Source organism: Malania oleifera, chromosome 9 (genome assembly GCF_029873635.1).
Source record: "Malania oleifera isolate guangnan ecotype guangnan chromosome 9, ASM2987363v1, whole genome shotgun sequence".
Classification (NCBI taxonomy): domain Eukaryota; kingdom Viridiplantae; phylum Streptophyta; class Magnoliopsida; order Santalales; family Ximeniaceae; genus Malania; species Malania oleifera.
Window position 1 is genome coordinate 54,518,417 of NC_080425.1, and position 144,179 is coordinate 54,662,595.

General features: G+C 36.0%; 3 protein-coding genes across 3 annotated transcripts; 2 read left to right on the forward strand and 1 right to left on the reverse strand.

Moving 5' to 3' along the window:
• The first annotated feature begins 10,623 nt into the window (after positions 1–10,623).
• LOC131163337 (uncharacterized) lies at positions 10,624–11,577 on the forward strand. The gene is made up of 3 exons (XM_058119927.1): positions 10,624–10,801; positions 10,955–11,103; positions 11,366–11,577. Exons 1-3 carry the CDS (start codon positions 10,796–10,798, stop codon positions 11,382–11,384), a joined length of 174 nt encoding a protein of 57 aa, XP_057975910.1. The 5' UTR covers positions 10,624–10,795; the 3' UTR covers positions 11,385–11,577.
• A 5,481-nt stretch (positions 11,578–17,058) lies between these two features.
• On the reverse strand, positions 17,059–77,221 carry LOC131163338 (phosphatidylserine decarboxylase proenzyme 1, mitochondrial). Its single transcript, XM_058119928.1, has 12 exons — positions 76,904–77,221; positions 76,373–76,461; positions 63,270–63,323; positions 63,098–63,163; positions 40,564–40,624; positions 40,297–40,406; positions 39,934–40,187; positions 30,508–30,614; positions 28,521–28,588; positions 23,332–23,409; positions 18,764–18,886; positions 17,059–17,543 (listed from the first exon to the last, which is right to left on the reverse strand). Exons 1-12 carry the CDS (start codon positions 77,052–77,054, stop codon positions 17,382–17,384), a joined length of 1,323 nt encoding a protein of 440 aa, XP_057975911.1. The 5' UTR covers positions 77,055–77,221; the 3' UTR covers positions 17,059–17,381.
• A 55,870-nt stretch (positions 77,222–133,091) lies between these two features.
• LOC131164001 (uncharacterized) lies at positions 133,092–139,423 on the forward strand. Its single transcript, XM_058120879.1, has 7 exons — positions 133,092–133,454; positions 134,267–134,437; positions 136,950–137,114; positions 137,185–137,349; positions 138,347–138,481; positions 138,817–138,914; positions 139,022–139,423. Exons 1-7 carry the CDS (start codon positions 133,278–133,280, stop codon positions 139,212–139,214), a joined length of 1,104 nt encoding a protein of 367 aa, XP_057976862.1. The 5' UTR covers positions 133,092–133,277; the 3' UTR covers positions 139,215–139,423.
• The last annotated feature ends 4,756 nt before the right edge of the window (positions 139,424–144,179 follow it).

A 144,179-nucleotide genomic window follows, 5' to 3' on the forward strand; every position in this document is an offset into this window, starting at 1 on the left:
AAATTGTACTCCAACGACTTGGTCGACCGAAGGGTCTTGGGAAAATTCCCAACAACCCGGTCGACCGAGCCGAGCAGTTCAAAAAGGCCTCGGTCGACCGAACCGCGGTATTTTTGAAAATCGCCCTTTTCCGGTCGACCGACCACTCAGTTCAAAATGCTCCCGGTCGACCGAGCTACTTGGGTCCTGGTCGACCGGACCTCTCGGGTTGTTCCCATTTTTACCGTGGTTAATATTTTTCTAAACAGGGTTAAAATGCATTAAACTCCATTAAACTTTTCTAATAATACCCTATAGGTCCCCAACGGTCATATTTTCTCCCTTGCCTATATATATGTCTTCATTTGCAAAGATTAAGGGTGATTTAGCCACTTTGATTAGGGAAAATTCTTTGAAAAACCAATACCCTATAATACTCATTTTCAAGCCCTATTCACTCATGTTTACCTTCTTCGATCTCATAAACCCTCTGTAAGTCGATTGAGTGTGTTTATTTAGTAATGTTTGCTCTCCCATTCATATTTGATTGTTGTATTATCTTTGGGAGCTAAACCTTGAGTATTCTTAGGGGACTTTATTAATAAGTCTATCCTAAAAAGACTTTGATAGATCTTCTAAGATTTGCACCTCCATTGCAACATCTTAAGAAGATTGTATTTGTATTTTGGTTGCAAAACACTTTCAAATATCTACTGTGTTATTAATCTTGAATATATTTGATGAGATATTTTCTAGTGTGATAAATCTTTGTTGCAATACTCGTTAACTCATATATCTCTTGTTGAATACAAAAATTGAATATCCTTTTGCAAACCAAACTTATACGTTGCTAGAGCTTCATATACATATATGTATTGAGAAAACTTGTTGATTGAAATATATAAAGTCTGGATGATATCTTTGTTTGAGCACTTAGATTGAATATCCTGTGATACAAAGATCATTTAGGTTTGCACTCTCACGTACGCATTACACTGATAGTAAATCTATTTGAGAGTTGACATCTTAGACCACACTGAGCTTACATATTATTTCATATTTGTGGTGTATATTATTGCGCGAATTTAGGTACATATCTGCTTTACTTGAAAGCATAATCACTGTACCATTTCAGTATAATACACATTGGTTGTATTTCCAGGCACGGGCCTGAAGAGGGAGACTAGCCCTGGAATAGTCCCTGATTGGCTTAGACCCGGTTAGGAAAGCTAGGTGCGTCGTCCTGTTAAGGCGTGTAGGTTGAGGTCAGCCCCGCTAATTGACCTGGTTAAGGTTGAGGTCAACCCTGTGTTAATTTGACCTAGTTGTAAACGGTGCCGCTCCACCCTTAAGTGAGCTATTAGTGGAATCCTCTAGCTTGCGAGCTTGAGGCGGGGACGTAGGCACGGTTGGCCGAACCCCGATAACATATCGTGTGTTCATTTATATTTCCGCACTTTATATTTACCGCACATGTATGTTATGGGTGAATGATGCGTATGACTTAAATTTCACATTATACTTATCTACGCATTTGGAAATTGAATAGGCATACCCTAGGTTGTGTATAAACTGCTATTTATCCAGTTCAACCTTGGTGATAAATTTTAAAATTCCAATTCACCCCCCCTCTTGGGAATACACCAATTCTAACAGAGGTGATATCTTGGAGCTTTGCCACGACAAGGCTCTTCATCGAGGGGTTGGCAGAGTTCAATGGCACTGGAAGAGAGGGTGTACATGGTACGGGCACCCCACCAATGTCTGTGGCAAATTCCACAATGAGGTTCGACCCCACGACCAGCAGGTGCGTCCTACTCTGTGATGCCTCCATTTTTGGAACAACCCTCCACCGATCTCCATGCAGTCAGGTTTCCCTAACCATTACCATTTCAACAATTCCACCCTACCATGTCATATATCCCACCATCGGAAGCCTTCGACCCTTCCTCCATAGAGCCTCCGGCTCCCAGGCCTGACCCAGAACCATGGCCATACCCTTTTCAATCATATCAGTCCCTCCCGCCACGAACAATGACTAACTAGCTGAGGCCACTCTAGGCTCTTCAGCCACAACGGGCTTAACATCCACTCTTTCCCCACCGGCTTCAGTACCTACGGGAAACGGCACCTACTCATGATGCAGCATTGGCCAAATCGCTAATGATTTCATCTTATTCGGATTCTAACTTTGATTCCGACTAAAATCAATACAGTTGTGTCATGTAATATTGGGTCTTGTAATATGCCTCTGTGGCATTGGGTCGTTTTCTTTCTTGCTTTTGCACGAGTCCACCATGTTTTGTAGTTGCTCTCATGCTTGCACTACATTGTATTGATTGAGATATAAATGAAATGACCATGGTGCTTTTGACTAATATCTGTCTTTTATGCTACAGTTTCTTCTTGCTTGCATGTTCTTTTGGTTATTATATTTTGCAGGGCACTGTTTGTTCTTACTAGCACCATGCATGGTCCTATCCCTTGCCTAGGTTCTACTTTCTTTTTACACTTTATTGAGGACATTGAAGTTCTAAGTTGGGGGTATGGGGTAGTACACTGTATGGCATTATTTCATGCACAAAAATGACACAATTTTTTTAAAAAAAAATTGCAATCAAATTCCAGTGAACCATACTAACATATTTTATACCTTATACATACACCTATATAACCTAAGGTTATATGCATAAACTTTTTAATTATATGATTTCACTATGCTCACCAACAATGTAGTAAATCAGTTGTATAAAATTTGCATAACATGGTCGACAACTTGACATTACTTTAGGTAGTTGACTAAGTGGTTTGTTTAGGTTAATATTGCAATGTAAACTCGTGTATTTACATGGTACTTTATGGGGCTAAGAATACACTCACACATAATTTGTAACACTAAGGGTCCTTTAAGAGTACTAAGAGAACAACTGTGGCGACTATGACACCTTATGAGGTACCTAAGTCATCCGTTCATTTCTCGAGTTTTTGACGTCAAACTCACCTACCCTTCTTTTACTAGGATTTCCTTTGTCAACTAGTCTTTGTTCTTGTATTTGTTAGCCTAGATGTGACATCAAGTTGGGAGATATAAATCTAGGTCTTATAGCTTACTCAAGACATAAAGGTTAAGCCAACCTTAGAGACTAATTTTTTTTTTTCATGGACTCATTTAAAGCTACATTCCCATTGGAAAACATGAAGACAAGTATAAAGAAGTGATGATTGTTTCAGTTGACCATGCATGAAAGAAAATGAAAAAGAGAAACTTGAGCAAAGAAAAAGGAAAACAACAAAAATATACACCTGCTCTAAGAAAAGATAAAAAGGTCAAGCTGAGAACACACAATTCGCATGTATGAAGAATTATTTGACCAATGCATCTACTGAAATTCACACAAGTCTAGGAATAAGTTCCTCTAGGGTGGTCTTGATTAAATGTGGTGAGTGAGTGAGAATATGTTAGGTTGAAGGACCCGACACCTTAACAAAGGCTGGATTCCTTTCTTATAAGACTAGTCACTCCATACTTCTAGCGTTAGTTCTTCAATTATGTAGGACGTTTGATCATGACACTCTTCCTCACATATGAGAGTGAAACCATTTTTGTGAGTGAATTTTGAGGGAATAAACTAGTGAGGCTGAGTCAAGATGACCGTTCTGTAGGTGCCTCTGAGCATTCTGAGTAAGACAAATCATACACTTTACACTTGTCTTGTGAGGTGGCCTATTAGTACTTGGATTTGCATGCTAATATTAACTTTGAATTATAATCATGGGTTAATTCTCAATGAATGATATCTTGATATGTCTTTGTTGTATTGAGTTTTGTATGATTGAAATGCTGCGGAGTGTGTGTGTAATGGAGTCATGTATGAAGGATTTGTATGCAATAAGGTTATATTTCTGTATATAAAATGATATGATTATGTTACATGTGTTTCCACTTTTTATTCACTACACTGGTGTTTGTGGGAATTGCCCTAGAAACCCTCACGAGACTAGAACTCATCCACTAGGATCAACCTAGGGGTTTAAAGCCTTGTTACATACGGTAAATGCAACCGTGTTTCTCGCAAAAGAGGATGTAGGTAGTATTTGGTAGTTTTCTTAGATTTTGCTTTGCTCGAGGACTAGCAAAGTGTAAGTTAGGGGTTGTGATGAGTCCCTAAAATATATGATTTTAGACCCTCACTTGCCTTTTTTATTCTCATTTTATTACATATTTACCTAGAGTTATCCTTGTTCAGAGCTATGCAAGGTTTGTTTGTCTGTTCAGGGAAAAATAGGTTAAAACCATGGAGTTAGGCATTACAAGAAGCCAAGGAGAATTTGGAGGATTCAAAACTCAAATTCAAACATTCAATCAAGTTCTAGAGGGTTCAGAGCAGAAATGGACAAGAAGATGATGCTTGACCATATGGCGTGACCAGCAAACTATAGGGTGACTTAGTCTTTTATTGCAAACTCCACGGTTCAGACTGAGATCAGAATGCTACAATGTTTGACCAAGTGCTCGACTAAGTGACCTGCTAAGGCGACCACATCGAGATGCTGAGACAGAACTGAAATTCAAAAGTACCGAGAGTCTCGACGAAGTGTTCGACCAAGAGACCTTCAGGGGTGACTATGTCGAGATACTGAGATTTCCTGAAGATCGAGATACTACAAGTTTTGACTATCAACTCGACCATCAAGACCCTGAGGTGCAACGAAGTCGAAGATATTGAAGATTTGAATCCCTGACTTCCTACGAGTCTCAACTAGGGCGCACACAAGAATGACAGAGGAGCAACTTGGTCAATAGTGATGATCTTCTACGCGAGATTTTCTACAAACCTTCCTAAATTGTAAAACAAACCTTGTAAACCCTAGAGCCTATAAATATTCGCTACGAACACAAGCTCTGGGTTTCTCTTTGGCCCCTCTTAGGTTAGTGACAGACTTAAGATGTCATTGAGAGCCAAGTTAGATTAGGAGTAGCATAGTTTTCAATTCCTGTTTCGGTGTGTGCAAGAAGTGTTTGATGACCTATGACAACCGGCAATGTTCATGTTCTATCTGTGTATATTACACGATCACTCTCTTGTATCTTCTGATCTTAGTGAGAAACATTTTGAATACAAAAAGGGATGATCTCTTTACCTACTTTCTATTTTACTGCTTTTGATTTACTATTTTCCATTTACTTGTTGTGTGTTTGATGAAGGATTGAAAACAAGGATAAGCACTACTACGTATCCATCAGAGGGAAGTCGTTGGCATGTTATCGCGGAGGTGTTCGTTATCATTGAGATAGGGTATACTCCGGTTCCCGACTGTGCTCCAGACGGCTGGTGCACCCTTACTACCATATGCCCTTGATTGACTCTCTCCCGCTTTGGCCCGCTTGGGTTAGTACTTCTATCGAAGTCTCAAGAAGCATAGTTAGAGGCATGGCGTCCAGTGTCTAATTCAGACCCCAAAATCGCTTTTTAGGAGTATGGTAACATAGAAATTTACTCGCTTTCTAGTAGTATAAATTTACTTGCTTTCATTTAATTTCTTTCAAGTTGTTGGTTAGATTTCAACCATTAAAAAACACCATCTTTTACCTTTTTTTCATAACATGGCTATAATAAAATAAATTGGAAGTAGCCTAATAACTGCGCTTCAAGTCCCCATGGATCGACACCCGACTTACCCACTTTCTAATGAACTTGGGATAGTTAGGTTTATAAATATTATTTTTGGTAGTTAAGGACCCAAGCCTTGGCGAGCCTACCAAACGCAATGTTCGCAATGGCGAACAATGATGCTGGACCTTCTATCGGAACTTCTTCGCAACCTCCCTGATCATCCATGTGAAGAACGAGTCTTTCATATGATCCCGAACATTCGTTGAAATCCATCGCAGGAATCCCACCAACCTCTGCACTCATGTATGTTTCAATACCTTCTTCTGTAGTCATTTCATAATGACGTGTTTGTTGGGTGTCTTCCTCCACTTCAACCACATGCTCAGTAGGCGTTCCCATCTGCCTATCCGCGGCGACAACCATTTGAGGAATGGTTTCGACATTTAATTGCATAGTTAAATATGTTAGACCTACGCAGTGTGCATCCAACACAATGCGCAAACCATAACCATCAGTTACGGGAATAGCCTTATAAAGGACTATATCATTGAACTCTTGTATAGGATATCTTGTGGTCACCCATAATGCATATTTATCTAGATCAATATGCAAATATTTGTATATCTTCGCATACAATTTATTTAATTTAGTCCTATGGCCAATTCGAATTGGTCGAACTAGTTTAATACTATAACTGACACCTTCTACTCCGGTGATAATTCCCCTCCCCTCCCCCCCCCCTCCAATGTACAACAACACTGTCACCGGAACACTACTTGAGTTTCCTGGCATTTAGATCGACCCACAGAAAATAGTAAAGACCTACGAAAAATAAAATTGTATATACAAGCACATGTCATAACACCTTTTTTCATTCATGTTAAGCTAATCAACTATAATCATGACTCTATTCATTATATGCAGTAATCCTTTAAAATAAAGTTCAGCATGCAACATTTGTTAATCATTTGGCACATGATTTATACACTATGATTATTTTGGAAAATATCTTATCAAAAATTCGGCAGCATGTCATTTGTAAATAGAATATTTTCCCATCTTGCATATCACAAACCATGCACCATATATCCTAAGAGTTTCTACAGCATGCAATTCTCAAGTCACTGCATCAACCATGCAAGTGGCATTCAGTTCAACCAGCAAGCACTCCTAATCAACTACCAACATGCATTTCACAATATTGCATCAACCATGCAGTTGGCGTTTTAGATTAATCATGCAAAAACAATGTATTCAATAACAGCTAAGAAGTCAAACTACTGAGTGCATAAACATGCTCATCAATAAATAAATAGTGTAACTACTTAGGGAATTAACATATTTGTTTTGACAAAATTATTGTAACGTAAAACAAATTTAGTTTAATAATCAGTTGAATTATTATATAAGCAAGTCACCAAACTGCCCCTTTCTGCATTCCCTAAAAAAATGTTTTTAAGTATATCCAAATATGCTTCTAACAATATTCAGTTTTTATCCTTGCTTGCTAGCACTTAGAAAGTTCTATGAAATAGATATATTGCTTGAAAAAGTTCTCATCAAGTGTCACAACCTGCTTATTTTCCACGTTTTTTTCTATATATAATAATAAAAACAACATCATACATTCCAGCTCAGCATATCACAATCCACTTGGACCCATGGGTACCAGGGATACAAAAAAACACAAAACGAAAGCCTAAGCAGCAGGAAACATATACATCTCTTTATAACATACATCACAATACCATATATCACAATACCAGAGTTTCTACAATCACTGTATTTCCGTATATACATCCCAAAAATCATATCTAAGGACATTTCCACAAAATCTATCTGTCCCTACAAAACTCACCTTTCAAAAAGGGCAGACAAACTGCACTAATTCTACGGGGCTTTTCCCGCTCTCCTATCCAGGGCTCCTGAAAAGTTTATAAGATTTAGGGGTGAGACACCTCTCAGTAAGGGAAATAAACTAATACTAGTGTGTGGCAACATGAGTATTCTGTGTTGTACATATTCCATACATAACATATTCAATAACTATTTTGTCAAATCTGGGAAAACATGTATATATCAAATCATGGCAGAACATATTACATTTTCATAAACATATCTCATCTCATATAGTAATAATAACATAAAAATAATCCTGGTAGGTTAGCTAGCTGTTGTCATGTAATACCCCCACATGACTGGGTTGTGTGGCCCGAAGGTGGGACCTGACAATGGTTGGCCGACCACTACCAAGTCAAACATATAGTCTGTAAGTCTGATGGGTCTGCCTAACTTGGTCCGTACACCAAGGGCGATCACACACACTTCTTTAAAAACCACATCGACCATCCAATCTCACACCACTCCGTATAGTGGTGTTAACACAAATATCATGATCACGAGAACTATGGACACATAACAACGATACCGTGCAAGTGTTAGCCTAAACCAAACCAACCAGGTTCTAATACCATATAGCATATACTGAAACTATAATACATGGATATTTCATATCATTAATTTTCACTTTAATCATATCATTTCACATATATACGTATATCATGAAAATCATCGGCCCATACACCGGTATTACACATTTTATCATAACACGGCCCGTACACCAGCAAACATATCACATATAAAAATCTCGGCCCGTACGCCGGTTTTTCCCATTATGAAAATCCGTATCATAAACACAATTCCAGAAACAGTATTTCATAGCATTCTATACTCATGCCACACTAAACAAATTTTCCATATTCAATATATCATCATTTTAACAATAATTTCCCAAATAAAAATCATAGATACATATGCACATATTTACTTTTTCCGAAACCAGATGTTATAGCAGTATACATAATTTCAACAAATATTAGCTTAGTTTATCTCCTTACCTGACTACTGAGAAAGCTCCCAAAACAATCTAGTCTAACCCCCGTAGGATTTCCTAACCAATACCCTGAAATTGAAAATTTTTAGTATTAAACTTCAGTATTTTCATGCGTACATCATTTCTTACAACTACCATAAGATCAAATTTGACTTAAAAAGTCTTATCTCAACTCAGGGATGATTTCCAACTAACTTTCACCAATAATCCGCTCCAGTAGATTTGCAAAGAACTTCGCCAAGAGCGTCGTGGTGGCTACGGATCGTCGATCCGGCGTAAATCTGGCCCGAAATCGACGAAAGAAAGAGAGAAAACCGAAGGGGAGAGAGAGAGAAGAGAGATGGCTTCTTTAGGAAGCTAAAAATTTGGATTTTGATATTTATAGACAGGGGATTTCGTCGACAAGCCACATCATTCGTCAACGAATCCTTCAATCATTTTGTCGACGAAATTCAGTCGGCTCAACCCCCCCTCTCGGCATTTTTTCGTCGACGAAATTCAATCTTCGTCAACGAATTTTCTTAAGTCTTCGTCGACGAAGCCCTGATGATTCACTCCCGCTATTCTTTCCAAAGTGCAATGTCGTCGATTGCCTTCTTCTGTTTCCGGTTTCTATTTTCCTTTCTTTTATCATTATTTAAATACTATTATTCTCTGGGTCGTTACATCAAGTGTTGGTCGATATTCTCTCATCAACTGTATATTAGTTATTAATTTTTATTAATGGTGTTTTTATTTAAATTAGGTGTTTTGATTATTATTTTCTACTTAATATAATTAACATTATTACTTTCCAATTAACAACAATACATATCATATAGTAAATTAACATATGATTGTGAATTTTTTTAATAATATTTCAGCAGTTTTAATTATTATTTTTGTAGTTAATATAATTCATATTGTTATTTTTTAATTAAAAATAATATACTATGATGCATATGTTTTAAATTTACGTTAATATTGGTACTATTATTTATGTTAAATCCCAAAATGATTAAATGGTATTATTGTCAAAGAATTTCAACATATATATTGCGCCAAAAAAAAAAATCTAAGCTACACATTAAAATGCCCAAACAACAAGCTAAAATTTTGACAAGCTGAATAATAATTAGACATTTTTTACATCGAATGTAAATTAAAAGCATGAAGATGGAATGCAAAATTAGAAAATATGGACAACAATAATATATACAGATAAATTAAATACAAACTCCAAACTCAGAATGTCAATCCAATCAATAATTCATTTTAAATTAAAATCCAATCAATAATTTATTTTTTTCTAATAACAAATTTAAAACACTAGATTACAACATACTTGTCAATTAAATTATACAACACCTATAACAAATGAAAGGAAGTAAAATACCAACAAAAAAACTCTAACCACAAATTTGGGCATTTCCAAACGATGCCTTCAATCAACAAATTGAAGGTGTTATGTACTAATTTATGAGCCACAGTAACAATTTTATTAATCAATCTAACAAATTTTTCAATCAAAAATATAAATTTGAATTCAAAAACAAATGAGCTTAGGGTTTCAAAATGAATTTATCTCATCTCCCCCTTTTATATATTTCTCCTCAACGTTCACAAGCAATGTTTGGCGAGCAACGTTCGGCGAGCAACGGTTACCTACCAATCGTCCGGCCTCTGCCCTCTATGCTCTGCTCTACTCTGCAAAAGTCTCCTCCTCTCTGCTCTCTCTGCTCTCTATTCACGCAAAAATTTGAAGGAGAATGGCACTTAAAGGGCCAAAGCAAATCTCGCAGGACCAACCTGCAAGATTTGCCACGCATCAACTGACGGTTTATTTCCCCTGCAAATCTCACAGTTAGTCCTGCGAGATTTGCTTCGACCCTTACCACGTGTCAACTCACGGTTCATTTCCCCTGCAAATCTCGTAGTTTTGTCTTACGAGATTTGTTTCTACTCTTGCCACGCGTTAGTTCACGGTTCGTTTTCCCAACAAATCTTACATCTTGTCCAGCGAAATTACATAAGCCTCAAAATGGGAAATTTTTTCCTAAACGAAATATTATTTAATATTTTATTATAAAATAATATTAAAATTAGAAAAAAAAAATAAAAATAAAAAATAAAAAACTCTACCAAACACCCCTAAATATGTTTTACGTAAATATGCTTGGAATCAAATAATGGCAGTCCCGTCTTCACAAGAATCAAAACTACACCAGTAGGCATCAAGTTCTTCTCAATCCTCCATCAGTCTTCTTCCCCACTCCTCAGTTCCACTGCACGCAGCGCACGGTTCTCTCTCTAGTCGCAGTCGCCAAGGATGCCTGTAACCCTTCTCTCTCTCTCTCTCTCATTTGCTGATTCTTCCTTGTCAAGATCTCAGATTCACTGCACAAGATGTTCAATACCTGAATTCTAGGGTTATGTTTTTAGCTTATCGGTTCGAATTCACATCTGACCATCATCGTGCGTGGTGCAGTTCAGGGGTTTCTTAGAGGTTGAACCACCCAGCCCTCTTAGATACATCATGGGAGCTGTGATCATGATGATCGGCGTCGTCTTGCCCGTCGGATACATGATGTTCCGCAACAAGCGTGTGCCGTCATCTTCCTCTTACTCCAAACAGACGTAGGTGTGCCTTTCAATTTTTCAACTACGCTTTAGGCTACGTTTCGTATTTGTATCGCCAGTGATCTGAAATGCATGAATTGGACCCGGAGTTATCTTATATGGAGCCCAATCACGAGTTTGAATCCTTCCTTGTGTGACGATTTGTGGATTTTAAGTTACATTGGTCGTTAATTTCATTAATTTTGTCTTAACTGGAACTATGATAAGGATCTGTGAATTGGGTCCGAGTGATTTGAGATTTTTGAGTTGGGTATTTCAGGAGCAAAGTTTTGATTTAGGGATGCTGACAAGAGGGACATTTTAGATTCAATTCACGGGTTGTTAGTACGCAGAAGAAAAAGAAGGCAAACATGCGAAAGGCCTTGACAGATCCGCAGAGACTAATGTAAATGTATGGAGACTTCAATTCTCTTATGCAAATTGTTGGGGAATTCTAAATCAATTCTATAAAGCGATGTGTTTGTGGTGTTATTCTATTTTCCTCTATTTTTATTTACTTTTTGGTAAATTTGCCTTTTTTTTTAGAATTTTTGTTAAATCATTTTATGGGTGAGGAATCTGAATGTTGTTGGGAAGGATCTTGCCAATTTAGAATGAATGATTAAAAGGTTCCTAGGATGGAAATTTAATTCGTTTCTTCATAGTTATAAGTAAAAGGAAGAAGCTTTTCTTTACTGATATGCATTCTAAAGTGATGGTATGAAGGGGGATAACAATATATTTATATTACTGTGAACTAAGGAGTATTCTTTTACATTCAATAGTTTCATCCATTTGCAAGCTTAAAAAATAATCAAATAGCTCTCAGTGAGCGCAATGAAATGGCTGAGATGTGTGTGGAGTCTTCAGTGGCATAATTGTTGTTGATTGGATTTTTGGCACACAATGAATTGACAAGTGTATTTACATTAATTAGGATCACCAAAAGATCATATTAGAATTTCTAATGATACTATTCAAGAACAATTAGAAGGCTATGTATGGTTTCAATGCTTTTATTCAAAAAAAATTTAGTTTGAATGAGGATAAAATGGACATATTTGAAGCTTGACTGTCTCTGTGTGTGTGTGTGTGTGTGTGGGTTTTCTATGGGCCTATTTGCCTTCCTAGAATATTTTCATATTGGATTGACCGCTATTAATTTATTAACTACTACCACATTCTGGCAAGAAGGAACACACTATTAAATGATAAATCAGTCATAAACTCATTCAATTTCCTTACAGTTGTAGTTTATGTGGTTCGATTTACACATCATGTCTATACAATTTTAAGATTGTATCTTCACTGTTCTGAGTCCACTTGTATGGTATTATATTGTGTCTTCATATAACAACCTTTTTTTGCTATTTTTGTAATGTCACTTGTATCCAATCATGATTTAGTTCTTTTATGCTGATCCTTTGCTAATTTTGAATGGGTTTTACTTTTAAGATTAACAGAAAATAGTGCTTCAATGCACTGCTGTTTAGCAGCAATACACCTTCAATATCACCTATTTTCTTGCCTGCATTCTTTATATCTAACCCCCCCCCCCCCAAACACACACACACACCTCCCTTCCCTATTAATTTTGAAAATGTGCCATCAGGTGCATGAAAAGATCTCTTTATTCATCCAGTTTTTCGGTTATTGTGTTATGTTAGCTTAGTCTCAAATTCCCAAGCCCTAGCCTGTTTTTCGAGCTCCTTCACATCAACCTTCCAAATTTAATGGATCTGAAAAAATCCTATTGAAAGTTTACATTGAAGATATGTAATGACAAATGTTTATGCAATTGCACATATTGGTTGTGTACTACTTCCTGCCATTGATTAAATCTCTATTTGTCTGATTTTCCTTAATTCCTTCCTGTGCATCATTTCCTTCTCTAGCACTCCTTTTTTCCATGGTGACTTGCTTCCATTGGCTATTTTCCCAGATGATTTTTTAGGGCACATTTATTGAGTCAGGTGTTGCAGCAAGTCTTTAAACCATGCTCTCCTGCTTATAGCATCGAGTAAGCTACTGTTTTGCAAAATTCATTTAATAAAATCTGTTTGTGGAGAGGGGTTGTAAATGCATTTTGCAAAACAGCAGAAAGTTTCATTGTTTCCTTCTCTATCGCTCTCTCTTTCCATGGTGATTTGCTTCAATCAGCTGTTTCCCAGATGATTCTTTAGGACATATATCTTGAGTCAGCTGTTGCATTAAATCTTTTTAACCATGCTTTCCTGCTTATAGTATTGAATCCATGGTGAAGAATTGAACTGGGATACTGGGCTGCCAAAAGCCCTGTTTGCAGTGTCAATCATATAGTTAGCCTTTTGAAATCCTGTTTTACCCTCCTGCATTTAAGGTGCCTACATAAAATAAAATGAAGGCTCTCTAAATCAACCCCCCCCCCCCCTTCCCAATCCAAAAATAAAAAAAGATTTCTAGCTCCAACACTGCTTGCTTGGCTGCCTGGAAAGTCTTGCAATAGTCCTTCTGAACCTCCTATAGAATCTGACAGTTTGGCCATTGGTATTCAGCATCCAAGATCCCCGGGCAGAGGATTACTCCATTTTCTTGATGTTCTTTCTTTCCAATTATAATTCACTAGATGAGTCCATCTATGAGAACAAGTCCTCCTTGTGGAATCTCCAGTCTGCATTATTTTAGAAATTTTTACTCTTTGCTGAAGATCTGCCTGCGTTAAAGATCCTGCTTTCTTTTTCTCTGCAGTTATGATTTACTGTTGCAGCAAAAACCAAAAAATTTTAGTCCTATTGGCTGCATAATTTCCCCTAAAACTATTATGAATTCAGTGAGTCTCTTGGTGCCAGTACGCAATTCTGGTTATAGTGCATTTTTTCAGAATTTGCTTCCAGAAACTACTAGAAAACCAACTCATAAGATAGGTTTGTAAGTTTTTGTTGCAGCTTTGACAGAGAATGGATCAAGATTCTAGACCATTAGCAAAGTCGAACTTCACATTTCACAGAAATTAAATATGAGATATGTTGATAAAAGTTAATGAATTCACCTTGCTGATTGATGGAAGATAGCCAAACATTACTTGATTGTTTTGGGGTTCAACAAATGAGGTTCCCTTTGAGATCAATGGTTGTGTATATAATCAGCATGTTGAACTTTCTACTGCTAATGCTAACCATACAGCTGAACTCTTTAACTAATATGAACCTATTTAGTCTCTATGATCATTGATCAAATTATTTATTGAGTTTATCAAACACATCATCAGCTATACTCGAAGATTTTAGAAGTAGATCCAGTGACTGGCCATGAACATTCTAGTTTTTGAGAATGACGTGAAAAATTGAGGGCTAGTAAACCATTACTTGCCCGTGCCAAAGCCTTGTTTTATACTTAGGACATTTTGGATGGAGAAAAAAAATTAGAAAAAATATACCAGAAGGATTGGATTGGAAACTGTAAATAGGACGACAAAAAATTTTGGATGGAGAAAAAAAATTAGAAAAAATAGACCAGGAGGATTGGATTGGAAACTGTAAATAGGACAACAAACATGAGACATTATTGAGTCTTATGGATGAAATTTAGAGTCTGTGGAGGCAAAATGGTTGGATGAAATTCAGAGTCTGTGGAGTTAAAATGGTGCCCAGTGGGCCGTTATGCTTATGCATGATTAAATTTTTATTTCTGTGATTACAAACCATTGTTTCTCTTTAGCCAATGAAATCTGCGTCCTGGATTTTGATATTTATCAAATGAAAAGAATAGATTTGACAAGTAGAAATGGGATTTAGATATGCTATATCCACTCTGCTGCTTGCCTTGTGTTAACTGAAATTGCCTAATGATAAGCCTCCATCCTCCATACTGTCTAAACTCTATTAGTTTGTCCTTGATCAAGTGAAAATTTTAACCAAATCTATTTGGTTGAGATGCCATATTGATCATCAGATTCTTATTTAAGAACTCCTTGCTTCTCTGAGCATTCTTGGACAGCAAAGTTGGCATGTACTCACTTAACCTGTTGCCTGTGGTTAGCACTGTTATGTAAATTTTCGCATGAAAAATTGTAATATTTTTCTTGTTTTGAGTTTCCAATTCCATTCAACTTCCATTTTTTATTCTTTTTTTTATTATTGATTTAAAAAAAAAAAAAATGAATGTACTACCTCTTATTATGCTTCAAGAAATGGCCAGCGTGCATGGACAGGCTGCACTGGCGACTGCTGCTAGCAGTACTCTTCCCCCATACTGTAATTTGTGAACTTTGAATAGGCAATGATTTGCGGGCTATTATTGAATCTTTGTACAATCAGTAAGGAATTATCTCCTTGTTTTTACAGAGTAGAGATTCGTAAGTCCTCAAGGACAATTGGGATGTACTTCTTCAATGATTTTAGACTTTGAAATTAAGAATTGAGGAAGAATGTCTTTTCTTTCTGGAGCTACTAGAAACGATAAATTTCTTAGATAAGAAAATTGATGTTTAGTTTTTGTGGCATTAAAAGGATATTTTGGAAGAAAAAAAAAATTGTTTCGTTTTTGTGGCATTAAGCTAATTTGCCCATACAAAAACAATGTCAAATACAAGAATCCACACAAAAATTTTAACCTAAACGAGATTTTTTCTTGAGACAAAATTGTAGGGATCTAATTGATCAAATTAGATAATATTTTACTGTAGTTGAGCGTGAGAATGCCTGTAGTGGACTACAGCATTTTGGGGAAGTTGCTTTTAACAAATCATTGCTATGGTTCTTTGTTTGTACGTCAAGTTTGGCTTAAACTTTGAGAGGTGTCCTTCATTCACATGGTGTATTAATCAGTTAATTATTTTGTATTGCTCAGCTTGTACTTTCTATGATTACTAATTAATATGTTTTTTGTTTATTTATTTATTTTATTTTTTTGTATTTCATTTTGAATTGAAAATTATTAAGGATTCCAAAATATTTTGTTTGGGAAAAGGTTAGGAAAATATAAGTTAAGTTTATTTTTCAGTGTATTTTCTTTATATCAAATATTATTAAAAGTAAAAATATATTTTATGTAGGTCAAAATTTAGAAAAATCAAATATTATTAGTGTAAAATTAAAGCTTTTATCATTGATTTTGATATGTTTTCTACTTAAATATAAAAAAGTAAATTCTTTTGAACCATCATTTTCCTTACATTTTTCAAGTTCCATATAGATCTAAAAAAATATTAAAGAATTCAAATTTTTATGTTGTCACTAAATATAAAATATAAAATATTGCAAATAGGCAAAATTTTAATTTTTTATGTGATTAACTTTCAATGCCTAAGAGTTTCTAATCATATTAAAAAAAATTATTTAGTAATATTTAATATAAAAAATTAAAAATAAAAAAGTACATTTCATTCTTATTTTTCTTTCCCAAGTCTTGGGCCAAAAATGACACTGTTTGTCCGCCTCCGCATTGAGGACCAAAGAATTTGTATCTTTACCATTTACCAATACGTAATTCATTTGGCCAACTTTAAACCTGAAAAAATGTTGAAAGAGAGAAGAATAATTTTAAAAATTACCTTATCAAGAAAAAAAATATATATTTATCAAATCAATTACAAAAACTTGACACTATACACTATAAATATTTAATCTTTAAAAATGTTTTATCATATTAGAATAAATATTCATTTCTAATAGTATTTATCTATTTGATATAAAATTTAAAAAAAAAAAAAAAACACAATAAAAAATGAGCCTATTTTTCTTTCAATTTCCCAAACGAAGTCCTTAACCAAACAAGCTCAGAATATTTATATGAATACGAACCATGATGAGTGATTAATCATGTTTCAAATTTCATAATTACTTAAATGGCTTGTCTGCATAATTTAATCCAATTTTGATTTGATATTACATCTACATTCCAAAACAATGCAAAATTTGTTCATAAACCGGAAAAAAAAAATAATTACATAAAGCTAATGACAATACTGTTGGTTCTTTCAAAACAAAATTAAAATGGATGAGAATTACTATGCAACCTTCAAATAAAATGAATCATTTGCCTGTTACAAGACCTGAACGACCCTACCACATAGCAGTCAGCTTGTTAAGAAGCAAGAATTTTCACAAGATCTTTGGACACAGACAGACGTGACAAATGATATGCTCATATTTTCTCCCCCAAAATATTGGTATAGAAGCATAAACAGTATCTATCTTGGCCAAGTGCACAGCCACTAAAGAGCAGTAACATCAAATAACTTGTAATTTCATACACCCCAACAATAAGATAAATCACTTGTAAACGTTATGCACGACAAAAGTGAGGCAGGTTTGTAGCTACAAATCACGCCACCTTCCCAGTGCTTCTCCCATGCGAATTCTATCCCCTCGTCTTATGCAAAACTGGAAATCTGATGAGGATGACTTGTCTTTAGGCAATCTCGACATAGGAGCCTGGAAGACGAGCACCACTGTAGATCCCATGTTGAAAGCGGCTACCTGAAAAAGATTAATCCACCCCCATGGGTTCAGGCATAAACAAAGACACCGATATCATCACTTGGAATCCAATTCACATCATTTCTACCCAGAACACATCGTGTTTTTTTTTTTTGGGGGGTGAGTCATCAGTCAAAATACTTGATTTGGTTCTACGACGAGCAAAGAAGTCCTTTTCTTAGAAGGAAAATATTCTATAGGGTTGCATCAAAAAAGGAGGTTCCATGGTGTACGTTGTTTGCAGATGATATTGTATTAATTGACGAAACTAGGGATGGAGTAGAGGCTGAGTTAGAATTATGGAGAGAAGCTTTGGAATCTAGAGGCTTTAAGATAAGTAGAAATAAAACAAAATATATGAAATGTAATTTTAGTAATGATACGAGGAATATTGGAGACAAAGTTAAACTTAATGATGAAGAAATAAATAGCACTTGTAGATTTCAATACCTTGGATCTATTATGCAAGCTGAAGGAGAAATTGAAGATGATGTAATGCATAGAGTTAAAGCAGGTTGGGTAAAATGGAGAAGTTCTTCAAGTGTTCTATGTGATCGTAGAATACTCTTAAAATTGAAAGGGAAATTTATAGGACAGCTATAAGACCAGCTATGCTATATGAATCAGAATGTTAGGTGAGATAATATCCACAAAGTAAAAGTTGCCGAGATGAGGATGCTTAGATGGATAAGTGGTATAACATTGAAAGATAAATTAAGGAATGAACATATTCGTGGTAAGTTAGGTGTAACTCCTATAGAAGATAAGATAAGGGAAGGACGACTCAGATGGTATGGACACTTGCAACGTAGGCCTTATAATGCACCTGTGAGGAAGAGTGACTTAGTTACTGTGGGAGGCAGTAGAAGGGGTAGGGGTAGACCTAAAATAACTTGGGAGGAGATAGTGAATAAGGATTTAATATCTTTGAATCTATCAAAAGAAATGGTTCATGATCGCATAAATTGGCGGAAAAGGATTCATATAGCCGACCCCACTTAGTGGGACTAAGGCTTGGTTTTGTTGTTGTTGTTGTTGTTGTTGCATCAAAAAAGAAATTTGAACAATATGCAAGCAAGAGAAGAGGGAAAGGTAATGTCATCACCTAAATCAACAAATTTTAGCAGTAATTTTATGTTTTATTTTCATTACTATCCTCTATAAATGAAATTTTCCAAGCATACGATTTCTGGAAAGACATAATATTTGGTAGTCCTAACCTCCTCCCCTTTCTTTAGTGTCACGCCAATGCCTTCATGTTCATACAACCGCTCTTCAGGTGGCTCTGACTGCAGTAGCTTCTTTCTTGGCCGATTTGTTTGCAGTTCTGGTTCAATGAAAAGCTGCCACATGAACAAATTCAACATCAAATAAGACTCAGATCATATGAACTTCACCATCTGCAACTACATCTAAGTAAACATGCAGCATTCACTGTCCTTCAGCTTAGGGAGATTGTTCAACAATAATAGAGATGCACCCCAACCTCTTGTTTTTATTAGTTGATAACTTGATATGGAAACAAAGAGAAAATACCCATCTCAGCCTCCTCCATTGTAAAATAATAAATATTCTTTCTCAAGCTAACCCACTGTGCAGGGGCAAACCATGTCTACTACATCAAATCCCAATAGTTTTATGTTTTGATAAACATTAATGTGAGATAGGACAGACACAAAAACATATAAATTGTTCTCAAGCATTTACATCCTACAGTCTTGCACATCAGTCACAAGTTTCTAGATTGTTCAGTTTCTCCATGCAAATACAAAGACCAACATTTTTCATGCATATAGCCAAGTTTATTAAATTTCTTTGTCCTTCTACAACAATAACAAGCCTCAAGTCCCACCAAGTGAGGTCAGTTGTATGAATCCTTTTCCACTAATCCAATCAATCAAGAGCATTTTCTTCGACTAACTTAAGAACTATTAAATCCTTTCTCACTACCTCATTCTAAGTTATTTTACGTCTTCCCCTCCCTCTTCTAGTACCATCAACAATAACTAGCTAGCTCTTCCTTACTGGTGCACTACTTGATATGTGTTTCAAATGCCCAAAGCATCTAGAAGGCCCCTTCCTTATCTTACCTTCTACCGATGCTTGTCTAGCTTATTGCGAATATGTTCATTCCTCACTTTATCCTATGTTAGACCACTCATCCACTTTAGCATGTGCATTTTTGCCACTTCCACTTTTTGAATATGTTGCATATCATTCTGATCCATATAACACAGCTGGTCTTATATTCATCATATAAAACTTTCATTTTAATTTTAACAGTATTCTATGATCACACAGCACACCCAAAATATTCATCCAGTTTAACCAACCTGCTTCAATTTCTTCCTCCACTTGAATGATAGGTTCAAGATATAGAAACCTACTAGTACTGTTGATTTCTTGATTATGAAGTATAATCTTATCTTCAATATTCCTCCTTCCCTGACTGAAATTACATTTCATACATTTTGTGTTGTTTCTACTTATCCTAAAGCACTCAGTCTCTAAAGCTGCCCACTCCTACTTCCATCAATCAAAACAATATCATTTGCAAACAACAAACACCATGGTATCTCATTTTGAATATTTCTAATAAGCTCATCAATCGCTAAAGCAAAGCAGATAGGGACTCAAAGTAGATCCTTGATGTACACCTATTGTGATTGAAAATTCTCTAAACTCTCCTCCTGTAGTCCTAATGCTAGTCGTTACTCTATCATACATATCCTTAATAACATTAATATACCTACTACATACTCTCTTCTTTTCTAAAGCCTACCAAAGAACTTCCCTAGTTACTCTATTATATGTTTTCTCTAAGTCAATTAAAACAATATGCAGATCCCTCTTCTTTTTCCTGAACTTTTCCATTAATCTTCTTAATAGATAGCTTTTGTTGTGGATCTCCTACATAACTAAATTGATTCTCTAAGACCCTCATTTTTATTCTTATTCTTCGTTCAATTACTCTTTCACATAGTTTCATCATATGACTCATAGTTTAATTCCGCGATAGTTATTACAATTTTTTTTCACCTTTATACGTGCTTTTTCTCCATTCTCTTTGGCATTTTCTTGGTTTTTATAATAGTGTTGAATAAATTAGTTAAGCATATACTTCCTTCATCCCCTATACATATCCAAACTTCAATTGGGATGTTGTCTAGTCCTATAGATTTCCCACTTTTCATCCTTTTTAAAGTCGTCTTAACTTCAGTAACTCTAATTTTGAGAATAAATCTCATTTTTTTAGTCTCCTCATTTATCACTTCCAGGTTTCAAGATTTCAATTTGGTTTTCTTTAAACACAACTTATTAAAATATTTCACCACCTCTCTTCTATGTTTTCATTTTTTACCAAGGCATTATCATTCTCATCATTTATAGTACTACCTAGATCTTCGCACTTTCTTTCTCTAGCTCTAGCTAGTGTATGTCTCTTTCTCCTCCTTTTGTATCTAGTCTAACATATAAATTATCATAAGGTCTATGTTTAGGTTCACTAATGTCCTTTTCTATCTCTTTTCTAGCCTCTTTATACTTTTCAAAGTTTTTTTACATTTTTATAATTTTGCCATGTTTTATACCAAATTCATTATCTTTACTACTATTTGGATATCTTGATCCCACCATTAGCCTTCTTTGCTATCTAAGACTCTTCCTTTAGATTCACCTAAAATCTTTTTTGCTATCATTTTAATAGAATTAGCCATACTACTCCACTGAGTGCCCAAATCAACTTAATCCCCTATTGTCCAATCACCCTCTTTCATCATTTTATTTTTAAATTTTACTATAACTTCTTTCAGACACCAGCATCTAATTCTTTTGTATTGATTTATGTCAGCTTTCTTTTTTCAATGCTTTGTACATCTAGTACTAAAACTCTACGTGGTGAAGTCAAGCTTTCCCCTTGGATAACTTTATAACACTTACAAGATAAACAATCTCCTCTCCTAGTTGAGGAAAAATGAATTTGGCTTTTATTTTGTCCACTCTTAAAGGTTATTAAGTGTTCTTCTCTTTTCTTAAAACAGGTATTCATCATAACAAGATCATAAGATATGAAAAAGTCTAAAATCATATCCCCATGCTCATTTTTATCTTCATTTCCATGGCCTTAAAAGTGTAATCGGTTTTATTCGGTACGGTTCTGCCCAAAACCGAAAACCAAAACTATTTTATTGGTTTTCTATTTTACAAACCAAAACCGCACCGAAAACCAATGGTTTAAAAAAACCAAAAACCGAATGCAATCGATTCAGGTTGGTTATATATCAGTTTTTAAGTAATATAAAAATTTTAATTTTAATTTTAATTTAAGAACAGCCCAAGTAGGAGGGCATGGCTTAAATATTTTATAAAGGCCTAGCCGAGAGCACTCAGCCCAGCCATTAAGGCAAGACCAAATCAAAAAATATTAAAAATTTAGCAAGTGCCAACTGCCAACAGTATAGCTTGGGCCCAGCCTTCAAGGGCTGTGTTCACACAGCGAGAAGTTGTTGTAGTTGGATATATATAAGGGGTGGAAGGGTCATCCCTTCTTCCCTCACCCGACGTAGCACAAGTTAGTCTCACTTCCCAAAGCTAACACTCACGTTTCAAAGCCTTCTCCTTCTGTGCACTATTTGCTTGTCCCATATTGGAAAGTAGGGAACTCTAAGGACCCCCCTCTTCTGTATAAAAAACTTCCCTCCCTTCCTCTACTTTTTCCATCTGTCTCAACCATATCAATTCTTTAGAGTAGTAATACATAATGGTAATTATTACAAAATGATGTTTGAGATATCAACAACAACACTGAAAATATAATTAAAAATAAATATAAATAATTGGTTTTTCTGTTTTTTTGGTTTGATTTTATTGTCAAACCAAAACCAAAACCAAAACCAAAACAGAAAATCAGTTTTTTGTAAAACTAAAACCACAACCGAAAACCAAAATCGAGAAACCAAACCAAACTGTTAAATGGTTTGGTTTGCGTCCAGTTTCGATTTTTCGATAATTTTTGTACACCCCTAGATGGACAGTATAAAGAAATATGGAAGGAAAATGTTAATAGGATAAAATAATAATTATAATAAATTAGATCCAGGGCTGCTCACTATTTGTTTAAAACCAAATTAGTTGACCCAATTGAAAATTTTGGTTTTTTTAATTTACTTAGTTGGTTATACCCATACCCCTGTTTTCTGTTGCTCACTCTTCTCTGAAGCCCATTTTTTGGGCCTTGCTCTCATAAAAGTTGAATCTCGCTTTTTTTAAAAGCCTACTATTAAATAGCTAAAACATTCTCTGTCGGCCCAACATAATTGTTGCCAGACAAATTATTTGACTAGTTATCCCATATGTATAACCAAAAAAATGTCTTCTCAGTTAATATACTAAATTTCAGCTGGTTTGGTTAATGAAAAATTTTAACCAAAATTTTAGTTAAAAAAATTCAACCATACCAACCAAAATTTTTCATTAAATTTCTTTCCTAACTGGATTAACAGACAAGTTCATGTCCTTCCATTTTCCTTCTTCTTTCCTTCAGTGTTTCATTAAGTACACTTACACTTGTTATACATAACCTGTTTGGTATAAAAGATTTACCACAGGGAAAACTATGGAATTTGATCCAATCACCTTATACTACATGGAACATAAAACATAATATAACGCACAAGCAAGGGCCCAACAGTGCATATATTAACACAAGAAGCAACCTTCAGAAAGGATAATTCAAAGTTAAATCATGCTGATTTTGTATTGCTTTGGAAGCTGAAAAGAGCCACTACACCTCAATAGACCCAATATTCGTAGCACCAATTGCAGCAAGTGCCATAAACCCTTCTTGCCATTGACCTTCAAGTACAACCTGCTGATTCAAGACCCACAAAATAAATATCATAGTTGTCATAATGCAGAAACAATAATAGCATTTTGTGTTTCCAATTAGCAACAGGAGTATCATTCAAGAAAAATCAGAAATCCTCATAATTACCCACAATGAAACGATGACAGGTAAACACCACCACCAATGATGGAATAGGGTTGAGTTATACAGCAGAAGAAAGATGTGCCAATGCAGAAGAAATATCAATATATGATTAAATAGAATATGCCAAGAAAGGCGTTGCCAATGTACAAAAGGAAAAGATGCTCACGCATACATCAAGACCCCCACCTATGCAAGCATAGACTACTGAAAAATTTTGCACTATACAAAATATTAGAATTTAAAGCCCTTTTTTTTTTCCCAAGAAATAGAGTTTCAACAAATTTCTCCATCAGCATGGAGAATGAAAGTTCTTCACTATCAAAAGCTTGCCAGTTAACCACCTAGGTAGAAGCCAAAAGTGGCATACATGATGAAGATACAAGCCCTTCAATTTCGAGCCACAAATAGGCAGTGTCAAGCAGAAGTTCTCCTGGGACCAACTCAAGGCAAACCCATTCAATTCCTAGGAGACTATACATCAACTTCAAAAGACTTATAGCTAAGGGGTAACATAAAACAGGGATATTTTGACAAATGAAGCAATTATTCAACAAAATTTGTAACCTTATTAAATTATCAATGTCAAAATGCAGTCCAGTGTGGCTTCCAAGGAAAAAGGGAAAACAAATATCTACGAAGGGCACCTAACTAATTGGCTTCAACATCAAACTCCCTTGATCTACATCAAAACAATTTCAATCAAGAAATTAATTTGATCAGTTGTTTTTCCCTGACAACTACCCTAAAGAGCCTTTTCTGTGCTTTCTTTAAGAACCAGGACGTGCCCATGGAACGGAGAGGTGGAGTTGACTGGGTTGTTCAAGAAGGGAATAAATGGCTATCCTCACAAGGGACAAAGCCCATAGGTGCACACAATTCATAATCCAACTAATGATGCTGTACAAGGGGCAAGGCCTGCATCTCATATTTTAACAAATTTATGATTTTTGAAATTTTGGAATACTATCTGTTAAAGCTTGATAAACATTGTTGACCCATAACCTAACAGCTCAAGCTTTTAGGTAAAGTGGTAATCTAACATGACATCAAAGCCATGGTCTCCAGCAGCTCTTAGGCTCTTCTCTTGTTGCCCGCATTTATAGTTCATTAAAAAAATTTCTCATTTCCTATGATGGATGTTATTTATCTTTATCTCTCCACGCGCAATTGAGCTGCACGTGCTGGGAGTGTTAAAGTTTTATATACATTGTTGGTCCACATCTTAGCTCTTAGGTAATTGGTAATATAAACACTATTTTATTTTTATTTTTTTATCAAAAAATATTTTTACTAATATTTTTTCATAAACAAGTTGATTCTAGGGCTTTGTCTACTAGGATTCTAGGAAAGTAGTAACCTAGAATCGTTTAGTTTCCTAAATTTTCATTTTCTTGTTTCCCAAGCCTAATGAATACGAGTATTATTCCCATTATATTTTCTTTCAATTTTTAAGATTCCAGCTGGAGTTGCTAATAAGATTGAGAAGATTATGAGGGATTTTTTTTGGTCGGGGCTAGGGAGTAGTAGGGATCATTAGGTTAATTGGGGAGTGGTGGGTAAACAAGAGGGTGGTTCGGGTATTGGAAATATAGTGTCTAAAAACACAGCCCCTTTGGCTAAATGGCTTTGGCGGTTTCTGCTAAAGAATTCCTCTCTGTGGCATTTAATTATTAAAAGTAAGTATGGATTAGACGGGAATGGGTGGGAAACTAATTTGAGATTTGGATGTTCTCTGAAGAGTCCATGAAAAGCTATCTCTCATAGTTCTCCCCTCTTCATTCTCCATATTAAATTCCTAGTGGGTAGAAGTAGTAAAATCCGATTTTGTAAAGATCCTTGGTTGGGGAATGTAGTTTTGTCCACCTTTTTTTCCACTTCTCTTTCACCTAATCTCAGGGCAGGATGAATCCATTTCTTCTTTTTTTGTTGACCAAGGTGGTCCTTTGCCTTCTTGGGATTTCCACTTCCGTCATTTCTTCTTTTGTTGTTGATCTAGGTGGTTGTTTGCCTTCTTGGGATTCCCACTTCCGCAGATCGTTAAATGATAGGGAGATGGGAGGGCTATCCTCTTTGCTAGTCTTGAATAACTGTCATTTTTCTTTAGAGGATGGGCAGTCTTGGTCTCTGGATCCTTCGGGGGTTTATTCGTGCAAATCTTTTTGCGATATTCTGAATAGGTCAAATTTTTATTTTCCTCTCTATAGTTCCATTTGGAAGGCCAAACTCTCCTTCAAAATTAAGGCTTTCATCTGGTTGGCTGCGCTTGATAGAATTAACACCAATAAATTGCTGCAAGTTAGGAAACCTTTGAAGGCTATATCTCCAAACATATGTGTTCTCTACTTTAATTGTTCAAAATCATCGTCATATTTGTTCATTCATTGTGACTATGCTTGGAGTGTTTAGAATAAGTTATTTGGTATTTTAGGCGAATGTTGGGTGAGTTATAAGACAATGGAGGATATTTTGGCTGTGACTTTTGCTAGATTTGGCAGGAAAAAGGAAATGGCAGCACTTTGGAAATGTGCTCTTTTTTTTTTTTTTTTTTTGCAGTTTTTTGGGGCGGTTGTGATCCTTGTGGATGAAGCATAATGCGTGCATTTTTCTAGGGAAGAAGTCAGCTCAGTTGTTGGTTTGGGAAAAGACACATTATTTGGCTTCTCTTTGGTGTGTTGGACAAGGGAATTTTAAGGGGGTGAGCTTTTCTGATATTCAGTGCAATTGGCATTATGTGTTGGAGTGTTAGTTCATGATGGCTTTTTTCTATTTTGTTCTTTAGTCTGTAGGTTGTTCCTTTGTGTTTTTAATCTGGATTTTCAAACTTTGTTAAGGAGATGTCTTGTTCTCCTAGCTGTATACTCTTATTCTATTAATGAATTCTTCTTTTATTATCAAAAAATAAATAAATAAATAAATAACATGAGTTAATCGTAAAGAATGAGTAACTTTCTATGAACTAAAATGAATTATTAAGAACTTTCTTCTTTATCCCTTTATTTTTTCCTTTTGATTTTTCTCTCCAATTTTCCTCTCACATCTGGTATCAAATTGGTATCAGAACATCATACTCAGCATACAAAATAGCCATGATGAATAAAATTAACTTGAAGATGAATGATCATTGACAAGAAAAGAATATTTAGTTAGCGCATTCCCTAGATCTTCCAATGGTCAAGTTGAAGCCACTGCTAGTGCCTTTCTTATGAAGTATGTTGATTCTTGCTACAGAGATGATATTCTCACTCACTTTCCCAACTTGATGGGATCAAGTTTTTCTCAACAGGGTAGAATTGTCACAGGATGAGTAGTAACTGAATGGATGGACCATTTCAATTCAATTTAGACCACCTAAGATAGGGTTTTAAGAGTTTTCAAAGTTTAAAACCCAACAGGTTTAGGCACAAATTATTATACATTTTACATTGGGTTATTTTTAATTCTTGAAAATTGTAATAACTATCATGGAATTTAACTTATGAGTCATACAATGAAGTTGTACAAAAGGGTAATTGAACAAACATTAAGGTTAAAAGCTAGGGTGTCAGAAAATCAATTTGGTTTTATGCCTACGAGATCTACTACAGAAACTATATCATTTAAAAAGATTAATGAAAAAGTTTGGGGAAAAGAAGAGGGACTTATGTATGGTCTTCATTTACTTGGAGAAAAGTTATGACAGGGTACTTAGGCGAAAAAAAAAAAAAAGAGTACGGAATAGGTATATTGATATCATTAAGTGTACAACAGAGTAATGACTAGGTACTACAAGTGGACAGTCTAGGGATTTTCTAATCACAACAGCTATACATCAAGCATCTTCTTTGAACCCTTACGTTTTTGGACTAGTGATGGATGAAGCATCTTCTTTGAACCCTTACGTTTTTGGACTAGTGATGGATGAGCTTACTAAAAGTCAAAATGTTGTATGTTCTTTGTAGATGATATTGTCTTGATCAATGAAACTAGGGATGAAGTAGAATCTAAGTGAGAATTATGGAGAGAAGCTTTAGAATCTAGAGGTTTTAGGATAAGTCGAAATAAAGTAGAATAAAATGAAATGTAATTTCACTCATGGTTGGAGAAATCTTGAAGAAAAATTAGACCTGATGGTCAAGAAATTAATAGCACTAGTAGATTTCGTTACCTGGTATCTATCATGCAAGCAAAAGGAGAAATTGAAGATGTAATAAGAGTTAAAGTAGGTTGGGTAAAATGGAGAAGTGCTTCAAGCATTCTATATAATTGTAGAATATCCTAAAAATTAAAAAAAAGTTTTATAGGATAACTATAAGACCAGCAATGCTAGAAATGTTGTGCAACTAAGAAACAAAATGTCCAAAAAGTAAAAGTTTATTAAATGAGAATGTTAAGGTGGAAGAGAGGTATAATGCTAAAAGGAGCAAATATGTTTGCGGTAAGTAAGGTATATCTCCTATAGATGATGAGGGGTGGCTCAGATGATTTGAACATTTGCAACATAAGCTATATAGTGCATCAGTGAGGAGTCATGAGCTTGGTTACCATAAGGGACAATTGAAGGGGTGAGGATATATCTAAAATAACTTGGAATGAGATAGTGAATAAGAATATAGTAGCCCTGAAATTGAATGAGGAATGGCCCACAATGGCATAAATTGGCGGCAAAGGACTCATGTAGCTGACCACATATAGTGAGACTTAACGCTCGGTTTGTTTTTGGTGTTGTTCAGTATTTGGAGTTTTCAACAAGTCCAAAACTCACTTTATACCCTTATAGTTTGAATTTGTCAACTTGATCTCTTATGTTCCAATGTTTGCAATTGTGTACTCGGAAAGTACACAACTATTCCAATTTGCTTCAACTATTCGAATTGGTCATTAATTGCCAAGTAGGAGGCGTCCCATTGGATTTATTATCAAAACAATTGAGCATATTTAGAAGAAGATATTGAAATTTGTTCAACCATTCAAGAATCTGATAAATGATTAAATTGACAAATCAGAATTACCCTTTCATTTTCAACATAAAGATTTCTGATCGTTCTCACAGCACGTTCGTTCAAAGGGAAGAGATGACCTGCAATTAAAGAGAGATGTATGTGTGTTTAAAAGAGGAAATCAAACCAATCACAAAGTTTTATAAACTTAGCAGGACAAAATGAAACAATGAAAGTGAAAAATAAAAATAATGAATGGGGGAAAAAGAAAAAGGAAAAAAGGAATAAGTTCCCAATTTATGTCCAAATGGGAAAATTTTCACACAGAGAAGTCCAAGCATTTTCTATGTGCAATTCAGGACTGGTTGTGTAGATTCAATCCATGAATCAAAAGATGCACCAACTAGATGCAAGAAGTCTATGGCAGATCACATGCATGGGCAATTTAAAGAATCCACAGTGCAAAAGCAAATAAATCATTCCTCTAGGTCCATGGTATGTTGCTTTTGCATTTCCAGCCTCCTATGCTTCACTCTCGAGTCCTTCCCTTGAGCCATCCAAAAATCTCCAGTTTGGTTGGTTTTTCATGTTATTAGGGGAAAATCCAGCATGATCATGAAATATTGAAGCAAAGTTTAGAACCTTCCAAACAGTTCAATTCTAAGCTATAATGGCAGCCAAGTGAATATTAATAAAGAAGTCCACATAAGAAAGGGAAAAGAGGTGTATATCTATAAAGACATGATGCACATTGTACAGTATTCCAAGATCACTTAACACAGGCAGAAATGACTGCAAAGCTAAAGTTTTGAATTCAGAAGGATTTTCCTAAGACAGGCATGCTACCCTGTACTGTTGTTTATTCCTTTTTTAAAATTTGTTTCCAGTTTTATTCTCTTATCATTGTATATTTTTTTTATATCTTGTTTTTATAATTAAGTCAAAGCTTGTATTAAGAAAAGAAGAAACAAAGAGGATGCCTAACCCAAGTACAAAAGGCTGGGCAAAGCAAAAAAAACAAGAGTTCCAGCAAGCCACCAAGAAATGCAGAAGAAAAAACCCTCACATTTCTTTCCCTCCAGCTAACCAAAAAAACACCAAAGTGAATTGTGTTCAAATATCCTAGGCCAATTTCTTAAACCCGCCTCATCAAGCTTTCAGCTCATTGTCAAAATCTTCTGCAGCCAGTTGATTCCCAGCATCACACGAGTCATACGCCAGGTTTTCCAACCACTTGCAGTAACATATGATTAGTGGTTTTTTCCTCTACTTTGCACAGGAAACCCTATCCCTCTTTTTCAAGATATTCTGAGTGAGAATTATGTCCCAGACTGCTTCTGAAGCAAAATGATTAAAAAAAAAAAAAAAATGGGGCTTTGGATATCCAAATAGCTTTCTGAGGCAAGGCAAATCAGACTCTCCCCCCCCTCCCCCCCCCAACCCCACCCCGAATAGAGAGTAATTCTGTAAAGCTTTTGTATGGATTCAGATTTCTGTCAGCTCCACTACCTATAAGAACACTAACCTGGAACAAGCTCAGAGTGCTATCCCCACGCCACACATCATACCAAAAGAATACTAAGTCACCTCTGCCCACCACAAACGTAATGCCTGCAAAGAACTCCTCCCAGCCCTTGCTAATAAATTTTCCAAGGCCCAAATCATAAGAATTTGTATATTCAATTATCCCCCACCCACATGACCACCTCCATATCTGATGACCACCAGTATTCCAAAAGTCATTTTTTCTTGGAAAAATCTCCACAGCCACTAGAAGAGATTTGTTCATCATCTCCAAATCAAAGCATCAAAAAATAAAAAAGAACAAAAAAACAAACAAGTGATTACTCTTAAAATAAATATGGACACACAAACAAATATGTGAAACTGAAGAAGACCAAGTGTCGAAATAGATGTAGAACACTCAAATCAACAAAAAGGAGGCATATGCACATGGAAATGATGTAACCCATTATGCAGAATTCATGAGCTAGCTCTAGCTTGCAACGCACACATGCAGACACAAAACATATATGCACAGAAAAGACAATAAATTTACCTGAAAAATGTCGGCGAACGACAACATTCCAATCAATCGGTGAATGTACTCGGTGATAGTCTCCGGGCTTCAAATATATTACACAGTAAAAAAGGCCTTTCACAGGGCTGCAATTAAATATTTCAATGTATAAGTCAATATACACGGCATGTGATTGCTAAGGTATTAACTATAAAAAACAGAGAAGATTGGCCGCAAGTGCAAAAAAAATCAAGCATCAATCAATTGCCTAATCCAAGACCAGGGGGGAAAAAAAGGTAAGAGTAACTAAAAAGACATGAAGAAAAAACCAAAGTGGAAGGAGAAAAAACTATAAAAGAAAGTTAGCACAGACAAATAAAATTTTGAACACCAAAATCCGAACACGTGAATAAAAGCAGAGTCAATAGATCAAGGATTGTCCAAACAGTCAATCAATTTATGGAACTCCCTTATCATATATCCTAAGAAACTCTTAAATTTTAAACAAACTGCAGTAAAATAAGAATTGATGCACCCAAAAAAGGCTAAACTTTGAGAAAATGTAATAAAATAGGGTTTACATCAACAGGGACAAAACACAACATTATTGCAGTTATTCAATGAAAGCAAAACCATGATTTCATGTAATCATGAATTTTTCCAATTAAAAGGGACAAAAAAATTTATGGAGTATGCACCCATCACGTACCATGTACTTGAGTTGCACGTCTATCAATCAATATAAAAAATTCCTATACTCATTATCTCAACTCCCATCAAAAGTGCAAGGGTAGGGATAGAAGAATCATAGAAGTAGTTGAAGGAGAGAGAAAAGACGTAGGTTAAAAGACTTAGATCAAAAGAGTTAAGGAGAGATAGAGAGGCAAGAGATTAAGGGGAGAAGAAAGTGAGAGACAAAGAGATAAGAGGGGTAAAGATACTAGGATCTATTCAGCGTTGGGCTATTATATGATATTTGTTGAGTTGATTTGGGGATCTTCTTACAATAACCATTACACGTATTTGTACCATTCTCGAGTCAAACCTACATTAATTTTATTGTTACAAACATAAATTCAAAACAACAAATCCTAATAATAAAAGACATTTAAAGAACATTTAAAACCTAATCATAAATTTGGACTATTCCATAACATTAAATGTCCAACTTATTATAGTTTACATGCTTGCCCAATGCTTATTAGCCATGTTGCCTACTACTAGGCGAACTTCACTTGATGACTTAGGCGACCGTCATTGCTTGATAATTGCATGGTCTTTTGTCGCTTGAGTGGCTACTTACAACTTCTATGTGGCTTGGGTGATAAGCGATTCCATCACCTAAGTGATTTGAGCCTCGCCTGCATTGTTTCACTTACGCCTCTTCTAAGCGATTCTCCATTTAGTCACTAGGATGATTAGGTGACACATGATTCACCTTGCCTCAGCGACCTGTTTTTTAAGGCAACTATCTTAGTTGAACGATCACCATTAACACTCCAAGGAGATGCACAAGGATGGCACAATCAATGCTCCCCATGGCGGCTCCATTTAGTTACTTATAACGCTCGTAAATGAGCAGTCATAAATCATGGCCCTAGTTTTATCCGATCACAAAGTGTTGTACATTGCAAAACGACAAATTACGCATTTGAGGGGTACATTAATCGTGTCAGTAGCTTAGAAAAGTAATATCTATGGCTCACAGTTGTCACCTTCCACTTTGTTGCTATAACAGCTAGACAATTTTCTTGAGGGGGTCTTTGTCAAACGATCGCTTGTTCGACCACTGTTGCTTAGTTGCCAAACAAGTTAAGCAACCTTCCCTAACTGTATGTTATCTAGTTTGATTGCATGACGGTTTCTTCACGATACAAAGGTTAATTTCCTATTAATCTTTGCTTCACCTTGCTTTAGTTAAATCTCCTCATCCCTTATGTTTTTATTCACAATCGAAAATATGCAGGCTATTGAATCTTTGGAAGCATTCTTTGCTTCCCTCCACAAATGAGAAAAGGTTGTTCATTTGCCATCAATTGATTTTCCAAAGGCAACGTTGGAAGAGGCAATCCAAAGATCATCCTCATTGCTCTCCAATGGGGTTTCGATTCTATCTGAAGAAGCGAAAATAGGATATTCCCTCACAAATGCTCTAGCAGTTGAAACGATATCCACCAAATTTCCTTCGATTAGTAAGTTGACCGAGAGGCTCCTAAGCATAATGTTTTCCATGAGATCGTAACCAAAGAAAAGAGATATCTTGCCATAGACTTGGACAATTTCGAAGAGCACAGCTCCATTAAGTCACACTTATCATTTGACCGACCACTATTCAGTCTAGGAAGAGCAATACATTCTTCACAACCAAAATGTAAGGAAAAAAAATACGCTCTCTCATTAGAAAATGGTAAGTGTCACTTAATAGAGCAGTGCTCTTCAAAAATAGTCATAATTGCCCAATCTCAACATTCGCTTTAAGGCTTACATGACTATCGCCAAGCGAAGTGCATGATGAGCATCCCTTAATCTAACCTCACTTGGCATAAGGCAGATTATTTTTAGGTAAGGCAAATTCACAAAAACATCGTCGAAGTAAAATGCACGACAAGCATCACCTAGGCAAGGATGGAGAACAATTTGAGGCAAATTACCTTTTAGCAAGGCCGATGGAATTAGTCATCCAGATGAGGTTACGAAGAGAAGACTAGGTTTTATTCAAATTTATTTGAATTCGACCAGTGCTTGGGACTTAGCTAGAGAAATACAATATAAAAAAGTGCCCTAATCTAATTCTCCGAGCAGTTTGGCGAGGGTAGACATTTCATATAATTTGAGTGGAGACCTTATGATCAGCCAATGTCATATTCACCCCAGAAATATCGCGGCACGCATCAACAATATGATTTTGGACCACCAATCGCTTTGTCATTTCCATCTTTGTCACATAAGAGCATTGGGAGATGAGCACAGATGAATTCTAAATCCTTGCATGAGAGGCATTAACTTAGCCTCCAACCTCACAAACTCCTAAACATCCCTATATTTTTTATTGTTCACCTGATGCTACTAATCTCCAAGGTATTCCAAGTTGCATTTTAGATATTTATCTTCCGTGAGATATCTCTCTTTTTTGGTTAGGATCTCACAACAAGCATTATGGTTAGGAGCTCTCGGTCAACTTGCTAATCAAAGAAAATTCGGTGGACATTGCTTCAATTGCAAGAGCATTAGTGAGGAGATATTCTATTTCGCTTCTTTAGATAGAAGAGGATAATCTCTAAATTGCCTCCTTAAACATCACCTTTGGAAAATCAATCGATGGCGAACGGGCGACCTTTTCCCCTTGATGGAGGGAAGTAAAGAATGTTTCCACAAATTCTATAGCCTACATATTGTCGATCATAAATGAAAGAAAAAGGGATGAGGAGATTTAACTAAAGCAAGGAAATATAGTAAATACTAGGAAATTGATATCGAGAAGAATCATTCATGCAATCAGACTAGATAACAGGCAGTCAAGGAAGGTTGCTTAACCAATTTGGCAACTAAGCAACAGTGGTTGAGTAAGCAATCATTTGACAAAGATCCCCTCCTGAAAATCACCTAACTGTTATAGCAACAAAGCGAAAGGTCACAAATGTGAGCTACGGATATCACTTTTTTAAGCTACTAACACAATTAATGTACCTCTCAAATGCGTGATTTGTCACCTAGCGATGGACAGAACAAGGAAAAAATAAATATATTCCAGGTATGGGTTTCCCAAGAAAAGATGGGTACAACACTTTATGATCGGCTAAAACTGAGGTCGTGATTTACGACTGCTCATTTATAAGCCTTATAAGTAACTAAATGGAGCAGCCATAGGGGGCATTGACTGTGCCATCCTTGTGCACCTCCTTGAAATGTTGATGGTGATCGTTCAGTTAAGATAGTTGTCTTAAAAAAGAGGTCGCCTAGGCAAGGTGAATCACGCGTCACCTAGTCACACTAGTGACTAACTAAAAAATCACCTAGAAGAAGCGTAAATCAAATACTGAAAGCAAGGCACAAATCCACCTAAGTGATGGAATCGCCTATCACCCAAGCAACATAGAAGTTGTAAATAGCCACTAAAGCAACAAAGACCACACAATCATTGAGCAATGATTGTCGCCCAAGTCATCAGGCAAAGTTTGCCTACTATCAAGCAACAATGCAGACAAGCATTGGGCGAGCATGTCAACTATAATAAATTGGAGCTTTAATGTTATGAAACAGTCCTAATTTATGATTAGGTTTTAAATGGAATTTATTATTTTGAATTTATGCTTGCAACCAAGAAGGGTTTAAATACATGTAATTGTTATTGTAATGGGATCTCCAACTCACTCAACAAACATCATGCAATAGCCAAACGCTAAACAAGCCCCAGTGTCCTTTATCCCTCTTATCCCTCTCTCTTTCCCTCTCACTTTCTTCTCCCTTTAGTTTATTCCCACTCTACTCTCTCCTTACCTCTTCTAATCTAAGTCTTTTCAATCCCCTCCATTCTCCGTCCTACAATTGCACAATTCTTACTATCCCTATCCTTACACTTTAGATGAGAATTGACATAACGAGCCCAATCACAACAAATCCACCAAGTAAATAAATAATTCATGTAAGACATTATTCATAGCAACATACAATCATACACCATAGTAAATTCCAAGAACTACAGAAAATTAAAATGGGACAAGCAATAGATCAAAATCGATTCATTATCAATAAAGGGAGCATATAAATGCCTCCCTCCCTCCCTCTAGCGAGGCTTCATTTTTTTATAGTTGTTAATATCCAGTCATCCCTCACTTGGCCATCATCTTTGATTCTCTCCAATTCTCCATACACCATGACTAAATAGCAATTCGAGATGTGATTCTCTGCTAGCCAACATGGAGAAGCAGAAAAAAAAGAGGGAGGAGGGGGAGGGGAATCCGGAGATCTCCCTCTCCACTTCACTCGCACCATTGCTGATGAAGCTGCACATATGCTCATGTTTGCTATTTTTTTTTTTTAGACACTGAAAATTCTATTAAATTTTTAAAAATTACAAAAAATGGAGGATAAGACATCCTCCGTGAATCAAATAATTACAATAATGCTGCTTACCGATGATATCCTCCAAAAATCTCAAAAGAGTGTGCCTAGAAGCAAAAAAAAATAATAATTCTATCCCAGAGCTAGAAAGGAGAAACCTTCAGATCCTTGAAAATTTCCATGTTCCTCTTGAGCCCAGAGTTCAGAAAATGTGATACACTGCATAAATCCATAAAGTCCTCCCCCTTCTACTTCTCCCAAAACCCAAAAATCTCACTAGCAAGAAATTATACACATTTGACGGAACCACTCATGCTCCAGCAAAATATGAAAGAAGAACATTCCAAAGATGTCTCCACGCCCAACAGTGAAGGAAAAGGAGTAGATAAGTCTCATTTGAACCACAGAACAACATATATATATATATATATATATATATATATATATATATATGCTAAGGAATTTATAAGGTCCCCTTATCCGTAACCAGTTTTTTGTGTTAAGCTCATCAACCTTTCTTTCATTTGGTTTATTTAATAAATAGGAATTCCAAGAAATGCAGCCACCGACACCCCCCCCCCCCCCCAAAAAAAAAAGCAAAAAATAAAAAATAAAAAAAAACCCTGAAACTGGGGCAATATAAATGATAAATAATCTAAAAAAGCACAGCATCAACAACTCCAACACCAGCTCCAATGAGCCCTACTAGGAACAAAAGAGTCCAACACACTCAATAAAGAAGTAAGCATATGAACCTCTCTTTCATTTAAGACTCCTAAAGAAATGTTAGTCCCAAGGAGTACAGCCCTAACTTGGAAGAGGAAAAGATGAAATTGGTGCAATATGAACAGTAATTACTCTAAAAGGCACAGCAACAACAGCTCCAAGGAACCTCTCCCACCCAAATATCCTCCCAAAACCAAATTCTACTACCATTACCTGCTTTGAAGTGAATGAGGGAAAAGAACAAACAAACAACGTGGGAAATAAACTACTAGGAACTCGTATAAGAAACATTGCCACATCCTTTAGTATCCCACCCGTTCCAATGTATTCCACACTTCTAATAACCAGTGCCATATTGAATTAAACTCTAGGGGGAACCTTTATAACCACTTTCCAATTAAAGAGATTTTTTAAATACTTATCAAGCCCAACCCCCCCCCCCCCCCCCTCTCTCTCAAACTTTGATCTCATAAAAACATTCTAATTAACAAGATGATCCCTCTTATTCTCCCACTACCAGGCCAAAGGGAGTCTCGCATAAATTTCTCCAAAGTCCCTGCGACACTGGCGTGAACTCTAGAAGGGATAAAAATAATAAATGGGAATGCTTCACCCAAAAAAAAAACCATCACCCAAAATAAAAATAGAACAATTAAATCAAAGTCCCTCTTCAACCCCTTCCTATCATAATTAATCTTTTTCTAGTCAGTAAAGAAAGCTTCACTAAAGGACATCAAGAGAATGCCACCTATATACAAACAATAATGCATTACCCCAAAAATCAAGAACTGCAAATGAATCAACTGAAGAACCACTACGCCATCTAGTAATAGTAGTATTCTAGTGGACTAGGTTCCCAAGGAATGACACAAAAGGATGTGACCAATAGTTTCCACACTTTCTAAACACAAGTAGCAACTATTACAAGGGGCAGCGCCCTTTCTTGAAGATTGTCTACTTGTCCACGGTGAGAATATTCCCAAGAATTGCCTCACACGCAAACAAAGCAACTTTTGTGGGGCTGGTGTTTTCCAAATGAGCTTCCAAGGCGAGTTATTAATAGTTCCTGACGAGGCAGCGAGCTTCTTGTAGAAGGATCTAACCATGAACATGCCATTTTTGTACAGATCCACTTGGGATCATTTGAGGTGTTCCAGTAGTGGATTTTGTAGGCAATAAATTTTAAAAAATAAATAAACAAACAAACAAAATAAACAATAAGTTGCTCTGTTTTTCGATCTAAAGCATTCTTAATCACAGAAACGTTCCAAATCTTCCCTTAGTCAAAAATTTAGAGATGATTACTGATAAAGGCATCCTTGTTACAAGACAAAGTGAAGATAGAAGGGAGTTTAGTATTAGGTGGAGATTTGACTGCTCCGTATGTCATGTCAAATAGATATATTATCCCCATTCCCCATTTGGAAGCTGATGTAAGGGAAAAATTCTTCCCAACTCTTTTTGATGAATTTTCAAACTCCAACACCAAAGGTTATCCTTCTCCATGAATCTCCAAAACCATTCTAAGGAGAGCTTTACTGAAAGTAGACAGGAGTTTTATCCCTAAAGCCACATAGGCTCATATCTTAGAGTTTGTTTAACAAGCCCCAATTTTACAAGATATTTGAATTCCTGCCCAAACTCCCCCAAAGTAGTATCCATTTAATTCCCTATAACCTTTTGGCAACTGCACAAGGGATAAGGAAGAGCCAAAGAGGGGCATATAATAGACAGATAATTAATCTAACACTTCATATCAGCTAATTAACATTGACCTTTTTTTTCTCATTCTTACCACAATCCAACAATATTTCATTTCCTCCAAGATCAAACAACCACACACCCATCTTATCTTTCAGTCAAAAAGCATCAATATCCCTCCCATAACTTCGCAGGAAAAACAGGTGTGGGCCAAATACCATCTCATTTATGATCATTCACTTGATGTTCTTTACATGTTCCATCATCTTCAAAAGTCCAAACATCTTCTAAACCTACTAGATAGTTGGTGACACATGGGAAATATTACCCATTAAATCCAAGGAATCTCAAATGTACCCCACACCATTCACAAAATTCATCCAATAACAAACCACCATCACATGCAGGCTCACAGTCACAATCACTTATTCAGTTACATCCCCATTTCTTGTTTACCTTTGATTGACCTTGCTAACCTTCTTGCTTTATCCATCTTCCATGTGAGTAGGCCCCTCCATAATGGCAGAGCTATCATCATTTCATCATCTGCACAGCAGAATTACATTCTCTACTTCGAATCTCAGCACCCTCCTGTACTGCCACTCATCAATTATAAACTTTACAGAATCCAACCTAAGCATATTGATTTCCAGCACCAAGACACTTAATTCTGCTGTAATTTTGCATTACATACCTATTTTAATACCTTCAACCTTAGCAGACGAACATTCCCTACACCTACTATTGTTCCCTTAACCTCTTGATCACAAAACTACATTATCAACGGAATTGACATTGGAAACTTTCTGCTGCAAATCTTGTTTCTAGTTCCCCTGGCCATTCAACAATGGCAAGAACTGAAACTCTTGGGGCTACCACTGATCCGAGATTGATATGAGGACTCCACACAATCACTTGCTTTTCCATTTCATGCTGCATACTTGTCAGACAAACCAGAAAAATGCATCTGCCTTTTACAATCTGTTGTGACTTCATTACTCCCTTTGGTAGATCCTCCAGCAAAGTAACAATGAGGCCTGGCTTTCCTTAAGTAGCTGCCTAGCTAAATAATGATAGGGCTCGCCACAACCTGGGTCATATGGTCAGATCATTACACCGTTGGAATTTATTACACCTCCCTAAGCATTTTTTGGCAGAACAAACCCCCCCCCCCCCTTCACCACCTCATTCAACCCCTATCTCCCTCACTAAAATTGGCAAATTCCCACCCTCAGCACCAGAATTACTGGAAGCCTCTCATCCCATGATCAACTTCAGGGATTCAGCAAGATCCCATCATTAAAAACCCTTCAAAACCCCGAGAAGAAACATATCCTTTAATCTACTAAGCATCCATCAATGTAACTCTAATCCACCTTCTCCATACCCAATTTCTCCCTAGTGGGGACACAAAATCCCACACCTTTCTCAGAAACCCCCTCCATCAAATCAACTGATGATAAGACAAGACCATAGGGAAGGATGAAGAAAGGTAGCAGCGAGATTGGATTTGGAAAAAAGAGGATGAGATAAAGATTAGAGAATGAAGATCTACAATCAGGCCTTACATTGTTTGCACTTTTGGGCTTACTTTTTCAACTCTACTTACAAAAAATGACTTTCAGAACTAAATCTGCGAAACAGGCCGACTACTAGGCCAACCAGTGCATAAGGAAAGAGGAAAGTGGATGGTAGGCAGCCTTACCCCCATTTCTGGAGCTAATATCTACAGATTCAAACCTGACCTAAGCCCTAATTTGTCCAATCCTAGGGAGAATATAATCTTTTGAAGATTACAATCAACCAAGGAAGAATACCAAAAAAATAGTACATTCCATCCATGTCCTATCAAAGAGCACTGTCACGAATCATCATGTATACTTACATTCTTACAAGTTATAATGGGTTGCTATAAAAAAAAAGAAAATGCTGAGGAATGGGAGTAACAATCAGTTAGACGAGCTTATAGGTAATTACCATGCTCGTTCAGGGTCCCGCACTTTAGGAGAAGCCAATGAAATCCTCCACCATGACTTCCTACTCTTATCTTCAGGAATATTTTCATGTTCACTACTCTCTTCACGCATATCATCTTCAGCTACCATGGGAAGGAATGAGCTTGCACCAAGAAGAGAAGAAACCGAATAGGAGAAACCTTTGACTTGTTCTATCATAGCCCCTGCTCCTTTCAATTCTCCAAATCTTAAAACAGTACCATCCACAGGACTGATCTGTTAGAAAAAGACATGGATGTCTACAAGTATTAGTAACTGTAGCAAAAATTGTAAAGAGAGAGCATGATCAGCCAATAAAATGTCAAAAACGCCGGTTACCAGTTACCAGACATTGTGGATCAGGGTCAATAGGCCTCGAACCTGCTTTGAGGGTGCGAACAAAGAACTCCCGTAAAGAAGCATACTGGTCCAATGGCATGGAAATTTCTTCTAAATCTGAAACAGAAACCAGATCATGGTTCTAGATACAAATTTATTGCTTCTCTTGATTAAAAGTCAAACTGAACTATCAAAATCAATGCATCATATGAACCACATTAGACACACACATAGAGAGAGAGAGAGAGAGAGAGAGAGAGAGAGAGAGAGAGACTTGAGTGGAATGCCCGAGCCCATGCTCTGTAAACATATGGACGCAGCCACACAGGACCTTCCTGGAAAAAAAAAAATTAGCAGAGAAATTCATTTTAAATGATGATATACCATATTAGTACATTTTTATCAAAACAAAAATCACAACAGTACATTGCACACATGACTATGACAAAGATTTGATCCACAAATGTGTCAAAAATAAATGATATAGCAACATTGAAGTAACCACGTCAGCAATGATGGAAAATATGATAATTCATAAACCAAAGAAGTGAGGAATCCAGCTTAAATGTCCAATTTCAGAGGCCAAGTGGGCAACAGTGGATATACCCAAAATCCCTAAAACAATATTCTAAGAAGAAAGAGCACACAAGTTCTTCTGATTCTTTTCTTTCTGTTTTTCATTATTTATAAGCCACAAGCACTCCTATTTCAATTCTTAAGAGTCCACATAAAGAAAGAAAGGACAAATTTATTAAACCATCCTAAGCATGTGTTGCTTATATCTCGTATCTTAACTCTAATTAAATCCACAGGAGGCAAGGAGCAGGAAAAAGTCTGCAACAAACAGATTATACACATTAAAACTAGCAACAAAAATTAAAATGTGAGAATTATCAAACAGGAACACAATTTAAAATAAATGAAGGACTGAAGATGGACTGGCCAAAACTTCAAAACTACTAGCCGATATCCCCAATCTTCCCAGTACGGTTTCTTATGACAGCCTAGCAACTGTCCCTTTACATTTAAGTCCATCAACTACATTTGGACAAAACATAAAAGAAATAACACAAACTTCAAATCTCCTTAGGCCAAAACATTCAAAGTTCAAACTGAAAATGCTTAAATTTGATCATATGGAATGCCAAAGTTCCAAAATGGATCTGCCTGAAACTTGTGTTAAATTTTTCATAATTTTATTTTTTATAGGAAAAGACGAAATTTTATAGAAGAGGAAAGAATGTACGAAAAGGAGCAAAAGAACTCCCCCTTTCATGAGATGAGAACAAAAAAAGGGGGAAAATGTCAAATATATAGCCAGCCAATCACACTGTAAAGCTGAAAGAGACGACCCTCTGATACAACCAGCAGCAAAAGCCCACAACGAGGCCACATACTGAATTCTATACTCTTCTTCTCTGTAAATACAGGAGCCTTCCGCTCCAATCAAATACCCCACAAAACAGCAAAAAAACCTGCACCTCCCCTTCTCTGTAAATACAGGAGCATTCCACTCCAATCCCACTTCACAAGTTCACAAGTCCGACCCCTCCTATGAACCAGTCTATTCAACATTTCAGCTACAAGAACAAACAGAAAAGGAGAAAGCTAATATCCTTGCCTTAATATCCTTGCCTACCCCTCCTCAAAATCCTAAACCACAATTTAAGTTCTCCATTAATAATAACTAGAAAAATGCATAAGACAAGCACCCTCTCATTGAAGCCTGCCATCTCACGCTAACACCTTCCTTTCCTTTATAAAGAAAATTCGAACTCACAAGGTCATAGACCTTTTTAAAGTTCACTTCAAACACAACCCCGCTTTTCCTCCAAGGAACATTGTCAAATACCTCAATAGCAGCTAAAATAGCTTCAACAATCTTCCTACAACCCACAAAGCACTTTAGGCCTGAGAAATAGCATCTCCTGTCACAAAACTCAACCTATCTGCAAGAATCTTTGCAATGATCTTGTACGCCCAGACAACTAGACCAATAGGCCAAGAATTTGCAACCTTTATAGACCTATTCTTCTTTGGCACCAAAGATTAAAGTTAAGTTAATACTGTTTTCTTCCCTAAAATCCCATTAAAATAGAAAGCATTATAATTGTCATTAAATCTCTAAAATCACATCCCAACAATCCTAAAAGAATGCAGCGCTAAACCCATCAAACCCCCAGAGCCCTCATCCCTTCAATCCCAAAAACAACTGCATTCACCTCACTTTCTTCAAATGGTTGTTCCATCCAAATTACCTGATCTCTGGAAATAGGACTCCACCCCTGCCTCAAACATAAGCATCCACACAACATCCTTATCAAAAAATTAGCAAAAGAGCCTGTAATCTCATCAGCTATCCAGCAAGAATCAGCAGTAACCTTTTCTTTATCAGCAAAGAGAAAATTTATTAAATAGAGGCATCAACGGGATGCCACCCAAGTGCAAAGGAAACAACAAGAGAGAAACATCCTTAACTCAATTCCCTAATCGTGTTCTTACCCTCTTGCCATTAGCCAACCTACGGAAAATCTTAAAATCAGAATCACCCTCCTATCCCATTTAAATATAGTATTTTGCCTCCAACTCCTCATTCCCCTAAAGATCACCTCCTCAAGCTCATTTTCAACAACACATACTCTTAGTCTAATCACACCCCCACCTCCTTTCCTATCCAACAAAATCAAGTTCATCCATAATGCTAGTCTTCTTAACCGAAATATCACCAAAAGCTTTAATGTTCCACTATCTAAAATTCTTCTTAAGTCACCTGAACTTTTTCATAAAACCTACCCAACCCTTCTCAACATCCTTACTCCGAGAACCTCTAACAAAAGATTGAAAACTTATGACCAAGCCACATTTTTTAATCCAAACAGAGAAAGTCCCCACTTGATCTTGCTAGACTCTTAACAAAATTGGGAAATAATATGATGCTAGTCTAGATAAAACCCCTAAGAGAGATTAGGAAACTCATCTTCCCACTCATTGCAAAACAAGAACCTATTAAACATCAACCAACAACATGCTCCCTCAACTATAGAGTAAAATAAAGCATTACACAAGGGAAGATCCCTTGACACATGTTCCTTGATAAACCCATCAAATTTCTACATACTCGATGCAATACTACAACACACCCCCCCCCCCCTTTTTTTCTTTATCAGAAATGTCACCACATTAAAATCCAACCTTCCCCATCTGTTCCCCCAATATAAATGCCATATGCAGCATATAACTCATCCCAAAACTAAGACCTAGAGCATGCCTAGTATGACCATATAGGCAACGAAGACAACCACTAATCCTACCTTAAACTTCCAACAAAACTGGCCAAGAAAAGAAACCCAAAAGGCTGTCAATTTTTAAAATAGAGCATCCCAAAAAGTATGAATCCCTCAGCTACCTCTGAGAGGGGAATTTCCCACCATTCACATTTTCAACTCTGGTTTCTTGTAGAAAAAAAAAATACCTAGGATGCTCAATTCAAAATTTCTCTAATAAGCCCCCACCCCTTAATCCCTCAACCACCTCTGAGAGGGAAGATCTCCCACCATCCACATTTTCAACTATAGTCTCTTGAAGAAAAACAATATCTAGGATGCTCCAATTCAAAACTTCTCTAATAAGTCCCCACCCCCTAAACCCCTTAAATTCCAACAAATTATCCTAAATATTTAACCACTTTACCCTTTTGCCTCGTCCCCTACCCCCTCACAAAAAAAGTAACTAATTTATTCAGTTCTTATAGCACCCTCATTTTCCCTCACGTCTTAGGAGTAAGAGGGGCAACGGCTTTCAACTCTTCCCCAAAAGGACTCATTAACTTAATTCCCATCCCTTCAAGGAGTTTTTGAGGGTTTCACTTAGACAATTGTCTCCCCCCCCCCCCCCTTCACACACCCCCACCCAAAAAAAAATAAAAATAAATAATTAATGGCAATAAACCCTCCCTCAAAAGATTTTTCCTTCTGGCACAAAGAATTATCATTTCTACTAGAGAACTTAGAAGTAGGTAATAGAATTTTTTTACCAAAATGGGTATTCTTTAAAATTCAAATACCAAAATGGGTAACTTTTTGTTGTGAATTGTGGCTCACATTCTAAGGGAAAGCATGAAGGAAATCGGGGTGCAGCAGTGCAGCAGGGACCATCGACAGTTTGGCTCGGGATGCCCAACGCAGATTTCAAATTTTTAATAAATGGACGTTAATACAGTGGGGTTTCAAGGGGAAACCTCTGAGGAGGCTTATATATACATAGTATATGTTGCATATGGCGAGTAAAAGTGTGGTTGCAAGTATTATTGAGGGTTCTTATATTGTTCTTGTAATTTGGACAAGAAGATAGTGAATCCTTGCCGTTTGCTCTCGTGGATGTAGGCATTGACGAAACACGTAATTCTTGGTGTCATTGTTATTGTTATTGCTTTCATTTACTTGTTGTGGTTGTGGAATTGTTCTGTATTCACCATTTAGATTGCTGCATTGTTTGTTTGATCCTTATACAAATATATATTTCGTTGTGCATATTTGAGGGTTTTACACAACAATTGGTATCAGAGTATTGTTGTAATGGCCTCTGGATCTCCATCTGCGAAATATGATGCTGTCAAGTTTGATGGAACCGGGAATTTCGGTTTGTGGCAGAGAAGGGTGAAGGATCTTTTGGTACAAAAGGGCATGGTGAAGGACTTATATAGAATTCAACCGAATAACATGGATGAAGCATGTTGGAATGAATTGGGGGCAACGGCAGTATCAACTATCCAACTTTGTTTGGCCAATGACGTATTCTATCACGTCATGGATGAGGATTCTTTAGGCATCAGTTTGGTGAAAACTAGAAAGCTAATATATGTCTAAGGATTCGTCAAAATCTACAAATGTAGTGGAAGGAGACTCGGAAAGCAGTGATGGTGATGATATGCTATGTGTTTCATCGGGTTCGGAGTGCCTCACAGATGATTCTTGGATCCTAAATACCAGATGCTCTTATCACACCACAGCAAATAGAAAATGGTTCAACACCTACAGGTCAGTTAATACTGGTTGTGTTATGATGGGAAATGATATTTTATGCAAAATAATTGGTATTGGAAATGTCAAAATCAAAATGTATGATGGTATTGTAAGAACCATATGTGATGTAAGGCATGTACCGAGCCTAAGGAAAAATATAAGTTTCATTGGGTACTTTAAATTGTAACGGGTATAGTTACAAGTTTAAAAGTGGGGAAATGAAAGCGCATGAAGGCAATTCGATAGTGATGAAAGGAGAAAAGGTAGCAGGAAATATCTATGCACTGTAGAGTATTACGGTTGTAAGTGGAGCTACAGCTGTAGAATCTGAGTCAGATATTATGTGGCATATGCGGTAAAGGCTTATGGGTGACTACATGTATCCAAATGTTTGGGGACCGGTGAGGATAGCATCATAGGGCAGACATATGTTTTTCGTGGGTGTATCCCGAAAGGTCTTGGTTTATCTCATGTGGCACAATCCTAATGTTGATGCATTTACCAGGTTTAACTTGTGGTTGAGGTAGAGAACCAAACCGGGAGAGAGATCCTCAGGTCAGACATTGGGACTGAGTGCACTGGTTTTGTTCAAGAAGTTTTGTGAGCAAGGCAGGTTACATGCGGGGCTTGCAGGGTACTTCTTGGTGAAGTCAGTGAATATGGCACGTTTCTCGTGTGACCGATCGCCAAAGGTATTGCTCGATAAGAGAGTTGCAGGTGAATTGTGGGCAAGTTTTACGATAGACTACTCGGTTGTGAGTGGATGTCCATTGGTGCACTATTCTAGTGATGAAAGATCTAGACTTGGTGTTATGTCCGAACAGTACATCTTTCTAAAGTATAAGAAAGATGGGTGCAAACTGGATGATCCTGTGGCAAACAAAGGGATGATCGAGGACATGACTTTTGGTGAGAAAGTCATAGGGCGGCATACTCAGGTAAAGGAAGAGAAACAAATTCCAGAAAACTACAGCAGCAACAAACATGTAATTCAGGTGGAGTTAGATACTCAGGACAGAAATGCGAGGAGTTCTATCTCAAGTCAACAGTATCACAGTTTAAATGGGCATGTGATGGAGGTGGAAAAACAGACTCAGGGCAGAGATGACATTGGTCATATTGCAAGGAGTTTCAGCTCAAAAGACCAAGAGAATCATGATGGGCCCATATGCACTACCAGACCACCACTCAGGTATAAATTAGGCATTCTAGTATTTTATATATTCATTACTACCAGCGGCAAGGTTCCTATTATTTTTCAAGTTGCAATGCATGGCAAAGGGAAAAATAGGTGGAATAGTGCTATAGTGGAGGAAATGGAAGTATTGCATATGTACCAGGTGTGTAAGTTGGTGAGGCTTCCAGTTCAGAAGAGGGTGATAAGATGCAAGGGAGTGATTTATCTGTTGTGTGTGAATAACATATTATTGGTTGGGAATGCTTTGACTAAAGTTGATCAGTTGGGAACTCTGTTGAAAGTTTTTGACATGAATGTGTTGAGTACGGCTAAGATGGGTCTTGGTTTGAAGATTCGCATAGACAAGGTTGCAGGGAGATTGGTGTTATCAGGGTGGCTTTGTGGACGGAACTGCAAGGAGACTTTGTTTGCTATCTCAAGGGAGTGTTGTGGAGAATCAATATGGAATTTCTACCACCCGGTAACCAAGGACAGGTTGTGATGTCCGTGATATGTCAAAGGTCCCTCATGGTAGTGTAATAGGGTGTTTCGGCAGGCAATAGAGTAGACCGTCAGTTGTAAGATTTGTTGAAGACTATGCAGGGAGCTTTGGTGATATAAGGCTTGCAGCAGTGTTTGTATTTACAGGTGTGGGAAGGCCTTGTTGGAAGCCTAGGGTGAAGTCTTCGAGTGTCACATTTACAACTGTATCGAGATTGATGGTCGAAGCCGAAGCTACCATCGGCAAGTTCAAGCGGCATTGCTTGGACTTGGTATTTGTCTCCAATTGCTAGACGAGAGACAGTCCCAACCTAACGTCCCAAGTTCAAGGTGGAGCAGCAGGTTCATGTTTTCGGTTTCTCCTAAAGGGCATATGTTCCGCCAAGGTGGAGTTTGTTGTGAATTGTGGCTCACATTCTTAGGGAAATCATGAAGGAAATCAAGGTGCAGCAGTACAGCTGGGCAAACCGTCGACGATTTCCCTATAACCGTCAACGGTTTGAGGGCAGTGTTCTATTCTGCTTGAAACGATCGACAGATTAGCTTGGGATGCCCTGCGCAAATTTCAAATTTTGAATAAATGGGCATTAATACAGTTGGTTTCAGGGGGAAACCTCCGAGGAGGCTTATATATACATAGAATATGTTATATATGGTGAGTCAAGTGTGGTTGAGAGTATTATTGAGAGGGTTCTTGTATTGTTCTTGTAATTTGGACAAGAAGATAGTAAATCCTTGTCGTTTGCTCCCGTGGATGTAGGCATTGCTGAACCACATAATTCCTAATGTCATTGTTACTGTTATTGCTTTCATTTACTTGTTGTGGTTGTGGGATTGTTCTATATTCACCATTTAGATTGCTGCATTGTTTGTTTGATCCTTATACAAATATATATTCCGCTGTGCATATTTGAGGGTTTTACACAACACTTTTTAAACTAATTACCAATGTACAGCAATCCACATCTTCAAGACTCAGACAGCCATGAGTCCCATATGCCTATCATAAATGAGCCAATAGAGTAGTGATCGAGCATAAGACAGCACAACATTAACGTTGTCCCAACCATAAGCAATTCCAACTTGAAAGCATAATTGGTTTGACCTTATTAAGTGTGGTCTACATTTTGGAAACGCTCGGAGTTTAATGCTCCAATTCCTACTTCTCCATACAAGTTCACAACATTTTATGTTGTTGTCTGTCTTTCATGTAAAACGTGCACATATATTTTCTAGTCTAATGGGAGTTGACTATCAACCACCAACAACACAACCAACCCATAAAATCGCATGGTTCTCTGCATATTTAAAAAGAAAAATAATGAATTAAAAATGTGTTAAATTTACAATATTGATAAACAATAGCATTTGGTTTATCTAGTGCTCATAATTTAATACAACCTAATATTTTTGGAATGAAAAATTAAAATTATCATAAAAGTATATAGAATCCTAAGAGACTAAATAGATATTTCTCATTAAATTTAAATTAAATGAAGAAAACATAATATAAATTAATAAAAACATTTTTTTATTATTTTTGAAAATTTTATCTAAAATTATTAGAAACTAAATCACTAACCACTACATGCTTTGCTTTAAATTTGAAAATTACGTAAAAATATTGAGGTCATAATGAAAGATTTCAATGATTAATTAATAAAATAGGTAAAATAAATTCTTCTAAATTAAGATATTCACTTTCAGAAAGTAAATAATACTTTTATAATAATTTTTTAAATAAAAAAATTATTTTTAAAAATGCTAAGAACAAATGACTTATTGCTACATAATTATTAATGAAAAATATCTTAAGTTATTTAAAATTTGAGAAAAATTGTTGTTTCGTCCTTTTATCTCAAACCACACGTAACAACTCTGCAAAATAAGAAATAGACTTGGGAGGGACCTGTGACCTTTGAGGGATATTTCTGATGCCTAAGTTAGATTTAGGATAGAGAATGAAAGAATGGGGCAAATAAAGATCATAAATGACAGCAAGTATATCTTACCTCCATTGCAACAGCACCTCCCTCTTCTAGGCTTATTCGAAGGATTGCCATGTGTTAATGGAGTTATCCTTGGAATTATGAGGAGGGTTATGTCAGTTATTGACACCACATTTATAGCAGAACTTGGCATTGTTGACGGCCTAATGCAGGGGCAACATCAAAGATCTGCAGCCACGAGAGATAGACAAGAGCAACAGGGAAGAAGGAAGACGGACGAGAGAAGACACAAGGGGTAACTCACGTTCAATTCTTGAATTTAAATTCAACAGCAACCGCCTACAGCATTGTTTTCACACACTATTTATAAGAAAGCCTCTTCATATGAAATACACATATACCCCTAAAACAACATTACATTAACATACCCTAGAATACACAAATACTACAGACAAGCCTCCAAACATACATAATCCTAAAACAAGCAAACTAAGCACAAATAATTAAACAACTAAGCACATTTTGGCTTAGGACCTAATAAACCATTGACCCTATTCTTTGACATTGACCTCCAAATTGGGTCAAAATGATCCATCCAAAATCCCACCTCTCGTCCTACATCAATTCCTTCCTTCCGAAAAGAACTCAACACCATCAAGTTGGGGAAAGTCTCAAGGAGCCCATGACCATCAATAGAATCATCTTATTTCATAAGAAAGGATACAGTGATAGACTCCAACTTGGCGAGGGGAAGAATTTGTGATGCCATCAACTTATACTTCTTATTGTCAATGGGGAGGTAATAAGAATTCTAGTATCCATCATGTTTAACCTCCCTATCAAATAACCATGGTCAGGCCAAAATGCTATGAAAAATTTTTTGGAAATAATTTAAATTTTATTGCATTTAAGCACAATGAACCCTCAGGGACTTAACAAAAAACAGAATATTTAGGAAGATGAAATATTACAATGAACAAATTACAGTAAAGTGTTTACAGGCTAAAGCACAAAAACTCCATCTTAAAACCAAATCCACTGCCTTCAATAGAGCAGTAGGTACTCAATGTCTGGCCAGGATTCGACAGCCTGTGCTACTGGTGAGCTGCACACTAAACCAGAATCTCATGAACTAAACCCGATCTAGGTACAATCTAATAATTGATCTGGCGAAAAGACAGAGAGAGAAGAAGACAGCAATGTTAAGAGAAGTGTAGTGTATCTCAAAAGCTGTGAACTACACCTTTTTATAGGCACTGGAGGAGGGTGTTAGAGTTGGATTGAATTCATTGTCTTAAATACTAAAACTGAAAAAATAAACTTTATAAATAATTGAGTCAAAAAACCAACTATTGCTACAAATTAAAATTGTAATAGCTAGCCATTGTATTAAAATAAAATCAAAAACTATCAGCCATTACTGCTATTGAAGACCAAAACCTCAATTAGCCAAAGCTGTAAAACCAAGAGACAGCTCTTAAATTGAAGTTTGAAAACACAGTTAAGGCTAGAACTTCAAGACCATAAAGTTGAAGAGCTATTGCCGGTAAAACTGGAGCAATAACTTCACAATTTACACTCCAAATCTATTTTTTAAAATCAGAAAGCAAACACTGCTGTTTAGTATAAAAGCCCTTTTGATATTAGCTCAAAAAGAAATAGATTTTAAGGAAAATAAGTTGTGTTGTAAAATAGGAGCCAAGACCCACATAGGAGAGAACTCCCCTTGACAACCAATGAGGGACTAGAGCTTCTATTCAATTTGAAGCACCCCCAAATTTCCAACAAAATTTTGAGAGGAGGAATATCACATTGTACTGTCTACACAATGGAACCAAACTTGAAGGTAAGTAAGCAGCAATCATGGACCTTCAAGTTGGTATTATTCACCCAAACAATTCTGCATGATTTGGAATGAGGCTCAGCTTCCAAATTGAACGTTTTCACAGCTACTTCAGAATCTACATTTGTACAACTACCAAGATAAATGACCAAAATATAAAGCTGCTTGGCAAATCACCTGAGTTTTGAAAGATGTTGGTCCGCCTCCAATCTTCTTTTTCTTCAACCTTGTGGGAACAGAGGATATGTCGAAGCACTAAACAGATTTTCACATTGCCGCCATCATCATCTAAGTCACTTGGGATTTCTAGTTCAGCTTGAACTACTTAGTGCAACCATCATCATCATCTTCTTTTCCTGCTACAGCCATGACTTGGTTAGGACATTATGCAGCTCGATGCCCAAAACCTTGACATTTAAGGCATTTAAGCAATGGTGGTTGGCTCTTAGAAGTTGTCCCGGAATGCTCAAGAGACTTCTAAGGGGCATTATTCTAAACTCCTTTACCAAATTGCTCGTCACACTCCGGCCCAACGGATACCACTTACCTAAGTCAAGATGGACTACAAGGAAAATCTTAATTCCAAACCTAGAATAGATATTAATAATCAGAAGACATTCTCCCAAAAATAACATAACAAGGTACTAAATAAAGAAAAAAAGCCAGTTCGTAACTATCTTGCAATACAAATAAGAAATGAATACTTAAAAAATCCCATGAGATTGGCTACAAGTATGCAAATGGTATATGAGGTTGATGAATGGTCTAGAATAAAGGAGTATTAAAAAAAAAGCCCACAAAATCTATAACCTAAACTCTGATACCACCAAAGTGTCACACCCTGACCCAGTGGGTCCACTTAACCAACTCAAAACAGACCATAGAAAAAAATTTTGAATTTCAAACCTTTTGCAGATACTAATACTCAAACAAATATACTTTACAAAACAAATAGAGGGAAAATCAGATAAATGGAATTTAAACCTGAATTTCTGGGATAACAACAGTGTTTTCCAAAAATCATATTTTACAAGTATATTGTAGCTCTTATTATCTCTATTATCCATTCACAGAGCGTCGCCTCATCCCAATCTTTTTAAATTTTGCTGAGAGAGTTGTACCATTTTTTATCTGTTGCTCTCTATTTCACTAAAGAGATCAAACTGCATTATGTTATCAGTTGTATTTATGGGTCCACTACCTTCAAGACTTGGATTTTTTGTACTCATTTATTTAAACCAATGTCATCGTCTTATAATTCTTTTTATTAATTGTAAATCATAGTATCCTGAATTTCCATTTATCAAATTTTCCATCAATTTATTTTGTAAAGTATATTTTTCTGAGTGTTAGTACCTACAATAGGTTTGACATTCAAAATTTTTCTTCTATGGTCTGTTCTAACCCAATTAAGTCGGACCCAGTATGCCAGGGTGTGACAGCTCAACTGTCTTCCCTTGTACAACTCCACTAGTATTCTTATCAAATTGAAAGGCCAATGTAGCTCTAGGAGGATTACGTTGCATATTCTCCTCATCTGAGCGACAACTTGTACCGCATCCCCAACTATAATGAAACGGCATGCAGCAAGTTTGGAGGCAATAACTGCCTTCAATCCTCTCACATACAAAGCGATCATCACATCCTCTTTCCATTATACGTTGGCACATGTAGCCAAATGATAGAACCTACTAGTAAATTCTGTCATTGTCTTTTCTTCTTGCTTCAAACCAAAGAGTTGGAGATGAACATGCTACTGAAAATTGGGAGGCACCAATTGCTCTTGCATAGCTTGCTTCATCTCATCCCACGTTGTAATCTCACCAAATCTCCTTCTTCTAAAGATCTCCTATTGTTTAATCCACCAAATTCGAGCAGGTCCCTTCAATTTTGATCCAGCCAAATATAATTATCTAGCCTCATTCATCGCATACCATGGAAATACTACTCCAAAGAATACACCCAATCATCAAATTCATCAAGAGAACTATGACCATTAAAAGCTAAGACATCAATTTGATTCCCTAACTCAAATGATTATTTTAGCCTCCACGCAACTCAAAAGTACAAGGGACAGCCGCTATTCCACCATCTTTTTTGGCAGGAAAATCCAAGGGCCTTTTACCTAAGGCTGCAACTTTGGTTATTAGCCTATTCAAAGCATTGATAATAGTCTCCAAGGCGTTTTCTATATTTTGTACCCTACCGGATAACAATCCACCTTTGCAGACAATTCAACATTGGTCACCTTGATCCAATTATATATCACTAAAACCCTTAAGCAAGTTGCTCATTCTATTCTTGCAAAGCACAAATTAAACAAATTCACAGAGAAAACTCACATAGGCAGCAACACAAACTGATTTTCCTTATTGCTGGCAGTGAAAATTCATGCTCCAAAGTGCTGATGGTACACAAATTCTTCACTTTCTAGCCTTTCGTATCAAAAAACCGCACTTGTTGACAAAATATCACACTGCAGATCATAACATTGTGGATGAAAACCCAAAATATCATGGTTAGAGGCAATTTTTTTCGTGAAATTAGAGAACGTGGAATGTTGGAATTTAGTCACATGCACATCACCGGTGCGTGGAGCCCATGACTCACCAACAATGAGTCTCCACTGATAAAATTCCAACCAAAGGTAGATACTAGGTTGGTGAATGCAATGGTAATTGTGGTGTGACAAAGAAAATCACAGCAGGTAGGGATTCAAGAGGAGCCAACGGCTGGAATATTTTTTAGCAGGTGCATGGGGGTCCTCCGGTAGCTGGATGGCGAAGAAAATTCAGAGGCCAAGGTTTTGGGGGTTCTATTTTTGTTGGTGCGGGTGGTGTTGTAAAATCTAGGGTGGAAATTAGTGTTTCAAAAAATGGGACATGGCTGGAATTTTTTGAAAAGTACAGAACTATTTTTCAGTGGTTTTTTTTAAGGCTGAAACTTCATAACAGAGATGATGGTTGATGGTGCTTTTGTGGATGGTGTTGAGATGGGAGATAACAGAGGGAGAATGATTTATGGAAAGAATGAAGGACAAAAGAACAAAGAGAACTTTAGATTGCAGAATATCAGACAGAAGAAAAGAAAAGAAGGAAGGGGAGAAAAGAAGTGCTGCAAGACAGCACAGAGAATAAAAGATGAGGAGGAGAATTTACAGAGTAATAGGTGGAGAAAAGATGGGAGAAGAAGGAAATAAGAAAGAAGAAGAAAAGAGAAGAAGAGTGAGGGGAAAATGGGGTACTGAAATGGAAGAATGGAGACCAGGGTTGGGCTCTAGTACCAAATTATCCAGGGGCAGCATCAAAATCTGCAGCCATGAGAGATAGAAAGGGGGAAGAGGAAGAAGGACGAGGAAAGAGGAAAGAGCGAAGAGCGAAGATATAAAGAGGGACTGACGTTCAATTCTCATATTCAAGTTCAACAACTGCTTACAACATGGCTTTCATACACTATTCTGATAAGACCCTAGGGTTTTATCGTGGAGAAATTGGAAAAATTTTAAGAAGGGGAAATAGTAAGAGAAAATAGGATTTGATCACTTTGAGGGGATCTGCCTCCAAATTAGCGCCAAAGGCAATGAATTATGTAATTGCTTCGATGGAAAAGCTCCATAGGGTTACATATATATAGGGTAGGAAAACTCACTCCTATTAGGAATGTAAAATATCCCAATCCAAGTCCTTAATGGACTCAATCCCAATTGATTTGGGAATCCAAACGCATTAAATAAAAATCCCAACATTAGATAATCCTAACATTAAATGGAATTCATTGGGAATCAATAGATTAATTATAAATCCCAATGGATTTGGGAATTTTATCATTAATTAGAAACCCAATTGACTTGGGAATCCTGACAATCCCGCCTCCTTCAAATCAACCTTGTCCTCAAGGCTGAGCAGCAATAAACTCCGAGAATCTCTCCACTTTGTAGCTGCACGCACAATGGCTAGCATCTCTTAGTCCAACATGCCAACGTGGGATGGAGAAAAAGCCTTACTGGTGAAAGCAAAGGGGTGTCTATCTTGCATTAAAACCACACCAATGCCATCTCCTAATGCATACTCCATGATGAACACCTTGAGAAATCTAGCAAGGCAAGAACTAGTGTGCTAGACGCTAGGTGTTTAAGATTGACAAAGGCTTATTCAGCTTCCTTACTCCATTTGAAGACCTCCTTTTTCAGTAGAGCAATCAATGGAGTGCTAATTGTTCCAATCCTTGACAAACTTGCAGTAGTAACCAATCAACCCAAAATATTCTCGCACTATGTTTATTATTTGTGGAATAGGCCAGTCTATCATCACTTGTATTTTAGAAGGATCAACTAAAACACCTTCGTGGGAAATACCATGCCCAAGGTATTCCACGTGCGGTCGAGCAAAACTGTATTTAAATTTCTTGACAAATAGCTGATGTTCACAAAGAATGGGGAGCACAATTCGCAAATGACCTAAATGATCTGGCAATAAAAGAATGCAGTGATCACATGTTCATTGAGGTGGCAATCCCTGTGGCTCCGCAAATAGGTCAAAAATTCTTAAATAAAAGAGTCTAGCCCTTCATCCTGGCCATATTGATGTTGTAACTCTTCTGGTGCTCGAAGTTGTACCAGGAAACCATGTCGCTCTTTGGCCATTCACAGTGAATATTATAACCAGTTTAAATAAATTCCAACCTATATCACCTAAAGTCCTTAACCATTCAATACCCGAAACCACTTCATAGTCTTCTAGTGGCAGCAAAAAGAAATCAACATGCAACCCATGATTTTGCATAGTAAGTTTAACCTTCAGACACTTGCTCTAACATGTCAAGGTCCTTCCATCTGCAACCTTCATATCAAACTTCTCACATTGCTCCACAGGATAGGCTAGTCGTCTAGCAATTTTAATGTCCATGAAATTATTAATGCTACCCTTATCAATTAAGATAGTAACAGGTTGGCGTTTTAGGACGCCACTGATTTTCATGATTGGAGGATTAGCCTAACTAGCTAAAGCATGAACTAAAGAAGTGATAGATTCATCATTATCATCAGATTCCATACCTTCTTGATCTAAATAAGGGGGTCATCCTCAACCTCTTTTGGCTCTTCCACTAGTTCAATCATCAAGAGTCGTCTTCTTCTTTCTTTCTTTTTTTTGCAACAGTGCCCTCTATTCCACTTTTCATGGTTCGAGGTTAGCATAACCAACTAAAGCATGAACTGAAGAAGTGATAGATTCATCATTATCATCGTATTCCCTACCTTCTTGATCTAAGGGGGGTCATACTCAACCTCTTCTGGCTCTTCCACTGGTACAATCATCAAGATTCGTTTTTTTTTTTCACAACGGTGCCCCTTTATGCCACTTTTCATCACAATGCCAGCACAAACCTTTTGCCATTCGCTCGTTAAGTTCCTTTTGAATCAATCGTTTGGAAGGAGGATTGTGAGGAGCAGGTGGTATGATAGTGCTACTAACATTATGCTTGCTAATGGTCGTGTTGGAGTGATGTCGTTCTTTTCCCAACTTCTCTTCCTTCTAAACTTGCAAAGAAAATTGCACCAGTCATAGTCTGTGGCTGATGCACTTTGATCTCACACTGAATGTCAGGTAGGAGACCTTCAATAAAAGTACCCACATGATGGCTTTCATTCCGATCTTTAGTCTTGTTTGATAGTCGCTCAAATCGTATCTGATACTCCAAGACAGTGCTAGTTTGGCATATTTTAGCAAGCTCTCCATCGATATTATCATATTAAGTGGGCCCAAACCGGGCAAGTAATCCAAAAACAAATTCTGCCCATGAAGGCATTCCATAACGAGCTTCAAAATAGTCATACCATTGAATAGCATCGTCATCCAAACTAATAGAAGCAATCTCAACTTTAGATATTTCTCGAGTGCAGTGAAAGCGAAAGTATTTTTCCGTCCTAGAAACCCAACCGGTAGGTTCATCCCTGTACCATCGAGGAAATTCCACCTTCATACAAGAAGGACCATGATCACGCTCTCGTTGGTAGCCTCCTTCATGCACGTACAGCTGCTCCCTACAATTAGCTGATGTAGAGACATCGTCTCCTCTCTCTTTATGGGAAGATGTACTAAGTAGTTTAGAGAGCAATGCCAAGATCTGTTCAAATTAAGATTTAAACATATTGCTAAATTCAACCTTTAGCCTAGTTTCCAACTAGGACTTTGCTGAATTTTCTAAGTCCCTTGACTATGAGTGAAAATCAAGAATTCCAAGATCTTGCTTTTGTTAACGGGTTAACAGCATCCACAAGAATGCCGGGTCTCATGGAGAAAATAGGTTTTGATCACTTCAAGGGGATCTACCTCCAAATTAGCCAAAGGGTTACATATATATAGGGTAAGGAAACTCAGTCTTATTAGGAATGAAAAATATCCCAATCCAAGTCTTTAGTGGACTCAATCCCAACCATGGTCTTAAACTTCCACGAAATTGTCAAAATTTCCATCGAAATTTCCGATTTCCGTCACCCTTGAAATCGAAATGGCAGTCAATTTCCGTCTTGCATAATTTCCGTCGAAATCTCAACGAATCATCCAAAATTTATCGAAACCTTTAAATTTTAGCGAAATTTGTCGAAATTTTAACTATGCAATGAAATTTTGTCGAAATTCAAACGAGAGATTCAAGAGTGAAGTGAAATTTCTCTTTTAATTTATTTTATTTATTTTATTTATTTTATTGAAACAAAAGGTTATCACAAGTGCTTCTGAAATTATATGAAAAAATAAACTTATAGTAATATTTTATTTAACCATTCATGTCTAAATTATCAATATTTGTATAATAAATAATTTTTCAATGATTTATGAATTTCATTTGCATTAACTGAATATGTTTAATGTACATTATCTTACAGTCATGTTTGATACACATACTATTTTACGACTTTTCCACTTCATACAAAACATAGATGTATTTAATTTGTAATATATTAGTCTTAAAACTTATATTATTATGTTTGTTAACCATTTCTAAAGTTTCACAAATAATTTCATGCTTTACTACTAGTTTCCGTTATTTTTTCAAATCGAAATTGAAATTACCGTCGAAATTTCCATACTTTTGGAGTTTCGAATTTTGAGTCGAAATCGAAATTTAAGACCTTGATCCCAACTAATTAGTGAATCCTGATATATTAAATAAAAATCCTAACATTAAATAATCCTAACAGTAAATAGAATTCATTGGGAATTCTAACAAATTAAATTAAAATTCCAACATTAAATAATCCTAACATCAAATAGAATTCATTGGGAATCATAATAGATTAATTAGAAATCTGAATTGATTTGGGAGTCTATCATTAAAAAGAAAATCCCAATTGATTTTGGATCCTAACATATTCATGAGAAGGCCTCTTCACATGAAATTACATATATACCCCTAAAATTACATTACAAATGTACCCCTAGAATACACAAATACTACAAACAAGCCCCCAACATACATAATCCTAATACATGTAAAGTCAACACACATAATTAAACAACTAGATATGCACATTTGGGTTTAGGACACAATAAACATTGACACTATTCTTTGACATAGGCCTACATCGAAATACCCTCTTCTTGTCTTGCATCAATATTTCTTTTAAGTTTTTAAAAACACAATTTAGTCAAAAACCGGGGGTTTGAGTAAATTTCACAAAATCTTCAAAAGTTTGAGTCAATTTCACAAAATCTTCAAAAGTTAGTTTTCTACAGGGCTAGTTAAAAGCTTTAGTCTAATAAAAATATTTTTCCATCTAAGGTCTTTCATATCTTGTAATAGGGGACCTTTTGTAGGTCCTCTTTCCTCTTGCTTTTAGGCTCTCTTGTCCCTCCCTCCCATCTCACCAAACTCTCTCATCACTTGGGGGCAATTTTCATCATCTCTCAAGGGGCGGATCTCCCTCTCGATTTCACTTCCCTTATTCCTCTTATCTTCCCGGCTCACTACAAAAATAAAGAGTCTTCACCTTCCATGTACAAACTTTTGCAACAAACACCATTTCCCAAATCAACAATCAATCACAACATTGAAAAAACAAACATACAACAAAAAATCGAAGAAGAAGAAAGAGATCCTTCCATCTTCATCTTCAATACACTCCATCTTCATTGCATCTCTTCACCTCTAAAACCCACACACATGCATCAAATTTTAATCATCAAACTCCACACAAACGCAAAAACACAAAACACTCACACAACACTCAAACTCAAAAACCAAAACCCTTAAACTTGAGCCTAAAACCACTTAACCATCAAACTTGAGCCCAACACCCTTCAACCCTTAACCAATCAAAGCCCAAACCTCTAGCCCATCAACCTAACCCAAATACTTGCCTCACTTGCAATGGAATTCCAATTAGGCTTCTCCATTTTTCAAAGATCAACCCAACCCCACATTTAAAGCCCATTTAAGCCTAAATCTTTGGGTCTCAATTTACAAAACCAAGCCCAAGGGTAACCTAACCTTTTAACATTGAACCTCAAGCCCCTACAGTAAGCCTAAATGCACCCTTTAAACCTCCCAAATCTTTAATTAAGCCCAATTGAGCTTCAAGATCCCAAATTGAAGCCCAATTGAGTCTTATTTCTTGCATTAAAGCCCAATTGGATCTCATTTTCAGAATTGGGGCACAATTGAACCTTAATTCCCATGTCAACATCTATTCCACCCCAAACCCCATTTTTGACACCAAGTTGACCCCAAATCGCATCACATGAACCTCAAAACCTCACAAATTGTCATATAAACCCACAAACTCACACAAATTCCCTAAATCACATGCTCACCCCCATTTCCATACCCCTAATTACACTTTGCCCATAACTATCCCATTTCCACCACATCCCTGCATGGGATAAGACCACTTGGCCAAATCCCATGCTTCCCCTTCATTTTGTGCACCTTTTTTTCTTTTTGCCTTCAGCTTTTTTGGCCTTATCGTTTAAGAGACACTTGTATCTCCCCCATTCCTTAACCAATGGCTTTCCTACAACACAAAAGCACCTTTTGAGCCCTATAAATAGCACCTTTAGGCCAGGACAATAAGACATAAGCACCAACCCCAAGGTTGATATCCTCCTCCTCTCCCATTCCCTTTTCCGTCAATATCCTACACGCAGCACTCTCTTCCCTTGAAAAGCAAATGTAGGTAAAGCTATTCTCCCTTCTTCCGCGCTTATAGTGTGCATAATCTTGTATATGTATGTTATGAATCTACGTGTGAGGGTCTTTTCAAAAATCAGTGTATGATTTATTGCCGTATGAGTGAGTATTTTGGAAATCATTAAGTGTGTTAGTTTCCAAAATCAGTGTGTGTGTGTGTTTCACATCTTCAAAATCAGCGTGTTTGTCCTTTGTCAATATGTGAATATTAGTCTTCACAAGAGTTTAGAGAAAGTATTTCAAAATCAGTTTTGTTTCTCAAAAAAAAATAGGGCATGCTTTGGAGTTCTCAAAAATCCGTTTTCAAAGTCAGTAATTGTCCGCTCCAAACAAAAATCAGTATTCTCACAATAGGTTAGTGTTGTGTTTATTTTATAGCATCAGAATGTTATATGTTTTGTGATAAAATCAGAATTGTGTACGTTTTTATGTGATGTAGATATGTGTTTGAGTGACATGGTGTGTTTAGAAAAATTATAAAATATTTTGGGAGATTTTGATGCTTTGAATGTGCTCTAAAAATTAGTGTTGCTAACATGTCAGTGTGGGGAGGGGGGATTACGGTTTTTTGAAGAAATCGGAATAGGTGTCGTGGGTGATTTCATATGAATATTAACAGTAAATCAATGAAACATCAATAAAAAATTTTTAGACAAACCAATGTTTTTGAGAGAGAGAAAAGTTGAGAACTTCTCAGATTTTAGAGTTTAGGCACAGATTAGATGAGAGAGAGAGAGAGAGAGAGAGAAGTAGTAGTACAGGAACTCACCAGGCTCGTTGGCAGCTGCTGGAGTAGGAGAATCCATGGCTGGGCGGTAGTAGATTGGCGGTGCAAGGAGGAGCAAGGCTGCAGGAGTCCCCCCATGGCCCTAGTCGCAAGATAGAGAGAGAGCACCGGCCATAGTGGCGAGAGGAGGCCGGAGCTGGCCACAGTGGTGGCCAGACTGGAGACGGATGCAGTTGTGATGGCAGCTAGTTAGGGCTGAGGGAAAATGAAGAGATGCGAAAGAATGTTGGTTTTTTGGGTGGGGGGGGGGGGAAAAAAAAGCAAAATCAAGATAATGGGGCCCTCCAGTCCCATTCTACATCCAACAAGTACATCCCTTTAAAATACAAGGATGCAAGAGCCCATAGATACACCAAATAATGTGCCTCACCACAAAGCAAAGAAACATTCAACCCATGTTCAGTAAAATGTACTCCACAGTCAACCCACATCTTACTCCTCCCAAAACCTCTAAAAGATACAGAACAGATCTCCACAATCATCGAACAAATCCGATCTTCTCAAAACGGTTCAAACAACCTGCTCGATATGCCCCAGGTAAAAGAACAATATAAGAAGAGATGAGAAGCAGTCTCTCAACACTTAAAACACAACATACAGAGTCCTGGGGGCAATGCCTTCAAAGGCCTCCTACTCTGCAATAGATTGCTGCATCAACTTTATAAAGAACCAGCAACCAGATAAATACTTCAATCTTAGAAGAAATTTTGGCATCCCAAATACAAGATGGATTAAAAAAGACATTACATTTAGTCAGATGATCAAATAAATATTTACAAGAGAATATGCCAAAAGAATCCAAACCACAAACCTTAACATCCCACCCACCTGTTAGAAAGAATTGACAATCCCTCCCATAGAGAAGAGATGACAGCATTATGAAACATGGAAAGAAGATAGGACGAAAAAAATATCCTCCCAAAGAAAATATGAGAACCCACACCCAATTTATAATTAGTGTGAGGAAAGAACAAATGGTGAACTTGTGAGGTAAACCTCCAAGGAAATTCAAAGGAACATCTAATACCCAATTTAGCATTCCAACCATTCACCTGCATGCCAAATTTATTTCAAATAACTTTGGGCCGCAGGCAGTTCACCTCTAAGGAATGCTATCATATAACCATTTACCCAAAAGAGTCGTGACTTAAAACACCAACTTTTCAAGACCCCCTCTTCCTTCAATCAACAAACCACCACTCAACTAACCAAATGATCCCTCTTCTTTCCTACCTCCTACCAAATAAGATCCCTCATAATACTCTCAATCTTATTAGCCACCCCAAAGAGAATAAAGCACCTTTCCACCTATCTAAACGCCCAGCCACCTCACCACAGGATCCCAAAAAGCCTAAAGATAAAGGACTACCACCCAAAGGAATTCCTTAACAAGTTAAAGGCCTCTCTAAGACCCCATGCCCAGCTAACCAAGACAGCTGCAAAACACTACCAGAACTAAGATTAATAGCCCTGATCCCATTTTTCCTCAAATTAATTCTTAACCTAGAAACCTGCTAAAATTTTGAATAATAGCAAGGATATTCAAAACAGAGTCCTTTTGACATTTAAAAGGATAACAGTAACAGCTGCTAACTGTAAATAAAACAACCACACCCATACTCCTGACCCAGTACCTCTCACAAGACCCCCTATCAAATTCCCTAACTGTTAATTTACTCAAAGCATCCACCACAAGGATGACCTAAACCACAACTTAGGCTCCCCATCAATACTCACCAAACAAAGTATTAGAAACGCATCTCAGCTTACAGTGTGTGTCAAAACAAGACAGCCAAGCTACACAATCTTTGGCATGACAATGAGATGAAAATGAGGTGATTTTTGAGAGTGAACTACTCAATATGATATTATTATCATGTAATAATAATATTAATAATAATAATAAGATTACAAGAAGCTTCTTAAAGATATCACATATCTTGATCCTATGTGCAGCAGTGCACTCCTATCTCTAGAAAAGACTGCTTTCATTTTAAGTAACACGCAATTACATAATGATTTGCCACTTCCCCTGAGCAACACTAAATTTTTTTATCCGCCCTTTCCTATCAATTACATGCTAAAACAGTTATCCAAGTCTAACATTTGAACTCGATAATGCGCATAATAAGACTAATCAACTTAGTTCAAACTTTGCGGATAATTTCTTCAATGGTTTTCATCAAAAAACATGCAAAGAAATGTCATGAGCTATCAGCTATCAAAAACAAAAATTAGAGAAACACAAATTTGAAGGCTTGGACACAACACAGAAAAGTCAACAAGAACCAGAGGACAACTAAATATAATATGCTTCCTTTCTTCCAAAATAAAGAACACTCACCACATTAGCCAAGAAACCCCAAAATCGAGAAATAGAGCGTAGCGGTAGTCCTCTAAGAAATGAAGCCTAAAGAAGTCAAAACCGCAGATCCTCTGTGAGAACTCAGAAGTAGATCATACAAGTGAAAGCATGGCATTAGAAACATTTGATATGGCAAGAATAGAAATATTACTTTTACATCAGGGTGGAACTCAAATTCAATTCCTTTCTCTCTTGCCTCTTCAATCTGCCAAGAAAAATAAATCATCTAATCACTTTTTTACTCCAGAACTTCTCTTTCTATTAAAAAATTCAGTTTGAATGCTATGCAAGCAGTAAGAATTAAGTCAAATAAATATAGAACAAATTTTTTGTTTAGGCAAAGGTACTTGCTTGCAACCTGAAAAAGTAAAATTTACAATAGATATCAGAGCACATTCATGATATAGATGCAAACAGTAACATTACCACCCTCGCTGACCCCTTCCCCTAGCTTCACGACGATAGAGGCTGCTCCGTCACAGCCTAACCTGATCTAGAGAAGCTATTGACCCTCCCTCCTCACCTCTTTCTCCCCCTGCTCTCACTTCCTCTCCTCGCCGACAACCCTAAACTGATATGAACCCAACAAGCTCCGATTACACAGGATGATCTGCACATGCCAAGCGGAACTATCACAAGAGCTAGAGCGAAGAAGGTCAAGGAGGCTACGCAAGGACTAATTGAGAAGTTGCTTGAGCAAGAGTCAATGAGGCCATGGACACTAAAGAAAAGGACTTTCTTGAAAAGCCTAAGATGTTAAATTATCTAAAAACGTGTGAAGCTTGAACCTTAAGCCAATAGGGGCTGTTTGGGGAATTTTTATTGTTTTAATTAAAGTATGGGCTAAATAGTGGGCCAATTGTGTCAATTAAGCATGGCATGTGACTTGCACATGTTTCATTAAATGACATGGCATGCTTAAGGTTATGTGGGGCTATTTTATTGGCCAAATTGATGTCATAGCCTATTTTTATTGGCCGGGCTGATGTCATGGATTTCTTTTATTTTCTATAAGTAGTCAACTATCTGTTGTATTGAAAAAGGGAATATTTTTGGCTGAATACAATTCCAAGTGAGGTTTATTTCTCTTCAAGTTTTTCATTGAACTTTCACCGAACTTATCAAAGGTGCTACCTTTGTGGCGTTCATCCATTAATTTGATATTCTTGGTTTGTGCTTCACGTCAAGCAAAAGGTCAAGGATCCACTATCATGTCGAATCTTATTTTGGGTTTGAGGTTTTGATAAAACTGATTTGGAGTCTCCGAACGTTCATTCTTGGGGTTCCGCATCATTTGGTATCAGAGCCTTGGTTCAATTCAGGTTCTATCTATCTTATTTTTCTTGTTTGCTTTCGAAAATTCTTTTATCGTATATTCATTTATCCTTCTTTCATATTCTTCTCTCATCCGATCTACCTATCTTGTTTTCTTGTTTCCGAAATTTTCCATCTCTTCTTTAATATCATCCATTATCAAGATTAAATCTTTTGTGGCTAGAAATTGCAAGAAACACAGCAAGGCCGATTAGAGCACCCCAAAAAAAAGAGCCATTTTTTGCATTCAAAAAAAAAAAGAAGAAGAAAAAGAAAAGGTAGTATTTTGCATTCAAAAAAAAAAAAAGAGGCAGCAGCTTGAGGGTTTGTGCAATTTGTGGCTGCACTTAACTTGGATTCTCCTTTGGCTTTATCTTAGTCCATTCTAAAATCTATTCGATTTATTATTCTGATTTGTGTTCGAATATATCCTTGGTCGAGTTGGTTATTTAATTCCATTGAATTTCTTCTTATTTCGTTTGCGTCATTATTGTTTTCTTGACTTCTTTTTGTCTTTCCTTCGTTGTTTTGTGTCCTGATTTAGTTGTTCTATTGTTATTTTCATTGATATCTTGTTTCTAATTCATTGATTCAATTGCTGCGTTTGGTTGAACTATTGGTTTGTTTGGGATTAGTTCATTAAAGAGCTAAAAGAGAAATCCTGAGTGATAAGAGGCACGAGTGTGTGAGCATATCAGAGGGAAAAAGCCAAAAAAAAAAATTGTGTCAAAACACGAGCGTTGAGTGTCATTGTTTGAGGGTAAACACGTAAAAAAGTGAGTGAGGAATTTTTTTCTCTCTAATATCCTTTTTGCAGGTTTGAAATCATGAGTAGAAAAGCGGTTGGCGCTGAAACGTCCAGCAAGGGTAGCGAGAATGAGAACCCTCCATAAGACTCATTCTTCACCTTGCAAGCCATTCAACGTCAGTTTGAAAGACTCAATACAGTTTTTGGAGAGTTTAGAGATAGATTGGATAGACAAGATGCTGCAATTGATAGACTGAGAGGAGGGCAATCCAATGAAAGGCGGCGAAGGCCACATACTCCTCCGATTGCTGAATTTGAACATGATATAGGTAGCAATGAAGCAAGTGATGATGAACATGACAGTATGAGCAGATTTGCTTATCGAGGTGCTAGGCAAGAGCGGCAACCTCGATGGGAGCCAAGGGGTCGAGATAACATCGATAGAAAAATCGGAAGCATCAAAATGAAGATCTCTCCCTTTTAAGGGAAAAATAACCCAAATGTATACCTTGAATGGGAGAGGAAGGTCGAGCTCATTTTTGAGTGTCATAACTACTCCGAAGAAAAGAAGGTGAAATTGGTAGTTGTAGAGTTCGCTGACTACGCACTAGTATGGTGGGATCAAATTCTTCTTAGTAGGCGTAGAAACATGAAAAGGCCTATTGAGACATGGGCTGAAATGAAGGTGATGATGAGGAAGCGATTTGTACCAAACCACTAGTACCGAAATTTACACCAATGTCTTCAAAGCCATATCCAAGGTACCAAAAGTGTGGAGGATTACCACAAGGAGATGGAGATGGCTATGATTCGGGCAAATATTGAGGAAGATAGAGAAGCTACAATGGCACGATTCTTATGTGGGTTGAACCAGAAAATTGCTAACATGGTGGAGCTCCAGCACTATGTGGAGTTAGAGGACATGGTGCATATGGCAATGAAAGTGGAGAGGCAACTCAAACACAAGGGTGGAAACAAGCCTGCTACAACAACTTCAACTTCCCATTCCACATGGAAACTGAATTGGGGGAAATCAAAAGCAGAAAGGGTTGTTTCCAAATCCAAGGAAGAGAAGGAGAAAGGTAAAGACAAAGTGGGCAGTCATGAAAAAGGTACAACTTCTTCTCAACCTAGTAGGTACAGAAATACCAAGTGTTTTAGGTGTTTGGGGCCTGGCCATATTGCATCACAATGCCCAAATAAAAGAGCAACGATTATGAGAGATGATGGTACTATTGAGACCAATGATGAAGAGCGTGATCATGAGTTCATGCCTTCACTAGAAGAGTCTAGTGATGTTGAGTATGCTGTCCATGGCGAGGCATTAGTAACTAGGATAGCTTTAAACATGCATGTGGTGAAAGATGAAATTGAGGAGCAGCGTGAGAATATATTTCATACTCGATGTTACATTCATGATAAGGTGTGTAGCAAGATCATCGATGGAGGGAGCTGCACTAACGTAGCTAGTACCACATTAGTAGAGAATTTGGGGTTGCAATGCATAAAACATCCTAGGCCTTACAAACTTCAATGGTTGAATGAGTGTGAGGAGGTTAGGGTGAATAAACAAGTGCTGATTGTATTTTCAATTGAAAAATATACTGATGAGATTCTATGTGATGTAGTCCCTATGCATGCTAGTCACATCTTATTGGGCAGGCCGTAACAATATGATCGACGTGTCACTCGTGATGGGTTCAAGAATAGGTATTCCTTTATAAAAGATGGGAGGAGCGTCACCCTTGTATCATTGACTCCTAAGCAAGTGTATGAAGATCAAGTGAGATTGAAAAGAGCAAATGATGAGAAAAACAAAAGAGAGGCTAAGAATAAAACAAAAGGAGAGGCAGAGAGCATTGAAAAAAAAAGAGGAGAGAAAATGAGGGCAAGAGAGGAGCTGAAATTAGAAAAAAAAGAGTGGTAAAAATTAGGGAAAAACAGTAACAGAGGAAAAAGTGAGTTTGTATGCAAAATAAAAAGAGTGTAAGAAAGCTTTTTATGCACAAAGACCTCTAGTTATACTCATGTACAAGGAGGCATATTTGAGCACTAACGAACTCACCTCTTCCTTGCCTAGAGTTGTTGTTTCTTTGCTGCAAGAATACAAGGATGTCTTTCCTGTAGACGTGCCCAATGGTTTGCCACTGATTAGAGGAACTGGGCATTAGATTGACTTCATCATCGGGGCTACGATTCCCAACCGTCCGGCCTAAGGGAGCAGCCCCGAGAAAACTAAGGAACTTCAAAGACAAGTTAAGGAGCTGCTAGCCAAGTGGCATATGAGGGAGAGCATGAGTCCGTGTGTGGTACCCATGCTATTGGTACCAAAGAAAGATGGATCATGGAGGATGTGCGTGGACTGTAGAGTCATCGATAAAATCACTGCAAAGTATCGCCATCCTATCCCTAGACCAGATGACATGTTAGATGAACTGCATGGTTCTTATATCTTTTCTAAAATTGATTTAAAAAGTGGCTACCATCAAATAAGAATGAAACCGGGCGATGAATGGAAAACTGCATTTAAGACAAAGTACGGTTTGTATGAATGGATGGTTATGCCATTTGGTCTCACCAATACACCTAATACTTTCATGCGCTTGATGAATCATGTATTGCGTGCATTTATAGGCAGATTTGTTGCTGTCTACTTTGACGACATCCTAGTGTACAGCAAGAATCTTGATGATCACTTGGATCATTTGAAAAGTGTAGTGGATGTTCTTAGAAAAGAAAAATTGTTTGCTAACCTAAAGAAATGTAATTTTTGCATGGAAAAGGCTATTTTCTTGGGTTATATGGTGAGTGCTAAGGGCATAGAAGTGGATGAGGAAAAGATGAAACCAATAAAAGATTGGCCAACACTTAAATCTGTAACTGATGTACGTAGTTTTCATGGATTGGCTAGTTTTTATAGGCAATTTGTGAGAGATTTTAGCACCATTGTTGCACTTTTAACTAAAGTGATAAAAAAGAACATGGGGTTTAAATGGGGTAATGCACAAGAACATGCGTCTAAAATGCTTAAAGATAGGTTATGTTCTGCTCCATTGTTACTTTTACCTAATTTGACTAAAACTTTTGAGATTGAATGTGATGCCTCCGGGATTGGTATTAGAGCTGTTTTGATGCAGGATAAGCGTCCCATTGCCTATTTTAGTGAAAAGCTCAATGAGGCAGCATTGAACTACTCCACGTATAATAAAGAACTGTATGCCTTGGTGAGGGCATTGGAGACGTGGCACCACTACTTGTGGCCTAAAGAATTTGTGATCCACTCTGATCATAAATCATTAAAGCATTTGAAGGGGTAACGTAAGCTAAATCTTCGCCACGCCAAATGGGTAGAGTTCATCGAAATCTTCCCATATGTCATTCAGTACAAGCAGGGGAAAGAGAATGTCATGGCTGATGCACTTTCTTGCAGGTATGCCTTAATTACTACACTTAGCACTAAGCTATTGGGTTTTGAGTACATAAAGGATTTATACGCTAAAGATTCTGATTTTGCTAATGTGTATGAGGCCTGTGATAAAGTTGCATTTCATAAATTCTATAGGCATGATGGATATTTGTTTAGGGAGAATAGACTCTGTGTGCCTAACTACTCCTTAAGAGAATTGCTTGTAAGAGAGTCACATAGCGGGGGTTTGATGTGACATTTTGGGGTACAAAAGACTTTAAATATTCTGCATGAACACTTCTTTTGGCCACATATGCGTAGAGATGTAGAGAGAGTGTGTTCTAGATGCATTTCATGTAAACAAACTAAGTTTAAGGTCTTACCTCATGGCCTTTATACTCCTTTGCCTGTACATGGTGAACCTTGGGTAGACATTTCAATGGATTTCATATTAGGTTTGCCTAGGTCCAAAGGGGGTATGGACTCTATATTTGTGGTGATTGATAGATTTTCTAAAATGGCACATTTTATTCCTTGCCATAAAACTGATGATGCCACAAATATAGCCAATTTATTCTTTAGGGACATTGTGCGATTGCATGGCATTCCTAGGATAATTGTGAGTGATGGGGATGTTAAATTCCTCAGCTACTTTTGGAAGGTTTTGTGGGGAAAGTTAGGAACTAAGCTATTGTTTTCTACTACTTGTCATCCTCAAACCAATGGTCAAACCGAAGTAGTTAATCGGACTTTAGCTACCTTATTGCGTGCGGTCATTCAAAGGAATTTAAAATCATGGGAAGAATGCATACCACTTGTTGAGTTTGCTTATAATAGAACTGTGCATGCTTCTAATTTTTCTCCATTTGAAATTGTTTATGGTATTAATCCTTAACTCCATTGGATTTGATGCCGCTACCTATGAATGAGATAGCTAGCTTAGACAGACGACACAAGGCTGACTTGGTGAAAAGGATCCATGAACAAGCACGGCAGCACATCAAAAAGAAGAACCAACAATATTCATCTCAAGCCAATAAAGGGCGCAAGTTTGTTACTTTTGAACCGGGAGATTGGGTATGGGTGCATATGAGGAAAGAGAGGTTTCCTACTAAAAGGAAAACAAAGCTACACCCGAGGGGTGGTGGACCTTTTCGAGTGCTAGAAAAGATCAACGACATTACATACAAGTTGAATCTACCGGGTGAGTATAAGGTCAATGCAACTTTCAACATTTCTCATTTATCCCCTTTTGATGTAGGTGATGAATCGAGGACGAATCCTTTTAAGGAGAGGGGGAATGATATGAACCAACAACCTCCGATTGCACAGGATGATTTGCACATGCCAAGTTGACCCATGACAAGAGCCAGAGCCAAGATGGTTAAGGAAGCTACGCAAGGACTAATTGAGAAGTTGCTTGAGCAAGAATCAATGAGGGCCATGGACACTAAAAAAAAGGACTTTCTTGAAGAGCCTAAGATGGTAAATTGTCTAAAGGCGTGTGAAGCTGGAACCTTAAGCCAATAGGGGCTGTTTGGGGAATTTTTATTGTTTTAATTCAAGTATAGGCTAAATAAGGGGCCAATTGTGTCAATTAAGCATGGCATGTGACTTGCACATGTTTCATTAAATGACATGGCACATGGCATGTGACTTGCACGTGTTTCATTAAATTACATGGCATGCTTAAGGTTATATGGGGCTATTTTATTGGTTAGATTGATGTCATAGCCTATTTTTATTGGTCGAGCTGATGTCATGAGTTTCTTTTATTTTCTATAAGTAGCCAACTCTCTGTTGTATTGAAAAAGGGAATATTTTTGGCTGAATACAATTCCAAATGAGGTTTATTTCTCTTCAAGTTCTTCATTGAACTTTCACCGAACTTATCAAAGGTGCTACCTTTGTGGCATTCATCCATTAATTTGATATTCTTGGTTTGTGCTTCATGTCAAACAAGAGGTCAAGGATCCACTACCATGTCGAATTTTATTTTGGGTTTGGGGTTTGATAAATCTGATTTGGGATCTTCGGACGTTCATTCTTGGGGTTCCGCATCATAAACCCTACTCTCTACCCCTGACTCCTTGCTCCTTCATCTCTCATTCTTTGCAACTATAAGGGATCCCTCACCCTCCTGCGTTCACCCATGGCAAACAAAATGCAATCAATGTGGATTGAGAGGAAGACCTTTGACTTGGCCATCAACAGGGAAAGTACAATCATCCTAAGGCTCATGGAACTTCACAAGTTACACGTCTTTTTTTGGAGTTAAAGGAGCTTGCCCAATTCCTTCAATCTTGGAAGACTTTCGAAGTTCGAGGAGAGTCACCCCCTCGACTTTGTGGTTTTGCAAGATGAGGAACAAAGAGGAAACCCTGTTGCTTCTCCTGAAATTGAACAAGAGTGGTAGATTCATCTCCCTTTTGGAAACCAATAGCGATGGTTGGAGGCATCTGTTCGACCTAAAGGTTTTTTTATTGGAAGGGATGGCACAAAATTTCTTATGTTGCAGCTGCTTCCACCCTCCTTTTGGAAGCCTAAGGCCAGAGCGGAACACAGTGGGGAACTATCTCCCTACTCAAACTTGGAGGTATTGAAGACCTCAACCTCTACTATAACCCCATTGACCTTGCCAAGGCTTGCAATTGCTTGTTCTTGCATTCACGGTGCTTGCCCTTATTGTGGCAAACCCCCTCAACTGATCCCAAAAGCTGACCAGCTGCAAGAAACTCATGGGATGGGAAGCCGACTAGAGTCGTTCAATCCTTTGGGAGTGCTGTTGAGGAGAACAGCTAAGCTTGGTCAGGCCCAATTCTTTCTCCTCTTTTGTCGAGTTTGGGACCTTCCCCTCTGGCCTCCCAACATCTGTTTTTCACCTACAACCAAACCAAATGCTTGCAAGTCCTTTAATTTCCATTGAAGGTCCATCCATGCCAACGAGGAAGGCGTTCAATCTCAAGAACATCCCTTTAAAGGAACCCCCCCCCCCCTTCCTCAGGTTATTGCTTCTTGTAAAGTTGAGGAACCAAATTCAGGGCCCCCCCCCCCCCCCAAAAAACACAAGCTCCAGCCATAGATGCAACCTCAATTCCAGCCCCCACAATCCACTCAGAGACCATTCAAATCAGTCCTAGTCCTGCTGATCCACAAGATACTCTCAACTTTGAAGTGTTTGAATAGACCCAGTAAGCACACATTTCAAGGAGCAGGTCTCCAACTGGTGCTACGGAAAATAAAAATGGACAAAGAACCACTAGTTTGTCTTCCGATGGCTTTGAAGACAGAGCTATAGAACTATTTGAAGAGATTGAACAGAAGCAAAGAGAGGAAGCACAGCTTAGCCCCAAAAAAAACATATGGGCGCCAACAAGAAACTAGACGCAAACAAGGAGCTACAACACCTAGAATGTTTAGTAAATAATGATAAATTGGGAGGATGGATAGACATGGTGGAGGCAAGTAGTTGTCGAGGCTGCATTGTTAAACTCATCTCCTAGAATGTAAAGGGAATAATGACAAAACCAACTTTAATCAAATCCTTTCTTGAGGAATGGCGAGTAGACATTGTCTACTTACAACAAACCAAAATAGGAAATATGGATCAACTTTTGATTAGAGATCTCTAGGGATGTGAAGAGACATTCTTGTTTTGTGGAATCACAATATTGGGGAGATGCAGGACATTTCATCAACTCCTACTTTCTCTCGTGCTTATTCAAAAACCTAGACAATAATTTTCTATAGGTTCCCATCGGAGTCTATGGCCTACGCAAAGGACCTTATGGACGCCTGTTATAGACTTAGCTCTTTGAGATTAAAAGTTGACGGGATGAACCATGGGTTATTGGAGGATATTTCAACATGGTGATGTACCCCATGAAAGAAGTAGGGCAAATTGGAGAATAGTTGCATAATAAAGTTCTTAGATTTCACCAATGTGAATGCCCTCATTGTTTACGTTAACTTAGTCCAACACTCGAGAACCACCTTCCTCCTCAAGAATTGGCAGATTCCTTATTTCGAGTGGATTTGGATACCCATTTCCTCAAAATCACTCAGGAACTCCCTCCTAGGCCCATGTCGGATCACTTCCCTATCCTCATTAATATGGGAGGAGTCAAATGGGTCCAACCCCTTTCTACTTTGAGAACATGTAGTTAAAGCACAATGGCTTCAAGGACCTCATTAAGTTCTAGTGGTCCACATCTTAGATGGGGGGAAAGCTAGCTTTTTTCTAGCTTCAAAACGGAAGGGGTTGAAAGAAAAGCTCAAGGTGCGAAATAGAAATACCATTGAAAATATTCAAGCCAAAAAATCTAGAGCCTTTAAAGAGGCTATTAGCTTTGAAGAGGTCTCCTAGGGGCAAAAAATCTAGAGCCTTATGGCTCAAGGAGAGTGACCAGAACACCAAACTCTTCCATTAAACAATGAATGATCACTGCAAACTGAACACCTATTCTAGAATTGAAATCAAGAAAATACCTTTACAAAAGAAGAGGAAATTAAAAGGGGCATCCGCAACTTCTATAAAGCCCTTTATTCTAAATCTAATAGCTGGAGACCTATATCGGATACCTTTCAGACCTATAGTGGATCGCATCATCTTTAAATCTCTTAGTCCTTCCACCATGCAGTGACTTGAGAGACCTTGTGAGGAAATGAAAATACTCCAAGCCATCAAAGAATGCAATGGAGACAAGCACCAGGGCTAGATGGATCCTCCTTGTCTTTCTTTTACTCAAATTGGAGTGGCACTTTATCGACACCTTTGAGGAATTCTCTAGATCAAGCAAATTTGTGAGTACTGAGTAGCATCAATGCCACTTTCTTTACCCTGATTCTAAAGAAATCTATGGCTGTTAATATAAAGGACTTTTGTCCAACCAACTTGGTGGGAAGTATTCATAAGATCCTTGCCAAAGTCTTTGCTATAAGGATCAAAACAGTCAATGGGCAACATTAACATGCCTTTGTGACCGAAAGACAGATCATAAGTGCAGCCCTCATAGCTAACGAAGTGGTGGATGCTTATCGGAGGGAAAGGAAAAGCAGTGTGGTGTGCAAACTTCACATGGAGAAAGCCTTTGATCATGTCAACTGGAGCTTTCTTCTCTACCTTCTAAGGAAATGGGCTTTGGGGAGTGTTGGTGTAGATGGATTTCTCATTGCATCAATACATCAAGCTCCTCAATACTAATCAATGGGTAGCCTACTGATTTCTTTCGTTCCTCCAAAGGACTGAGACGAGGGGACCCTAATATCCCCCTTCTTGTTCATTGTGGTGATGGATGGAGGTGTTGAGCCTCATATTGAAAAAAGCTACCAAATAAGGGCTAATTAAAGGCCAAAGAGTTACCAAAAACGGAAGGTCCGTGGAGGTCACACATCTCCTGTTAGCGGATAATACCATCATTTTTTGGGGGGATGATCTTCTACACATTCTGAACCAAAGAGGCTTTTTGGAAAGGTTTTAGGTGATCAAGGGTTTGAAAGTTAACCTTGGAAAAAGTGAAATGATTCCGATTAGCGATATTGCAGACGGGCCTTTCCTTGCAAGCCTTTTGGGTTGTAAGATGGGAATGTTCCCAATCAATTACATTGGCCTACCTCTCGGCGCCAAATTCAAAGATAAAGAACTACCGAATCCCATTATTTAAAAATTCAAAAAAAAAAGGGGCAAGATGGACAATTAATTTTTTGTCAAAAGGTGGCAAACTCACTCTCATTAAAAACATTTTGACAAATCTCCTCGTCTATTTCATGTTCCTCCTACCACTTTCGGCTTCTATTGCTACGATACTTGTAGGAATTCAAAGTAGGTTCCTTTGGAGGAGCTTGGGGGCGAAATTCAAGTTCCACCTTGTCAAATGGATCATGGTGAAGAAGCCATTCGTTCAAAAGGCTTGGATTTGAAGCCCTTCTAGGAAAATGGTTATGGAAATTTATGACAAAGAAAGATTATCTTCGTGGGGAATCATGGCTATGAAATATGGGCTTGAACATAATAATTGGACGTACCGAGCTGATAAAGGACCACGCACTGTAGGTGTGTGGAAATTCATCAGGGAAGGCTAGAATAACTTCTTTTCTTGTATAAGATTCCATGTGGGGAATGGGGACAACAAATATTTGGCCTGATGTGTGGCGCAACTAGGAGGCCCTTTGTCTTATTTCTAGCCATTTACAACTTGGTTTGTAAAAATACAATAATACCCCCTACAATCCCTTTGTAGGTTTGACAATAACAAACCGACCCATCCAAAAGGTGTGCCCAAAAAGAAGCAAAGAAAACCTCTCTATCCCAAAAAGGATGAGGGGAGAGGAGAGAGTTATTTTGCCATTAAAAAACATGGCATTCCTTTCTAACTAAAGAGTTCAAAAGAGGGCAAAGATAGCAACTTCAAGAAGGTATCAACTATTCATGGGAGCATCACAACCTCGCAAAGACTAAAAATAAACAATCCCAATTTAAACACTAATTTCTAGACATTCTAATTTCTAAATGTAATTTTATTTAATTTTACTAAATTCACATTCATCTAGGAATGTTTTGTCTTACTTGTAAAAGATGAGAATTTTTTTATCCATAAACAATTTACACCATTCATACTTCTATAAGTTAACTTATTTTATAAATTTTTTGTCTTATCTTAAAAAGATAAATATATTTTTTTCCACGAAATGATCTATATTATTTGTACTTTTATATATCATATAAATTATTTAAGCATAAAAGCAAATAGACACATGCACATGATTCCACATCGAACATGTACTAAGAGATCTTGGGCTTATAACAACTTTCAAACTCCAACTTGTCGAGTCTCTTTTACTAGAAAACACCATGTGGCTGGGCCAAAGCAAACAAAATATAGCACCGATGTTGGGCCAAAATAATTACATTTGGTATCAAAGCCACCCAAAGGTATCTCGCCGGTGATGGCCACTCTGTCAAGGGTGTCATAGATCAGATAGGAGAGTCTATCACAATCCCACATTAATGTATACTAGGAAGATCTTGGACTTATAAGGATGATTCAAACTCCAACTATGTGAGGCAACTTTTATAAGATAAAATCATGATGTTAGCAACCAATACCTCATTGGAGTTTGGGCGAGACCATTACCATGACATGGGAAATTTTCAAATATTTTTTACCCAATAGAAATTGCACCACGTCACAATGAAAGCTAATCTACTATCACATTGTGTGCCGCTTTCAATCTCCTTCCAAGTATCAAGTAAGCAAAATGGGTAATACAAAAGCAACAAACAAAACCCACACAAGGAAAAGGCATATTAGCACAGCAGCACAATGCTAGCCATTAAATATGAGAAATGTGAAAGCTAGAACGTGTCTGCAATCAAGGCAACAACATTGGGGGAAAAAGAGAGTAGTTGCAATAATACAACAATAAAATGGAATGAGCATTGATTGAAACTACTTAGATGCTTCCCCTTGGAAGTGAGCAAGCCTAATGCAATATCTAGCCACTACCCATAAAAAGTTTTCCATGCCATTTTTATTCTAGCATAATCTAGCAAAAGTAAATGTGAAATTACAATAGTATAATGATTTTCAAGTTTTCAACCTAGGCAAATAGGACAAGCAAGCTTGGGCTTTTTGAGCCCCCAACAAGGAGGCCCTTGAGCTCCAGCAAGTATTCTTAAGGGGAAATTACTCCAATTAAGAGACAAGGTCAGTGCCCAATAACAATTACACATTGTATTCTGTCAAAAGACCGGCCTTCTATGGGCAAAACAAAAAAGCCAACACACCTTCTTGTCATCATAAAGTCGACGTGCATGAAGCACTCCAAGCATGAGGATGGTAGCCACTGTTGCACCAGGCACTAGAAAAGAATTACCTGTAAACGCCCACTCAATAATAAGTCCTGCAGTGTTCTCCAAATTGACCCCAAAAAAAAAAAAAAAGGCATAGGTTCCCATTATAAACAGGTTCGTTCATTGCCAAATCAAAAAAAAAATCCAAAGGTTGTGTTTTGAAGCATCAAGTTGGGGTCTTGGATGTGGAATTGTACAAGTATTGGTACTTGTCCAACTCCACACAACTACTCATCAAGGGCCTCAGTTACGTCACCCGTGTTCGCAGTGGCAGAATAAATACTCGAAGGGAGAAACAATATGAAATGGTATTAAAATAAGACAAAAGAATGTTAAAAGAACTATACTAACATGTGTTATATTCTTTGACAAGCCAACTATTGACCTGAGTAAACCTGCTTACGGTTTTAACACTACATGAAGTAAATGAGTTTTAGAGAGACCGAAGAATTATAATAAACCGACCTTCAGAACTGCTACTTCCGCCATTGATGGTAGCTCGAGCTGTCTGGAGCTTCCTAGCGAATGAAGTGAAACGTAGACGTTGGTGAAGGAGATGGTTGACGCGAGTCTCGGGGACGAAGACAGGGAGTCTCCAAGGAACTCGAGGTTTCATTGTTGGTAAATTGTTAGGGATTCGTTGCTGGTTGTGTTTGCCAATCAGCAAGGGTCTCACGGCAATGCCCAACCCCAAGCTTAGGGTAATCAGTGACTGGTTGTGTTTTCAGCAATCATTGGCTTGATTCCCACGGTAATATTCCCGACCCGAAAGATTGCGTTTGTGAGGGCGGCATAATGAGTTTTTTCCCATTTTAATTTTATTTTATAATAAAATAATAAATAATAATTTGTTTGGGAAAAATTTGTTCGTTTTAATGCTTACGTAATCTTGCTGGACCATCCGATGAGATTTAAACAAATCTTGCTGGACAGCGAGATTTATATGGCTAGACAATCATGTTTTAACATGTTGGCAAACAAATCTTGCTAGACCGGGCCCTTCAACTACTTCTTTCTCCTTCATTTCCCTCGCAAACGCAAAAAGCAAAGACAGTAGAGAGCAAAGAGTAGAAAGTTGAGGAGAGAAAGACAGCAATAGGAGCAATAGGGTACCCGTAGGGGCGTAACAGATGACCATTCGACATAGCAGGTGACCGTTCGGAAACTCATAGTAGGGAGGACTCGTTGGAAAGTAAGCTATAAAAAGGAAAAAATGGAGTATGTATTTTTCTTACCCTAAAACTATTTTGGTTTCATTGATCATTCAAGATTAACTTGAAAGACTTGAAGATTTGTTATTTTAAATTCATAAAGTAGTATTGTGCTTTCGATTTTTTGGTTGGAAGCTGCATCAAGAAACTCCCAATCTGAGGTTAGGGTTTTCATTTCATTATTTGTATTTTACTGAATTGAAATTATTATATATTGAATGTGTAAATATTGTTGGTTAATTTGCTGTTAAATAATCTAAGGCTAGGGTTTAGGGTTGAATTTGTGTATTGATTTGTAAATAAGTTAGGTTAATTTGTGTCTTGAGATGGTTAATATGACATATACATATGTACATATATATATTGTATATATTTGATGATTCGGAAATCTAAAGTATGCTGTAATTGTTATTGAAAAAAAAAACTAAAGTATGCTATAATTAATATATATTATATCTTATATGGTATTGTGCATGTGTAATTGTTATATATTTAATATGTTGATTTGTTGTGATTTAATGTGATGTTGATTTGTTGTTAATTAATATTAGGTTAGGGTTGAATTCCTTTTTTGTAATTGAATTTGAAAATTACATGTGTTCTTGAGATATCTAAAGAAAATTGATTTGGTTTTAAAAATTAAGGGTGTGTTCAAAAAATGATTTGATTTTTTGTAGCGGATTTGCCCAAAAAAATATGCATCATAATATATAATTTCAAATTAAAAAAATAACAATATGAATTATATTAACTATCAAAATAATAATTAGAACTACTGAAATATTATTAAAAAATTTCACAATCGTATGTTAATTCACTATATGATATGTATTGTTGTTAATTAGAAAGTAATAATGTGAATTATATTAAGTAGAAAATAATAATTAAAACTCCTAATTTAATTAAAAATACCATTAACATAAATTAATAATATTGTAACAAGACAATAATGATGACTTACATTATTTAGAAAATAATTTAATTTAGGTAATAATACTAATATTAGGGCAAAATAATTGTCATAAATTACTTTTATTACATATTATAATAAATTATTTGTATTTCGGATAAATAATAACCTAAATTATGTTGATTGGAAATTTATTATATTTCAAAGTCAATTTACAAGAACACTATTATTAAATTTATATAATTCAACTAATTTTTAAACTTCATTTGATTTACGTTAGAATAGTTTTGTCAAAACAAATATATTAATTTCCTAACTAGTTACACAATTTATTTATAGATGAGCATCTTCATGCACATGCACCAATCCAAGTCATGTGTTCAAAGTAGTTTTACTTGTCACAGTAGTTTTACATCTTAAAATTTCAAGGTATTTCTTCTTCTTAAAACTAGAAGACTTTGATTCTCTAAAATCTCAAAAAGAGGTGTTATGTCATGCACTTATATATACAATTTGGTTTTCATAGGTCTCTACTATTTCCTGAGGGTCGATCTAAATGACACGAAGCAAAAGCAGTGTTCCGGTGATGGTCTTGTTGTATATGGGGGGGAATTATCACCGGACTAGAATGTGTTAGTTATACGAATATTTGCATATTGATCAAGAGCAATATGCATTACAGGTGACCGCAAGATACCCTATGCGAGGGTTCAATCATACAGTTCTCTATGAGGTTGTTCCCGTAACTAATGACTATGGTATGCGCATTGTGTTGGATGCACACTGCGTAGGTCCGACATATTTAACTGTGTAGTTATATGTGGAAATCATTCCTCAAATGGGTGTCGCCGCGGATAGGCAGATAGGGACGTCTTCCAAACATATGGTTGAAGTGGAGGAAGTCACCCAAGAATCATGTCATTATGAAATGACTACAAACGAAGGTATTGAACCATACACAAGTGCGGAGGTTGGTGAGACACATGCGGTGGATTTGAACGAAGGTCTGGGATCGTCGTTTGAACCGCTGATGTACAAAAGATATGATCTTCACACGGATGAACGGGGAGGTTGCGAAGAAGTTCCCGCAGAAGGTCCAAGATCGTTGTTCACCATTGCAAACGTTGCGTTAGACAAGGGAATGAATATTACAAACGATGTAAATTTAGAAGATGAAGACACGATCAGGAAACGGGTGAAGGGTTAAATGAGTTCACCAATGATGTGAACCCCCCCGGTGAAACGAATGATGTCATCTACAACGCCCATTTATGGACGAACCTCTAATGTACACTCAAATTGACGTAGATGCTGCAGATTTGTGAGCTTCCTATACGGGCGACTCATTGGCATGAATCATCTAAGTTGTGTAGGGGGATGTTATTCGGGTCGAAGGATCAATTAATAGCAGCAGTGTGGATTTATCACACTTGAACCCACCATGACTTCAACGTCATGTAGTTTAACCCAGTGTTATGGGTTACTAGGTGTAAGGAGTTTGATTGCAGATGGAGAGTGTGTACAATGTATCGGATTAAACACAGATTATTCGAAATCACCTAATATGGTGGTTCGCACATGTGTTTGAATGAACTTCTCTCGCAAGACTATAACCAAATCACATTGTCCCTAATTGTTAGGGAGATAGTGAATCTTATAAGGGGAGATGCGTCGACATCAATCGCCGTATTGAAAAAGTTCATAGATCGTCGCTTCGGCTATTCAATCTCGTATAAGAAGTTATGGTTGGGCAAACAAAATGAAATTTCCCAAGTATTCAGCAATTAGGAGATTTCCTATCAAATTTTGCCGAAGTGGATGGAAGCGATGTGCGCATACAATCCTGGAACTGTAGACAAGTGGAGGCCGACTCCTGTTTCAGGTTGCGAAAACACTCCAACGTTTGTATCTGCATTTTGGTTGTTAGTAGCATCCATTTCAAGGTTTTCGTCATTGCCCTTTCGTTATATATGTAGACGGGACACACCTGTACGATAAGTACAAGGGTAAATTCCTAATTGTGACATGCCCGGATGCAAATAGGCAAATTTTTCCCTTTGTATTTGCCATTGTCCAAGAGGAAAGTTTGGACACATGGAATTGGTTTCTGTGTTGTGTTCGTTCCATTACCGATAGGGACGAAATTTGCCTAATATCATATCGGCATCTAAGAATTCTCGCTACAGTGCAACGAAATCCTAATTGGCAACCACGGCATGCCCACCACTGATTTTGCTTTCGACACATGGTCAGCAACTTTAATACAAAAGTATAGAGTGTCAATCTGAAGCATATGACTGAGCGAGTGGGAAGGGAGCATCAGATAAGAAAATTTAACAAGGGGATGGAGAGGATATTCGATGAGGGTGGAGAACCAGCAAAGTTGTTTTTCGAGCAGATCCCTCTTCATACATGGACTTAGTGCCACGACGGTGAACGAAGGTATAGGAACATGACCACTAACCTTATGGAATGTTTCAATGCTATCTTGAAAGGAGATTGTAGCTTCCCAATAACGGCCCTTGTGCAACTAAGATTTTATTGCGTTGCACATCATTTCAATAGCCGACGGGAAGTTGCTTGTAACACAATAGTTGGAGGAAATGCATTTACTTCACACATCCTGCTAGTGATGGAAAGAAGGAAGCTCAAGGCGACCACACATCGAGTCATGATGTTCAAATGGTCGAGGGGTACCTTTAGCATCACAATCGCGCAAACAAGGCCACATGAAGGAAACAATTTTCAAACTTTGAGCATAAATGGACACGAATGCTCATGTGGGAAGTGGCAAGCTTTACACTTTTCCTACTCCCACCTTCTTGATGCATGTGCAGAGACACGGCTGAAAGCTGTCCAGTATGTTGAGGCATGCTAGAGCATAGCCGAGAACTATGCGACATACGCCACCGATTTTAATTTGATTAGGCACGAAACGTATTGGCCAGCATCCTCATTGCCGACTTTGCAAGCAAATACTGCGTATACTTGGTATAAAGGTCAGCCTAAGAGTTCACGTCTTCGAAATGGGATGGACGTAAGGGAAGGTAGGAAGAAAAGCATGTGCGACATATGTCATCAAGAAAGAAATAACTGCACAAGGTGTCCGAGAAGGATGTAACCTAGGGATGCAGCTAGCCCTTCACATTGACTTATTACACACTTATACGACTTTTACTACATATTATGTAATTTTTATATTTAATATATTTCACTGTAACCTTTTGTAGGATCGATCCAGGGCCAATTAATCCTAGTTGTTAACGTTAGGCAATGAGCATCGGTCCACCCGAGTGTAGGCTAATGGTCACGCTGAGTGTAACGCCCCGAACCCAAAACTAGGGTTCAGAGTATTATTTGAAATACACCTTGGATACCACCTTGTGACGCCCCAAACCCGCCAAGTGGGGCCTGGGTGTTCTATAACCTGTACCTGGCTCTATATTAGTTACACATCGGAAATAATAACAATTCCTCCATAATATACTAGAGTTTCTACATCTATATACATCTCAAAAACGTAACCCAACATCCAGTATTCATAACTCTGAAAACATAAATATATTACAACCCCAAATATTATAACCAAAGTTTATACCCTCTATCTCAAAAGTGCTAGAACAGCCCGAGCTCTTTAAGCTCGATCCCGCAGAGGTCCTAAAGAAGATAAATTCAACTATCGGGTGAGACACATCTCAGTAAGGATGGAATACATTAAGTTAGTGTACGACAATCATGAGGTTTAAGTACAACATATATATATTCATTATTTTCAAATGAAACCACAATTATGAAACTATTCTCTGTTCCTACAACATGTAAGGTATTTTACCAACAAGAATTCCCAAGGATAGGGGTGATTATCCGCCCATACAAGCAACACCCCTTTGCTCTGATACCTTAAGTAACCTACGGTCACAATTGAAGCATATCGTGACACTTACCTTAATTAGTAAACCCTCAGGTGATTAGTTTATCTCGTACTCACACATTCACACAAAGGTTTATTGGCAGAAGTTCCCGAGAATTGGAAAGATTACCCGCTCATACCAGTAGCTTCCCTCTGCTCTATTACGTTATGCAGTCTAATATAGCTACGTCTGATACCTATCAGGGCACTCACCTTGTAGAGACCTGAAAATTATAATAATTAAATAATGAAGAGGAAGGAAAAAAAATTAAATGAGGTAAAGCAAGATTCGTCGACGAATGCCCTGGCTTCTTCGACGAACTCCCTTGTATGACTCGTCGACAAAATGCAGAGTTTCGTTAACGAAGAGAAACCGAGAGGGGTTGCTTTAGGCCCATTGGTTCGTCGACGAGCTCTTCACCTTCGTTGACGAACTCCCTTCTTCTGTTCGTCGATGAGTACACATGGCTCATCGACGAAGCCACGTGGCAAGTCACCTATATATAGGCAAAAATCGAGTTTTTCAGCAAAGAATTAGTTCATCTCTCCTTTCTCTCTCTAGAATTTAGGTTCTCCACTTTCTCTCTTCGATTTCAGACCCAATTCAACCTAGATTGACGATTAGGAACCACCACGAGGTTCATGGGAAGATTCTCTGCTACCTAGGTGAAGTAGAATTTTAGTTTGGGGCTTCAGGGTACCATCCCAAAATCAGGGTAAGCAGGACATTTTTAAGGTATATTATCACTATGGAATATATAGGGCCTAGGGAATGATAAAATAGCATTGTATTGAAGTTTAGATTGATAAACTTGGGTTTTTTAATTAGGGTTTGAGTGAGTGCCGCAGGCGATGTTTTGGGATTTCCACGGGCGTAATCTAGGAAAACTAAGTAAAGGGAATTAATTATAGTGGGTTTTTATTAAATTTTTAAACCTGTTAATTTGGGTATACAATATATATATTTAGGTATGATTTATTTGAACAATTTGGCATTTGGAAAATATTGACCTTTGATATAATTTATATATATATATGGAAAAGAAATTGTGTGGCAGGAATACAACTTTTACAATTTAATTGGCTGATGTGAGTACAAATTGATGAATTGTACTGTTAGATTGTGAACATTGGTTAGCTGTGAGTACAGTTTATTGATGAATAATGATTGTGTGTGAATACTGGTTGCTTGAGATTGTTGCATGACAAATAATGCGACATGCGTATATAGGTCATTTTGTGTGGTTATTCATGTGTATCACAATATAACATTGGCAGGCCTAAAGAGTTCATTATATTGCCTCGATGTAGTCACAGTATACGTTGTCAAGCCAGAGGAGTTTGTATATTGTCATTATATATTGGGGTAGAGCATTGGCAGGCCTAAGGAGGTTGTTCTACTGATATACTACGGATAGGTTATGGGGATTGATACTAGTGGATAGTGGTGCTTGTGTGGGCCATGATATGTTTCTGTGTGAAGTTAGTCCTGTGTGGATCATGTATTTCTGTGAAGATGTTAGTCCTGTGTGGACCAATCTTGTGTGGACCATGTATTTTTGTGAAGATATTAGTCATGGATGGACCAGTCCTATGTGGACCATGTATTCTATAATGATGTTAGTCCTGTGTAGACCATGTATTATGTGATGATGTTAGTCCTGTGTGGACCGTGTATTTTGTATAAATGAGAGTCCTGTGTGGACGGGGTTCTCCTGTGTGGAATGTTTATATGGAATGTGATATGATAAGATGAATGATATATTAATTTAATTATATGTATATTTATAGCAAGGTGAAACTTTTTGCCAAGAGTTTGTTGAGAAAGGCGCGTGCCCTAGTGTTTTCTGTTTGGTACCAGAGCAAAGGAAAACTACTTGTATGGGCGGGTAACCTTTCCTATTCTTAGAGACATTGCCTATATACATAGCCCGAGGGCTTACCGAGTAAGGTGAGTACCCTGATATTAGTATTAGAGCAGAGGGAAGTTACTTGTATAGGTGGGTAATCTTCTCTATTCTCGGGTATTATTATCATTAAAAGATATATATGAATGCGTGTATATTATCAGATGATGGTTTTGTTGTTAATGGTGCATTTTTTTTCAGCCGCTATTGACAGTGAAATACAAATGAATATATGTTTTGTATTATTTAAACTCTCTGCCACACACGATTATGAATTGTTCTTCCTTACTGAGATTTGTCTCACCCTAGTGGATGATCATATTTTCAGGTCCATTAAGAGATCGAGCTTGGGGCTCCGGCAAGGTAGCGTTTTGGTAATATTAGGGAGTTTGTAGAAACAACTTATGAATAGTTTATGTTTTGAAATACTTGCATGTAATATAAACAAATGGTGGCAGTTGTTTATGGGATATATATATATATATATATATATATTAATTTTGCGGCATGATTGTGGTGTTTGGTATCAGAAATAAGTGAACGAAACACGTAATCTTTGGGCCCCACTTGGAGGGTTTGAGGCGTTACAGACCTTTCTCAGTAAGCCCTTAGGCGAAGAGTAGACCCCGCCCCAAATACATGTAATACTACTATATTTAATTCTAATAATACTTTACTACAATGCTCTTTATGTTGTTATCTTTGTGTCATTCATTACATTCACTTTCATATTCTATATTTCTCATTTCTGTATTCATGTCTGTTTACACATATTCTATTTTCATGTCTTTTCCATTTGCCATTCTTATATCCGTTGCTTTCATATTTGCTACTTCCATACCCATTGTTCTCATATTATCCATGGTAAAACTTACAATTATGCGTTTAGAACCCTTTATACCGGTGAATATCATAGTCATGCTTCCGCTCCATGACGAGTCGTGCGGCCCAAAGACTGGACTTAACCCTGGTCGACCCACCAGAGTTAAATCAATCACATTCTACAGTCTGTAGGTCCAATTGGTTGTTCCCACACTGGTCTAGACTCCAAGAAGACACTACCCTTCCCCAGCACAATCGATCATCCCGTCTCCACACTCTATCTAAGACGTGTGGGTGCACTAGCGCTACCACACATTTCTGTAACAGTACTGTGCCCTTTTCCTGGTCCACCGGAGTTCTCAAGTCATACATTGTAATTTAACATTACCAAACACATGCAAAATAATTCATATCACCTTTTAATTCTCAATACATTTACAGTATTTCCTACATCTTATACATATATTATAGTTTAACACAGAAACTTTATTTACTTATGCCACACAATTTAACAACATATTTCATACATTCACTGAAAATAAGCCAACACATATTCATCGTTCATATACTGAAAAATATACATTTAATCTCTTACACAATTAACCAGAAAATCTGTCATTTAACTTTCCATTTTCACAAATAATATCTAATACGACAGCCCTAGGCTCAGAAATTTACAAACGGTTGGCATTTCAAAACCCACATGAAAATTATATACATATATACATAATATTTCAAATTTTCACCAATTATTTCCTCAAAAATCCTGATCTAATATATTCCCCTTATCTAATTTCTTGAACTATGCCAGCAGGGACCCTAAAATGATGCCTGCGGCGCTCACCCGAATCCTGAATCAAAAATTCTAGTTTAATCAAAGAAACCCCAAATAACCTACTATTTCAACACTTTCTCAACCCATACACCTCAAATAAATATTTAAAAGCCCAAAAACTAGGAATCCAAACCCTTACCTCAACTTTGGAGCGAAGCCTGGAAAGCCCAGTTTAGAAATCTGCTATGCTAGATGTGTAGAGAATCTCCCCTAGAACACTGTAGTGTTTCCGTTTGTTGATTCGGGCTGAATCCGGGCCGAAAACTTAGAGACAAGGTAGAGAGAAATTTGTCTAGAGAGTGAAAACGAAGAAAAAGTGATTTCTTCGTAGAGAAGCTTCCTCGACTCTTTTTATACACGATGTTGCCACGTGCTTTCGTCTACGAGAAGACAAGATTCATCGAAGAATCACATAAGGAAATTCGAGGAAGCATTTATCGACGAAACTTAAAATCTGAAATTCACTCACTCAGTGTCTCTTTGTCAACGAGGGATTGAACTTTGTCAACAATCCCTAGAAGAACACTCATCGACGAAGATAGGAGATTCATTGACGAGGTCTGCTGTTCTTTCTTTCAAAATTTTCCCTTTTCCCCTTATTATTTATTTATCTATTATATTTATTATCTTTCCTAATTATTTTAATAGTTTTAATTTTCCAAGTCTCTACACTAAGACCTTATACTGCAGAGGTGACATGTAGTTCATGGAGTGCTAGTTTGAGGTAGATGACCGCATCGTTCGTTGGATTCGCGATGCGGGATTATACGAGATTTATCACATTGCCTATATCCAGTTGATTGGCATCTGGTGACCTCTTTTGTGGATTGATGGAGACCGTAGATGTACACATTCCACTTACCGCACGGGAAAGTGACTATCACACTCTAGGACGTTGTGGTTTTATTTGAGCTACCCATTAACGGAAGCCCCGTCACTTATCATACTGCCGGACCAGTAGAGAGCCCTGTAGACTGTCAGGGATGACTTGCACTGCACCGCATGTGCAAGCATTTATTAGGGGTGGTGCCACCTGACACCAAGATTGTTGGTGCACACATCCGGTTTAGTTTTCTCGAGGGTGACATTTTCGATGCGGAGGACGCGGATGCACCCCCCATGCCACCTTATTCTTGTATAGAGTCATCATTTGAGTTATCTCCCCATCCGCTTCACATGGATGCTGATTATGCAGTACCTTTTACCGAAGATGCTGGATATATAGGATGATGACGGGACAAGACACCAAATGTAAATGAGCAACCAAGAGAGAGCAGACGCAGACAGCAGCCACCTTGAAACCGGAGATGACCTGCATGCGGCACTAAGTACTATCAATTATCTTTATTTCATTTATATAGCATCGATTTTTTTTATTTCATTTGTGTAGCATCGATTTTTTTTATTTCATTTTTATAGCATCGTTGCATTATTTATGCATAGTTGGAAATGTTTGTTCATTTTCCCCAACATGTATATGTGAATGGAAGTTGTGTATGACAGTTGTGAATGAAAGTTGTAAATAAACGTTATGACCACACTGATATTGCCGATTAAAATTGTTTTCTTTGAACACGTGCATGGATTTGAATAGGTGCTCTTATGTATTGTTTCCTAATATGTATATATATATGAAAGTTGTGAATGAAATTTGTGAACATACTGATATCGATTGCTGAGAATAAATATTTTCTTTGAACAGGTGCATGGATGGATATAGTCATTTTGAAAAGGAGACTTTACCGAAATTTTTATAGTAATTCGATACTTTGAACGTGTATGAAAGTTGTGAATGAAATTTGTGAACATATTGATGTTGATTGCCTAGGAAAAATGTTTTCTTTGAACATGTGCATGGATGGATATGATCATTTTTTAAAGGAAACTCTGTCGAAATTTTTACAGTAATTCAATACTTTGAATGTGTATGAAAATTGTGAATGAAATTTGTGAACATATTGTCATTGATTGCCCAGAAAAAATGTTTTCTTTGAGCAGGTGCATGGATGGATATGGTCATTTTTTTAAACGAGATTCTGCTGAAATTTTTACAATAATTCGACACTTTGATTGTGTAAGAAAGAAAATTGGCAACGGCGGAGAAAAAATCACATACATGGGAAAACAAAATGAAAAAAACAGTGTTCATTTAGTTACATGCCAATCTAATCCATTTACATTTCCCTTCAATAATTATAAGAATGTTTGACTCATCCGCCTTCAAAGTAACAGTAATATTATAGGCAAAAACATACACGTCATCAACTCAGGGTTTTGCTTTCTTAAGTCTTAATTACATTAATGATATATTAATATTTTTTAAAAATTTAAATTTAAATATTAATGATTGTAAAATTAATTTTTCTCATTCATTTATTATATTTTATTTTTGACTTTTCTTATAATCAAACAAAAAAAAAATATTATATTTTTTCTTTATTTTAATCATTAAAGCACAAATTAAGTGTTCAAAATCTTAAAAAGATAAAAAGAGAATTTAATACTTAGGATTTTTTAATTTACAAAAAAATTGCATGCACGGTAAATCTTACTGGACCGTCTAGCGAGATTTGAATGGTTTGCTCAATGAATAAATGTTTAATGACTGTTCAAAAATTGTAAGAGGAATTTAGTACATGAGTTGCAAAAAAGGGTAACTATTCTTTCCCTTGTTCATAAGTATATTAATATGTCTAAAAACAAAACTTACATGCATTTCACATTTTTTGCAAGTTATAAAACCACAAAAAATAAATTAACATTTAAAGATTATTGTGACGCTCCGATTTTCATACCATTTTTTTTTCAATAAATAGCAAATAATGATTAAATCATACACATCAAACATCATATCGACCACATCAACAATTGTGATACCACTCACATGACCCGACCCGCATTGGGTACCGAATGTTAATTCAGGTATAATCCCAAGAGGGGGGGTGAATTGTGTATTTTAAAAATCTTTAAGTTTATTTTACCTCTTAATCCCTATTTCAATATTTAACAAATTAATTGCAGGGACTTGAAATTAGTTCAAATTATTATCTTCAATAAATTCTATTTTACCCAATTAATTATCAAGTGCATATAATATAAATCAACATACAACCATGCAAAAGCTGATAATGAAATACAAACGGAAATTAAAAAAAGAAGAGAGAAAGCAAACACGATTTTACGAGGTTCACTTAACCCGACCTACGTTCTCGCCTTGAGCAACCCACTCAAAGATTCTAATAAATCCTTGCTCCTTTAACAGGGATGGAGCTTCCCTTACAATCCGCTGCTTACAAAAGGCACAGCTTCCTCTTCACCCGGTTCACAGCCCGAACCATTAATACAATAGATAGATGAAATTCCTGAACACTCATATGCTTTTGAACAAGTTAATGAGTACAATAAAAATTCCTAACACATATTCATATGATAAAACTTGAAGCTCAGTATGTATGTAACGATAAGATCGTTATATGAGTGATATGTTTCACAAATTTACCTTCTAAATCAATATCTCCCAAAAATGATTTTATAAATAAATGTTTTGGAGAAACGTATGATTCAATTCCATAATACTTTATGCAAGATTAGAAAATAAGATCCTTTCAAAAATAATCTTTAATAATACACAGATCTATGTTCTTGCTATCAATAATTTTACAAGTTGAATCTTTGAATAAATATACGACCTTGAATATTGCAAAGATTTTAACACTGTGTTTAAAAAATAATATTCTTCAAGGATATGTATTTAAAGGATCTTATTATTTGCAATCAAATAATTCCAATCTCTCAGAATAAATATTCAAGAATAAGTTTGTGAGATGAAAAAATCTTTGAGTATTATGCAGATCTAAGTTCTTGCTACCAAATAACTTGTACGATTAAATCTTTGAATAAAAATGTGACTTCGAATTTTCGAAGATTTAAATAATATTTTTCAAACACTTTTTGCACCAATAAGATTGATCTCTTTGAATAAAAATACTACTTTGAATATCACAAGAATTCAAACTTTAGAAAGCTATTCCCAAAAGATTTTTCAAATAAATAACTATGGGAAAATAAGTGATAAATAACTATGGGAAAATAAGTTTCTTACTCCCAAAAAGATTTTTCAATAAACGAATAATGGAGAAGATGATCGATTAATAAAAAATTTTAAGCTCAATAAACTATTTTTCCAAACCTCAAGATCAAACCTAAATTTAGCAGAAGTTATGCATGTATTTGCTCAGATCTTGAATATGCGAATGTCCAAGTAAAAGTGTGTTCTTTGCAGTGCAGACAATGATTCTTAGCAAGAGTCTTAAGAGATGTGCAAGAATGTTCAAGTCTCTCAATATTATGAAAAAAGTGAGGCATTAGGGTTTCTAGGTTAATTTTATAAGAGTTCTCAATCTTAGATGGATTTCTGGCCGTTGGATCAATTTATTTAAAAGAAATTTCGCGCGTATCCGTGCTGAACCGACGTTTTGTGCGAGTGACCTTCAGTGTTTTAGACATAACTTTTACTGTATAACTCCAAATTGGACGTTCTTGATGTCAACAAAAAGCTAAGAGAAAATCCCACAACTTTAATGTTGAACATACTTTAAGATAAGAAGTTATGGATTAACAAAAATGCCCATCAATGTGACATAAGAAACATGAAGGGAATTTTTCTTCTACGTACACCTTTCAATGTTTTGGCCATAACTTTTTCTATACGATTCCAAATTGGACATTCCTAGTATCAAAAGAAATCTAAGAGAACATCCCATAACTTTCATGTTGATCACCTTTTAAGATAAGAACTAATTGATTAATAAATTTGCTCATCTTTACTGTTCAGTTGACTGGCCGATTGACTAACCCCTTTGTAAAAATTAGTTTTTGCCTTCTTTTAACTTCAAAACCATTTAAAAACATTTGTATAAGTTAGGAATTTTATAAAAAAAGTTTTTCATGTTACTTGAAGGTCCTATGGTCAATCTAAGGTTATATTTGAGCTTCAAATTTCATCATACGATATATGTAAATACATTCAATTTCTAAATACCCATTCCCATGAAGATCATGGACTTGACGCTTGCATTTTCATTCTTCTACACTTCTAGTTTCATGAATTATGTCAGGGTACATATATATGCTTTAATCCTCATGACTTCCATGACTTCATCACCTTTCGTGCATGCTAAATATTGTTCATGTTCACAATCTCAATGCATAAATCAAATACCAAGTGATTTGTCATTATCAAAACAAAATTGGACTAATAGAGTCGACAACCGGGTAAACAAGCATTTTATTTATATTAACCTAATAGCGGAAGACATAATGCACATACAATCCAAAATACAATATCCAGAGATTCAATATCCATATACATACATTTCTATCTCATACCTAAAGCCAATACAACCCTAGGGGAATCACACATCCCTAGTCCAAAAACTCACCTTGCAAATCAGGGTCTCAGCTCTCTACTATCTCAAAGCTCTATCACCTTGTCTGTCTCTATTCCCTGAAAAGTTTAGATAATTTGGGTGAGACACATCTCAGTAAGACGGAATAAATTATTTGCAGTGTGTAGTCATATGAGTTCAATTATAACACATTTTACTTTTCAAATCATCGATTCATCTAAGAAAATACACTGATATATATATACTCATAATCATATAGATATAAAATACAAACTTTTATAAGCTTTTAATTCTATTTTCTACTCATTGGCATGCAACTCATGTTTAGCAGCGAAATTCCCGAGAATAGGAAAGATTACCTGCCCATACAAGTAACTTCCCTCTGCCCTAATATCATTTGTAACCTTACCCGAATAATTTGGGTGTGGCCACAACAGATACTTATCAGGGCACTCACCTTACTCAGTAAGCCCTCATGTGGAGAGTTTTATTTCGCTTAATTATTTAGGTTATTAAACTTATACTCTTTCATTTCACTTTTCATTATTCTTTCGTTTTTCTATTTCCATTTCCATTTCCATTTCACTATCCAGTACATGAGTATCGTTGGTATTCAGTACCAACATTGCATTTGTAACTCAGACTACCCTATGGATCTCTTTACCATGCCATGCTTCCCCTCATGGTCAAGGTTGTGCGGCCCAAAGGCTGGATCTAATCACGGTTGGCCTACTTGGTTATATCAAAATGGAAATCCATCCATGCGTCTGTAGTACGACTGGTCGGCCTATAACCCAGATCCGAACTCAGGGGACACAACAACTTTACTAAATGGCTCAGTTGACTGCCCACACCACACTCCACGAGACCATGTAGTTACACTAACACCTCACTAGCAATGGTATCGTGCTCAATATCACAACCCATCATTCGGGTTTCCATATCCATCCATCAGGGTTATCATTAACACATACCTACAATCATTATATGGTATTGACATTTCATCAATCATATTTCAATGATCCCATTGCAACTTTCGCACTTTACAATGTTCACATTTCTCAGTATTTAGTGATCCCATTGCAGCTTTCACACTTTGTAATATTCACATTTCAATTGCCATATTTCAATATTCATATTGCAGAATTTACATTGCAATATTCCCATTTTTAATATTCACATTTCAAAATTCATTTCAGAATAATACTATATATATATATATATATATATATATATCCTCGTTTCAATGTTTCTCAATAAAACATATCTTCATTTCATTTATATACTAGCATATATCATAATTCACGTGTTTAAATATTTCTCAAAATACTCATATCAATAATTCGCACATTCTCATTTTCATAGAAATCGTTTCTATTCACATATAAATACCACATTTCATCATTTTCCACTGACATATCAATAATTCTCATTTCATTATTTTCTCAAAAATTACCCATCACTATATTTCACATTTTCAATATACATCATATGCCACACAACTTTTGTCTAATACTCACAATACACTAATTTTTCAGGTAACTCATCATATTACATTTTCACAAAATAATTCATTCAATATTCTCCAAAATAACTGCTATATTTTGTTCCCCTTACCTAGTTTTCTGAACTATGCCTGCAAGGATCCCGAAATCATACCTATGGCGCTCACCCGAACCCTGAATTCAATAACCCTAGTTCAACTTCAGGATGTTCAATATTCTAACATTTCCAAATCTACATTAATCAAATAACAATTAATCTCTAAATAACCCCCTTATCCTAATTTTGAGGCTATGCCTACGACGATCCCACGAGAAATCTGTTCCACTATACTTGTAGAGAATCATCCCTAGATTCTTGTGATAGTGTCCGATCGTCCTTTTGACTTAGGATTTAAGAAAAAATTGAGGTAAGAGTGTAATGCCCCAAACTCGATAACAGGGCCCGGTGCATTATACCTGATTAACCGTGCTTCATGGCGCCCCGAACCCGCTTGGTGGGACTCGGGTGCCACGTAATTCATTTTCCTGTACCTGATAATCCATTAACATTTAAGCAGCAAAAAACATAACTACAATTCCTCAACCAATAATACCAGAGTTTTCTACATCTAACTACATTCAAAACAAACTATACATCCACTTGTATCCACATATACATATATCTCCAAAAAAAAAAAACTTAATCTACAACTTCCAGTATTCACAACTATCAATTTCTCAGAAGACTTAAAACATAAAGCATAAAACATAAAATATGTACATCCCAAAATATCATAAAAATTATACCTTTTTTTTTTTATAATCCAAAAATGTTATAATAACCTCAAGCTCTCTAAGCTTGATCTCGTGGAGGTCCTGAAAAAGATAGATTTGCATTCGGGTGAGACACATCTCAGTAAGGGAAGAAACAATATATTAAAACAACGTGTGACCATAATGAGGTTTGTATATAACATATTATTCATCATTTGCAAATCATTAACATAATTTCTTAAATCATTTTCTTATCCTATTCAAACACATGCAAGATATTTTACCCACGAGATTACCTAAGTATAGGGGTGATTACCCACCCATACAAGTAACACCCCTCTGTTCTGATACAATAGGCAACACAAAGGTCACAACTGAAGCATACTAGGGCACTCACCTTACTTAATAAGCTCTCAAGTGATAGATTAATCTCATACTCACATAGTTAATACAAAAGTTTACCAGCGAGACCCCCGAGAATAGGGAAATCTACCCACCCATTCAAATAGTTTCCCTCTAGCCTAGTACATTATGCAGCCTACTGCTACATCTGATACTTACCAGGGCATTCGCCTTTCTCAGCAAACCCTCGGACGAAGAGTTTGCCCCACCTAAACTGTAATGCCCCAAAATTCGACACCTGTTTGGGCACATAAGACCTGAATAAAATCGGATAGTCCATTCTAATTTATACAGCAGAAAACATAAACTATAATCCTCAACAATAACTATACCGGAGTTTTCTATTTTCCATCAACAAAAATCAACTATATTTGTATACATACATATCTCCAAAAAGTGGAACTTTCAACCAGTAATCACAACCATATACATCTATACATATCCCAGGAAACTTAAAACATAACATTTACATAAAAAAAAATCAACCAAAAAATATACCCTTTTCCTTTATCTGAAAAATGCTACTAAACCACCGAGCTCTCTAAGCTCGATCCCGATGAGGTCCTAAAAAACAAAATTTGCATTTGGGTGAGACATATCTTAGTAAGGGAAGAATAATATATTTAAACAGCGTGTGGCCAATATAAGTTTATAAATAACATGTCATTTATTATTTAAAAATCATTAACATAATTTCTAAAATCATTCTCTAAACCTAATCATACACATGCAAAGTATTTATCCACGAGAATACCTAAGGATAGGGGTGATTACCCACCCATACAAGTAGCACCCCTCTGCTCTGATACTTTAGGCAACCAACGGTCACCGTTAAAGCATATCAGAGCACTTACCTTACTCAGTAAGCCCTTAGGTGGATTAATTATCTCGTACTCACACTGTTCAAACAAAGGTTTGCTAGCGAAGGTTCCCAAGAATAGGGAATTTTACGCGCCCATACAAGTAGTTTCCATCAGCCCTAGTACGTTATGTAGCTATTGCTACATCTGAAACCACTAGAGCACTCGCCTTTCTCGGCAAATTCTCGGGTGAAGAGTGTACCCCACCCATAATACATAACATGTGATACTAACATAAGTACTGATAATTTCATAGTATATCATTCTGCCTGCCTTAATTTTGTATTACACATATGTTTAGACTTTTCATAGCATTTCACTTTACATGGTTTTCCATTTAACATCGTTCATGTTTCATATTTCATTTCTATTTTCGTTTCATTTTCATTTCATTTCATTTTATTACTATAGCTCCCTTTTGGCTATCATTTCTACAGCTCCCTTTTGGCTGTCATGAGCATGATCTATAGCACCCTTTTGGCTATCATTTCATAGCATGCAACACCCTTTTGGCTATCATTTCATGGTTGCATTAACAGTCACATGTAGCATAATTCATGAACATTATCATTCATAATACATTTTTTGTATAACCCGTTTCTCATACATATATCATAAATCAATACAAAATCTTTGTTTCCCTCATGCCACAAAATTTTAACAATAAAATTCATATGCATTTTATAAAATAAACGAACCCACTTTTAGCGTTCATGTACAAAAAAATATACCTTAAGTTCTCACATAATTATCCTGAAAATAATTTCTACTTTCATCATTCCATTTTCATATATACATATCTACTAAAACATCCCTAGGCTCAAAAATCTTCATTTATCCGGTTGGCATTTTAACGCGTAAATAAAATAAACATATACATACATAATTAAGTTATCCACTTTTTTTAAAAAAAACCTGGTTTAATATAAAATTCTTCCTTACCCGACTTCTTGAACTACACCCATAGGATCCTAATAAAATGCTTGCGGTGCTCACCCAAACCCTGAAATTTCATTCCTAGTATATTTGTAAAGACCCAAAGGAATTATATTGATTAAATAATAGAAGGAGGAGATAAAAGTAAATTGAATTTGAAATGTAACAAGGGTCTCGTCGATGAACACGCTTGAGGGGATCATCGACGGGGACATGTGTCTCATCAACGATAAGTTATCAAGAGGCTATTTTCAGCTCTGAATTTCGTTGATGAACTTCCTTCGTGGCCTCGTCAATGAAGTGATGTGGCTCATCGATGAGTGCTAGTGTATAAATAGCCTAAACTCGATTTTTCTCTCAAAATCACACGAAGAACCCTCTCTCTCTCTCTCTCTCTCTCTCTCTCTCTCTCTCTCTCTCTCTTTCTTTCATGTTTGTCCCCTCCTCATTCTCTTTAAGATTTAGCGTCGGTTTCTTGCCGGTTCGACGATTCGAGGCCGCCACGACACTCCTTCGAAAGTTCTCTTCAAGTCTGTTGGAGTGGATCGTTGGTGGGGTTAACTTGAACTTCATCCCAAATTTAGGTACTTTTTATTTAGTATTTGGCTTTCCCCACAGTTATAGAAAATGTAGTACTCGAAGAAATACTAAAGTTTTGTTCAAGGAGATATTGTTTCCAGGGCGTTGAACGGGGAACCCTGCAGGTGTAGGACTGGACACTGTAGGGGCTTTTTAGTAATCAGGTAAGGGAGTAAACTAAAGCAGAAATTTTTCATGAAAATTATTATTATTATTTAACAGCAGGTTTATGTTCAAAAAGCATGTATTATATATAAGTATATTTGAGAAAATGTATATTTAGGGAAATATTGCTGTTACACAGGAATTTGTATTTTTGGTATGAAATGTCAGGAAATATGATTCTAGAACAGAATTCATGTTTTTATTCAGTAGTGTGTGGCATAAATATTATTTTATGCATATAGTATTATGTTAAGTCAATTTTACATAAAAAGCATGTTTCAGTTATTTTCAAGAATAATATGATAAATAGTACATTTATTTAGATCAGTATGTATGATAGGTTCGGCGCAAGGTCGTGATTGATAGCCGGCGCAAGGTCGCAGTTATACATGTTTTCGGCGCAAGGCTGCAATTTTGAATGTAATCGGCACAAGGCCGTAATTATTTATGTTATTACAGAATTTAGAAAATGCTATCAATCTATTTATGTAAAAACAATATATTATCATTTATTATATGTTATCAGAACCCAAATGATAGTTCAGATCAGTTATCAGGAGCACGGTACCATAGTTATACAGTTCAGTTTAGTTTAGACTTGTGCTAACCGCCCCTACTAGTAGAGGGGGTGAGAGATGGATAGTCGATGTGGCTTCAGTGTAAAGTTGTAGATGTCTATCTGGTAGTCCGGACTAGGGTGTGGTGGGCCCATCGTACTTACAGAAATTTTTGACTCGGCAATGGTCGGCCAACCATTGTTGGATCCCGCCTTCGGGCTGCACAACCCGTCATGGGGGTAATACATGACATCAACTAGCTATACATCCTAGGTAAATTTCAGAATTACTAGCTACATCAGATGATTTTATGAACAGTGAAATATAGTATGATTTAGTAAACCATGAAATTGTATGTTTACTCAGTTATGTTATTATCAGTGTTTCCAAGCATATGACATGTACAGTATATTTATTATAGCATGTAAATATTCATATTGCCCCACAATTGTATTTAGTTTATTTATCTTACTAAGAGGTGTCTCACCCCGCCATGGTAAACTATCGTCAGGTTGGGTATCTGGGTTGCAGGATTGAACCTGAAGTTAAGATCAGAGATGACGATTAGTTAAGGATATAATATACTAACTAGATGGTATGTTATGGTAATAAGGTCCTAAGCTAAGTTTATTGTCTTTTCAGGATGGACCCTGGAGGTAGTAGCGCCCATGCTAGTGGGAATGAGGGGGCTGGACCCTTGAGCACTGTTGGTGGCAATTTAGAGGTAGTACTGCACAACGTGGCTCAGCAAGTCATGAGTGAAATTGCAAGGAACTCTAGAGAGCAGGGTGGCCTGTTTGAAGGCCACGACAGTTCGATTGAGAAGTTCATTAAGATGAATCCTTTGGCTTTCTTAGGAGGAACTGATCCTGCAGTTGCTGAAAACTGGGTGCAGGAGATTGAAAAAGTATTTGCAGTACTATAGTGTAGTGAGGAGTAGAGGGAACTGTTCGCTACATATAAATTGACCAGGGAAATAGAGAGATGGTGGATGACAATGAAACTCCTGAAGCAGTAGAGGACAGTGTTTATAGAGATTACATGAAAGCGATTTAAGGACATATTTTTCGATCGGTATTTTCCAGCCTCATCCAAGGAAGCCAAGATTGAGGAGTTCCTAAATCTGAAGCAGGGACAGCAGACAGTGTAGCAGTACGCAACGAGGTTCATTGAGTTATCTTGCTTCACTTCGTACATTATTTCAAAGGAGATGAAGAAGGTAAGATAGTTTGAAAGAGGTTTAAGGAGAGAATTATATAAGCAAGTGTCAATACTGAAATTGCAAGATTTTTCCAAGCTAGTAGACAGAGCAACTATGGCAAAAGCTGGAGAAAGGTTGAAGGCTGAGGAGCAAGGATAGAGGAAGAGATCCATGCCTTCTGGTTCCCAACAAGGGTTCGGTCGTGGTTCGTGGAAGAGAGGTAGCTACTATAGAGATCGGGGGCAGGAGTCAGGGAGTCGTGGGTTTCAGGGTATGCAGATTTTTCCAGCTTGCCCGACTTGTGGGAAGAGACATTCGAGTGAGTGTCGTGTCGGGCCAGGTATTTGCTACCGATGTGGGGAGCCAAGACATATGATGAGAGACTGTTAGGTTCATATTAGTGCTGCTCCCACTCCTAAACCTACTCGGGGAGGCTATTAGGTGCCACGTGGAGGCCAACAGAGGAATATGGCTCCAGCCAGAGTTTTTACTTTGATGCCGAGTGACGCTGAAACAGTCGACGACGTGGTGATAAGTATGGTTAGCAAGCTTTTTTTTAAAGTTATTGTATTATTTGATTCAAGAGCCACACACTCGTTTGTGTCTATGGAGTGCACTAGACTATGTGGGGTAGAAACACAGTTATTAGACACCGAACTGTTAGTAACTACACCGACTGGGTCAACAGTGAGGTGTAGTAGGGTACTCCGAGGCTGTCCAGTCGATATCTAGGAGAGAATTTTGTTTGCTGATTTGATAGTGCTGGACATGCATGAGCTTGATGTCATAATCGGCATGGATTGGCTAGTAGCTAACTTTACTAGTATAGATTACCGTTCGACAGAAGTGATATTCAAACCTCCAGGAAGACCAAAATTCAGGTTTATAGGGTCGTGAGTGCAATCCCTACCTGAGTTAGTTTTAGCTATTTAGGTGAGGAGACTTCTTCGGAGTGGTTGTCAGGGATTCATGGCCTTTGTGAAGGAAATGACAGGGAATGAATTGAAGCTCACTAATACGCCAGTAGTAAAAGAGTTTACAAATGTGTTTCCAGATGAGTTACTAGACTTGCCACCTGATCGTGAGGTAGATTTTCCTATTGATCTGCTTCCAGGTACAGTGTTGATCTCTAAAGCAACTTACTGAATGGCGCCAACAAAGTTGACAGAATTAAAGAATTAAACGACCTAGTGTATCTCCATGGGGAGCACCAGTGTTATTTATGAAGAAGAAAGATGGGACCATAAGGATGTGTATAGATTATAGGGAAATTAATAAGGTGACAATCAAGAATAAGTATCCTCTACCCCGTATAGATGATTTATTTGACCAGCTCCAAGGTACACGGGTATATTTTAAGATTGATCTCAGGTTAGGTTATCATCAAGTGAAGGTAAGGGCAGAAGATGTATCAAAGATGGCTTTTAGGACCAGGTATGGGCATTATGAGTTTCTAGTTATGCCTTTTGGTCTGAAGAATGCTCCTGCAATATTCATGGACTTGATTAATAGAATTTTCCACTAATATTTAGATCAGTTTATTGTTGTTTTTATTGATGATGTACTGGTCTATTCGAGAAACTATGAGGAGCTTGAGACGCATTTAAGGCAGGTCTTACAGACATTCAGGGAAAAGAAATTGTATGCCAAGTCTAGCAAATATGAATTCTGGCTTGAGAAGGTTGTGTTTTTGGGGCATGTCATCTCAGGGGATGGAATCTATAATAACCCGAAAAATTTACACAAGATTTCGTCGATGAATATAGCGAGTTCGTCGATGAGCACATAAGGGGCCTCGTCGACGAGAAGATACCGAGAAGGGTTTTAAGCAGTCTGAAATTCATCGACGAGGAAGGAGGGTTCGTTGACGAAATTCCTTAAGGACTCGTCAACGAGATGACGTGTCTCGTCGACGAATCCGGGCCTATAAATACTTCTAAAAATCGGATTTTTACAGAATTTACAGTGCAAGAATCTTCTTTTTCTCTCTCTACGCCCCTCTCCCCTTCTCTCTTCGATCCTAGCCCCATTTCTTGCCAGATTGAAGAACTGAGGCCACCACGACGCTCCTGGCGAAATTCTCTACAAGTCTGCTGGAGCTGATCATGGGAAAAGTTGGTTTTGAATTCATCCCAAACTTAGGGTAAGACATATTATTTAGTATTTTCTTTCCCCACAGTTATAAGAAATGTAGTATGCAAAGAAATACTGAAATTTTGTTCCGGGGGATATTGTTTTCAGGATGTTGAGCTAGGAACCCTGCGGGTATAGGGCCCGAATTTAGTAAGGGCTTTTGAGATTTAAGGTAAGGGAAATATGCTATGCTAGCAGTTTTAATATGTATATAGAATATTATGAATATGTATTTACAAGCATGCAAATCAGATTATTTTTTCAGAGAATTATGAATATTATCTTTATAACAGTAATACAGGAATTGAGCATGGGATTGTGTTTACTCAAATGTGTGGCATGAGTTTATTACAGTATAGTATGTAGATTTTACAGTATTACAGATATTCAGATATTTCAGATCATTAGCAATGAATGAGACATACAGTATTTCTTACAAAAACATGATTTCCAAACCATAAAACTCATACAGATTACTCAGACAGATTATTCGGACAGATTATGCAATTATAACATCAAGATGCTATAATTAAATTATTTAGAGATTATAGATATTATATACAGAGTATACAGATATTATAAACAGATATTATAGATATTACAGATTTATATCACAATTATTACAGACAAATATTTCGGATATTTTAAATAGATATTATAGATAATTGATATAGATGTTTCAAATATTACAGCTCATATTCATAGTATTATGATTGTTTTTGAAATCATGTTAAAAGCAGCAAGATAAATATATATGTGTATACAGTATTACATGATATCAGAAACCCCGCAGAAACTATAGACATAGATATATACAGCAGAGCATGATACCATTGCTATTTACAGAATAGAGTGTAACCACATTACTCAGCTAGTATGTGGATTCCGTCTAACCGAGCTAGGAGAGATTGCAGTCTCCCCAACGAGCTGGGTTGAGGTGGCCAGTTAGACGATGATAGAGATGGAGATTGCCCGGAGAGATTGTAGTGGGCTAGATTGGCTGATGTTACATATATAGATTGACTTACTTGGTAGGCCAACCAGAGTAAGTCCAGTCTACGGGCCGCACAACCCTATCATGAGGGGTTATATCACGATACACAGATCCCAGGGTATAGCAGAAGTTCTTATGTATAGATATATCACACAGCAGTTGTTTTATTATGATATTAGCAACATTTTCAGATAGCAAATTCAGAGTCACAGATATACTTTAAATTACATTATATATATTTTGTACAGTTTAGCAGCTTTCTTAGATTATAGTATCAATATTATTTTAGTATTTTAAATGTATAACTCAGTTGCCACACACTAGTAATAGCATATTTCCTCTTATTGAGCGTCGACTCATCCTAGTGACTTATTATTTTTCAAGAGATCCTGCTAGGCGAGCAGATCAGACTCGCGGTTAGAGATTGTCTTGAGCTACTCTAGCTGGAAGGGCAGGTGTATTTTGATACCAGTGATTTGGGGTAGATTTCAGGTTGTGGATGTTGTTACAGGGTATTTTGTGTTGTAATTATATTTCAGAGCATTATAGTTTTCTAGTATTGTATAGCAGTTCCCAACTTTGTACACCACTGCTTAGTTATGTATGACAGACAGAGTTTCTTAGTGCTTTTTGAGCCTGAGTTATTTACAGTAATATTTCAGACAGTTGATATTTATGATAAAAAGAAAATGTCAAATAAGAAACAGGTCATTACAAAATCTTTGTGGATCCTAGTAAAATTGATGCAGTAGTGAATTGAGCTAGACCGAGAAGCGTTCAGGAGATCAGGAGTTTCTTGGGGTTGGCTTGTTATTACCATCGTTTCATTGAGGGATTTTTAGCATTGTTAGGGCCTCTAACACGACTGACTAGGAAGAACGTCAGGTTTGAATGGGATGACAGCTCTGAGCAGAGTCTTCAGGAATTGAAGCCAAGGCTTGTCACGACACCAGTGTTGATTATCCCATCAGGGGGTGAGGGTTATGTTATCTACAATGATGCATCCTTGAAAGGACTTGGCTGTGTATTGATGCAACATGGTAGGGTGGTAGTGTATGCTTCCAGGTAGTTGAAAGAATATGAAAAGAACTACTCTACCCATGATCTTGAATTGGCTACAGTAGTGCATGCACTGAAGATTTGGAGGCATTACCTGTATGGCGAGCGATGCGATATCTTCTCCGATCATAAGAGTTTAAAGTACTTTTTCACTAAAAAGAAACTAAACATGAGGTAGAGAAGGTGCTTGGAGCTTATTAAAGATTTTGATTATACTATTAGTTACCACCCAGGAAATTCAAACGTGGTAGCTGATACGTTGAGCAAGAAGTCCGTGGGACCTGCATTGGCAGCTATGGAGAGTCAGTATTCGATCATGATAGATCTAGAGAGACTCGGTATAGAGTTAGTCAAGAGTGATCCTCAGGTATGTATTGTGAGTTTAGTGGTGCAGCCTACTCCACAGGAAAGGATTAAAGTTGTTCAGAAAGACGATCCAGAATTAGCAAAGGTAATGGTCAGAGTATAGAGTGGCCAAAGAGAGGAATTTTGTATTACAGATGATGGGGCTCTACAATTTCGTTCTTGATTGTGTGTTCCTACTGATGCTGATATTAGAAAGACCATCCTAGAAGAGGCTCACAAATATTTGTACACAGTTCATCCCAACAGTACAAAAATGTATAGGGATTTGAGAGAGTCTTATTGGTGGAGTGGTATGAAGAAGGAGATTTCCTAGTATGTAGCACAGTGTTTGACGCGCCAGTAGGTAAAGGCTACCGGCAGGTTAGTTGCAGCCACTTTTTATCCTAGAGAGGAAATGGGATTATATATCTTTGGATTTTGATTCGGGGCTGCCATCAGCATTGCATGATCAGAATGCCATCTGGGTGATTGTAGATCGTTTGACTAAAACCGCCCATTTCCTTCCTATTAAGATCAGCTACTCCCTTAACCGCCTAGTAGAGATTTATATTCCAAAGACAGTCCATTCTCAGGGAGTGCCAGTGTCTTTAGTGTCAGATCGAGACCCACGTTTCACGTCACGTTTTTGGAGGAGCTTGTAGGAGGCTCTAGGGTCTTAGTTATCTTTCAGCACGACATTCCATCCTCATTAAGATGGGTAGACTGAGTGGACGATACAAATATTAGAAGATATGCTTCGAGCATGCGTGCTGGATTTTAGGGGTAGTTGGACTCAGTTTATGCTGCTGGTAGAATTTGCATACAATAACAGTTATCAGACCAGCATTGGCATGACACCATTTAAGGCGCTTTATAGTAGGAAATGTCGTTCTCCTTTATATTGAGACGAAATGGGTGAGCGGCTAATTGTGGGACCATAATTAGTACAGCAAGCGTATGATAAGGTTCAGCTCATTAGAGATAGAATTAGTGCAGCTTAGAGCCGACAGAAGAGTTACGCCGATAACCACTACAGGAAATTGGAATTTGATATTAGTGATCATGTGTTTTTGAAAATAGTTCCGTAAAAATGGGTTATGAGATTTGGAAAGAAAGGTAAACTTAGCCCTAGGTTCATTGGCCCGTTTGAGATTCTAGAGAAAGTAGGGCCGGTTGCCTACAAGTTAGCTTTACCACTTGTGTTGTTCAGGATACACGACGTATTCCATGTTTCCATATTGAGGAAATACGTCTCAGACCCTGCTCACGTAATTAGTTATGGTGAATTATAGCTCAGTGATTCACTTGTTTAGGAGGAGGTACCAGTACAAATTCTGGACAGGAAAGAACAGAAATTACGTAATAAGAAGATTTCTCTAGTGAAAGTCTTGTGGAGAAATCATGCAATAGAAGAAGCTTCTTGGGAGCTTGAGGAACAGATAAGGCAAACATACGCACAATTATTTTATGAGGTTCATTTATAACCAGGTAAGGTGTAAATAGTTATGTAATGTTTCTTTCGTAGATTAGTTAGTGTATGTATTAGTTTAGTTAGCAAGTAATATTTTAGTTTTGGGAGAATTTTATTTTATATATGCAATCTCCTAAAACTTTGAATGTAACCATGGTATTCCTCCGCCATAAGTGAGGGTAAGTAAGAAGATAAGTAGACTGTTTATCTTTAGGGGATGGTGAGCATATGGATACTAAAAGAATGTAGAGACCCGAAGGAATTATATTAATTAAATAATAGAAGGAGGAGATAAAAGGAAATTGAATTTGAAATGTAACAGGGGCCTCATTGACGAAAGCAGCACGTTCGTCGACGAACACGTTTGAGGGGATTGTCGACGGGGACACGTGTCTCGTCGATGAGAAGTTACCGAAGGCTATTTTTAACTCTAAATTTCGTCGAAGAGATATATGTGATATACTCACTTGAGCATTAACTCTTATCATATTTGAATGCATTGGTTGTATTGTGCTTACTATGGTACATATCTGCTTAGTGTAAAAGCATCTTGATTTGTACATAAATTTTATATTATCTGATTGAATTCCAGGTGTGGCCTGAGGGAGTGTTGATCTAGCCCGTAAGGATTAGGTTGTAAAGGTTAAGGTCAACCCCGGTAATTTGACCTGATGTTGTAAACGGTGCCGCTTCACCTGTTAAGTGAGCATTAGTGGTAATCCTCGGGCTTGTGAGCTAAGGCACGGACATAGGCTGTTGACCTTATAGGTCACACCCAATTTTGATAATGACAAATATTCCAGTATTTGATAGCTTTCAAGTTTGTGTTCAAGTTTCTATTAGCAAATCAATTGATGGCACACGAAGTAAAGCCTAAAGACCCTGAAGATTATTTCTTGTTGTAATTTATATTATTTGGGTCTGTAATAATTTATATCGGTCTGTAATAATCTCTGCGTGTCATGCATGTAGGTTTTAGAAAACATGTATTATATATAAGTATATTTGTGAAAATGTATATTTAGGGAAATACTGTTGTTACACAAGAATTTGTATTTTTGGTATGAAATGTCAGGAAATATGATTTTAGAATAGAATTCATGTTTTTATTCAGTAATGTGTGGTATGAATATTATTTTATGCATATTGTATTATGTTAAGTCAATTTTACCGAAAAAGCATGTTTTAGTTATTTTCAAGAATAATATGATAAATAGTACATTTATTTAGATCAGTCTGTATGATATGTTCGGCGCGAGGTCGTGATTGATAGCTGGTGCAAGGCCGCAGTTATAAATGTAATCGGCGTAGGGTCATAATTATTTATGTTATTACAGAATTCAGAAAATGCTATCAATCTGTTTATGTTAAAATAGTATATTATCATGTATTATATGTTATCAGAACACGGATGATAATTCACATCAGTTATCAGGAGCACGGTATGGTAGCTATATAATTAAGTTCAATTCAGACTTGTGCTAACCGCCCCTACTAGTAGAGGAGGTGGGAGATGGATAGTCGATGTGACTTTCAGTGTAGAGTTGTAGACGTCCACTTGGCAATCCGGACCAGGGTGTGGCGAGCCCATTGTACTTACAAACATTTTTGACTTGGTACTGGTCGACCAACCATTGTTGGGTCCCGCCTTCGGGCTGCACAACCTGTCATAGGGGGTAATACATGACATCAGCTAGCTATTCATCCTAGGTAAATTTCGAAATTACTAGCTATATCAGATTATTTTATGAAGAGTGAAGTAGAGTATGATTTAGTAAACCATGAAATTGTATGTTTTGTTGGAATTGGTGTGCTCCCAAGAGGGGAGGTGAATTGACTTTTAAAAACTTTTTGGCTAATTTAAACAATTCGCCGATTCACCACAGTGTCATCTCCCATTCAACATGTATACGTGTATGTAAAGCAAGTTTAACAATGAAAGCAGATATACACGTGTGCTGTATCTTATTTAAATCAAATGTGTGCATGATAATAATTTTGACATTAAATAAACATTCATACACATGCTGAAATTAAAGTGTAGGAATTTAAATAATCCGGGAGAAGACCAAAGCAATATTCTCAAAAATATTCTTCAAATATTTGGTGCCAAGTGAGAATATGTGCAAATGAAATTCCCTAAATAAAATACTCTCCTCAAAGAAGATTTTAAAATAAATACATGAAAGAGAGTTGGAGAGATTTGAATAAAACATATTTGACCCCAAAATAGTGATTTAAATAATAAAAAACATTTTGAGGGAACTTTGATTAACCAAGGAATAGAGAGAAATTTAGAGTTAATCAAAGTTACTAATCTGGAGTAATGAGAGGGTATTTATAGAGTTTGTGAGAAATAGGACCGTTGGGGATACGGAGGTCATTTTAGAAAAAGTTTAATGACGTTTAATTAAAATTAATCTCGTTTTAAAAAGTTAACCACGGTAAAAATTCGGACCAACCCGAGAGCATCGGTCAACCAGAAGACTTCGGTTGACCGAAGTTTATATGGCTCGGTCGACCGGGCCAATTTTGAACTTCAGGGTTGGTCGACCAGGAAGAGCAAGTTTTTCAAATTAGCGCAGTTCGATCGACTAGGGTAAAAATGAACTAACTGGTCGGTCGACCGGAAGAGGTAATTTTTCAAAACAGCGAGGTTCGATCGATCGGGACATTTTAAATCGAGAAGTTCGGTTGACCAAGTTGTTGGGGCATTTCCCGAGGACCCTCGGTCGACCAGAGCGTTGGTCAAAAAGTTGACTTCCTAGGAGGTTCGGTTGACCGGGGCTATTTGAACTACAAGAGTTCGATTGACCGGGACATGGTCAACTGTTGACTTGGACCTAGGTTCGGTCAACTGGGCTACAAATGAACTATGAGGGTCGGTCGACCGAAAGTGCAAAACTTTTGCATTTCGGTTGACCGAAAGTGCAAAACTTTTGCATTTCTGTCCTATTTGAGCCAACGATCACCTTATTTCAAATGACCAAGTATGGGTATGCATAAGTGAGTGTCCTAAGGTCATTTCTAGATCCCTTTTGAAGACACCGAAAAAATCCGGTGTTGGTCAACCGAAGGTCGACCGAAGTTTTCATAAACTTTGTTCTAACCCCAATTTTGACCCTAAAGTTATTCCAAAAACTTTGTATGATTTTGGTCTATTTAGAAAAGAGTTTTTGGTGAAATGTGCTGGTACCTAGGGTCTATCTACGGTCATTCTGAGCATTCAAACACATCATGCAGATGCATGCAATATTACAGACCAAAGATAAAAAATAAATGCATATACAAATTAAAAACAAATGTCTTCGTCTTTTTGCTTTTTTGACTTCACAGAATGCACTTGATCGTATAGTCTTTAAGTCTTGCAAGCTTCGATCGTCGTTGCCTTATGTGTGTGTTAAATTAATGGACCTATTCACATGCTAAGTACACAAATAAAAAACATGTGCATTGTCAACATCAAAACAAGGATCGGACTCAAAAAGTCAACATGTTTACTCAGTTATGTTATTATCAGTGTTTCCAAGCATATGACATGTACAGTATATTTATTATAGCACGTAAATATTTATATTGCCATACAACTATATTTAGTTTATTTCCCTTAATGAGAGGTGTCTTACCCCAGTTTAAACCATTTCAGGGAGCCCAAAACGACAGGCAGACCGAACCCGCCGTTGAGGCAGTTTTTACAACCCCGCTAGGAGGGTAAGTTTTTAGCTAGGATCAACTGATTTTTGGTATTAGATCCTAGTTTCATCTTTTGGTGATTTTAAGGATTGTATAGTTAAACAGTATATGGTGGAATGTAGGTACTCTGGTATATTGTGTTATATGGTTGAGTGGTTGAAATTTATGTTGACTGCTACTTAGGTTTCCGCTGTGTATGGCAGGTGTATCCCTATTACCCAACGGTTTGAGTTGACTTTGTTATATTTTAAGTTAATGATGTTTAATATGGTTGATAATGTAGTAAATTAGGCAGGTCGTTACATAATTAATTTACCTCCACAATAATTTTCATATTTTACTTTCTAGAACCCGTATGTAACATATATGCATTTATTCATCATACCCAACTTACCCCGGAACTCCAAACTAAAATCCTAGTTTAAATCCATAGCCCCTAAACAAACTATTAATTCAACATTTCTCAACTCATAAATCTAAAATAAAGCTTTAAAATCCCCATATCCAGGATTCCTAACCCTTACCTCAAATTTGGGATAATGCCTAAGTACTCAAAACCAAAATTCTGAACTGACAGTATTATAGATAATCTTGTCAGGAGTATCATGATAGCTTCCGATCTTTGAACCGACGAGAATTGGGCCTATAAACTTATAGAGAAGGAGAGATGGTCGTGGAGAAGTGAGAGTTGAGAGAGAGAAAGCGTAGGCTTCTATTTGCGAATTGCCAATTCCAATTTCAAATTGCAATTTGATCAGATTGCATGCAATAGTGCAATCTTACTAACCACTAACCAATTTAATAATATTATATCTAATATTATATCATATAACTCCAATTTCATTTACTTTCTTTTTAGATTGCTTACAACCAAAGCCCACTAACATATTATATTATTATTTATATAATATCTACTTTAACTATTACGTGCAACCTTATCTAACCACTAACCTCCACTAACATATTATTATAACTTACTTTATCATATTATACTATATATACATATATATATATATATATATATATATACACATTTACATATTACTTTATTATATATATATATATATGTATATTTATATATCTATCATACCATTTATTTAATTACTTTAATTTAATAATGCTTAATTAATTATTTGATTAACATTTAATATTTTATTTATTTATTTATTATTCTTTTTTAATTATTTTAATCATTTTAAATTTCCGAATTATTATTCAAATGTAACATATTCTACTAGCATAAATACTGATAATACCATAATACATTATTCTGTCTGTCATTTCTCTGTAATTTTCATTTGTTCATGTTCTTAGTTTTGTCATTTCATAGCGTTTCACTTTACATGACTCTTTTCCATTTTACATTGTTTACATTTCACATTTCATTTTCGTTTCATTCATATCTATTTTCATTTCATTTCATAACATACCAAACATCTTTCAGCTGTTTTACCCAACATCTTTCAGCTGTTTTACCGAGCATCTTTCAACTGTTTTACCCAACATCTTTCAGCTGTTTTACCTAATATTTTCAACTATTTTACCCAACATCTTTCAGCTATTTAACATGATTGCATTAACACTCACATGCAACATATTTCATATAACATTTTCATACTCAGTTCATTTCCTGTATATCGTGCATCTCATACATATAATATATTTTCATACAAAATTCCTATTTACTCATGCCACACTATTTAGCAGTATAATTTATATATATATCATGTAAAATAAGTCAACCTACATTTAACATTTATATGCTGAAAATATACCTTTCATTTCTTACTTAATTATTTTGAAAATATCTTTCACTTTCATTAGTTCAATTTCACATATACGTATCTAATAAAACAATCCTAGGCTCAGAAAAAATAATTTAAATGATTGACATTTTAAGCCCATACAAAAACATATACATGTATATTTATAACATATTTCATTTCCCAATTAATTCATAAAAAATTGGTTTAATATATATATTCTCCCTTACCTGGTTTCTTAAACTACGCCAACAGGGACACCGAAAAGATACCTGCGGCGCTCACCCAAGCCTTGAATTAAAAATCTTAGTTTCATTAAATCAACTCTAAATAAAATACCATTTTAACATTTCCTAGACCCATAAATTCTAAAAAAAAATTATATCCTCAAATATAACCAATTTATTTAATTCCCCAAATCTCACTCTCTCTTTGAAGTGGTGTCTAAGATACACAAATTGAAAATTTACTCTGACTAAAACATCGACGATCGTGACTAGGACACCGTGGTGGTGCCCGATCATCGATTTAGAGGCAAATTTAAGGAGAAATTAAGGAAATAGAGGGAATATACCTTTCCTCAAGAGTGGTACCTACGCCGCTCCCACGACAAATCCATTCCGATAGAACTGTCGATGGCGAAACTAAGAGTCTAGCGGTACCTTCCGTTTTCCGATCGGCTGAATATTGGCCAAAAAAATGAGGAGAAAGAGGAGGAAGACGGAGGAGAGAGAATTGACAAGAAAGAGAAGCAGAGTGGAGAGACGCAGTTTCTCTGAAATCCCAATTCAATTTGGATTCTTCAGGAAGCTTTCTTTATCCTTTTCTTTTTTGTTTTTTTTTCCTTCACTTACTTTAACACAATAACTTATTATATTATATACTTATACTTATATATATATATATATATATATATAACCACCATTTTACTCATTTAATTAATTCAATTTAATAATAATTAATTAATTAATTACTAATAAATAATTTTAATTTAATTTAATTAATTTTTTTACTATTCCTTTTTTATTTATTCATTTAATTATTTTATTTATTATTTTTTCTAATTATTTTAATTATTTTAATTTTCTGGATCTTTACAAAGAGTGAGAATTTACCTTACCTTAGGGGATATGCCTATGTCGTTCCTACGACAATTCCACTCCGGTAGAAATATCGGTGGTGAAGAATGGAGCTCAATGGTATTTTTCGATTTTCGATCGATGCCCGTTTGATCGAAGAAATCGAGGAGAGAGGGAAGGAGGGACGGAGGAGAGAGAAGGCGTGAGAGAGAGCACAAAGAAGCTCTATGCTTTTCAGAAGGAAAAAGGAAAAAAATCTTCTTGAAAGATCTTTTGATCCTTCAAGTGAATGGATATATATAAAAAAAACATTATAACATTATATTATATTAATTAATTAATTAATTAACTTTTTTTTTTTACACTTCCATTCATATTATTGTTCTCGGGCATTACAATTATAGAGTTACAAATTCAAATTAGCATTTTAAATGAACACATAATAAGCACAACATGATAATTTTTTGTTATAAATTCAAGAAAGAGAGAGTGCAGACTTGATAAGTTGAGGTCAATACAGAGTTGCAAAACCTAATAAAAGAAGAAGATAGATTAACATAAATAGTATTGGAATTGGTGTATTCCCACGAAGGGGTGAATTGGAAATTTTAAACTTTCCTAGGTCAAATTCAAATCACAATCAATATTTCTCAACCTAGGGTCTTTGTAAGTATTAACCAATTCAGCAGAAATCAAACTAAGCAAAAATGTAAAGTAGTTAAAGCAATTTCAGTATTTCTAAAACATTCATGGTAATTAAAATAACAACATTCAAGTGCGGAAATTTAAAGTTGACACGAGATATGTTATTAGGGTTTGGCTAATACTGCTTATGTTAGCTTTGGTGTATTCCCAAGAGGGGGAGTGAATTGGGTATTTAAAAATTTATCTCGTAGGTCAAATTAACCAACAACAGTATTACACAAACCGAGGGTCTTTCTATATAATCGTAAACCCAATCAACACATGTATAACATATAATGAATCAAGCATACAACATACATGTGCTGGAAAAAAAAAGTTCGGAAAATAAATTTGCGAAAATATAAAGAATACGCACAATGTGTTTTCAGGGTTCAGCCAATTGTGCCTATGTCCCCACCTCTAACTCGCAAACTCGAGGATTCCATTAATGCTCACTTAACGGGTGGAGCGACACTTAATGCAACCAGGTTAATTAGCACAGGACTGACCTCAACCTTTACAAATTTTCCTTGTAGGGCAGAGAAGGCCTTAATAATCCTTATGAGCTGAATTACTGCCCCCTCAAGCCACGCTTAGAATACAACAATTTTTTTCACAACATAACTGGTACAAAGATTATGCTTCTCAAGTAAAGTAGATATATACCTAATATAAGCAATCACATACACATCAACAATATAGGTAATGTAAGCTTAGTGATGTTATTTTGCGCAAGCAACACTCAACAAGGTATTATCATTAATATGCTCAAGAGTGTTCTAATCATGTTATTTCTTTGAAACAGTATATATCAAATCTCAATAATAAATCAGGGTTTCAAAGATGCTGCAAGTATTCAGAACAACTCAAAATATTTTCTTCAATGTAATATGCTCAAAAATTGTTTGAAAGAATAATATAGCTTGTAGAAAATGTTTTTGCACAACAAAATCAAAGTTAAGAGAATCATGCAATGACAATGCAAAGATCCCTAAGCTTGTTAGTTTATCCTAATCCAAGATTTATAATATTGAAATCTGTGGGATAAACCTTAGCCAAACTCCCCAAAAATAACATCAAAAATCAATCAAGCAAATGGGAGTTTTAGCACTATCTAACAATTACAAGCACACTCACTAAGTTCTTACAATACCAAGATGTATCAAAGGAACAAGTATTTGAGGGTATTTGAGCAAATTAGGATTTTTGGAGTAGAGAGGATTCTTAACTAATGATTTTGCTAATTGTCTGCTAATCCTCATAAATGAGCCTATATTTATAGGCAAGGTAAAAAATATGACCGTTTGAGACTTTCAGGGTATTATTAGAAAAGTTCTAAAATGCTTAAGCAACATTAACCCACGTTTACCTTAGTTAAAATAATTTTAACCCGGTAAGGTTAGGGTGGATGAACTGAGGTTCGGTCACCCAAACAGACACATTTTTTAAAAACCCTTAAAAATAGTTCGGCAGCCCAAGTGTAGGTTCGGTAGCCTGAATAAATTCAAAAACATTTGTTTGTAGGTTCGAGTGCCCAGGTCTGGAGTCAGTAGCCCAAACACAAGAGTTCAGTCGCCTGGGGCATTATTTGAACTAACATGCTCGGCAGCCGGAGTTGGTGAAATGTCTTTTTCAAAGGGTTCGGGTGCCTGAGGGAGAAAGGGTCAAAATAGGTTTGGTCGCCCGAAGCCTGGTCAAACTGTTGACTTCTCAACAGTTTGGGCACTCGAGGAGTTTTGAACTCCTGGGGTTTAGTCATCCAACCTCTCACAAACTTTGCCTATTTAGTCCATTTTCACTTCAACTAATTCCCCTCAAATTATAAGTGATTATGAGGACTATTTTGTGCATTTTTGTAGGGACCTAAGGTCTTTCTAGGGTCTATGAGGATACCGAAAAAATCTGGCTTCGGTTGACCGAAGGGTGCCCTAATGACATTCGGTGCCCTATGGTCAATCTATGGTCAAGTTGAGCTTACAAAACCTACATGCATAACATACAGAAATTATTACAGACCGATATAAATTATTACAGACCCAAATAATATAAATTACAACAAGAAATAATCTTCAGGGTCTTTAGGCTTTACTTCGTGTGCCATCAATTGATTTGCTAATAGAAACCTAAACACAAACTTGAAAGCTATCGAATACTGGAAGCCATTATCAAAATCGGGTGTGACCTATAGGTCAACAGCGTACATCCTCGCCTTAGCTCACAAGCCCGAGGATTACCACTAATGCTCACTTAACAGGTGAAGCGGCACCGTTTACAACACCTGGTCAAATTACCGGGACTGACCTTAACCTTTATAACCTAATCCTTACGGGCTAGATCAACACTCCCTCAAGCCACACCTGGAATTCAATCAGATAATATAAAATTTGTGTACAATCAAGATGCTTTTACACTAAGCAGATATGTACCATAGTAAGCACAATACAACCAATGCATTCAAATATGATAAGAGTTAATGGTCACGTGAGTATATCAAATATATCTCTCAATTAAATAAATTATATGATAATGTGAGAGATGCTAATGTGAAGTTATATGACAACTCTCAAGAATGTATATGTGTGTGTGTGTGTATATATATATATATATATATATATATATGAGAGTGAGACCTTTGATTCAATATAGTATATTCAATAAATGAATAATCAAAAGTGATTTATAAAACCCTAAGAAAATATCTCAAAATAGTTTATCAAATATCCAACACAATAGATATTAGGGTTTAAGCTTGCAAAAATATTTTTATCAAGAACACAAAGTAAGCTTTTGAACCTTGCAATAAGGATGCCAAGATTCTCAAGCAAGGAGGAGTTCTTCTCGAATAATATTTATCAATAAAATATAATGGGAAAAACTTTAGTTTACTCTCAAAAATTAAGATCAAACAATGCAAGTATGTGAGAGTAGTTAGCTTAATCAGAATGTATAAATGCCCACAAGATATGAGTGTTCACTCAATCCTCAAGTTGCAATAACTTTGCAAATGAAGATCAAGAACACAATGCACTCTTTCTAAAATATGTAATCAATGGAGTATGATAAAGAGTTTTAACAATGAGCTTATGAAAATGTGGGAGTATGAAAGATTTTAGCACAATAAAATTTTTAGAGGATTTTTGGCTAATCACTTTGCTAATCTCATGCTAATTATGACAAATGAGGACCTATATATAGACAAGCCAAGAATTTTGACCTTCAGGGACATCAGGGGAATTATTAAAAATATTTTAAATGAGTTTAATAAAAATAACCCTGTTTTACCCTAATTAACACTCAGTAAAATTTGGTTAATCCGAGAGTTTCGGTCGACCGAATAGACACATGAGAAAAAGTGAATTTTTCATGTTCGGGTGCCTAAAAACACGTTTGGTTTGCTGGCCAAAGCGATTTTCCAACTTGATCGAGGTTCGGTCACCTGATTAGAAGTTTGGTCTGCCAAACTTCAATATACGGTCGCCCGAGGTCAAAATGACCGTGAAGTTTGGGCGCCCGGGTAGTTGAAAAAGTCCTTATTATGGGTTCAGTCGACCGAGAACACTAGGTTCTTTTTAGTTCGGTCATTCGAAATCAAGTCAACATTTTGACTTTCCCAATGTTCGGTCGATTGAGGCGATTTCAACACCAAGGTTCGTTCGCCTGAATCCTTAATATTTTAACACCAAAGTCCTGTTTTTGAAAATTGATTTCCCTTGATAGCATATATGATAATGGGGACTTTCCTAAGTGCTTGTGCAAGGACCTAGGGTCTTTCTAAGACCTTTTTGAGAGTTAATCCCAAAAATCCGACGTCAATCAACCTTCGATCGACCGAAGGTGATCCCTAAGATCAAATTATGGTCTTGAGCATTTAATTCTTATCATGCATGATATGCAAATATTACAGACCCAAAATATAAAACAAAATGCATTTTACAATAAGAACAAATGTCTTCAATCTTTTTGCTCGTGTGTCTTCATGGAATGCGCCAGATACATATGATCTTGGAGTTTTTTCTGACTTCCAAGTCCCTTGATCTTATGTGTGCTGAATTTAGACCTATTCACATACTTCAACACTCATAAGATACTGGTACTTTGTCAGCATCAAAACAGAGATCGAACTCAAAAATTCAACAATCTCCCTCTTTTTGATGATGACAAACACTGAGGATCAAAATGGGTTATGCCTTAAAAGGCTCCCCTAAGAATATGCATAATTTAAAGATAAATAGTATAGTTCAAGTATAATTATGAAAGAAAACATTAGGAAAGAAACCATGCATTTCGTTTTAACATTAAAGCACAGGCACACATGCATTTTGCTCAACAAACCTCTCCCCCTTTTGGCATCAGCAAAAGGGTTAAGCTAAGTGAAAGTGATTTTAAAAACAAACTTAGTTTTAGAGAACTTCCCTCTCTTTAAAAAAATGTTCCCCCTTTTTAACATTTAAGCGCAGACAAATTCTCCCCCTTTATCATATAGTATATGGGCATATAAACGCTGTTTAACAAATATATAACATTTAAGCACATATGCAAGAAAACAAGATATGTCGCATGAAAAATCATTTTCTTGCCAATATATATGAATATATCCCCCTAATGATGTTATCAGGAAGTACTAGGGGTCGCTTGCAAAAAAAGATTTTAATTTAAAGCAAGCAAGCAACTGTCATTCTAATTTAGCATTTAAGTACAATTTCATAATATAACCAGAATATGACAACCATATAGATCTAAAACAAAATTACAATCACATGCAAGATCATATGACAAATTCAAAGACTATGTGGCAAGTATTATACTTAAGGTATTCAATAAAAACATAACAATCAATCACATGTCACAATACATTTCAATGCACATCTAAGCTTAAGAATATTGGTGAGCACAAACAAGATAGACAGTTTATTTCAATAGCTCACCCTATCGATTTGAAATCTAGCTTAGATGAAGTAAACTGCTTATACTAGTTAGAGATTTATTTCATTATACCTAGTAGTATAAGAAACTATTTTGCATTCCTTATGTTGACTCTACGAGTCCAATCCTGTTTTGATAATGACAAATCACTTGGTATTTGATCTGTGCATCGAGTTTGTGAACAGCAACTATATTAAGCATGCACAGAAAGATAATGAGTCATGGAAGCCTTCAAGTAAAGCTTACACATCTTGGCAAGTACCATGGAACTCAAAGAGTACAAGAATCAAGATACAAGCGGCAAAGTTCAAGAATCTCTTGGAAATGGGTATTTAGAGCTTATGTATTTACATTGTCATATGATTTATTTTGAAGCTCAAATATAACTTAAAGTGATTTTAGGTTTCATGCATTTCATGTATATCATTAGGGAACCTGTATGAACTTATAAATGTTTTCAAATCATTGAAAAATTTGTTTTATAAAAGACCCAAGAAGAGAATCAAAGCAGATTTTTAACTTAGAAAAGAAAATTTGAGAAAAAGGGTAGTTCGGTCGCCTAAACCTTACTTGAGTAGCCTGAAGAATAAGTTCGGTAGCCTGAAGATTAAGTGCAGTCGCTTGAAGAATTAAATGGGAAAGACAGAACCTAACAGAGGTACTTTGGTCGCCTGACCCTAGAACCTCAGGCGCCTGAAGTTGTCACTTCAAGAGCCTGAACCCCAGTTTGGTTGCCTGAACTTACGGGAAAGCCTAAAAAAAATCAGATTTTTATTAAAAACACGCGAGCTATCTGATTGATCCAACGTCTGAGATCAATCTTAAGGGTCATACACTATATATATTAAATGTTTAAACCCTAGAACGTAGAGAGAGATACACAAGAAAGAAAAGAACACACCTTGTTGAGAGAACATTGAAAATTTACTCTTAGTGCTATACGATTGCTTACTTCTCAATCTCTAATCTTCAAGCTTGAGCAAATCAACTCAGATTCTTAAAGGGAACTTGCTTACTCTACTGTGCTTCAATCTAGTATTGAGGTTTGATATTTCAAGTTTATATTCTTAAGAAATTCTCATCTCATTGCTTGTTCTTGACTAAGTATTGAAAAGTTTTGATCTTGAGTGTATCAATTCATATAAAATATATTTTTGAGAAGATCATTACTTGAGAAAACTTATTTAACTTGGTTGATTGATTTTTGATTCAAGTGGGTGTTCTTCAAATTATTTATATTTTTGATATATTAAAGCTTGATTAAATATCCTTGGTACTTATAACTATATTTCTAAATTGAGGGATATTTTTGAAAAATTAATATTCTCATTTTGTGATAGAATACATGGACTAAAGCTTTGTGATTTTGATTAAGCTTGTTTTCAAGACAAAGATTTTGTTAACGAGTTCACTTCAAACATACTTTTGCATCTTTACAAAAGTGAACCAAGAACCCTAGTTAACTCTGAGGCATTTCAAATATATTTTAACTTGGGAGTTTTGAATAAATCGGGATTTGTGTGTTGATGCATAATCATTCATAAAACGATTGTATCGTTTTCATACATTCACAAGCTTCAAGTTATATCATATGTTAATGTGTTAGGAATTTGAATTGTACTCACAAGCTTTTGTTAGAAGCATTGTTTTGAGTGTTATTTTACAGATTCTATTGTATACACGGTTCGGTGTGTGAACCGGTGTGTGAGGAGAGAGCTGTATCTCTTGTAAGTAACGGAGTAGGAGGAAGCTGTACCTCTTGTAAGTAGCGGATTGTACGGGAAGCTCCGTCCCACTTTAACGAGCAGGGTTTTTATTGAATCCTTGAGTAGTTGCTCAAGGCGAGGACGTAGGCCGGGTTGGCTGAACCTTGTAAAATCGCGTTTGTCTTCTCTCTTCCTTTTAATCTTTATTTTCCGCATTATATTTAAAATCAAGTATATTGCATACATAGATAGGATTGCCACACTCACATGTAATTGAGCAACTAGAAGTAGTTGATAAACTTATAAGAATTGTGTGAAAGAAAATTAAGTGGCTTAAATTTTTTTTTTTTTAATATCCAATTCACCCCCCTCTTGGGATTACACCTTAATTAACATTTGGTATCAGAGCGGGTTTACTTAGACATGATAGTTAATTGGTAAAACGATCACATGGCACACATTGGTGTAACTTTATTCGGTGAGGGACACTCATCCACTAGACCACCCATTTTCTGCGGTGTAAATTACACCTATTGGAAAGGTAGGATGAGCATATATCTACTGAACGTAGATTGGAAGGTTTGGAAAATTGTGACTAAGGGAAATCACATTCCCGTGAAAGTAATTGATAAGATTAGTGTACCTAAAACTGAAGATGAATATGCAGAAGAGGATTGGAATTCAGTTGAGATTAATGCCACTGCTATGAACATACTTTTCTGTGCATTAGATGTTAATGAATTTAACAGAGTAATGTATTGTAACTCAGCTAAAGAAATTTGGGACAAATTAGAAGTTACATATGAAGGCACTAAGGAAGTAAAGGATAGCAGGATTGACATGCTCACTAGTGAATATGAATCATTTAAAATGACGGTTGATGAATCAATACAATCCATGTACACTAGATTCACACACATCATTAACTCATTAAATGCTCTTGGAAAAACTTACCCTACTTATGAGTTGATCAGGAAAATATTCAGGGGATTACCTCCAGTGTGGGAAGCAAAAGCTACGGCAATAGCAGAAGGGAGAAACCTCAAGGAGATGTCCGTGGACGAACTCATTAGCTCACTTATCACCTATGAGTTGGCGATAAACGAGAGAAAAAATGAACAAAGCACAGCTAAGAAGGTCACTGCACTTAAGGCATCATCAAACTATTCAAATGAAGGAAGCGATTCCGAATCGGATGATAACATGGCCTTGCTAACTAAGAAGTTCGGAAAGTTCTTGAGGAAGAACAAAAAGTTCAACAGAAAATTTCAGAACTCTAAATCGGAAAGAGGAGAGCAAAGCATGAAGAAAAAGAAAGAGGATCCACCAACATGCTACAATTGCTGAGAAGTTGGACACATCAAGTCTGAGTGCCCCAAGCTCATAAAAGCTTCAAAGAAAAAGAAGAAATCGCTGAAAGTCGACTGGGATACACACAGCACTAGCAGTTCAGAATCTGAATCCAGCGACGATGAGGTTGCAAATCTGTGTCTTATGGCACATAATGACTTGGAGGTACAATCACTTTTTTCATCATCTTCGTACTGTTCTAGTGAATCTAAAAATGAAAATGATATGATGTCGTATGATGAACTGAAACAAGAATACCTATACAATATTAAAATGCTTGAAAAGAAAACGAAGAAAATTTATGAGTTGGGAAGCAAAGTCAAAATACTTTCAAACCTAGTTGCAAACCAAAATGAATCTCATGCATCTTTTATAAAAGATAAAGATTTGAAAATTGAGGAGTTATAAAAGGACTTGAAAGACAAATCTGAAATTATCTACAAATTTACTGAAGGACAAAACAACTTTGAAAAGCTCTTAGGATCTCAGAGAAATTCTCTAGAAAAGGAAGGGCTCGGTTTTAATGGTAAAGAAAATATAAGGAAAAGACAACTTTACATGGGGTATTTCACAAAAGAATCAAAGTCATCTGTTCCAACTAAGAATCATTATAGATATACTACATGCTTCAAATGTAGAAGGTTGGGTCACATACAATTTGATTGTCCTTTCAAAAACAAAGATTGTACCTGATAGATGGTTGTTCTTGACAAAATATTCATAAAAGGCAAGCAATAACCTATAATCCACTACCAGCATGCAATTCACATCCACTGCATTCGCCATGTAGGAGGTATTTTAAACTAAGCATGCAATCAAGTAGCAGTTATTAATTAAATTAAAATAATCTATCCATCAAAGAATATAAATAGTAAAGAACAGAGGATAGTTTTGCATTCAATACAGTGTTGTTATTCATAAAGACATATAAAATAGGATCATGAGAGCATTTTAATTTAATAGTCATGAAAGATTAGTGCTCCCCATGAGTTAAGCACTCAACCAAATCACACATTTTCTATTTTTCAAATTCTTAAGCCAAGTGTTTTAAGATTTTCAATGATTCAGACTTAGCTTTACATGATTAGTCTTAGAGGACCAAAAAGTCATAATGAATATTTCTTTCAATGTTATAAGCCTACAATGCCTCTTCCCTTATGAATTTCAATATGTAAGAGGCCCCAAGTTGGAATGACTTTCAATTTAAATTGCATGTGAATAGGTCTCCTTTAATTTTATGCATTCCTCTAGATTAAGATTGTTGACTTTTTGGGTCCGTCTCCTATTTTGATTATGACAAACCATAGTATCTCATTTGTGTGCTAAGTGTATGAACATGTTTACTTTTCCAAGCACATATAACAGATGAGAAATGGAAGCTGAGAAGCACTTAAACGAGCACATCTTTCGGAATATTTCATGGAATTGCAAAGGAGCAGTGCATGAGGATTGACTTCTTTTCAAGTTTTATTATATTTTCTTTCATTCATTTTTGGTCTGTAATAATTATTCAAAGGTCTGTAATAATTAATGCATGACATGCATGGTAGGGACTATAAGCTCAAAGACCATAGAATGACCTTAGGGATCACCTTCGGTCAATCAATGCTAGATTTTTGGGCTTAATTTAAAAGCCTAGGCCATAGACTGACCTTAGGTCCCCAAGCCCCTTATAAAAAATCCCCTATAACTCAAAACTTATACTTATGTGAACAGGGGTGACTTCAAATGAAAACCAAGACTTAAATGCACACTTTAAGTGGTTTCGATCGACCGAACCCGAAACTATATAAAAGCTTCGGTCGACCGAACTTACCAGAGTCAACATGTTGACTGCTCGGTCAATCGTCCCAAAATGAACGTGACCCTTACAGTTGACCAAACTGACACTTGGCTAACTCCCAACAACTTGGTTGATCAAACCACTAGTTCAAAACTGACTTGGTCGACCGAACTTTAGAAAATGGTCAACCGAACCTACCTTGGTTGACCGAACCTTGAAGGGTTTGAAATCACCTTTGGATGGTCGACCAAAACCTTTGTTCAAAAATTCCATGGTCGACCGAACCTCAAATATGGTCGACCGAAACCTCTCGGGTTGGCTAAATTTTACCATGGATAATTAATGGTAAATCAGGGTTATTTTGGTTAAACATGTTTAAAAAAATTTTAAGTATGTCTATAAATATGAGGTCATTTGCAAGATTAAGTTAAGATTAGGGAGTTTGATTAAGAAAATATTCTCTGAATTTTTAAGAGTTCCTTCTTCATACTCAAAGCCAAATACTCATTCTTTGATCATTCTCTTGCAAAACCTGTCTGAGTGAGAGTATTTTAAATCATCTTACGCTGCTTAAACTCTCATTGTTGTGTTGATTGCTAATTTTATAAAATAAAGTTAAGCCCAAAAATTTCCCCATAGATTTAGTTTATAAATTTATTGTGTGGGGAAAATCTTGCTAGCTTATGAGTCTTAGCATTTTGATTGCAAGATTCTTAAGCTTGTCTTGTGTTGTGAAGCAAATATTTTTGACAAGTTTGGTTTATAAAATATCTCTTGTGTGTAAAGTTTTTGAAAATCATTTTGAGATATTTGATCTTTCTCTTGAAAAATTTTGAAACTTTATTTGTGATTGATATATTGATATACATTATTTCAAAGATATTGTTGTAGCACACTCTCACACTTTGATTGCACATTGACAATATCTTGAGAGTAGGTTCACATATCTTCACTGAAAGATCTATCATTTGGAAGTGCATTAGTTATTGATTGTGCGTATTGGTACATATTTGCTTGTTTAGAAGCATTTGTATTGTACAAAAATTTTATCCTCATTGTTGTATTCCAGGCGTGGTCTGAGGGGGTGTTGATCTAATCCGTTAGGATCAGTAGAGCCTTCTTCGTCCTGTAAGGAGAATTTGTAAAGGTTGAGGTCAGCCCTAGTAATTTGATCTTGTGTTGTATACGGTGCCGCTCCACCCGTTAAGTGAGCATTAGTGGAATCCTCGGGCTTGCGAGCTTAGGCGGGGACGTAGGCATAGTTGGCCGAACCCCGATAACATTTCTTGTGCTTGCTTTTAAAATCCGTAATTTAAATTTCAACACTTGAATGTTTATGATTTATTATTGTAAATGATTGGGTTTATAATTGTATAGATAGACCCTAGTTTGTGTATTACTGATATATGGTTAAACCTAAGAATAAGTTTTTAAATTTCCAATTCACCTCCCCTCTTGGGAATACACCAATTCCAACAAAGACCTAGTGCAACCAACTTAGCTATTCAACTCATCACGAAGAATAAGAAGCGCTAATGGATTTGATTTAATATTTGAGAGCTTATGAAGCGAAAAAGAATAGTTGCTCTTAGCCATTAAATTATCATTAAGTTCAGAAGAGTATTCAGAAGTGAGCACATGTGGATAGTATTAAACTAGTTTTATAATAGTGAATATATCAAAACCATTTAGACAAAGAGCAAATGGGTGTATATGAATTTTTTTTTAAACATTGCTCTTTGGTGATTGGAAAGTATCCTTAAGACAAGATCATGATTTAGAACAAGGATACACCCCAAGGAATAGGCAAAACCTTTACTTGATGTGATCATGGAATGGTAAAGATTTCTTGTGGATGAGATCAACCAAAATTAGAGGATTTATGATTTAAACTCATAGGAAAAAATTTTATGATATCTAGATGAAAACTTGATTCTCTTAGTAGAGGCCCCTAATTTGGTTGAGAAAGGATGTCTCTTGATAAGCATTCAATTCATTAGTCATTTTTTATCAAGGCTTTTACAGTCAAAACCGAGTTTAGGGATAGATGATACATAACAAGACTGATTTCCTAAAACTCAGGCTTGTGTGATGGAAAAAAGTGCACTTAATTTTATATTTTCATAGTAAGGCATAAGTTAAGCAGGAAGAATTATTTACTAGGCAAACATGCCTTATCCATTTGGAAGTTGAATTTGTTCAATTTTCGTATTGGCTGGCTAATGTTATGATTCTTAGTATGGTAATAGTGTATAGTGAATACATATACTAAGATTTGACATTTGAAGCCCAAACCACTTCCCAAGCTTATAGTCATCACTTCCCCCTATAACTAATCCTAAATGCTAACGAAGAATTGTGTGATCATGTAATTCTTGTTTGAGTAAATTCTTCCTTGAATTTCAAGGGGTTTGCTTTCTTAATAACCCATACCATTTTTTTGTCTTTGATTCTCGATGGGTTAGGGTGATTCTTTGACTTTCCATACTCGTTTGGGTTTCACATCTTTTCTTTTAAATGGGCAGTCAAATTTTATGTGCCCCTTCTTTTTACACAAGACACATGTGGTGTGAGTATATGGACCGGAGGAGATGCTAGCATAATGTTTAGATTCTCTTACAAATTATCCCATGTATAGGCTCTTTCTTTTCCTATTTTCAATTTCATTATAACCTATACCTTCTTTATCTAAGATCATCTTTTGTGAACCTAACAACTTATCGAAGTTGTTCTTGCCTCTAGTAAAAGTGTAGATGATCTTAGCCTGGTCTTGTAATTTTCTTTCAAGATCTTGAGTTTTTGAATCTTTTTACACTTTGTAGTTTTATGAATTCTTTGGACATTGTGTTTGCTTTGCACTTAAGTAATGAAATGAGACGATCCTTTTTGTTATCACTAGAAATTTGGGATCTTAAGACATTCAGCTATTTTTCCAATTTTTCATTCTTATTTATCAAATTTTTTATTTTCAAATCATTTTCCTTTTCAACAAGAATTTTTGATTCAAGTTCTTTCAATGATGCTTCATTCTTGTTTTTCAAACCAATATAGTGTTTAAGTGCTTTAATAAGAGACTTATGAGTTTTAATATATTCCTGTTTGAGTTCCTCATAAGTGGGCATGCTTTCGCTACCAGAACTATCACATGATTCAGTATCAGACGTATCACTAGATTTATCACATGAATCATTGCATGAATCATTTAATGAGATAGAAGGAGACGAATTTACCTCTTCGTCGGTTAAGGCTATAAAGCACTGATTTTCTCTTCCATGATCTTTTAAGCTTGATTTTCTTGAAGTGATAGCCTTTTCTGGTCTAGTTTTTCCATAACTTTTTTCGAGTTGCTCCCACATTTCTTTAGCATTCTGACATGGCATAACTTCATGAAGGATGTTAGTATCTAAAGCATACAATAAAGTGTTAATGGCATCAAAATTTATTTGCATTAAATTTATGTCATTCTAATTTAGCTCATTTTCTAATTTGGGAACTTCAACAGAATCAATGGTTTTCATAGGCATAACATTTCCCTGAGCAATAACTTTCCAAATCCTCCAATTCAACGCTTTAATAAAAATAGTCATTCTAAATTTCCATTCGGTGAAATTTTCACCGTGAAACATTGGAGGATTTGTAGATGACCTGCCTTCACAAGATGGGGATACACCAACTCAAGTCATCATGATCTTTTACAAAAACGTTTAAGTCTATGTGACGAGGCTCTGATACCTACAGGCCTATGCTCATGATGTTATCAAATTAAGCTCATTATATGTTCAATGTCAAATATTCAATGTGAGTCAAACAAAGTTAAACAAAGTTTCAATCATTCAATATGAGTCAAACAATTTTATCTTGCATGTCTTTAGTCTTAGTCTTATTTTGCATAGTCTTCTTCTTTTTCTCTCACATTATTCTCCCCCTTTTGACATCATTCAAAAAGTGAAAGAAAATCAACAATTATAAGCATATCAAAGCATACAAAAGAAGAATATCATATTCATCCAGACTTTTGCTTATACTTGTATCAATATGGATGAATATGATATTCTTCTTTTGTATACTCTGATATGCCTATACTTGTTGATTTTCTTTCACTTTTTGAATGACTTCAAAAGGGGGAGAATAATGTGAGAGAAAAAGAAGAAGACTATGCAAAATAAGACTAAGACTAAAGATATACAAAACAAAAGATATACAAGATAAAATTGTTTGACTCATATTGAATGATTGAAACTTTGTTTAACTTTGTTTGACTCACATTGAATATTTGACATTGAACATATAATGAGCCTAAGTTGATAACATCATGAACATAAGCTGTACTGTTACGTGGATCTTGCAATCTAAGTTTGAGTACTAAAATTTTATTATTACATACGTGCTTATTGTAAGGGGGAGCCTTTTTAAGGTTCACTCTCTTTTGTTCTGAATTTGTCATCATCAAAAAGGGGGAGATTGTTGGCCTAACAAGGCTTACGACTCTTATTTTGATGATAACAAATCAAGAGAATTTAATATGTTTCAAAGTGGTAATGTTTTAGGAATCAAATATTAGAAAGCTCAAAGATCAAGTAATCACAAGAGTACAATGAAAACATTCAAACAAGTGATTCAAGCAAAGCTTAGATCAAAGTGTGACAAAGCTCAAAGTTTGACAAATACTATGAAAGCTTAAGTTTGACAAATATCATGGAAGCTCAAAGAATGTTGAAGCTCAAGACAAGATGGACTCAAAGTAAGGACATACATGAAGACTTTAAGAATTGAAGGATTTAGAGTCTTAAAGGAGTCTTATGTAAGTACTTCAAGTAAAGTCAATATAAATGCATTGAATCTCCTTAGGGATAATCAAAGTCCTAGAAACCATTTTTTAAAAGACCTTGAAATATAATTTCCAAAGTTATAAATTATAAAAGTCTCGAGAGGGAAGAGTTTTTAAAATAAAAATCTTGAAAAACAAGTGTTTTAAAATGATCAGGCACCTGACCTAAAACCAACATGCGACTGACCTTTTATGTTTTTTAAAGCAAATAGAATGGCGACAGGCGCCTCAGCTTAGCCAAACAAGTGCCTACCCTTGTCAATTGAGGTGACTGACCAAGTTTGGACAGGAGTCTTCTAGTACACTGACTTTTAAAATTGAACTACAATAGGCGCCTGACCCCTTTAAGAAAGGCGACTGCCATTCGAAAGCTTTTAAAAAATACAATACTGGAAAGTTTCAAAATTTGGTTTCTTGGGCCCCAAACTTCGTGCAAACTTGAGAAACACTCCAAGTAAACTTGGCGATCAAGGAATTCACTTTTTAAAATCTATATATATCCCCCAAGGCAAAGATTTTTATAACAAGAAATATTTTCAGCAATCAACATATTCTCAAGTGCTCTTAATTCTCAAAGGCTGTCTTGCTCACTTCTTGTTGATCTTTCAACTGAGTTTTTGCTGAACTTCTCACATCAAAATTGAACATCAAGTCTGAATCTTTCAATCATAGAAAGATTATATCGGCGATAGATTTACATTGAGCTTCAATTTCATTTTATTGAGACTTACGTTGAAGTATATTTTGTGTTTACACTTGTACTAACTTGCACTATTTGAGAGTGATTCTTGTACAAAAACTCTTCTTCTTGTTTCTTGTTTCTTGACGGTTCAGGGCTATTGGATCGTTGTAACTGAGCATGGGGTATCGCTTGGAGAGGGAGCTCCACCCTATTTGAAGGAGGGTTTGTAACGGTGTGTTCAGCCTGTAAAGGAACGTGTTAGTGGAATCCTTAGGTTGTTGCCTAAGGCGAGGACATAGGCTGGGTATAAACTGAACCTCGTAAAAAACTCAATCTCACCCTCTTTCCGTTACTCTTTAATTTTCTGCATACTTATTAACTGTGTGGTTGATTTAAATTTCTTGATCATAAATACTACATAGATTGAACTTTAAATAAACTAAAGATTAATTTGTTTTTGGGACTTGTGGAAACCGAAAAGAAGTACGTTGGTTGATCAATATAAATTGCGGAAACCATAAGAGAGTACGTTGATTGGTTAACACCTATAACCTATTAACTGAAGGTTTATTTGAAATCTGAATTTTAGAAAGAGTATTGGATGTTATATTTCTTATCATCTTGAAAGATCAATTTCTTTAATACAGGGTTTAATCTCTGCAAGCATTCATATTCAAAATTTGCTATTTAATCACCAAATCTTGACAGTGCTACAGTTCAAACATTAACTTGTGTTTAGTAAATCAATTGGTTGATTTTCATTAAGAATCGTTACTTTGTGTTAATATTAAATAAATTCATTAATTGAGTGCGATTTGTGATTGGCCTATACAAGTATTGAATATCAAATTATTTTTGAGTGATTGCTAAATATAAAATAAGTTGGGTATTTATAAAAGGAATTAAAAGAAAAAAATTTATAAACCCAATTCACCCCCCTCTTGGGACTATACTTTAGTTTTTCAGATGATTTTTGGCTAATCACTTTACTAATCTCATGCTAATTATGACAAATGAGAACCTATATATAGACAAGCCAAGAATTTTGACCGTTGGAGATATCAAGGGAATTATTAAAATTGTTTTAAATGATTTTAATAAAAATAACCCATTTTACCCAAATTAAGTCTCAGTAAAATTTGGCCAACCTGAGAGTTTCGGTCGACCGAGCCATAGGTTCGGTGGCCCGAATAGACACATGAGAAAAAATGATTTTTTCATGTTCGGGTGCTTGAAAACACGTTCGGTCTGCTGGCCAAGGCAATTTTCCAACCTGCTCAAGGTTCGGTCACCTGATCAGAAGTTTGATATGCCGAACTTCAATATTCAGTCGCTCGAGGTCAAAATGACAGTGAAGTTCGGGCGCTCGGGTTGTTGAAAAAGTCCTTATTATGGGTTCGGTCGACTGAGAACACTAGGTTCTTTTCAGTTCGGTCATTCGAAATCAAGTCAACATTTTGACTTTCCCAATATTCGGTCGACCGAGGCGATTTCAACGTCAAGGTTCGGTCGCCCAAGTCCTTAATATTTTAATACCTAAGTCCTGTTTTTGAAAATTGATTTCCATTGATAACATATATTATAATAGAGGCTTTCCTAAGTGTTTGTGCAAGAACCTAAGGTCTTTTTGAGAGTTAACCCAAAAAATTTGACGTCGGTCAACCTTCGATCGATCGAAGGTGATCCCTAAGGTCAAACTATGGTCTTGAGCGTTTAATTCTTATCATACATGATATACAAATATTACAGACCCAAAATATAAAACAAAATGTATTTTACAATAAGAACAAATGTCTTCAATCTTCTTGCTTATGTGTCTTCATGGAATGTGCCAGATACATATGATCTTGGAGTTTCTTCTAGCTTCCAAGTCCCTTGATCTTATGTGTGCTAAAATTTAAACCTGTTCATATACTTAAATACACATAAGATACTGGTGTTTTGTCAGCATCAAAAGAGAGATCGAATTCAAAAAGTCAACAGATAGGAAAAAAAAATAACAATCAACCTTTCTTAGAATAAGCAAAATGATAAACTTGTTATAAATTCAAGAGAGATGCAAAACCCAACAAAAAGAAAAAAAAATGCATTAGTACAAACACAAATACACTGAAATACACGTAGAGAATGGGGAAGAGGATTTTTTTTAATATTTAATATTTTCATAATTATTTTTATAAATAAATACATTAAAATATTTAAATTTTAAAAGATTAGATTGATAAATATTTCTAACTAATTAAGATTCTAAGATTTTCATATATATATATATATATATATATATATTGAATAAATATAATTAAGATGTTTAAAATTTCTAAATTTTAAAATTTAAAATTTTCATAATTAAATTTTTAATAAATATAAATAAATTATTTTAATTTTAATTCTATTAAGATTTTGAACTGCAAGTAACTAAAATTTTAAACATTTAAGATTTCAATTTTAAAAGTTTCCATGTGATCAAGTTTAATTAAACATTTTAAAGATTAAAATCTTCCATATATTACAATTAGTTTTAATTAAAATAAGCATGCATATATGTAAAAGTTTCCATATAATAAAAGTTTAATTAAACATTAAAAAATTAAAAATTTATATATATTAAAATTAATTTTTATTAAAAAAGTATATATGTCAAAACAACCAACTAGATTTAGAGATTTAAGTCCAAAGGAATTAAATTTTAAGACTTTTAAGATTTTAAATCTTCACAATTAATTTTATAAATAAATAATTTTAAAGATTTTAAATTTAATAGATTTTGTTAGCCCTGACAGCTACACTATCTTGGTTTATATGTTTTGATGATATTAACCTATTTGTTATTCCTAATATTTTCCATCATTGCAGATCTTATCTAGTAAAAGTACAAAGTGTCAAATACACAGAAGTACCAAATCAGAAGCAAAGATCGAACCGAGTAGACATCAAATAGGAAAGATCGAAAGGACACTGACTCTGAAATATCAAAGCACATCCTGAAGTTTTTATTGTGTATAAATTAATTGTAATAAGGGTTGTGTGAGTGAGTGCGTATTGTAACTCTTGCGGTGTGTGTCTTGCATGATTTCTGAGTAAGAGTTGAGCCATTGCATAAGCACACTAGGACACATGAGCATATTGGATCTGCACAAAAGTAACAAACTCACAATTCATAGTTTTCTAAGTTTAAACAAAAGTTTGTCAAATGAATCCTAAAACTCAAATATGTTTTCAAAGGGATAAGTTTTTAACATTCTAGTTTTAAAAACATTTTTATACTTAGTCCCGATTGTGTTGAAACAAGTTTTATGTCCTAAAGTTTCAAAGAAAGCCAAATATATTTATAAAAGGACATACTAGGCATATAAGATATCAAAAGGGGTTTTCAATGTGTTTTATTAATTATGATATCTTATATTTAAAAGGAAACTCATTTGGATAAGTTTTAATTTCCATTAGACTTAATACATTTCATATACTTTTGTTCAATAATGTTTTGAGTCATTAAAACGCTTTTTGATGAGGGAAAACAAAGCAATCGTCACTATCGTAGTGTAGCATTGAGTCCTGAATATCTTTCAGTATTTTGAGCATAACTTTTGCTAACAAAGTCCAAATGGGACGATCTTGGTGTCCCTGGAAAGCTAAGATAAAATTCCATAACTTTCAGGTTGATGACTTTTTCTAATTCAGGGACCTCGTTGACGAACATAGGGGATTCGTCGATGAGTTGCAGTATATGATTAGTCGAAGAGTGCAGGGGCCTAATCAATGAGTCCAACGGGCAGAATGACACTAATGGACGAAAAACGGCTAGTTTACTAAATAAAATATATTTTCTTCCCCCCAACGGCTAGTTAATGGCTCATAAGGCTCTTGGGCTATAAATACAAGTTATTAGACTTGTATTAACATGGTTTTGAAGGCTTTTGATAATTCTTAGTGAAAAATATCTTTTCACATCAAAACCTAAGCACCTAGGACTTTGGATTGTTGTTCTTTATTAACAAGTGCTTATTCTCTCTTACTCTTTAACTGTGTTTGATTCATTACTTGAGAGATAGTGTGAGGTTTGTTTTGTATTTAATATTTGTTTATTTGAGAAGCATCATATTATATTTTCATTATCTTCTTGTAAGGTTATTTGTGGACCATTTGGTGAAAATTCTTTGTGAACCAAAAAGGCTCTTGGTGAGCGCGTAGGGATTTGTTCCTGAGTTGTACGACTTCTCCACCGGTGAAAGTGATCGTATAGTGGAATCCTTGAGTTGGTCTTAAGGTGTGGATGTAGGTTTGGTGCTGAACCACGTAAAAATGTCGATATTGATTTTCTCTCCCTATACTCTTTATTATTTGTCTTATGTATGATTTAAATTTCATATATTGTGATATAATTGTTTGCATCTTGCCAAGTGTTTTATTTTGTAGAGAAAGTTTGTAATTCCGCAAAAGAGTCCATTCACCCCCCTCTCGACTATATACTCTTGGGCTGGGACAACTAATAGATTTGTATTGGAAAATATTTTTAACTAATCAAGATTCTAAAATTTTCATATACTTATTTTTTGAATAAATAATATTAAGACGTTTAAATTTTAAACCTTTCGAGATTTAAAATTTACATAATTAAAATTTTAACAAAATACAACTAAAAGTTTTGATGTACAAAAGTTTCCATGTAATCAAGGTTTAACTAAACATTTAAAAATTAAAATATCTATATAATAAGGATTAATTTTTATTAAAATAAGTATGTATATCTACATGACCAATTAGGTTGAGAAATTTAAGTCTTCAACAATCTAAATTTAGTTAAGAAATTTCAAATTTTAAGAATTATAAAATTTAAGGAAAATATAAGATTTCTTTTATTATTATTTTTAAATACAATTTAATAATAATAGACCAAAAAAATTGTAAAATTTGAAATCTTAGCCAAGGACTAATTAGTCTCAAACTTTTAACATGTGAAAATTTTGAGAGTTGAGGATTGATATTTTGGAGCCTTGTCATTGGCCATCGTTTTATAGATACAAATATTCAGTACTTAAAAGTTATGAAAATAAAAAATAAAAAATAAAAGTCAACAAGTATTTGTTGTAGAATTAAAATAGATTAGAGATTTAATAAAAAAATATTTATTTTCATCAAAATAATATTTTTAAAAGATATAATTAGATAATAAAAGTGCAAAATAATATAAATTAAAATATTATAAAAAATAAAGAGTATTATAATTATTTTATTTAATTGTTTTATTTTTAAATTTTACTTCATGTTAACATCATGTGATAATTAACAAAGAGTAAAAATTAATTAGAAATTTAAGTATGAAATGTGCATAAAATGAATGATTAAACTTCATCAATCGACATTGTATTTTTAAGAATAAAATTTCTGAGAAAGTCATTATGAAAACATTTTTATGCTGAGAAGTAATCTATTATTATTGTCTTTTTGACCTTTTTTTTTGGAATATATTTTTCTTCCTCCAAAAGTAGACCTGACAAAATGGATAAAAATCCATTAATACAACCTACATTCGACCCGTGTTAATCGACTTATAATCAACCGTTTGCTAAGTGAGTCGAATATGGTTTTTCATTTTCATATCCGCCTCCTTAGCAAATTTGGTTGGTTTTATCTAGTGGATATCCGTCAACCCACTTAAATTTTTTTTTTTTTAAAGAACAATGATATTTTTATTCAAATAATTGAGTCGTGAACACTACGTGCTTTAGAGAAGATAAAAGTAGAAGTATTTAAACACGATTACACGATATAGGTAATAATAAATAAAATATCATAAATCACATGATTTGAGATAAACTCAACATTATTGACATATAAGCTCCTTTTGAATCAATAGATTCTGATTTGTTAGCATATATGATTCTCGGACAACTGACTTTGGATTTTGACGCTCCTTAGTTTTTATTGTAATGATTTGCCTTGGATTTTCGTCATTTGAATTTACAATGAACAAATATAACCATTGACGGTTTGATGAATGATTAATTTTTAATGCTTACAGTTTTACCAACATAAATCAGGAGTTGTGAATTAGTATAAACGATTGAATGATTGATATAGTTATTAGAAAAATTAATACGCAAACTAATCGGTGTCGTTTACAACTTAAATTATTATGACATAAAATAAATTATTAATAAAATTATATTTGATAAATGACAGATTTACACATTCATTTACTGTGAATTATTTGACCTAAAATCGCCTTATCCGACGCTTAAACGAGTCGAAATGATTTCTTCACCCCGATAATTCACCTTATCCGCCGGGATTATCCGAGCCAAACGGCTTTGACAGGTCTACCCAAAGGAACAAACATGGAGCTCCAGCGGACGGAGGACAAGTGAGAGGAAGGTAAGAAGCTGCAATGGTGGACGCTGTGAAGTACGGAATCATAGGGGTGGGCATGATGGGAAGAGAACACCTCATCAACTTGTCTCACCTCCGTAACGAAGGCGTTGCTGTCGTCTGCGTCGCCGATCCTCACCTCCCTTCCCAACAACTCGCTCTGGATTTAGCTCAATCCTTCGACTGGTCCCTCAAGGTAGGCGTTACTCAGCTCATCAACTGTTTCGGTGATTGGAGCATAAATTTTAGGTTTTTTGAATTTTAAACGAAACTCAATGCAACTCCAAAGACAAGTTTCAATTTCCAAGCTCCTAAACACAATTTTAGAATGTTGGAAAGACTTCTATTGCTTTTGAAAGCAAAAATGGTTCTAATATGAGCTTTCGGAAACAAAGAGGATAGTCTCAGAATGCTTCAAAGACAGCCGCCTCAAAGAAAGTTGGTGGGAATTGTATTTATTTTCAAAGCAAAAGCAGGGATCAGTCGAGAAATTTCACTCTTTTTATTCAAGTGAAGAATCACATGATCAATTATCTAAAAAAAAATCTCTAAATTTTATTTATCTATCTACCCTGTAGTATACCCCCCGTCTCAGACTTGCAGATTCTAGTTGATTAATTAGCAAATTTGATCTGCCATGTGAACTCTATAATGCCATGTCATTTGCACCTAAATCAATTAGGGTTGAAGCATCTGTATAGGCGAGGTCAAAACAGTCTCATCCATGGTCAGTGCTTATTTACTTGCTACTTCAAAAAGTGGAGTATTGACATTTAATTGTTGAATTTCAAACTCGAAATACATTGTTTTCTTGGCAACATTGAAGTACATTGATTTTTTATCCCTTAGGTTCCGAGGAGATACCATTTTTGCTTCAAGAAGCAAAGATTACGTCTATTTTTTAGCTCTTAAAGGCAAGAAAAATACTTCTATTACAAACCAAATGGCCTAAGTTTCACTTTTCAAAGTAGTACTTCACATAAGTATGATGATTTAGGAAGTTTAAAGGTTTTCTCAGGACACCAGGAACTTCTGGACAGTGGGCTTTGTGATGTGGTAATTGTCTCAACTCCAAACATGACCCATTATCAAATCCTTATGGATATCATTGCCCATCCGAAACCTCATCATGTTCTGGTTGAGAAGCCATTGTGCACGACAGTTGCAGATTGCAAAAAGGTATGGAATATGCATGACTACTTACACACACACACACACACACACACACACTTGCTTGTCATGTTGCAGTGTAGATAGAGTTCATTGGCATTTTGCGCGGAATCTTCTGAAAAATGCAGGAATTTTTTTGCATTATATTCTTGAACAATTTTGAACTACATCCATGAATTCTGGTTACGTGCACTTAGAGGTAAGTTATTTGTTTTGCTATTCTAATTAATTTATTTGATAATTTATACAAATTAAGTCTCCCAACCAAAAATCATTGCAATTAGATGCTGCAACTTCATCACAAGCATGTTAATTTATTTTTATTGGGCTTAGCAACAACTTGGATGATTTCCCATGCAGGATATCTTGTGTTGTCACCCACCATGTAAAATCTACACGTTAGAATTTTTTCAAATTTCTTCTTCAATAAACCTGGAGAATGGTTCATAGAGTGTTTTGATAGTTGGTTCCTTTTTTCTAACTGGAATTGTTAAAGCTTGATATGCATTGTTACCACAACCTAACAACTTAAACTATTAGGTAAAGTGATAATCTAATATGTTATCAGAGTTTATTATCATGAGGTCCTAGGTTCTAGTCTCATTGCTTGCGTTTATTGTGTGGTGCTTAAAAAATTATTGTATTCCCTGTAATGGGTGTTATTTATCTCTCCACGTGCTATTAGGCTGCACGTGCAAGGGACTGTTGAAGCTTGATATACATTGTTGGCCCACAACTTAACAGTTTAAGCTTTTAGGTGAAGTGGTAATCTAACAAGAATGGTTCATAGAGAACTTTGATGGCTGGTTTCTGATTTTTAATTGGCTATCTTAATTAATAACAAGCATTTGTATTTTGTTTGCTAAAAAAGGATTTATCCATGAATAAAAGTTCTTTTAGGAAATTTATGTCAAATTTCTTGTATAACTTTATCATGCTTATAGAGTTTTATTAGGAAACAATAATGTCTAGGAATTTCTTGGGGCATTTGGAGTTGTGTTTAGGAAAGTTACTGTTGCTAGGCATTTGGCTTGGGGAATCACTTGTCTTAGAATAGGATGCCTTTCCCTTGGGAATCCAAATTACCAAAAATTAGATGGTAATATTTTGTGGGCATAGTGGTTCCTATTAAAGCTTGATATACATTGTTGACCCACAACCTAATAGCTTAAGTTTTTAGGTAAAATGGTAACCTAACATGGTATCAGGGCCGGTTACCAGGAGGTCCTGGGTTCTGATCTTGTTGCCTGTGTTTATTGTTTCATGTTTAAAATATATTATTGTGTTCACTATCATGGGCGTTATTTATTGTGTGTTTATCTCTCCATGTGCTGTCGAGCTGCACGTGCAAGGAGTGTTAAAGCTTGATATATATTGTTGGCCTACGACCTAATAGCTTAAGCTTTTAGGTAAGGTGATACTCTAATATGGTATCAGAACTGGTTATCAGGAGGTCTTGGGTTCAAGTCTTGTTGCCCGCGTTTATTGTGTGCGTTTAAAAAATTATTGTGTTCCCTGTCATGGGTTTTATTTATCTTGTGTTTATCTCTCCACGTGCGGGGGAGTGTTAAAGCTTTCTATACATTGTTGGCCCACAATCTAACAACTTAAAGTTTTAGGTAAATTGACAATCTAACAGTTCCTAGAAGTGTGCTGTGTAAGATTTCCAGAACAAACAAAACATGGACATTGAATTCCCAATTCACAGTCCCAGGAATCCTCAAAGATTATTTGAACCAGAGGACTTTTTAGTGTCATCTTTTTTCTCTGCAAGGACTTTTGATGCTCTATGAATATATGGGTGAGCAATTAACTAGGGGTGTGTGTGTGTGTGTGTGTGTGAGAGAGAGAGAGAGAGGTGCATATGGATTTGTGGTATTGTTTTGGTAGGAGTTTTGAATTTCACCTTCTGTGGTCATGAGACTTGGGGATAGAATAAGTGGCCTGGTACACCACGTATGAGGAGGTCGTTCTTATGCTTTTTTTTTTAAGCTTTTACTCTCTATGTTGCATTGTTTCTCTACATTATAGTGAATCTCTCTCTTAGGGTGATCCACATTAGTTCTCGTAGATTAGTAGTGTTCTTTATAATTTATCCCGTGGTTACATTTCTCCTTCTTTTCACATTTCTGCTGTGCATAACAGTTATCTTATGTCAATGACATAAATTTGATGGAACTGCCTTTGGTTCTGGGAGACAATGCAAAAAATAAGAGTAAAATCACAGGCTTTGTGCAAAAATTATCAGTTCTTGTTGTAAATTTTATATTTGCATGAGAATCAGATACAAGCATTTGTTACAGCATACCACGATGTTTTGTCATTATACTTAAAATCTTGTTGTTTATGTTTTAGTACCGAACACCCCATTGTTTGTGTGAGTTCATATGCTGCAGCATGCATGTGTACTAGCTCATATGTTGAAAATGCACCCTCTGGATATGAAAGCACTTACACTGGTTCTTTGAAATCTTCTTCCTAGGTTTTTATATGTCATAATCTTAGTGAATTATGGAGTTAGGTTGTAGGTGCTGCGAGTAAGAGGCCAGATGTATTGGTACAAGTCGGACTTGAGTACAGATATATGCCGCCTATTGCTAAACTGATACAGATAGTCAGGGGTGGAACACTAGGACAGGTCAAAATGGTGGCAATCCGGGAGCATCGGTTTCCATTTTTGGTTAAGGTAAATTTGGAACTTGGTTTTCCATGTTGTCGTTGCAGGCATTAATTTTATTCCCTTTTGCTTGTAATAGGTGAACAACTGGAACCGGTTTAATGCTAACTCAGGGGGAACTCTGGTAGAGAAGTGCTGTCACTTTTTTGATCTGATGAGACTCTTCGTTGGTGCAAATCCTGTTCGTGTGATGGCTTCTGGTGCTATTGATGTTAATCACAAAGATGAAGTTTATGATGGAAAGGTAGGGTCTGGTGAAACAGAAATTAAAAAGATATAACGTGCACTTGTCTATTTGGAAAGTGTTGGATAATGGTATTGCTCCTTGGCTATGTAGCTGAAGGGCTTTTATACTATTCTTGTACATGAGAATGCTCCAGCCTTTAAAAAGTAAATTTCGGATAGGATTATCTGGCTGTAGTTAAAAAGCCATAGAAAGGCAGCCTGGTTAGCATGATATCAATAATTCAATCAAACTCGTTAGCTTTGGTATAAAATTGTTCTGTTGAAATTATCAATTGCTCAAGTCTCTGCTTTTTTAGATGTCTATCATTGTGCTATTTGTCTGCGCATGTCTTCTGTTTGGGGTTTGGGAGCTGGGGTCTTGACAGTCAACCCTTGTTGTAGAACTTTGTGAAAGAAATGCAGGTGATTTTTGGGTCTGTTGCTCATGTAATGACAATTTATTTAGTTAAAGCTCCCGTCCTAGACTTTTTCATTTCTTTATAATGAGAGTTTTTATGGAGTGTAACAAGTTACTAAAAAGAGATTAATGTGATGTGAATTCTGTTAATGATCTTGCTACATATTTTATTCTTGATTTTTTTTTTTCATATTGGTTCCCATCATTCGTTGGCTCTTCATGGGCTTACAATGGTTCTTTTGGTGAGCTTGTAGACTGATTCAAAATGTTGTAATGATCCAAACTTTCTCTCTCTCATGTGCACATGCACAGAAACAATTGTTGGCTCGAGAGTGTATTTTGTTTTGACACACTTAATTTTAAGATGGTCTTTTGCTTTTGCCTAAATTGACTTGAGAATCTGGACACTTCTATTTGAGTTCGAATTAACATTACTTAAGGTCCGGAGGCCTGCTCTGCCAAGCATGATCTCTCTTTGCTTGAAATTTCAATTGATGATCAGAAAGACCAAGTAAAAATTACGTTAAAGAAAAAGAAAATCTTGAGGCCGCTTTCTCTTGCTTCTGCTCTCTTTCTTTTGTCTCTCTCTTTTGTGCAGGTGCCAGACATTATTGACAATGCATATGTAATTGTTGAATTTGAAAATGGTTCTCGAGGCATGCTGGACCTTTGTATGTTTGCTGAAGGGAGTAAAAACGAGCAAGAAATATCTGTTGTTGGTGACATTGGGAAGGTTAAATCTCTCTCTCTCTCCCCCCCCCCCCCGCGCCCCCCAAAAAAAAAGGAAAAAAAATCTACCTGCGTTGCAACTGAATCTGAGGGGCTATGGCATGTGTAGTTTCACCAACATTTTGTGCATAATGGGCTCTATACTTGATGGATATCTTGCATGCATCTCAGGCAGAATAAGTATCTTGTGCATCTCAGTCAGAATAGGGCATAAATTAAATTGGCATAAATATTCCACTATGACTGTTCCAGCTCTCTAACAGCATTTTGCTATGTCTTTTTCCTTATTGTTTTCGGTGCTCTTTCCCACTTTTTCCTCAAATGCTGAACTGCTGATAGGGCGAGGCATTTGTTCCAGAGAGTATTGTGCGTTTGGGCACGCGTGTGTCTGGAAAAAGCGGTGTCCAAACTATAAAAGCTGAGGATGAGCGAATAAAGTGAGGCTGCTCTCAAAGTTTGCATTGTTTAAGTGTGTTAAGAGACACTTTTCTCGTTCAAAATTTTTAGCAAAAATTCTCTAAAATGTTCTTGGTTAATTCATCAGATATGATGGGCTGCATCACGGATCAAGCTATTTGGAACACCTTACCTTCCTGCCTGCAATTAGAGCTAAAGATGAAGGAGCTCCTGCTGTGAATCTGCATGATGGACTGATTTCAGTTGCTATGGGAGTTGCGGCACAACTTTCAATTGAGGCAGGTCGATTTGTCGAAATTGAGGAAGTCATGGCTGCATGAAACAGCAAGTATAATAGCATGGAGTTTGTGGCTTCTTGAGTCGTATGTGTCTCTTCTCAAATCACAACCACACGGCTGTGGCAGACCATCTCTCCTATTATATGCTTGCTGGTTTTGTGAATGTAGGTCGTGGTATTGTAGAATAATATGAATCTTTGAACGATGAACTATTTGTATTGATGGCCATAATTGGATCCATATTTTTAAAAGTTGTTTTTAATTTTCTGCAGTTTTATATTTTAAAAATTAAAAAAAATAAATAAATTATCTAGTGTAAATGTCCTGTATGAAAATGCTTGGCATTGCTCAGATAGTTGATACACATTCTTTAAAGTAATTTTATCAAATTTGATGAGTCCATAAAAATATATAGGCGTAGACACGTGTATATCGTTGCACACTTGTATTCTATAGTCTATGTGTGTCTTTACGATATAGAATTTTCATTAGAGCTTTGTTTCTAAAATATATTAGGTAAATTTTTTTTAAAAAAATAATTAGCATTCATTTGACTTGGGAGTATTATTTTGTTGATTCTAGGCGAGTTGACACCTAAAATTAAAATCGAACTAATAAAGATTAGTTTCAAAAATGAGAATCAAAGCCTACCTAAATATCATAGCTTATATTACTAGTAGCTGTATGATGTTTGTTATTGGTCCAATTCCAAGTGCTTTTTGGTTTTTATTAATTGCCATAACAAAATCATTTTGTTTATGCAATTAAGCCTTCTGTCAATACGTTAAATAATTTATTTGCATTTTTTGATTTCTTGTTAGATAATCAATTTACCATCACTCGAATAATTTCAAAATAAAGTTACCACGTTTATTAATAGATTGCATAATTATATCGGTGTTCTTCCACGTGATATTCACGATTCATGAGATGAATTTTTGTACAAGGATTAATAATTTTACCACAAATATAGTAAACTAATACTAAATTAAAAAATAGAATAAATGACAGAATTATTATTTTAATTAAATTAATTAATGATAAGATATTAATTAACTGTGAATCATCAATTCATGACAAAAATTTAATTGCAACAGACTAAATATTAAGAAATAACTTGCATTTTAAAAATTGCCAAGAAGATGAGTACCAAAATAACAAAGCTAAAAGGGAGATTTTTACCTTTATTTCAAGTTTAAAAGGGCAACTTCATTGTAAGAGTATATATATTTCAAACAAATTAGTGTTCACAAGCAAAATTTGATGATGGCCTATACTAGAAGGAAAAGTATTTATTAATATAATTAATATTAAATAAAAATATAAATACTTAGTAGATGTTGAGGCGTGGAAGGACCACTGTCCTTAAAGCCGATCTTGTGCCTACGAAAAAATATTTTTTTGTGCATATAGTCACTACACATGATTTTCAGGATTATCCATCTGACTCGATTTTGTGTGCACTCACAAACACCAGATTTATAAGCGATGTAGTGTCATTTTCAGTTACCCAATAAAATATAAATCTTTAAAGAAAGAGTAGAAGATAAAGTTATTTCAAAAAAGAAAAATGTATCTTGAAATGAAGTTGAATCACAATTTATATAGGTAAAATTAAATGTAATTTCTAGCATCATAAATATGAAATTGTTAAAGTAATGGTTAATGTTTTCAAAATATTAAAACTAATATATTAAATTTAGTGTATACTTAATTAAAATAAAACTAACGACTAATCTATAACTTTTCTTAAACAAATATTTTTTTTATTGAAACATCTAACATTAATATCAACAATTCTTCACATGGTTCAAATTAAAAAAAAAAAAAATCGAACAAAGATAAAAGGTCAGTGTTAGGTAACCACTACATGTAATGCATTGGGTGACAATACCTTTCAATTTGAATTGCACTTAGAGAAAATATATTATGAGTTACAAGAACTTGGTGAACATTGAATTCTTAAACCAAATTCTTTTAGCGTGACGCTATAAACATCTCACTCACATAAAATCTTTAGACACAAAACTTCTGTAGGATGGTATGAATAGTCATGCACCATACCCGAACATTCATGAGTGTTCTAAAAAGTTGTAGCTAAGTAAACTTTCATTGAAAGTGGCTCCACTTTCACACTCAAATAAGTAAATTCATAATGTGTGTAACTGTAACTAAATACATTGCCTAACAAATGATATGAATTTATTAAGAGATAAATTCAATCTCACAGACATTAAAGTTGCATCATTCAAAATACCATAGGTATGATCAAAGCAAATAATAGTGTTCCCCAAACTACTTAATGATTTGTTATTACCAAGTGTACTTAATTCATGGGATCTACAATAATGGAAATCGGCCCAACTTCCACACTCACATAAGTAAATCCATTGTGTAACTATTATTAAACACATCATCTAACAAATGATATAAATTTATTGGGAGATAAATTCAACCTCACAATCGCTACAATTGCAACATTTAAAACACTATAGGAATGATCAAAACAAATAATAGTGCTCACCAAACTATTCAATGACTTATTATTATCCATTAAACCTAGTTCATGGGATCTCCAATCACAAATGTTGGTTGTCATTATTAGTAGTTTATGTTAAGGATTCAAGACACACATGCCCCTCGATGTTTATTTTTATTAGTTTTTTAGCCAATACTTTAGATAAGGAGTTAATTAATCAACAACTATTTCTCATTTCTCATATTTTAATCATAGTGGTATTAGGTACCCTCCACATCTTTGTGATCACACTAATAATAACACAATTTGACTATTTAGTTAGTTCGGTTAATCCACAAATATACTAACCAAGCTAATATTATGACTATGTGTTTGTTATCCACTTGGACAATATATTATAAAATTACACATCTATGTGTATTATTATCCAACTTGAATTAATTTTACTATGCCATTTAAGGTTTGTAATGAAAGGATTCATGATCAAAATGCAAGGAGAGAGAGAGTTGTCGCACAAGAGGCCAACAAGACCTTTGCATCTGTGCTTTATATATATATATATATATATATATATATATATATATATATATATATATATATATTGAGTACAATAAACTTAACCCTAATAATGATACAAAGACTAAATTGCCCCTTAACAAAAATATTACAATATATAAAATATTATCTAATATTCCCCCTCAAAATCACGATGGCGTACCGAGAAGCATCGAGAGTTTACCGAGTATAAACTGGAAATGACAAATAGTGTAACGTCCTGCTAAATTAACTGAGTTTTTTTTTTTTTTTTTACCAACAATTATTGTGAAATTCCATTTCTCTGATACCTTCCTATATAAAATTAGTTATCCACTTAAGTAGTAAGAAGCTAAAATCGCACAACCACCACCATATATAAATATGTACAATACCAAAGAGTTACAATGTTCCCAAACTATACATATATGATTGTTTCCCAAAATACCCTCACTGGGTTAGGGCTATACAGAAATACTCCAAAAAATACTCACTTTACTGATAGGGCAGTATTGAAGCCCCACTACTTGCGAGCCTGATCTGCTCGCCTACCTGGATCACCTAAAAAATGTTAAAGTAATGGAACGAGTCAACGTTCAGTAAGATGAAATATGCTATTGTTAGTGTGTAGCAAATGAGTTAATATACTATGAAAATCAGTTTCTATATAATCATGTATAGCTGAATCTGTAAATACAATACAAGTAATATAAACCACTGCCCTTTCCATGTTGCTCAACATATTTGTATTTTAGTTTTTTATACATAATACTTTTAATATATATATAAGTATATTCCCCGTTTCTGTGAAACTGTACATACATAATAATAACTGAAAACTTCCTTGGATGGATAACTATATGTCATGATTTAACCCCTCATGACAGAGTTGTGCGGCCTATAGGCGGGATCTAACCTGGCTGGCCGACCAGGGTAAACCACTATACTCCATCAGTCTAATCAGCCCTCCTCAACCCATATCTGATGGGGAGCCTGTCCATATGTGGGCACGATCGACCTACTTACCACGTATTATCTAAATAGGTGGTTGCACTCTATTCTGTATATAACAACGGTACTGTAATGCCCCGAACCCGCCACGCGAGGCCCAGTGCGTTAAGAGACCAACACACATCTCTGATACCATTCACTCAGCAGAAATAATAAATATCTTCAATAGAAAATACTAGAGTGCTATATTTACATACATTGATCCATAATAACTACAACCTAATCCTTCATATTATAAATCCAGAATTAATAAATATTAAACATAAACTAAATACATATCCGATCTGCTATGTTTAACTCACAAAACTATCTCGCCCTGGAGCTATCTAAGTTCGATGTCTTGGATAACCTGAAAAGATTTAACATTTAACAGGGTGAGACACCTCTCAGTAAGGAAGAAATAGTTTATAATAGCATGTGGCTGAAGTGTTTATAATACAATTTAAAATATCCATCTCAGGTGTACGCACAGTTCACAATAAGCCAGAAAACATGCCTATAATCGCACAGGATCAACGTCCTTATCATCAAGTCACATACCCATAACCAATCAGTATTTTAATGTTAGTTTCCAAGAATAGGGAAATCCACTTGCCTATACAAGTGGGTTCCCTATGCTCTAGTGCTAACACCAGGACACTCACCTTTCTTAGTAAGTCCTCAGGTTGTGTATTCAGGTAAAGTCATCCAGAATGGGGAAGATCACCCACCCATACAAGTGGCTTCCCTCTACCCCGGTATCCACAAATAATTACCAGAGTACTCGCCTTCCTCAGCAAGCTCTCAGATGGAATAATCTACTTTACCCAAAAAACTTAATTAATTAAAATTCGTACACAGTTAACACAATCACTTCACAAAATTTCACAAATATACCCACGCCATAATTAATCAATATTGGATCCACACAACACATATGTCCACACAGGACTAGTCCACATAGGACTAATAAATCCACAACATAAAGGTCCACACATGACTGG

What these genes read in the sequence shown, in the direction of transcription:
- LOC131163338 (XM_058119928.1), bottom strand. Translation starts at nt 77,054, where the DNA reads ATGAAACCTCGAGTTCCTTGGAGACTCCCTGTCTTCGTCCCCGAGACT. An exon ending in AGTTCCACCCTGATGTAAAA is followed by an intron (nt 63,164 to 63,269) that starts GTAATATTTCTA and finishes TGACTTCTTTAG; the next exon opens with GCTTCATTTCTTAGAGGACT. An exon ending in ACCCTGATCCACAATGTCTG is followed by an intron (nt 40,188 to 40,296) that starts GTAACTGGTAAC and finishes TTTTTCTAACAG; the next exon opens with ATCAGTCCTGTGGATGGTAC.
- LOC131164001 (XM_058120879.1), top strand. Translation starts at nt 133,278, where the DNA reads ATGGTGGACGCTGTGAAGTACGGAATCATAGGGGTGGGCATGATGGGA. An exon ending in CCTTCGACTGGTCCCTCAAG is followed by an intron (nt 133,455 to 134,266) that starts GTAGGCGTTACT and finishes GGAAGTTTAAAG; the next exon opens with GTTTTCTCAGGACACCAGGA. An exon ending in GGTTTCCATTTTTGGTTAAG is followed by an intron (nt 137,115 to 137,184) that starts GTAAATTTGGAA and finishes TGCTTGTAATAG; the next exon opens with GTGAACAACTGGAACCGGTT.